General features: G+C 47.1%; 2 protein-coding genes across 7 annotated transcripts; one reads left to right on the forward strand and one right to left on the reverse strand.

Annotated features, from left to right (window-relative positions):
* Positions 1-438: 438 nt before the first annotated feature.
* Positions 439-85,384, forward strand: CHD2 (chromodomain helicase DNA binding protein 2). 6 transcript variants are annotated; one of them, XM_039557526.1, is made up of 43 exons: positions 14,710-15,144; positions 17,752-17,824; positions 18,541-18,626; positions 22,746-22,806; positions 28,127-31,309; positions 31,641-31,774; positions 44,971-45,178; positions 47,930-48,016; positions 53,685-53,746; positions 54,985-55,107; positions 55,416-55,562; positions 56,450-56,583; positions 57,230-57,455; positions 58,182-58,282; positions 58,934-58,978; positions 59,131-59,306; positions 59,978-60,102; positions 60,707-60,923; positions 61,548-61,637; positions 62,521-62,711; positions 63,721-63,909; positions 64,383-64,545; positions 64,918-65,070; positions 65,561-65,632; positions 66,721-66,870; positions 67,465-67,613; positions 68,121-68,217; positions 68,941-69,033; positions 69,518-69,691; positions 70,600-70,775; positions 72,222-72,263; positions 73,234-73,373; positions 74,104-74,242; positions 74,380-74,530; positions 75,833-75,955; positions 76,287-76,415; positions 77,154-77,294; positions 78,440-78,574; positions 79,613-79,791; positions 80,335-80,434; positions 80,909-81,125; positions 81,501-81,750; positions 81,860-85,384. In XM_039557526.1, exons 6-43 carry the CDS (start codon positions 31,713-31,715, stop codon positions 82,191-82,193), a joined length of 5,490 nt encoding a protein of 1,829 aa, XP_039413460.1. In that variant the 5' UTR covers positions 14,710-15,144; positions 17,752-17,824; positions 18,541-18,626; positions 22,746-22,806; positions 28,127-31,309; positions 31,641-31,712; the 3' UTR covers positions 82,194-85,384. The 6 variants fall into 6 exon arrangements, with proteins under 6 accessions (XP_019136350.2, XP_019136351.2, XP_039413460.1 ...); XM_039557525.1 differs by having other exon boundaries at positions 28,127-31,305; XM_019280805.3 differs by lacking the exon at positions 14,710-15,144 and adding an exon at positions 439-676 and having other exon boundaries at positions 28,127-31,774.
* Positions 85,385-87,885: 2,501 nt separating this feature from the next.
* RGMA (repulsive guidance molecule BMP co-receptor a) lies at positions 87,886-113,170 on the reverse strand. Its single transcript, XM_039557810.1, has 4 exons — positions 112,887-113,170; positions 105,713-105,828; positions 93,338-93,849; positions 87,886-91,066 (listed from the first exon to the last, which is right to left on the reverse strand). The coding sequence occupies exons 1-4, from the start codon at positions 112,898-112,900 to the stop codon at positions 90,371-90,373; spliced, it is 1,338 nt and encodes a 445-aa protein (XP_039413744.1). The 5' UTR covers positions 112,901-113,170; the 3' UTR covers positions 87,886-90,370.
* Between the last annotated feature and the right edge of the window lie 28,615 nt (positions 113,171-141,785).

A 141,785-nucleotide genomic window follows, 5' to 3' on the forward strand; every position in this document is an offset into this window, starting at 1 on the left:
GTCATTTTGGGGTGTCTGGCTACCACTGGAAACCTGAGAATTGAAAAGTTTGATATAAAGTGGAACACACTGAGCATCAACCTTAATTCTGCTTCATGGAGTACGCAGCCAGAGGGGATTTTTGTGCTGGCATTCTGGCATCCTGCATTGCACAGATGAATAAACATCACCCAACAGAGCTACACAGGGGACCACCTACCCAGCCCCACTCCTTGGGGAGCTCCACATGGATCGTGGCTTTGAGGCATCTCTCCTGGGCACAGGCACAGCCTGCCCTGCAGCTCTGTCACCCTGATGTGTGTCTCCTAACCACAACTTCTCTGAGGTTTACAATTCAGAGATGTTGGTTTCCTGCAGTTTCTCTCGCAAATTAGCAACGTTCTCTGTTTTCTGGGCTCCTTTTTGGTCCTGTTTCCTCACACCCAGCCTTTCCACCACCTCCTCTTCATCCTTGCTGCTGATGGCTCTGTTGCTACCACCCGGCAGCTCAGTCGATGCCCCGACCATCTGGGGACCTGCACGGCGTTCCCCACCTCCGGGAGAGCCATGCAGGAAGGGTGGAGCAGGGCATGTTTAGCAGCTTGGCTACATGCCATCTGTCACCTGGAATATGCTTGTCCTCCATCAGCGAAGTGTGCCTTGTCTGATGGGAACGACTGAGCAGACGTTTAGGAGGGTGAGTTTCCACATCCCTACGTCAAATTTTCCCATACGGGTGACTTGATGGTTAGAAACAGCACCTTATCCACATCACACACTGCTCGGCTCTCTGCTCAGTGAACTTTTGGACTTGTTTTATCTGTCTTTGGATTGGTTTTTGTTTGTTTGTTTGGGTTTTTTAAAGTAAACTGCTGCCTCTTAGTACTAAAAAAACGTATCTAAGGAAAGATGGGTTTGGCTTTTGAAAACTGGTTGTTAGCAGTAGCCCTTTTCCTTTTTCAGTGTGTTTTCAGAAATGAAAAGCAGCACTTGAGAACTCTTTATTTTTTCGAGAAGGCACATAAACACAGAGGTGTGCAAAAGAGGGTCCCTTTCCAAAATACATCTGCTCTGTGCTGTGTCTTGCTCTAACACACCACCACAGCCGCCTTTGCTTGGGATTTGCTCCACACAGGAAAACGCGGAGGATTCTAATTGCCAGGAGGAGGAGGGTTTGCCTCCCTTGTTTGCGCTGTTAGGAATGTGGGTGAGTCACTGCCTCGTTTGAGGAATGAAACCTTCCATCCCAGCCCCTTATGCCTTTGTTTGCTTTTAGAACTGCAGTGCTGTTGAAGGTAACTCACGCTCCTGTGGCTTCTCTGAGGCTCAGGTTTAACATCGGGTTTCACGTTTTGTATTCCCTTCTTAAAAGCACAGAGATGGGACTACATCTTCCCACGTGTGCTCCAAAATCCATAGGATCCTGAAGACTTCAGGAGATCAAAGCAGGCGAACCCCCAGTCGTCTCCAGTGAGCAAAGCTGGTTTCCAGCACAACCAGTGCAGCGGGGTGTGGGTCTTGAACAGAAACGTCCCTAATTAAAATAGGCAATTTCCAACGACAAAGTTGGAACAGTCTTAGAGGTCATTTTGTTTCAGGAAGGCAAGAAAAGCAGAGAAAAAAAATTACACAAAACCCAGAGCACAGTTTTCTAACTTTTCTAGCTTTAGGGACCTGTGGCCATTTTGTGAATGAATTATCTGCTTTCAAAGGATTTTAAATGCCTTAAACGATATTCCTACTTTACAAAATGAAGTCCTTACGTTATGGAGATGCTTAAGTATGAATTTCAGTTCTTTCTTTTATGCTTTGTAGTTTGAAAAAAAAATATAAAAGACTTTTCATACATAATTGTGTCATTTTCCTCAACTGCAATTTGACATCTAAACCTGATCTTTTTTCCGTATGTAATAGATGGTTTCATTCTTGGGTTGTTGTTTTTGTTTTTTTTTTTCACACTTCAAGCCTGCCAGTTATTCCCAAAAGCCCAGTGTTTATATTTATTCCATAGCAAGCATGTGACTGGTGTGACTGCATAACTATATCAAAATGAATTTGAGTTCCTTTTGTTGCAAAATGTTCCAGGGCTACAGATACGTTTTGAATGCATAATAAGCTCTGGGTATAGAGATTACAAGAGGAACTATCTGCAAAATCCTATGGATTAAGGTCATGCATGACATATTTAATTCTCCCTCCTGTGAGGTTTGATTGCAAGATAGTCTGCTCCCACTGACTTCTTAAAATGAGAAAGCTTGAAAAATTGACCAGATTCTGTCAAATTTGCGTCGCTGCTAGTGGAGCTGGAGGTGTTGAAGAAACAGAGAATTGTGAGGAAAGGAAGAAGCAGAGACCAGGAGGGTCAAAATCCCTGCTGGTTCACAGCTTGGAAGTGAGGAAAGACACCAAGATGACTTTTTTTTTCTGCCACAATTTGATCCACTATAGAATTTGCTATATCAGAAGGGGCAGCTCTTCCCTCTGTTGCTGTGACTGCAGCAGTGTCTCAAGGCTGCATTTGGGACCAAGGCTCTGTTGTGCCGGGCCAAAGAATGTGTCCTTGATGGTAAAGGATGCAAAGTGAGCATGGGAGAAATGCGAGGAGCAGAATGGAGGTCATGGGGGGAGCACCTCAGTCCTACAGAAATTCACTCATATCTTTTCCCCCTGCCCCAAGATGCATGTATGATCAGGCAAAACACAGAGACTTGATGGAAGGTAAAACTGGGTAAAACTCTCTGGGGAACAGCCAGTCCCCAAGACCACTGCTCTCCTTCACATCCGCCAGGAGGTGGATCCAGTGAATTCTTTTTTAATAGAGGTGGCCATTCTTCTGCTTTTTGTTTGTTTTTTTGGTTTTTTTTCTCTCCATAAACTATTGAAAATCATCTGATGGGAATAACTTCAAGTAACTGAGTTTGTCATACAAATGGGGTGTATCCTTACAAAGAACAAACTGCCCTGGGTTTAAGTTAAGTATGGATCAGCTGCATGGACTGATGTGGATGTAACAATTTCACCCGGTTGCAGACATGGTCAGTCACTCGTGTCCTTCATGCTGTCCGTAACTAGGGCATCACTGCTGCCTCACTGCCTGTCCCAAGGGACCTGGGTGGTGTTTGTGCAAACACCATTGGGCTGAGGAAGGGGTGGAGAAATGCGTCTCTCAGCGCTGGATATATTTAGTGAATGCAGCTGTGGGAGGCAGCAGGAACAAGAGAGCTCTTGTATTGCCTGTGCTCTGACAGTTCACATGCCTAAATAATCTGCTAGTTTTTTACCCATATGTTTCCCACCCCCCGCTCCACAATGTTTTTAATTTGAATGTAAAGTTACACTTCAATTTAGTCAGAATCCTTCCCGGAGCTTAAAAGTGAGATGTGTTACAGTGTCAGCCTTGGTACAGCCCTTCAGACAGGGCAACCCGCAAGGTTCAGGGGCACTGGCCTTTCTCCATGGCGAGTGGGGAGATTTGACTTCATCTTTTAGGGAGGGTAGTGATAGCTCGAATATGCCTTTCATGTGCACTGCAGAGCTTTCTTGGGCTGGGAGCAGGCCTGCAGCACTGGTATGGCCCCTCCCAAGCAAAGCCTGCTTCTTGCCAGGGCTGCTGAGCTGGGGTGCAGAGCCTGTTTTTGGCACACTGGGCACTTCATTGAGCTGTACAAACTCTGCTGGTCCTCCTGGCATCCCTGGGAGTCTGATCCAATATTCGCCAGCACGTCATGGAATAAAAAAGGACGACAAAAATAGGTTTACTGACCTGCTGGGTCAAGCAGGAGCAGGTTACTGTTGCTGTGCATTAGGACTAATTTGTCTGTGTTCTCTGGCCATGTTCAGACTTGCCCCCAGAGAAAAAGTTCGAGGCTGAGAATGCCCTGTGAGTCTTCTTCCCTGGCTTGTTCAGTGGCACACAACAAACCATGAGCTGGCCTGCCTCAGGCTTTAAAGGTTTATGACAAATTAAACTGCAGAATATAAAAAAGAACTTTTTTTTTTCTTGTTTTGATGTGGTTAAGGGGTTGAAAAAACAAGACTAGTGTAGGGAAGTGATGATGGAGACGTCACTTTTAGAGGGAGACAGACTCTGCCATTGCTTTCCTAGAGCTTGTCCCACCTTAGGGTGTTTTTCCACCCACAGCAGCATTGCTGGGAGTTGTTGTAGTGACACATCCGTTCTTTGGCACTCTGACCCTTCCCACTCATCCATGGACAGCATGGATTCGCTGTTCCAGTGGCAGGGACCTGATATCCGTATCAGAAATGCAGCTCCTGTGGGTGGCTTTTATGGCTCCACTACAGGCTGGCACTGATCCTGAAACACATCCAGCTTCTCTTAAAACTGTGTGGTGTACGCGTGCGGGATATAGCTGTCCCACCTTTGCTGTGATCTAAGGGAGTTTCAGTGGCTAGTTTGTCTATCGAAAGCATTTATTATTAAAGTGTAGAAAAAATGCATCCGTGAAAAAATCTGTACGAACTCGATGACCTGGGAGTCCACACCGTCTTTTCTGTCTCGAATCCCGCGGACTCCGTGCCCGGGACTGGCTTTGTTTCAGCAGTTAAATGGTTAATTGGAGAGCTAATTGGCTCTGAGCGCTCCAGCCCTTTGCAACAGATTATTGGCATGCTGGTAGGAGCAGCTCCCTTCCTTCCCTTCCCCCTTCATTATAAAAACATGTACTGTAGAGAAACCAAATACCACATGGCGCCCTGCGCTCAGCCCGTCATCGCTCCCGCTCCGTGTTCAGCACAAAAAGTCCTTTTATATTTGGGAAGCGGAGGGAGAAAATTCTGGAAAGGCAAGATCGTGGCGATAGCGGCTGAATCGGCACATCTATTTACAGTGTGCAAGGGCAGGAGCCCGCAGCCCCACGTACCCCGCGCCCCGGGGGGGCTCTGAAAACGGAGGGGGAAAGCCTGTTCCATGAAGGAGAGCGCTCCCCGTCAGGTTTAGGCTTTGCGGAGGGCTCTCGGGAGGTACCGAGGGGCTGAATGTGAAGAGAGAAAAATAAAAGATTTCCTGGGGGGTGGGGGGGAAGTTGCATTTCTGTTTTCCCGAGGAGCCGTGGGCGTTTTGAGGCAGCTGTCAGCAGAGGCAGGCGCCATTTCGTGAGGCGGCATTAATGCAGCGGGAGGAGACATGTTGTGTTCGTGTAGTTTGGATTTTAAGGTTTTTCTCCTTTATTTGAAGCAAGAGGCTTATTCATCCCGCCTTTACCCTCGTTCAGTCCAAAGGCTTTAATTGTTTTAAACTTGAGGGCAAATAGTAGTGACAAGCGGGGAAAGCCAGGGAAAAGGGGAAGAGTTCTCCTGAGGGGATCACAGTGTGCAAGCAAAATCGGATCTCTGTCCAGGAGACAAAAAATCTTAGAGGTGTAACATGGTCCCAAAAATGCCACCAAGGGCATAGGGAGGATAACCAGGATGACAGCGTGGCTGCGGATCCAGTCCGGGTGTGCAGTGAAAATGGGGTACATCAGGTGCGTTTTAAATAGAGGATTTTTTCCTGCTACAAAAAAAGGTCTGACTGGTCTGTGCACACACAAAACCAGCCTTTTGTGATTTACACGAGCTGACTTGACTTCCAGGTATTGAGATGCTAGTTTTGATCTAAAAGCCCACACTATTGCTAGTGATGCAGAGCTGCTCTTTTGATCAAAGGAGAAAATAGGAATCGTGGCAGGAGCGGGCTCAGGGTGATCCTCTTCAGTGCAGAACTCCTGGAGCAAGCTGCAGGATTTTGTTAAGTGCCTTTGGTATGGGAGTTGACTTTTTACCACTCCGGGACCTTTCACTTGCAAAATGCATTATAAGGCTCATTTGTTTAACAAGTCTCTGGGAGCTGGAAGAGGGAGAATTAATACTGGCATTTGGGAATACAACTGGTAGTGCTGCATTTGATTTTGGTTTCATGTCATTATTTTCTGGTTTCAGAGTCAGGAAAAGCTGCTCATTTATTTTTCATGTAGCTGTATTTTTTTCCTGGCTTCTTAAGGAGGCAGAGCTCATGAAATTCTGCTGTTAAAGGCCTGGAGCTTTTGATCTGATGTGCAGTTTCAACAAATTTCTGTTCTAGAGATTCTGCACTTTGGGGGAAGCTGCAGGTTATAGAGACAAATCAGTGCATCTGCTAAAGGAAGAACTACAAAATGAGTGCAAAGGGTCTCCGTTCACATTCCTTGCTAACCCAACAATGAGCATCTAATTGCCAGCTGACCAGTCTATAATGTGTAGCTTGGAAATGTCGCAGCCTCTACTGGAATATGGCACGGGATTGGGAATGCTGCAGCAGTGCAGTGCACTTGGGTGTGGGGCTGCTGACTCCCAGGAAAGTAGCCATCATTATTTCAGCTGCTCACAAAAGACTTGAAAACTTTCAGCCGCAGTACTCAAATACCAACTAGGTTTGCAGGGAGTATTAGTCATATTTAAGATTCCTCCACGTTACGTGCAGTTGAATTTGCGAGGTTTTGATCTCCTTGCGCTGGTCTAAAGGTTCCTTTTCAAGCTTGTCACCTGTGAAGATTTCTCTGAGACCGTGATTCAGAGAATTTTCTGATTACAGAAAAGCCTCTTTGCCACCTCAAGACCATTATTTTCTTGATTGCCCTATTTTACTCTGCTAAGGTTACATTCCATCTGCAGTTCAAACATAACCTGGTTGCAGTGCACCGATCACCAGCAATACACGTAGTGAAGAGCTCTACTGTGTGACATTCATGCACATCCTTGGTTTGCTTAAGACTGTGCATTATAATGATAATATGAAGCATAAAATAGTTCCCATATATAAAAATTACTTTTCTAGCATATATTAATGTGCCTTTTGGAACCTCTTAGTTAGGTTATGTTTTCCCCTTAATTCCATATTATTAGCAACACTTGAGTAGACTTCAACATTCCAATTTTGATTCTAATTTTCATTCTGTTCAGTGTGTGTGTGTGTATATATATATGTATATACAAGAAGATAATCCTTTATTAATCTTTTGAGCAGAACAGTTTTCGTTTGTGCAACAAAAGTCCTGTGCCTGAATGTTCATTATCAGCACCTGATATGCTAGCCTGGAGCACAATAGCCTAATAATTAGAGTTAAAGGAAAAAAAAACAACTCAGTTATTAAAGTCACAGTGTTTCATTTTTGTGCATGTTATGATTGTGAATTATTCAAGCATTTGCCTTTAGCTCCTACATGTATGAACTTATGCTCCCCACGCATTTTTTTCCCCCAAAGTGCTCTATGGTTTCCTTTGTCTTACACACTAGGTTGGAGTATTCAAATGTCCTGTTTAATTCTAGTAGCATGTGTGGCTTGTTACAAGAAAATCTGAGATAGTTTCTCAATTAAAAGCATTTTATTTTGACTTACTTGCTTCTACTTCTGTCTACCATTTGGTCTCTTCATAGTCAATATTCTGTTTTATGGAAAGATTTTAAATGTGTATTGAAGGAGAGGAATAAGAAGTGCCTAGCCAATTTATGTTATTTCTTTTGCCACTACTAATAAAAATATGAAAGAAAAAGAAATGTTGGGAAAATAAAAGGAATGGTGATACAATTATAGCTGTATGTGCAAAGCTACAACGTGCTTGCTCTTCCTCTTGAAATTTAGACCTTTGCTTCAGGTTCTCTTTCCCTTCTACAGAGTTGATTAGTTAATTTCAGTTGCATATTCCAAGTACTGACATACATGTTCATCCCTAAATTCACTTCATGTGCTTCCAAATCCTTAGGACAACATTTGGTTTAGACACCAAGAAAAAACTGGAGGGATTCCATGGGCCTAAATGTAATTACTCAACCCTGAATTAAAGGCATAGGCACATAACTTATATCCCACGTGTTTGGAGTAACAAGAAGAGATCAAAATCTCAGCTTTTGTCATTGAAGTAAATGTTTCTAGACTTAAGACACATTTGTAGAGAGAGGTGATAAGAGTTTGGTCAGATGCATGATTAAATCTTGAAGAAAATAAATCTTGTTTTGGGCACATAGAACCTTGTTGGGATCTTCCTCTGGGTGAAATGGCAATGAAGGTGGCAGTCAGATTTTTCAAGTGGTGATCAAGCACTGTGTGTGTCTCAGCCAAGACATCTTGTGTTTCCTCTGCTGCTTTAATTGCACAAAAAGCCATTGACCTAATTTTGTGACAGGACTGTACCAACAGTGTTTTCTAGGGCTGCCTATGTTTTCTCACAGCTCACCACCTAATACAAACTTCGACTATTAAAAAAAAAGTGCACTGTGAATGGTTTTAAGCTCAGACAAGACTGTCACCCTTAACGGCTTGGTCAGAGAGAGGGAGAGTATTTGTTTCAGCATGAAAATCTCGTCTGCAACAGTTAAAGCTGGTAATTCCAGAGTTTAGGTGCCTGACATGCCCAGAGCTGCTCTAGTCCCTGGGATGCTGAGCTCTCTGAGCTGGGTAAAGCTCTGGCAGGAGCCAGTTTATAATGAATTACTGTAGGAAGAAAATATAAAAGCTCATGGGAAACATCAGCCTGACACAAGAGCTGTTTCTGTTCAGGTGGCATTCTAATCCAAGTGTGTCGGTGCATCACTACAACAAAAATTGATTGGACTGCACATCTAGCAGGTATTGACAAATATGAAGAAGTTTGTTTCGAGCTACTAACATAAGGGGTCTTTTATATATATGGTGCATTACAACAGGGTGATTCAGTGCTTTGTCAGACTGTCTATAAAATAAAAAAAAGTATATGCTTGTAAGATTTCAGAAAATAAAGGTACCATTTCTTTTCCCTGCATGTGGCAATTTACTGAATAATGCATCATTTTGTCAACTTTTATATAGCAATCAGTAAATGCCCTATGGTGCTACCTGCACATGGGAGACAAGAATGAAGATTGTTATGGAAACAGGCTTGAAACTTGCTTGAAATAAAAATTCCAGTTCTATACTTGTGGTTTTGGAGGCCTGGGCTGTTTTTCTTTTCATTCTAGAGTAGCTGTAATTTATCTTGTTCACTCTGAGTGAAATTCCTCATGTTTGCAAGGCCGGTATGAAACTCTTTGCCTCCAAAACTCCAAGGAGATTTACCAAGAAAATGGACTTGTTGTTACAATCATCATCTAAACTTTCCAAAGTCTCCATTAGAACTCAAATGGAGAGTTAGTAAAAATAAAAATTAGAGCTTATAGTAGGGAATTTTTTTTTCCTCGATTTTGACGTGTAAACACATATTTGTGCTAAGCCCGTTTTCCCTTTTCTGGTTGTATTCCTCAAGCACTTATGCAATCAAGCTTTACTGGCTTACATTTGCAGCAAATAAATTTCAAGAATGGACAGGTAAATACCTTTGGAAAATGAGCTTTAAATGTGCGTAAGGAAGTAATCATGCTAGAATTTCAAATTATCTGAATTTTTTTTTAAAAAGTAATTTCATTATCTATATCCTCTAAAAATATAATTTTGAAGCTACATTTAAAATCCAAATATTCTGGAAATTTGGCTTAAAAATTATAAAATGTTCTAATTCTTTATGTAACAATTCCATAAGATATTGGAAAATGGGAGAACAGTATCTATTTTGAAATGTAAGATTGGGCAAGACTCCCTTAATCATGCTGATGTTTTGGGGGTTTTTTAACAAACTCTTGATAAAACAGTGACCACAAAACACTCCTGTGACTCTGCAGATTGTATTTCCAGCCAGAATGGTGACATAAAGAACACTGCTTGCTGCTTCTACCTTTTAAAGTGATTTTAAACCCTACCACTATGGCTAATTGTTGTATGGTTCCAGTCCTGCAAGTTTCCTAGCAGGGAACTTGATCAGTGCAGAGCAGTTCAAGTGTGTAAGGCAGGTCACAGCACCTGCTTTGGTGTGCTCTACCTCTGGCATTACAGTCCCTGGGAAGGTGCACTTTAGTTTCTTATTTGCTTTCAAAGGTGATTTCAGCAATAACCAAAGCTGCATAATTGTTTTTCATGTAAGGAGATATGTAATACCTTGTTAACACTTTTATAAATTCCAGTGTCTAAGCAGGGACAGGCAAAATGGTCAGTATTTTTCTACCATCTCCCAGTCCTCTTACAGAAGTTTCCCAAGCCAAGCAGAATAGTTTATTACCTAAAAGGTGACCTTGAAAAACCAGAGCATTGCATACAAGAAGCAGGGGCTAAAAAACGGGGTAAAGAAACAGATTTGTTGTTCCAAGCTCCAGTGGTTTACTTTAAGAAGCAATTAAACATATTATTATCCAATCACTCACATTGTTTAAGTTTGAAACAGTCTGGAGTTTTAAACTCTCGTAAGATTTCATCAAAATAAGGACTACTGCATCTTTCTGACTTTTTTTTATACCTCTAAGGCTGCCATTTAAGGCAATAGCTGTGTGTTAGGCATTGACCAAATACAGCATAATACCTTAACTGAGATGGTCTCTACTTCTTACATCCAGTTAAGATGGCAACAAGGGATAGCTTGAAGATGATCTGTAATAACAACATAGAACTTCAAATTTCAAACCTCCTTAAGAAAAGTGGATTTGATTTCCCAAGAAAAAAAGTGTGTATATTCCCTAGTGAAGTTAATATAAAGCATAATAATTAATCCTCTCACTAGATAATAGTTGCTGGTCTGTTATTTGCTTTATTGTATAAGGAACTCATGCAAAACTGAAACAGTGAGGTGTGTCCGTTGTTAAGGAGCTCTTAGATCTAAAATTTGAGCTCAGACCACCAGATCACATGTACAGTAACAGTACTGATTCTTTGATGCATTGTGACTAACAAGTAAAAAATCTGCATAGGAGAGACCGTTGAATCCCACAAAATATGTTTAATCCATTTCTGACTTCCATTTCATCTTTATACTTTTTATTAATAACTTATTTTTCTTTGAAAGCAGGAATGGAAAGCTGAGTCTTGGTTAAAATTGCTTCATTTGAATAAATTGAAAAACACTGGGGTTTGGCTTAGACTGGAAGATTTTTTTCTTTACCATATGTTTATGACACTGATAAGAATTTGTTTCTAATTATTCATGGTAATAAACCCTTTTACTGCTGCTCACAAGGTTCATCGTTCTGAACATGAGCCCCATAAAAGTGCCAGCAAACCCCTCATATTAACATAATCTCAGTTTTCAGTGTTAAATCCTAGGAACAAAAAGGGCATATGTAGAAGTTCTCTCTATGTGTGTAGATGTGTTTGCAATTATTCATTACCGGCTGGAGCAAAAGTCTGGATTTCAATTCCAGTTCCAGATTTGGAGCAGAATGAACAGCACGAGTTCATTGCTAGAACTGAGTTATATCCTTGCTGCTGCTGGGTCTTGTGACAGTAGCAAAAAGCTTTAGCTGGGATCAATACACAGTAATCATCTTCTCCAGTCACACAGGGAATGTGGTTCCATGCTTGGAAGGTGAATTTGTATCTACCTGAGCAGTTACTGTGATTTTAATAGTGAATTACTGAGGAAGGAAACAGAAGTGGGGGGGGCGGGAAGCAGATTGATTGTTTGACCAACTTGTTACAGGTTACATACAAAACCTGAAAACAGAGCCCCTGCTTGATTCAGAACAAAGTGACAACTTCTATAAACACCCAGTTTACAGGATGTTAAATGCCTCCCACAAACAGCTCGCTGTGCTCAAAGGGCATTCCATATCCTGTTTGCATATTCTCTGTCCAAGTAATACAAACTATTCTGTTTGGCCTAGGGCCTAGGAAATTGGCATTGATTTCTTCTGAAAAGTGAGAGTTTTGGTTGAAGAAAAGTTTGGTGACAATGCACATCTCTCAGTCTTGTTTAGACTCCTGTTTTCTACTTCAAAAGGCAGATACAATGTTTAACCTTTGTCCAATATTTGCCTTTCCATTATATTTGTGTCTCCAAAGATCTGTGGGCTACACTGTACAACAAAGAATAAACTGCTTCACCCATCTTTTGGTGTTGTCTGGTACAGAGGGCAGGTTGGGGCAGGTGGGGAAGGGACACTGGCCTGTGTGGGATCACAGTGTGCCTTTGTATGTTGTCCCTAAAGGATAATAACATGGGGCTGGCTGGGGGAAGGAAGAAAGGTTCTAGAAGAAAATAGAGTACCAGAAAGTTGGGTTCTGTGCCTCCATCTGGAATTCCAGCCACAGACGCAATCTCAGAAAATAGTTCCAAAATTAGTAATGGAAACATTAACTTGTCCCATTATTATTAGACATGTGGTTCATAAATGTGCCTGAAGTATTTGGTCTAATGATACACGAAGGAAGAAAGTGTGTCATCTGAAAGAGAAGAAATGAACTTTATAGAGGAAACTGCAGTGTAGAAATGCTGAATTTAGAAAGAAAAAAATGGTATAACTGCAGAGACAGTAGGAATGAAAATTTTATTCCACTGTTTTGTTAGGAAAAAGAATGCAAAACAGACTTTTCCTGGTAAGGAACAGCAAAGCTGTGTGAGGGGAGCCACAGCTCTGTAGAGGGACTGTACTTGTGCTTACCTCCATGTAACTCGCTTGGGGCCAAGGAACAGAGGAGGTCATGGATTCTCGTGTAAGGTTTTTTGGAGCTGCTTCAGGTCTTGGTGCCCAGGAAGCAAAAGAGGAGCACTGCATTTATTTAATGAGGATATTAGACTTTGAGTAATTTTTTGGTTACAAGTAGCAGCAATAGAGTAAGGGACTTCCAAAAACATTTGTCTATAAATTACATAGGTAATTTTTAAAAGAGAAACAGTCTATTACACTAGACAGTCTGGTGTAGTTAGAGAAAATCAGATAACAGTCTGAGCACACAGCTTAGGTCTTGTTCAGTTACAATCTTAAACTCTCCTGGCTGGAATCACACTACTCTTACAAAGCACAATTATGTCTAGAATGCCTGATCTCTTTTCTCCCTTTCATGTGGTTATTGCAAGTGATCACAAATACTTTTTTCTAGAAACATACTTGTGTTTTGGGAAGAAACAAGAGAAAGGCTGGAAATTGTACATGGAGTTTCTAATCTAGGGCCTTGCTGTGAAGTTTTACCATGCAAGATCGGCTGAAAATGCTGACATAAGTAGAAATGCTGTTGCTGCACCCCACTTTCATCTGGATCCTGCCTCATTCCCCCTTTTTTGACTGCTGGTGGTTTTCCAAGGAGGACAGCATCTGGGTTCTGTCCACGAAAGCACCTTTACATACAGTTACATGTGAGCAGTTCCACTGAGAGCAAGAGGATTGGCCTTTGCAGGAATCTGAATGGGAACGAAGTTGCAGAACAGGCTTTCTGCTATCCATAGTCTCCATAGACCAGAACTTCAATAATTCTTCTTGTGAGGGGAAAAAGAGAAGGCCTTTTGCCCTTTTTCAGTGAGAAGCTGTATCAACTCTTTTGTACGACCACTGATCACTTGACTGTGACACCTGTATGTGGGTCACCACCATCCCTTCTCTGAAGATGGTAACACCTTATCCCCCTGTCTACAAGTAGTAGATATCCCCTGCTATCCTATACACGAGGTCAGCTTTTCTCTGTATTTTGAAAGGAAATACATCTCTTGGCTCAAAATCATAGGGATTGATTCTTTTCAGCTGGCCACTTCCTTGTAGCTTTTCCAGGACTCAGCTACTCAGCTCAGGAGAGAGCTGCCAAAGTCCAACTGCATGATTTCAAGTGCCAGACTGGATCCTGAGACCTTCCATAATCATTTGAAGCATTGTTAGTTTAATTCTGTCGTAACTACCTTGCTTCATTACTATGAAAAAGGAAGACTTAGACAATTTGTTTCTGCTTTTAATGGAGTCATCTGGGCAAATGAAAGAAGGTGAAAGGTGCGCATAACATTCAAAGTGACTGCTGAAGTATATAAATATCAGTTCTGCCATGTTTGCTGCATGTGCTTCTTGGAGAGGAACATCATAACTGGGGCTGGGGACAGCATTCGTGGCAGTGACCAGGAATGTGAGGGATGCCTTTCCATCTTGCTGATATCTGAAGTGGTTTCCATGGCTGTAGTCAGAATAGGAGACAGTGTCATGGTGAGGTTGGCACACCAGACAACTTCTATGATGTTGGCTAACAAAAGCAGGATATCTAGTTTTATTTGGGTGTCTGTGCTGTTTCTGAGCAGCAGTAAGGAGGGATTGATGTGGCAGATGAGCAGGTGACAGGATTGTGGTGGCTCTGTGCTCCAGCCGGTCTCTGCAGCTGAGGGTGCCCAACACAGAGGTGTGAATTCCATCGGAACAGAGGGTTGGTGGCCCCACTCTCCGTGGGCTGCTTGGCGGGTGAGCCGTACCTAGGCCCGGCGCATGTCAAGGGCTGTTAACAGAGGTCGTGTTTGTGGAATGGCGGCAAACGGGGCCGTGAATTGCGGGGCGCCAGCAGGCAACTCAGGGGCTGAACTCCGCTGTGTGTCAGTGCAGGCAGGCGGAGGCATGAGGGCATCTCTGGAGTGGGGTCTGGCAGCGCTCGGAGTCAGGGCTGCGCTGGGCCAGCCCAGGTAGGAGAGCCCGGGCAGGTGGGGCTGCGAGGGGGCGGCGGCCGCTCCCGCTCCTGCTCCCGCCTCACCCTGAGGGGCGGCTGCTGCGGCCGGCGCGCGAGGAGGCGGCGGGAGCCAATGGGGAGCGGCTGAGGCGGGGAGCGCGGGCCAATGGGATGCCGCGGCGGCGGAGCGCGCGGGGCCCGGGGTGGGGGGAGGCCAATGGGGAGCGGCGCGCGGCGCGCGCGCAGCCGAGGGCGGGGAGGGGCGGGGCTCGCGCGCGGTGCCGCCCCTTCCCCGCCGCAGTGAGGAGCGAGCGGGCGGCCATGTTGTGCGGGGGGAGGGGAGCAAGGAGTTGAGAGGAGACGGCGGAGGCTCCCTCACACACACGGCACAAGATGGCCGGGGAGCAGCCGCAGCTCCCGCCCGTCTCCCGGCGCTTTCCCCGCCGCTCGCGCCGGGGAGACCCGGCGAGCGCCCTGGGTGCCGCTCTCGGGCGCCAAACCGGGCCCGGTGCTCTGGGGGCTCCGGGGCTCCGGAGGGCGCCGAGCTGGGCTGCCGAGCGGGGGCTGCCGACGGTCGGGCAGCAATGGCGCCGGGCTGCGGAGCGCTGCCCGCGCCGCTCCCTCGCCGGCGGGCGCGGGGCCGCCCTTGACCGCGGGCAGGGAGAGCCGGGAGTAGCGCCCTGTCCTCGGGGCCCCGGGTGCCTGCCAGCGGGCTGCTCTTCGCCGGGTAAGTGCCGGAGTCTCCGGGCTCCTCATTGTCCTTTGTCCTTGGGAGGAAAAACAAAATGTCCTTGGAGCCGGGAGGGGGAGGGGGCGCTGCCTCTCCCTCCCCCCTTTCCCCCCCGCCGCTCGCTGAGGGGACCTGTGGGTACCCTTGGGGACCCCCGCCCGTGCCCGAGACCGGGCTGGGCTGAGGGGCAGCGGCGGGACAGGGGGAGCCCCGGTGATCCTCGGCGGCTGCGGGCGCTCCCCTCCTTCTCCTGCAGCACCCGGGGGGCTCCGCACGCCCCGTCCCCGATGCAGCCCCGGGGGAAGCAGCGGCGGGTTTTGGCTCTTCTGTGCAGCACCGAGCACAGGGGGGGCTGCAGACCAGTTCCCCCCAGCGCAGCGTGCAAGGGGGGTATCTGCAAACCAGCTTGGAACTCCAATGCAGCAGTGGAGGGAGGGGGGAGAGGTGAAGGCTGTACGACATCATCACTGAAATGTTTAGCCCTGTGTCTGTGTAAAGAGCTTTTCTTGCCCGTCGCTGCTCGGATGAGGATATGTTTTCGTAGTTTCTAAGAACAAAGACGCCATGTCCTTTTCTCTTAAAAATAAAACTTGGAGTGGTTTTTTTGTGGGGTGTTGGCTTTTAACTCTTTGTAAACCAGTATGAGAGACACAGGCTGCGGATGAGATAGATTGGTACTTTATGAAACAATAGAGAGAAACTGACTTCACTGGAGTAACAGCAATTCAGGTGCAGAACTTTAAAATGAAACTGAGGAATTACGTGCAAATTTGATTTTGCAATTAAAACGGCAGTGTAGAAACTTAAAAGCTTGAGAAAAACAAAGCTCGGTCATGCCAAGTCTGCAGTTTAAAGTTGGCAAAATACTACTAGTTGTGATTTAGACGACGCTACAAAAAGAAAAGAGAGTTACTTAAATACGAATTACACGATAAGGAAACGGATGAGTTTGTGTCTGACGTGGAAAGCTTTTAAAAAACATTTACTAGGTGTCAGGTTTGTTTTTAGTATTTAGTTTATAGGGTTTTCGGAGACCTCGCAGTTACTTCTCTTTACGAAACATTTTAATAGTTGTTTCGGTGTTCTGATAATTTAGAAGTTGTATAACACCTATTGCAAGACTTTCTAAAAATGCAAGTTTAAATGTAGTGTCTGACGTTTGTTTTGGGTTGGCTCGCATTCAGCAATTACCAATTTACGGGTAAAATTATAATTCTAACTGTATGAAAAGTCTCTGTAGCAGAGCAAGAGGTAAATACTAAGAACTTCAGTTTTAATTGGAGGTTGTGTATAGCCATATCTGCTGGATTTTAAAGGTGCAAGCTTGTGCAAGGTTATAAAACCCTGTGCAGGTTTTAAATACTGCAGTTGGAGGTAAATCTGCGTTTTTCGGTACTTCCTCTGAAAATTGGAATCTGTCATTGCAACAATTGAAGTTAGCCCTTTTTTTGGAAATAGAAATACAAGTTTCAGCAACCATTGGACTTCTGTCACCTTTATGCAAAGGTTTTGGTGTCTTTATTTTAGATTTGGATTATGGTGGTTTTATAACCCCAGCAACAGTTCTGCAGTGTAGAACAGGTTCTGGCATACACACTTTGCCCTAAAGAAAGTTCTAGCTTTAGGTGGGTGTCTGCTGGATTTCTCTTCTCTTAAGTATATTAGAGGATAATTTTTTGGGTAGTTTTGACTGGTTTCTTTCAACAGCTGAAAATAAAATAGCAGGTAATTGTCCAGATAATAAATCGCTTGTAATTCATAATGTGTTTTATTCAATAGTTTTGTAGTGGTTTTTTGTATTTAAGGTATAGGGGTTTGAATTTATATATCTTTTAATCCAGCATTAAAATGTTTTCAAAAATTGTGTATTTACAGAATGATTCCACACTTCTAGCATATGAAGTAGTGGTGGTGATACTTACAACTCCTGTGAAATAAAATGTTATGGCTTTTCACAAAAGGCAAGAAAAGTTGGCTAGAGGTAGTGCAAATATGGTGTTCCTTGTGTTAAAAGAGCGTAGTTTGAGATCTGATTAAAGGTTAAAGAAGCTGAAGGCTTTAATGCTGTATTCTGAAGGGCAAAAAAAGATGTTTTTTTGGGAGATGAAGTAACTTAGGACTTAAAATTCAGAGAAGCTGATGACAGAAGCCATTTTAAAATAACCTTGCTATCAGTAGAGGTTTTATTTAATTTTGCATAGCCTACTTCTAAAGACTTTAATGTGAAAAAAAAGTAAAAGGGCTGAGGGGTACTGTGTGATAAATTACTCAGTTAAAAAAAAAAATCTTAAATTGGCATTTTAGCTTTAAGTTTTTCAAAATTAAAGTAATGGGAGACAGAAGACCAGACTACAGTTAGTCATGAAAAACACAGATCATGCATGTTGTATGTCAGTCACTCATCTCCAGTGGGTTTTTCTTCAGCCAGGAATGTACAACCACCCATACTTTTATTTTTAGAGTTCAGTTTGAAAGATACAGTTACTGCTAACACAAGTTTTTCCCGACTTAATAATTACCTAGCGATCGATAAATTTCAGGCATATGACTTACTCTGCTTTTCTGAAGCAAAATACTGAAAATTTCCATACTTTGTTTTTTCAGGTAGAATTTTGTGAACAAAACCGTATTTCCTGACTGGCTTCCAGAGGATTCGTTCATGCCTTATTTTTCTTAGGTAAGAATGGTTATACCTTGTGTTAATGTGCTCCTTTCCTTGTTATTTTTTTTAAACTGGAATTTGCCTTTTTGCTACTGTGCAGGTGGGAAGGAAAAGAAGTACCATTTTTATATGGAGGGGACACATTTTATAAATTGTCTGGACTTCTAAAAAGCTTTTCTTTGCAGTTAGAGGTAGACTGTCTCCAAATAACGTCGTGTTTATGTGCTGCTTGGGCATAAATTTCAGTTTACTGAGGCTATTTAATAAGTGGATTGTTTATTTTTTATAATATACGGGTACGGATATATACACATTGTATTTGCTGGGAAAGGACAGTATTTGCATATAAACTGAAGTTTTATATGTCCTGTTTCACCTGTGAAAACCTGCATTAAACTTTGAAAATGGTTTAGGTTTGGTACTTAATGAGTTTGTAGCATTAATGTTTGGCGGTATTGTAGAATATGTATATGAAAGTAGTAACCCGAGACTTCAGGGATTTGTAGAAGAGGAAATTTTTGGGGCCTGTTTCTTGGTTTTGGGCACCCGGAGGCTAGTGCTTAACAACGATAGAATATTGGTTTTGTACTGTCAGTCAAACTTTAATTTATTCAAAGACGTCTCCTTAGGTGTTTTCAAAAAGTTTGTTAGTCAACAATGTTAGGACTTTGCTCTCTGTACCTTGTTTTCAGACAAACCTGGTTTTGTTGTTTTTTTTTTTTCCTTTAAAGGCTCTTACTGGATATTGTTCTTCCAAAGATTCAGATGACTGGTTGGGCAGAAGACCTTGAGCAAAATTCTGTACTGTGCGTGCCAGGTATGTAACACTGTGTTGTGGGTTTTTGTTTGTTTTGTGTTTTTTTTTTTTTTAATTATGCTGGAAATATTTTTTTTCAAAATAAACATTAAACATTTAAGCTTCAGTGTTTTACCTTGTTGAATTTATTTTCTTTCGAGCTCAGTGCATATGGAAACTTTTAGTGTATGCATACTACAGCAATGGTATTGTCTCCTGCATCTTCGAAGACTTTTATGGTCACTCATAAGTACAACTTTTTAACAGTCTGCAATGACCATGTTGACACGTGGTAAAGCCAAAGGATTGTCATCTCCTAAGGACATTGTCTAATCCAACTTCAGAAATGCTTTTCCTTAGTTCAAGGTGTTGGTTGATTAGCAGGGGACGCTCAAAAGCTTTTCCTTTTCAAGTAATTGATTATACAATAAACTTAAAAATTCTGGTTTTGGTGTAAATTGTATTCTAAAAGACTAAAGTGGGACCCAGTTGTTATGAGGTATCTTGCTCTCCTCCTTGCAGTGTAAACAAAGCAGCTTTTTAATGTTTATTATTTGTTTTTACACTTAAGATTCTGTATTTAGGATCAGAGTAACATGTTGCCTTTGAGTCAGGCTTCCACCACTCTGTAATTAAAAGTTGGGGATCCTGTTTGCCTGTCTTAACTGCTTCCTTTTTGCAGCTTCCCATGCTCATGTACTTCGGTGCATACCCAGGATGTCAAAGTGTGAGGCGTCTTCATGAAGACACATGTATCAGGATTCTCAAAAATACTCTTTGCTGATTTGCTTTTTAAAATTACATAATTTGTCATGATAACTAAAGGATAGAATTGTGAACCCCTACCTGAGTGCAGCTGTTCTTTTTGGCTTGGATGAAGCCTTCAGTCTGTTAATATAAAAGAAATTGTATACAATTTTCCATAAGATTTAGAAAAATGTCTCCTTGGGCTTAATAACTGCTTATCTGCAGTGAGTCACTGCTGATGTGCAAGGTAGAGTTCAAATTATATTTATAGAGATTGGACATGTGCCACCATCATGGATGTCCTGCAGCAAACACAGCTAACAAGCAAGGTGATATGTCAGTGTGTTCCTGCAACTTCATCGTATAACTGGCTGATGGGAAGTGTGAGAACTAGAAGTTTGTGTTAGAAATGATCTCATACCTTAAGAATGACAGGGCATATCTAAAATCCCACGTGAATTTTCAGTTTAGAGGGTCAAAAATCACAGATACTGCACAGTCTATTACGATAAAGGCAAGACCAGCCTGAGTCACACAATTCTGGTAATAGTGATGAGATTGAACCCATCAGACTCGCCTTACATTCCTAATACTAAATTCTGAAATGTTTGAATCTGCAGTTTCTAACTGACCTGCTCTTAAAAAAAGTAGAAAAATAAAAATTAAAAAATACAGTGCTCAAGAGCAGATGTTGGCTGACCTGAGAATTTTATGATAACTATGAAATTGAGCACTTTGATCTTAACGGTCTTGCATCTTTCCGGTATTGTTCTGATGCTGATTGTGCTGAATAGACATTACAATAAAAGCAGCTTTAACTTTAACTGTCCATTTTGTGAACTCTTTGGAGCTGCCTTTTCTTGCAAGAGCAACTTGTTTTCATCTAACAAATGGTGGATTCACCTTTAGGTTAAGTAGACCTCAGTGGGTTAGAAGTGCACTCCTGGGACTTGAGGGAAGTTCCAAGTTCATGGCTACGCTACAGCGTGCTCATGAGGATTGAGGGTGGTCCGGAGAATGTCTCAGGTTGGATTCTAACCTTTTCAGTAGAGGAAGCTGTTCCTCTGTGGGGATACAAACCTATATTAAGTATCCCCATAGAATTGATTTTTGTAGCATTGACAGCGTACATGGAAGAACATTGGTGTGGTGATACACATCATCTTTGCCAAAATACTTGGTTAATTGAATAATAAATACAAGAGAAAATGTGATATCAGGTGATAGCTTTTGGGTGGCTGACCTCTCCTCTTACTGTAGAAGGAGGTGCACTGTGTGAGAGCTAATGCCAATCTTTGGGGGAAGGAGCCATGGACCTATGAGGCCAAGCATGTTTTGTGTGGTGTAGGCTGTACTGTACCTCAAGTGTCTGTAATTTTAAAACAAAAAGAAGCCACAGCTATTAGCATGCCTTGAAAAAGTAAATTTATGTTTATTTTTAAATAGGGGATGGATTTTTTTTTTTTTAATCACCCAGGCTACAACACTTATGGCAAGTAGTTTGATTAAAAGATTTTGACATCAGATACAGGAAATAGAGCTGTTAACGTGAAAGGTTAATTTTTTTCAGCCAAGACTTGTATTTCCAAGCTCTGGTTTCTGGCTTGTGGCATTAACTTGCAGCTTTGGTGGTTTATTCTGTAGTTTAAGAGTGAATGTGTTTTGGATGTTAAAATTAAGAACTCGAAATACCGTGCTATATTCTATAATAATGGGAAAATAACTCGTGTGAATGAAATGTAATACATTATCAACATCCTGGTGCTTTTTTTACAAAAGTCATTGTTTGGTTCATCCACTCACTCCAAGAAGAGAAGTGTCACTACTGCTACGTGATACCACTGTGCCAAATGTAAGATTCTTTTGCACAAGTGTGCTGAGGTCAGAGAACACAACTCCGGTGGAGTCTTTGTAACACTGTCATTAGGGGAAGATGCTTTGTGGTGACAGCCGTATTAAATACCCTCATTAAAGTTTGTGTTAAACTACCGTAGCTGTGTGCTTGCTCTAGAACTAAAGAAAACAAAAACTAACTTGAAAGCAATGATGTGCAGCTGTGCCGTGAATTACTGAAAACGGCTGAGGGCTGTAAATTGAGAATCTTCCAATCATTAACTTAACCTGTCTTCATATATTAGGTTGTAGTTTCTAAGTGGCCTTTTTTGAGTGAAATGATTCAAAGGGCCTAAGTAACTCTGATTCATTCCCTGATTCATTTTTCATGCCTTGGATGACTGATGCATGCCTCGTGGATGATCAGAGTCCAGCAGCCATGTTGTGTTTCTTCTGAAATGGTGGATGGGCAGTTCACAGAAGTTCTGTGCTTTTATTTAATAGCAGCTGCTTGTGCACATTCAAATACATTTTAAAATGTCATTTATATATTCTTAAACCTCTAAATTTCACATTCATTAGGATATTCTACATGCTTCTGCTGGTCTACTGCTATATTTTTTTGTCATTTCCCTTTTTAAAGGCTTTTTCCATAATAATAGTTTCAAATAAATTACATCAACAAAGAAATTACAAACCTGTTCATCCCATATTTCTTTCTACACATCTGAGTAGCTATCAGATGGAAGAGGTTTAGAGGATTGCACAATATGCTGTTACTGGATAGGTTCATTAATTTTTATGTATTTGAGGCTATATTTCAATATAAGTAGATTCTGAGAGATCACAAAAGAAGTGGTTTTGCTTGTACATGTCAGGAGCATAAACTTGAATGGCTCATTTCATTTAGTTGAAATTTACAGTAAAAAGGGAATTCATTAGTTGTTTTAGAATTTTGGGTCTTACTTAATCTTGCTACCTTTGCTTGAGGTAACTGTGATTAAAAAGTTACTGATACAGATTGCCAATAGGCATTTTCAAAGTCAGATTTTCACATTTGGACCTTGCCCATGCATGAGTAACTTTGAGATAAAGTAGATAATTTGCTCCAAATAAATGTTTTATGTAACTGCCCTGCATCCAGCTGATACTTCCTGTCAATAAAAAGAGCATTTTATTTCCTATTGTGAAGGGCAAGTCAGTTTGCTTAAGCGTACTTCCACTTGATGCCTGATTGATCTTCTTCAAAAATTTCGAAGAACTTTTTTTTTAATGTTGTTTCTCAATGCATTTGTGTACAGGACTGGATCTGAATTTCTTGGGTGGTTTGCAGGTTCTTTAATAACAGGTTCCATAGGGGTACTTAAATTTTTTTTTTATAAAAATAACTTTTGTAGCACATGCTGTGACCTGGGAATGCTTGGGATTTTTTTTGAGTTTTCGTATGAGGGGTTTTGTAATAAAAGCTAGTGCTTGGTCTTCTAGACCTTAAGGTCTAGATCTCTTTTATTTTTAAATTTATTTTAATTCAAGTGTTTTAATATCCCATTTTTCCTACAGATGTGTTGAGGAATTGATTTACTCACTGTAAGCAAAATAGCTGCTTTTGGTTGAAGCACTGGTAAGTTGTTATTCCTAATAACGTTTACTTTTTAGCTTTAAAAAACCCCCAGCAGCCACACATGGCTATAATGTTTAAGTGGCTGAAGGTTTTGGCTGAATACATTCAGAAGTTAATTAGTGTGTGGCCATGTGTGCATGTGTGTTTTAGAAAAGCTTAGTTAAGAGGACCCCAGGATCATTCCTGCTGGGCTCTTAGGAAATGAGCAGTACTTGGATAGTGCTCTCTCCCTGTCTGGCTGCAGAACAGCTTTCAGATCTGATTGTAGTTCTGGGGGCTTCTGTGATTTGACTCCAGATTTCACTGAGAACTTCTGTATCACAGTTTTGCTTGTTCAGAAGGGTTTTTGGTATGCAGGTGTCTGTCTCTAGAGAGGTACTGCACACAATTTGGATAACAAATGGTGTGGAAAGGATAGCAGGAAGAACGTGCCCTACAAGCATCTTGTGTTGCCCTTATGCTTCTGTCAGGATCAGTGAGAGGCTTTTAGCAGACAGTACTGTCTCCTGTTCTACAATCATTCTTTTTCTGTTCTTCATTCATAAAGCTCTGGCTTTGCACAAAACGATAAATGCTACTACAGTTTCCTGTATTTTTTTAAAATTAAACTGCTAGCTGATAGACTTGAAATCATTCCTCATATAGTCAAAACATAAAATTGGCAGGCTTGAGTAGATAAATTAATTCAGTTCTATACTGGATGAATATAGGGACAGAATTTTTTCCCATTTCCTTAACTAAAAGGAATTTGGTCTTGACCTTTTGTTGTCTCTGGCACATTTTGTGACTTTCTTGGGAGTTGCCTGTGGAAAGACACAAGTCCTTTTGTCTTCCTGTCTGCTTAAAATTCAGACTCCTTGATTGTGCGTATTTAATTAGGGCATCCATTGCATTTTGTGTACATGGATTAACTTTTTTGTGGGAAGCTCTATTCCTGTAGCACTGTGCTTTGGAATATATGCTTTTCTTTAAGAGACAGTTTCTTGGAGCCACTTCTTTCAGTCTGACGTGCTACCTGATTGAGCAAGGCCTTCCTTAAGCTTCAGATAGCTTGGGAAAATGTTGTTCCAAGATGCAAATCCACTCATTTTAGTGGCTAGATGACAGTGAATTTTAGCTGTCCTGTGGCTGTGTTTGTTAGCAGAGCACTCCAGCAGCCACTGCCTTCTGCACTGCCTCAGGTGCTGGGAGAAGCTGGTTTTGTACTCCAAAGTCCTGTGCTTCTCATGCGCTCCATGGTGTGGAGACTAATGTAGAGCTCTTCTGAAAGGGAAAAGGAATATGTGGGGGTAAGGTGCAAACCTTGTGAGGCTGTGTTACTCTGGCCTCCTGCTGCTTCTGGGTCCTTTTCATTTTGGACCAATTTTATCACTTGAGGTTTCAGTCCTGAAACAAAAGAAGTAGCAAAAGAGTTCATGGACTTTGAGGAATTAAGTTTTTAATGTGTGTACATGAGCTCAGTTTTGATAAGCGTGTAATCTCTGTTAAGTTCTATTGCTTTGTTCTTTCAGAAGTCTTAAGCTATTTTTCCCACTGCAGGTGTGTGTAGAGCAGCCTATTTCTTGATACGTTTCTTCTCTAGCTCTATACTATCCACTGATGTCTTCCTAGCCCCAATCACCTGCTAGAATCTCTATAAACACATGACTCATGTTCCATTTTAATATTAATCTCCATGTGATTCCTACATCTTTCTATGTACATTCTTGTTTTTCCATTGGGTTGTAAATTAGCTATTGTCAGCTCTGGCTTCTTGAGTAGAACTTTGGCTTTTCAGTTACATACCGAGTAATTCTTCTGTCCTTTTCTGGTTTACAGTCCTTACCTAAAGGAAGGGGTCAATGTGAAACCCTTAATTGACTTAATTGAAACTGTTGTCTACAAAAGAAGTTGCTTCAAAAAGCAGTTGTGAAAGCATTCAGATGGGTGGATCTTGATTGCATTCTCTGGTTAACGTGGTGTTTAGTTGAAGCACTGATGTTTATTTTTAATTCTTTTTTTTAAGAAGAAGGAAAATACTTGAAAACACCAGGAGCTTTGTTAAACTTGGCATACTTTGCTTAATGCAATAAAATTTATTATTTAAAAACAATACCCACAAAAGAGTGCATGTGTGAATAAAGTCAAGTCTTATTTGGAATTAACCTTGAAATCTGACAAACCTGGCAAATAGCGTTTCTTACCTAAAAATATCCAAACCTACATGAGTTGTGCTTTTGCTGCTCTGCTTAAGGAACATCTACTGGTGGTAAAAGCAGACTTAGAGCTGTCCAGAGCACTTAGTTCCTGCTAAAGACTGTACAGAATAACATGATGGACTTAGCTGTCAATAAAGGACACCTCTGTCCTTTCCTTCAGTGTAAGAATTACCAGGGATGTCTTTGAGAATAAAACCTTGCTTTACTGAACTTTGAAGTGTAGAACTTGAGGTTTGGTTTGCTCAGAACCTCCTTCTGTCCATTCAGCTCCCTCTGTTGGATTGAATTCCCTTTCCCAAGTAGGTCACCTCAGTTGAAAGTTTAAGCCTCAGATTTCATTCTGGAAAAGTTTGTAAATGTGTTGGTGTCTTATGCATGGGTGTTGTACGTGTTTGGCTTCAGTCTCGCACTTCAAGGAATGCAGGGTTTCAATGCCCCTGAAATGGCTGAAGCCATGGGTTTGGCCATGAGGGTTGTCTTACTTCTGTGATCTTTTAATGTAGCAACAAATAATTGCAAGAAAAGTTGAAGAGAAAAACTTTGTAAACTCAGATGTTTTGTAATTGTTGCCTTGAATCTTTAGGCAGGTTGGGAATGGATGGCAAGGAGTGTCAATGTGTTGCCAGTGGTTTGAAGAAAACTTTGTCAGTACTACATGACTACCCAGGTCCCTGATTTGTCGTGACCAAAATGCAGTGCTTGGAAACAAAACCAGTAACTAGTAGATGATAGAAGCTTGAAAAATGGGTGGATGCCTAATGCATTTTACAGAAGGAATGGAAGACTCATGTCATCTAGAGAAAAAAAATGGGTTTTTCAGTATCTACCTCAAGTGTAGGATCACTGCATATGTCTTCATGGAGGAGTGTATTTTTGTAACATTATTGAAATTTCTTAGTAAAATGTGCCTTAATTCATAAGTAAACAAGTGCTGTGTAAGCTTTTAAAGCAAATGTAGATTTCACAAGTGTAGAGGCTGCTATTATTATTTTAGCCATTCCTATGGCAGCTTTTTGATGTATAATAACTTGGAGAACAAGGATGTGTTCTTAATTATAATACCTCATCAGTTCTGTTTACTGCTAATTATTTTACAAGGTTTAGAGAAGAGTTTAAGATGAACATCATGGGGTTACTTGCAAAGTTTTTGGTCCAACCCAATGTAGGTGAACCCAGTAGGGAAATTTGCCCTGAAATTGCTTTTGGCAGGTCCTCTGAGTGTCTGAGGCAGAGGGCTGACCCAACTGGAAAGAGCCTTTTAGGCGTGACTAATATGTAACTAAATTACCTTTTTTTAGAGGTGGGGAAAGTTGATGCCAGTAATTGGATTTCTGTATGTTAAGCTTATTGAAAATAACTACAGATTATTTTTATGGTCTTATTTATGGGTTTCCACTGTACTCATGTTAGTACTTCTGAGTGTTTGATTGTGACAATAATGGACAACTTTGTGGTGGTCATTTTTTTCATGTTTTAATGCCTCGGTCAAGGCATTAATTTGAAAAAATACTCAAAATTTTAATTCAAGTGCCTAAATATATTTGAAATCAGGTTAGTGAGAACTAGAAAAAAACCCAAACCAAACCCAAAGCAACCCTCAAACCAGCTTAGTGTGAGAGAAAAATACCTTTCAAAATATTTAATACCTTATCTTAACTGAGGATGAGTTGAATGTTAGAAACAAAGCATTTCTTTAAACTTGAAAGTTCAGTTTCTGAAAACTGAATGTCCTGGGGTTGAATATTCCTACAGCTACACACGTTTCACAGTGGAAAGTGAATTACCAGATCCCTTATCCCACTTTGATGTGCAATACATTGTGTTTAAGACAAGGGAGTCTATAGAACAGCATAAAACAGGACTCATGGGTACTTGAGAAAGCCAGACTGGGGCTTGTTGCACTGCTTCCAGTGCTCTTTGCTTTGCTGTAACTGGTTATTTTGAGATGAGACTGGGGAGACTGGGATGCTGAGGCGGAGACCACTAGATGGCCCCACTAGATTTTGCTGGGCTGTGGGTAATTTCTGCATCATTTGTCAGAATCTGCCCAGGATTATCAGGGAGCAGACTGGTGGTGAAATTGGCTTTCTGACTAAAACAAGGTTAAACCTATACATATGCAAAAGAATAAATTGATGTTGGAGTGCAGATACTCAAAATCATGAAGGCATTTTAAAACCCTTTTTGCATGTCAGCCCTACAGTCAGCATTGATTTCAAAATAATGTTCTTAACAGTAACTTCCTGTACTTAAGTTTTGCGTGTGAGGAGAAGTAGGGGTTTTCTTGAAGTAAATTGAACTTACATTTCTTGGAAGAAGATAGGAAGATGGGAACATTGGGTTTGTATTTATCCATGTGGATGTTGTTTGCTCAGTTTGGTTTGTCACTCACTTGTGGGCTTGGTTGCTGTTACATGATGAGTACGGTTGGAGTATGGAACAGGAGCCTTGCTAAAGGCAGCTAGTGTGACATGTGACCATTTTCATCTGATTTCTGATGTGTCCTTTCCCACCAGTAACTAAACCAGTCATTCCATTTGCTTGTGTGTTTGCTGTTGCACTCTGCACCTTTCATGAGCTGGAAAACTGGGTTAAGATGGTGGAATGTCTTGTCTCCAGTCACCATCTGTCTATAAGAAACCAGTTTTCATTGATTTTGATGGATCTCTGTCTTTGAAGGAAGGAGCTTCAACAGTATTTAAAAATTTTGACTTGTTACAAGAACCTTGGTCTTCTACTAAGCAGTGTCAGCTTCAGAGGATGGGCCAGTGCAATGAAAATGGTTGCAAGAGCAAATTTCTTAGATTTCCCACCCCAGATTTCTGTAGTAGTTTAACACTCCTGAAGAAATTTCAAATGGAATTCATGGATCCTGAAAGGGTTCTTGGACTTCTAATAATTTCTCCTGGTTTTTTTTTAGTTTTGGTTAAACTTCCTATGTTTGATTCTTGAAGTGATTGTTTGACATTGTTTCTGATAAAAGTAGATATTGTGGACTGTGTAACATGGAATGAAGCATGAGTTACATGTTTAAATTATCTTCAAGGTACAGTAGTTGAATGTCTTAGTTTGAAGCTATGATGTGTATTCCAACAGCATCTTTCTTCTAATTTTTCATAAAGAATCCATTCAGATGAAGAGTGTCAAAAGGAGTCTGCGAATGAGACACCAAGATGGCAGTTCCACTGGGGATTGAGAGGTTGAGGAAATGGACTAATGCATGAGTGCTGGGATGTCTGTCCAAGAAAAGGATGTTAAAACGTGGACTCTCATGTTATTAAACCAGAGAAGATCTGGGTTGTGATCATCCTCTCAAAATGGACTTTGCATTTGAATTAATCAGTGACTATCCAATGATGGATCTATTTGAGGACTGGGTGGCAAAATTTTCCTTTTGGGTTGTTTTTGCATGACAGGCAAATTAATTTGGTACAAGATCTGTTGCTACCCCTTTTGAGAAAATGTAATTTTTTCAAGTGACTTTAAATAAAAGGTTTTGGTTTATTTCACACTTTGTGTTTGTCCTTTCTGGCTGAATTTTTTTTTTTTATTGTGTTGATATTGAAGTGGGTTACATTTTTGGTTGCTATTAAACTGAGAAATACTTTAGCTGAGTACTGAAGGCAAGGTAAAATTTTGTGCTATACTTGATTTCAAATGTGGTTTTCATTCGCAAATTATGTTCACTTTGCCATGACTTCCAATGAATTTGTATTCGCTGGTTTGTTCATTGAGGTGCTTAGTATGAGGGGTTTTCAGTACTTGGCCTACTGTCAGGACACTGCTGCTGAACTTTGTGAAGTTATTTTAAGATGGAATTGATACCAGTTGAAGGCTGAGAAAATATCACAATAAAGGAGTACTCTAATGTTTTGTGTAACTTTTTTAGGTATGTTCTTGGGTTGTGTGTGGTTACAGAAGCTTTTCAACAGATTTCCTGGACTACAGACTTGCTGAACAGTCTCTTTGGTCTTAAAAATTGTTCTGTGCGAGTGTCCAATCTGCTTCACTGCTCTTGCATGTAGCCTTAGTGTCGTGATACTGTGCCATGTGTTTGGTGAGAAAAAACAGTTGTTTTTGATAGTGCTACAGATTACATGTTAACCTTTGCAAATGAATTTTAAAATTATTCTAATGCTCGAAGTCATGATTTCCTTACAGGTTTCTAGTGGATCTAATAATTTAATGGTAGCCATTTCTTCTCCATATATTTCACCTGAAACTCAAAGTTGTCTTTTGTTTTGTGCTGGAGGGCCAAGATGATAAACCTGGTGCTGAGATAACCTTGATATTATCTTTGAAAACCCAGGCAAAATCCTGTTCATTGTCTGTGTTTAACCATTTGCCTTGTTCAGACTTCTTTGGAAATACCCATTTTTACCATGATGAGTTGCTCGTACCTGTTCCATTCAGCCATTTTAATGGTACACGCTTGCTCCAGTTTGGTTTTGCTATGTGTTTTTATGGTGGAGTTGGATGCTGGGACCAACCTGAAGGGTTTCTCATTCACATGAGTGGATTTTCCTTAGTGTTACCCAAAAATGCTTGGAATGGTCTTGCATTGTGGTTTTTTCGTTCTTGCAGTTGAGGTGCAAGGAGTCTTCTGTGAATAATTGGTAAAGTGGAATTTTTTTAAATGGCTTGTGGCATTGGAGAGTTCCTTGTGAAACCCCTGTGGAAAGAGGATAGGTGGTTGTAGGAGATGAATGGCAGGTCTGTGGAGGAATTAAAGGGGGACTGTGTTGGTTCTACTGGTTGAATGGTTTTGAGCTGTTGGGATGCTGTGTCATGGATGTTCCCATAGAACCCCAAAGTAGCCCATTGCCCGTTTGTCCTCTGGTGGTCCCCCAGTGGCTGATGGCGCTGTCTTATTGTGATGCTTATGAATATGCAAGATGTCCTTGTGCTTTAAGGAGTTGGTTTTGCTCGTGGAAGACAACTGGTAGTCAGTATCAAGTGGTCAGGGGCTGCTTGGATCACCTCCATTCCCTTGGTGATACATCTTCCCAATTCCAGGATGTTGTGTTTGGAGGTGTCCATTGATTGATTTGCAGTTCTGCAGCTTGGTTACTGTGCAGCTTTAAAATTAATTTGTTGTGTTAAAAATCTGTTAATGACCATGAATGGGTTAAGAAAGTGCATTAGAAATAAGCAATTCGATGGTGTTGGACTGACTTGACCGCAGTGCCTTGGCATAGCTGGTAGAAATGGTGTGGCTGTTGGATTTGAGTTGTTGGGGGAAACCACTAGGGAGGCGCTGTGGAGCTGGAGGGCAATCTCGGCTCTGTGGGGTTGGTTTGGGAGTGGGTGATGCTCCTGTCCCCCCCTGCCAGTGCCAGCACTGGGGGGCAGAGGGAACAGCTGTTGTCTGGGGATTCTGCCACCGAACTGGGGGGAAGCTAAGCTGCCCCTTGGGTGGGGTGACCCCCAGCGTGGGCTGTTGCTGCCTACATGGCTGTGAGCTCCAGTTCCATGCCTTCAAAATGGCTTGTAACAGCACCACTTCCTGTCCAGGGAGGAAGTAATTTTAGCCCAGGCACTGAAATATTTAGCAAATCTTTAAAACAAAAGGCACAAATTCCATTTCTTTCTGGCTTCCAAAGGGTGCCTGAGCCACATGGGGTTAAGGTGCCCCTTGAGCTGGGGTAGTTGGAAGGAGCCAGGGCTGTGGGGTAGCAGGCACCCTTTAGGTGGAGGCTCTCTCTTTTTTTGGTAGAAATGAAGGGGTGGGTCTATGGTACATCACCTGAGTTGTGGGGTAAATGTAGAGAGTGTCAATCAAAGGCAGAGCTCAGAGCTGGGAAGGAGCTCTAGATGGCGGCTGTGCCTTAGAGAGAGCGCGCTCAGCTCCGTGCCTTCCCCAACACTTTACGCAACTTTCCCTAACTTTCGGGCAGCCTCAGGGGGCCCCCACAGCCCCTTGCCTCTCCTAGGCACTAATCGGGGGCCGAGCGGACCTTTTTCGGGCAGAAAAGCAGCTTTTGAGGGCTCCTTTTTCGTGCCTTGCTGGAAAGAAGAAGCCGTGGAGAGAGCCCAGGTCGTTGTTTTTCCAGCTTAGAAGCCATGGCGTACCTCCATTTTTGTGCGCTCTCCTAATGAGCTTTTTCCCCCGGACATTTTTGTACTAATTACCGCTTCTTTTGCTTTATCGGCAGCATATTTTTGGGATTAGAATATATATTTTTTTTTCATTTTCTGAAATTTGTATTTTATCGGTATAATTCTAAATATTTTGGATCTAATGTTTTTCCACTACCCGAAACTAGTATCGACTTGGTCCTGGCGGCGGTGCATGGATCAGGTAGGTGAGCAATTAATAATAATAATTTTTAAATTTCTGCCGTTTTGAGTACTTTGATTTTCGACCGATTTGTGCTGTATTGGGATGACGCAATAAGATACAGAGATTATTTGCATCCAGTGTTACTTTGGGAAAGTTTGCAGGATGCTCCTCTCCTGTGTTTATTCTCGGATTTTTCTTGTAAAAATGATTATTTGTTTTAAATCTCCGGTTTGCCGTGTTGATCAGTGTTGTGTATTGTTATAACAATATCATTGCAGCGTCAGGACTTTGTTCCTGATAATGAAAGCCAGTGAAACGAACTGGGACCTTACCTTTCTTTCAACTTTTGACAGTAAATACCTGGGCACAGGACTTCAAAGCAAACAGACACCCCTGACCCCCTTTTAATATTTAAGAATAAAAAGATGATGAGAAATAAGGACAAAAGCCAAGGAGAGGAGGGTTCAGTCCACAGCAATGCATCGAGGTATGACCTATCAACTTTCTTTTTTTTTTTTTTTTTTGTAAAACCTGTGAATACCCTGTTTACTTTGACAGCCTTGGGTTACTGTCAGTGCTTAATAGAAAACATTTTACTGATTTTGCTTCCTTTTTAAGGAATGACCTTGAGATTGTTAGCATGCCACACCCTAATTTTTTTTGGTAGCAATTTCTGAAAGTTGTGTTGTGACTTAAGGGCCCATGTCCTAGGCAAAAGGTACTGTACCTTTATTCAGGGCAGCCCTTGCCCCTGTATGATGTTTTTCCAGCTTTTGAATTTCAGTTTTTAGGTTTTTTGTGCTGTGAAAAATGACCTTGTCGGTTTAGCCATTGCTGCATTGCACCATTTTACATACAAGGCAAATTTTTCTTTGAAGAATCTCAGAAGTCTAAACTTTAACTGAGGGCCATACAGAAGCCTGGTGTAGTAGTAAATTATAGTAAATAGGCACAAGAAAAAGTTACATGAATGAAAAAAAGCTTATTTTGAAATATAAACTGGAAAGTGCCTCTGTGTCGGATACCTCTTACTTCAGATTTTATTTTAGCTTGTAGAACTTTGATTCTGTTGAGGTATTTTAGAATATTTTTATACAATTTAACGAGACTTTGTCCTGCTGGTGATGGCATTTTGTATTATAAAATATACCCTGGGACTGCTCACAAGAGGCACCAGATGCTTTGCTTGTTTTGTTTAACGTATTTTTGCTCAGAGTATTTTTATTTACTTTTGTCGAGTAATGAGATTCTTTACAGATTTTTATAAACTAAACCTTGATGTGGGAAAAGTGTGAAATACTGAAAATGTTTGTTTGCTGGGAATGCAGAAGTGCAATTACCAAATCGCTCATTTTGTATTTAAAGGGTTGCCTCCTCCAAAAATTGGAAATTAAACTATATGCATTTTTGTTTTCTAGTTTGTAAATATTACTGAGTTTTGCATTTTGTTAATTTTAATTGAATCTTGGTCTGTTTCTTTTTCTCTGGTGTTGTCTTCCTGCATTTTAAACCAACATTAATAAAAAAGAACTCTGAACTGTCTGTTGTATCACATGTGCTCTATGTGATGTTCAGGTGTTTGAATAGTATTCTTGATGTCCAGTATTTAACCTTCCTTAAGCACACGAACTTGAAATAGTGTGGTAACACATATATATATTATCAAGTTACTGTAACCTTCTGTTATAAACTTGGATGCTGTTCTGGGTGTATTAAAATTGCAGTCAAATTTTAAATTCTAAAATGGATATAGGTAAGTTAGTTTTAGTTTGAAATTAGTATTAACTAAATTAGCCTCAGGGATATTTGAAGCATTACATGTAGCACTTCAACAGAGCTTTTCTAATAATGCCGTTTAAAAACACATCAGATTTTCATATTGTGCTTTCTTTACTGTAAATGCTGCATGCAAAATATTGTGGGAAAAGTCACCATTTATAAAAAATTATTTATTATTCGGCTTACATAAATTTTTATGCTTTTTTAAAGTGGAGATTATCAACAAGAACAGCAACAGACATAATTTGTTGAGGAAATTTAAAGTATTTTATCAGTGTTGGAAAGGAATAGGAGCTAAAATCTGAGCTATGTAGCAGGAGTCCCACAGGGGGTTTTGTCCTTAGGGGTATGAGATTTGCATAGTGTCTCGTGTGCTTTTGGGGTTTTCATTGAAAGGTTATTTATCATAATTGATCCATTTACATTTAACACCTGTTGTGTGAAGTTACCCTTCTCCCCCTTCACATCTTTTTTTTTTTTTTTTTCAAACCTGCTGTGTGTGACACCAACACACCTGAAGTGTGGGAGCAATCGGGCACAGGATATTTGCAAGTGAACCCTGTTGAGCTTATTTGTGAGCTGTGAGTCAGCTCAATGTCATAAAATGGGCTTTACTTCCTGAGGCTGACCTGAAGTAGGGGAAATGATTTCTAGGAAGTAAAGCCACCACTTTGCTGTATTGTAACCCAGAAATGCACTGGTGTCTGCACTTCACGTGCTGGTGAGGCCAGCTTGGCATCCATGGAAGTATTTGAACATGGAAGTTGCACAGTCCTGGTGGGAGCCCTGGGTGCTGGAAGAGGTGGATATGGCTGGTGCCATTCACCTGGGCTGGAGAAAGGTGTTAAGAGTGGAAGAAAATACAGTTCTTGCACACCACTGTAGTGCCCTGAGGAATTGAGTCCCACCTTTCCAGCTCTAAGGAAATACAAAGGCCTGTGCTGAGTAAACAAAAATGCCTGAGAATTGTCCCAAAGCAGATGATTATTCTTGGGGAGAGAGATGGTGTTAACTCTTTACAGTTTGTAAGCTGAGCATTGTACTCCTGCCTTTGTAGGTGCCCAGCAACACCTGTCCTTTGTGCTTTGACAGTAAATCGAACTTGGAGCTGAGTGATTTCATGCAACTTTCCCCAACGGGGGAAAAGTTGCTCTGGGTCTGCTGCAGTTCCTGCTGACCCCCACCTGTGTGCCTGGGATTTGCATAAGTAATTGAACACAATCTGCTGTATTTTCTAGCATCCTCTGTGCTGCACGTCTGAAGGGCAGGTAGTGTGAAGGTACATCCATGGTCGGCCCTCATGGGAAGTGTAGAGGCCGGAGGCAGGCTGGGGCCCCCTTAAAGCCCAGGAGTGAGTTTTGCAGGGATAGCAAAAATACGTAGTTTTCTTTTCCCTTGGCCTGTATCTGTTGCATTTGCGCTCCCACCTCTGAAATACCCGGCGTGGGAACGGTTTGAGCTGCAGACCCTGCAAGGCTGGACAAGCGCCGTGTCTGTATCCAGCTCTGGGCTTCTCTAGCATTAAAACATCTTTTTTGGGGGGGAAAAATAGGTTGCGGTCGGTTAGCTCCCAGGCCGTTTTCTGTGCCGAGCTGGAGCTCCGAGGTCTGAAATGGCGTGTTTTTGCTGAGCAGCCACCTCCCAGCGCAGGGCTCTGCACAGCACAACACCCTCGCCTGACGTGGCAGCCATTTTATGGAGATGTCGGTGCACACGAACCAGCATTTGGCGGAGCGGGGGAGGGGAGGGAAGCGATCGCGTTAAGCACAAGCTGCCCCCCTTGTGTGGCGCTGGGAGCAGGGGGCAGCCCGCTGTCGTTGGGGCAGCGGTGGGGCCGGCTGGGGCGGGCGGCGGCGGCCGGCGCTGTCACAAAATGGCTGTTCTTTGTGCCGCACTGCTCGGGCGCCGCGGGAAGCGGCTGCGGGGTTCAAAGGCCGCCCTGCGCCGGCCGCGCCGCCATTGGCTGCGCGCGCCGCGCGGGCCCCCGGGAGCGGCAGCGGGATCGGGATCAGCGCGCCGGGAGCGGGCGGCTGCCGCTGCCTCCCCCCGCTTCCGCTCATCTGCCGGGCGTGGGCTTACAGTGCTTTCATTTTAAGGGGTTTTCATTTTAATAGTGCAAGCTATTTTGAGAAGCGACTTGAAAAGAAGCAAGGCTATTTTTGCTGGGGATTTTTTTCCTTTTTTTTTTTTTTTTTTTAACTTCAAAAGGAATTGTAGAATGCCATAGTATTCCTGGAACATCTGTCGTCTTCTTTTTTTTTTTTTTTTTTTTTTTTTTTTTCGTAGAGGTACAGCTTTCAGTATCTTTAAATCACCAAAACTCACTGTTTGCTTTCAGTGTGCATTTTGCAACTGATTTTCTTTCAGCCGAGTAGAAACACTGAACACATTTCTTAAAATGTTAAATTGTGGGTTTCAAGTTTTTATCCAGTTGACGGGTTACTTTTTAGCTGTTGTGGCCATGTGCATGTGCCGAGGCTTTCAGTTTCATTTGCACCGCTGCATTCTTCAACAAGGACTTTTTCCCCCCCCTCTTTTTAAGCTTTAACCCTTTGTGAAACTGTCCGGAGCCTTTTTTGAAAGGGAAAAATGTTTGATCAGTGCAGGACACAAAAGGAATAATGTGCAAGGAATTCATATGAATCGTGATGTAATCTCTGTGCAGCACAAAGGAGATTGTTCTTGTTTTGCTTTGTTACTTCTGTTTCACATTACCCTCGTGAAGGAAGTGTCTCATCTAATTACGCATGCACAATCCTGAGGCTTTCAACTCCTCTGTTCCCTGTTTTGTGATTGCTGCCAGAGATGGATACAGTATATACAGTGCTATAAAAAGGGCTCACAAACTGCAAGAAGCTACATTTAGCTGGAATTCATTGTCTTCTGGATTGTTCTTTTTTTAGTTAAACATCTTAAGCTAATTAACCAAATTTTATAGATTCTCTAAAATGCATGACTTTTACTGAATAAAAATTGAGAAATGGGAATAAAGAGCTCACCTGGGTAATTCTGTAACCCTGTTTCTGTGGCACAGCCTGTGCTGGGGCAGGGGCGTTGCCATGGCTGAGTGCACGTGTGTGCTGAGTGCACGTGTGTGCAGGCGTGTTCCCAGCTCAGTGAGTGCCTTCAGCCAAAGGAAGGTGATGTGGCTCAGATCGCAGATTAGAGCCTGTTCCCCTTTCTGTTTCACCTGCCACACACTGAGGGTAACAGTTGCCCTTATCTGCACCTTCCCCCACTTCCTCCAGTGCTGGAGACGAGCTGTGGCTCGGTGGTGGCATTTCTGAGAACGCGGATCCCGGCTGTGCCTCGGGAGCAGCGCTGGGGCTGCCATAACCACATTTGTGCATTCAAACAAACACTTCCACTGGTAGCTTTGACAGGGCTCAGAAGGAGGGCCAGCAAGGCATTGGTGTTTCATTTTAATCTCTCCAGTTTGGTACAGGGATAAACCAGTTCCTGTCTTTGTTTTCGTGTTTCACCCCTCAGAAAGTTGCTCATACCGTTAACAGGTTATTGAGCTGCCAAACTTGTCTCTGATGAATTTTTATACTGGCACATCTCTTAATTCAGGTTTATCAGTGCTGGTTTGGAGGAGCAGGTGAGGGTACCAGTGGCAGATGCAGACTGGCCATGAGGTGAAGTACCTGAGACTGCAAGCAGGAGTGTAGGGACTGAAGCTTCTGATGCCATGGACTGGCTGCTTTTGAACTCAAGATGGCCAAAGTAAACCTTCTTTGGGTGGGTTTGGCAGCTTATGCTGAAGTTGCATCTCCATATGACCTGGTGGTGTGTGTATCCACTGTGTTTGTTTCGTGTTGCACACAGCATGAAGGACCCAGCAGGAATTGCAATGTTAAATTAGGCTGCTAAGTTCTGGAGGTGGAAAAGGCTTCTAAATCTCTACTTGCCCCTAGCTGAAATCCAGCTCAGAAAGGAGCTGGTAATGGCTGGAGAAAGCTGCTGTTCTGCTTTATCTCTCTTCTCCTTCAAGGAAAATAAATACCAACAGCACAGCACTGGGGGAGGGGATGGCCTGGATTACCATAATTAGATAGAAGCAGCCTTCTGGCAAAGGTTGTGCTGCTCTACTGACATGGTGTTTGACATCAGTCTTTCTGGTGTGCTTTTATTAAAAGATGCGTGCTGAAATGCCATGTGAGGATGCTCTTTCAGTAGGTGCTGGTGTGTGTGTAAAGCCCACCTTCACATCCTGTAAAGAAGCCTTGAAATGAAAGCAAAAAAGCCCAGAGGAAAAGTTTACCCCTAGTGACTTGCAGTGAAGCTTTTTTGTCACACTGTTAATGCCTCATTTTCTTAGACGGATTGTTTTTTGGATATTATGAGCCAAGTGTTGCTGAGTCTTTCTAAATGCACAGCAGCTCATTTTACATTACAGCTTGTGCAGCACTGCTGCTAAATTATAATTTTCAGTCTCCACCTTGCTTTATATTTACCTGTGGGCTGAAATAACCTACTCCGTATTACATGTGATTTTGTGGCCTTGACTAATAGGGGTTAAAAATTAAAAAGTTTTTAACAGTGATCTCAGACTCCTTTCTGGTGTTGTGCTGGAAGTGCTGGCATAGCGTTTAATCCTGGCGTGGCTCAGTGCAGTGTGTCTGCCAAGCTCCACAGACGGGATAGGATGCTGAACACTTCATTGCTCACCACCCTTTACCCCAGCTATGAACAAGTGTGTTGCAATCTCAAGAATCCACTGACTCCAGAACACCCGACTCCTTAGGAAGAAGCTGTGTTGTAACTATTTATGTTTCTTGCAAGTGTTATTGTTGGGTATAGATGACTTAATAGAATTGCTAATATGTTAATTATAGGAGTCGTTTGCATCTCTCTCATGGGGAGGAATCTCTGTGCTTCACTACAGAGTTGTCACCAGCTGAGATTTGAATGCCATGTGCTGTCTATAAAACTTAGGCTTGGTGATGAGCCTTAAATCTCTTGGTTAAAAACAACTTTTAAAAGTCACTTGGAATAACCTCCTCAGGTTAGATCAGGCTTCCTTTTTCTGAACTGCAGGTCACCTGGAACCAGAAAGGAATTTCTGCACCATCATGTTCCTGTTAATGGGGTTTGGGTCCTAATTTCCATATACACTGCATGTCTTTAATCTCAGTGGTTTTAAAGGAAGTTTGCCAAAGAGAAAAAGCATCCACCTTTTCTGTACTAATTGTGTGTGCACTTTCCAGCCCTCATGCATCCACATGTCCTTTGCCAGTGGGGATGCACCTGTGTGGAAATCCCCTTTGTGCTGCCACTGAGCTTCAGCTCAGCTGTCCCAGGTGGGAATCGGCACAACGGTGGCTGGAACAGCGGAGGGCACAGGGACAGCCCTGCCCACTGTCTGAGGAAGGTGTGCACCCCCGGGCTCCTACTCTTCTCGTTGCCTGGGGCTGAGGAGGAGCTGGGAGCTGCCAGGAGCCAGCGGGTCCTCCCGCTGAAGTGGGATGTGGAGCCCGGAAACGCTTCGCTGCCTCCCGGGGAGGGAGAGACGGGGGCCCTTTCAAACCATGACAACTGCAATTGTTCTCCCCTTTCTGTGCAGGGAAAGGGAAGGATGCTGCCTTGGAGATTATCAATGGTGCTCCTTAATCAAGCAGACAGGTTTTGACTCCTTTTGTCCCTCTGCTGGTTTTTTTTTCTTTTTTTTTCTCTTTTCCCACTGAACATCCCAAGCATTTTCACCCTCTGGCTTAAAGATCAGAGAGTGAGAGAGCCAGCTCTCCCCATCATGAATGGATTGCTCCTTTTGCTTGCTTATGCAAGCACGACATAGTGTCTTTGTAGTGGAGAAAAAAACCCCACCAGCTTTTGGAAAGTCTTTATCATTCAGGGATAGCCCAATGTGCTTGGCTGAGCTGCAGCAGAGCGGTGAGGGATATATTTAGCTCTGCCTTTGGCATTTGGGAGTCCTGTGCTGGGGTAAGTAGAAGTGGCCAGAATAGGCTGGGAAGCCTCACAGCCCAGTTCAGGTGGATATTTTGGATAGATACCTGCTGGATGCATAATCCATCAGATGGTACAGCAGCACCATGGCCTGGCTGTGCCTACTGCTGTGTAAATGTAATGAACACCCAACCCTGCAAGCCACGTTTGCAGGCACAGGTGGGAGAAGTGTGGATTCTCCATGAGAACTTCTCACATGCCTATTTAAGGGGAAAAAAAATAAAAGTTGCTGGTCACAAAGTGAGGTTAGGGAAATATTTTTATGCTGCTTTGAAGCATGTGTGGGTAATCTGGAAGGGGCAGCCCTGTAACCATGGGAGTTTGTTGTGCCCCTTGAAAGCTAGCCCAGAGTTGGACAAACCGTATTCTGAGTATTCAGAGCTGTTTGAGACCCACTCCTAAACAATATGAGGAGCCTGGTTGTGTTTAGGATATTCTAGTTTAAGTTACTGCTTGGAAATAGATCAGTGTTTTAAATACCATTCGTAGGTATGGAGAGTAGAGGAGCAGGAGTATTTTTCTTCCTTCCTTTCCCCCCATTTCTACTTTTCCCTGCAGGAAATAAACTGGAAAAGCTCTTTCACCGAATGGCCCTTCTCAAGGCTTCTCACTTAGAAAATCTTTGCCTTGGGAGACAGGCAAGCACCAATCATTTTTCAGTAGACTTGCAGAGGAACTCAAAAAGCTAGGAATGAATTTATCTATCTTCAGTATCACAATCTGTCCTTCACTTGGCTCTCCTGCACGCTCCATGTGCTGTGTCTGTATGGCCTTGTCTATGATTACTGCGGTAATTTGCTCATTTCCTGTCCCCCCCCCCCCCCCAACAAGGGATAGATCCCGTGCAGTTTTCACTCCTCTGTGGTACCTGTATTATCTTCTCTTTATCCAATGATCTATAGCTAGAATACATCTTGTGTTCCTCTCCCTGGCTTGTTTAGGCGAAAGGTTAAATTTAATATGGTTTAGTGCCTTTACAGCCACCCTGTGACTTGAGTGCACATATCAACGTTGACGGTGCTTGTTTAGACATTTCATATATGTTTATATAGAAACATAGAATGGTTTGGGTTGGAAGGGACCACAAAGATCACCTCATTCCAACCTCTCTGCCATGGGCAGGGACACCTTCCACTAGAGCAGGTTGCTCAGAGTCCTGTCCAACCTGCCTTGAACACTTCCAGGGAATGGGATGTTCACAACCTCTCTGGGCAGCCTGCTCCAGTGCCTCAGCACGCTCACAGTAAGGAATTTTTTCCTAATATCTAAACCTACTTTCAGTTTAAAGCCATTCCCCTTTGTCCTGTCCCCACATGCTCTTGTGAATAGTTTCTCTTCATAATAGGGAACATCACATTTATAGATAAGATATTCAAAGGAAATGTTTAACAGCAGCACAATTGTCATGTCAGTCGGTGTGTTTGTGCCTTCTGTGGTTTGTCACCGTGCCTGTGTGTCCCACAGTTTGTGCAGGCCACTTTAGGAAGACAGACCTCTTAAAATAGTTTTAAGCTGGTGGCCTGCACCAGCTTTGCTGCTCTGTACTTTGGAGTAAATCTCAGGTTGGTTCTGGTGGTGGATGGGAGCAGCTTGGAGCAGCTGGCAGCCTGAGCTGAAGAGCTGTGGGAGCCCAGGAACCCCTCTCAGGTAGAGCTGGCTCTGCCAGACAGACACCCCTAATCTGGACCCTGCCGTGGTCCTGCCAAGGCCAGTGGGGCTGTGGGGACAGGGCGTGAGGCTCAGCTGACCCAGTGGCTACCCCCGGACCTCAGGCTGCTCACCCCTTTCTCAGGATCTGTTAGGTTGGAAAAGACCCCTGGGATCATTGAGTCTGACCTATTACTTTTCAACTCTGCAACTTGCCTGCCACTGCCAAGTGCAGTTTATTTCCACTGTTCCCAGTTACTGTAAAGGCTTGGTCTGAACTTGGCTTAAGCCAAGCCGGCGGTGACTTGCTGTTTCTGTGGTGTGTTATCAGGAAGCCTGGCAGGTCCAGCCAGTGCTGGGAACATGGGCTGCAGGGTGAGGAGGGATGGGAGTGGGGAGGGGCTGTCCCAGCCACCTGCCCGTGGCATTTTGGTGTCAGTGAGCTGTGGATGTGCACCTGGGTGTCAGTTACCCACAGCACTCGTGAGGCTCTGGCCAACAATGCACAGGAGTTAAACGTAACGGTTCCTGCTGTCATCCAGCCCCTGATGTTAATTCCAGTCATGGGATAATCTGCCAGGATCCTTCTCCAGCTTTCATGGACTGGTTTTGCTGGTGCTGAATCCTTGCAGAGCTTGCACAGCTCAGTGGAATGTTGCTGTTTGGATTCAAACTTGTTTAGATTCAAAACATTCACAAACAGTTCTTAAAGCTGGGAGGAGCTTTGCATGTGGGAGGTTCTTGGGTTATTAATCCTCCTTTATTCCCCTGTCTGAATTCAAGTTCTGTCCCTCAAAAGCCACATTTTAAACACTGGGGCAGAATGGTCCCAGTTAGAGCTATTCCCCGGTTAGTTCTTGGTTTCACAACTGCTTATATTTTTCAGCTGTCTCACACCTTCTGGAAACATATCTACTGTTTGTTCTTACTGAGAGCTTATAAAATGATTTGCTGTTTGCAAAGATGATCCCCTATAAAATGAAGTCATATATGAAATATTAAATGCAAAGTCTGGAGGCTTCAGGCACGTGGTAATTGCCTTTTAAACTCAGATGCCTCACTGTAAAGGGTCTTACCACTGCCTTTCAGCTACTTATTTCTTGGAAGGAACATATCCTTGGTAAGGAATGATTAAGTTTTGCTCCCCCTCAAGTCCAGGAGCAGGCTCTTAATTAAAACAGACTTACAGCCTGAAGTATTTCTTGGAAACCAGAGGAATGTATTTGGCTGAGTCTTTGCAGATCTCAACTTCTTTTAAGAGTTTCTCACTTCAAGGAAGTTACCAATGGTCCATCTGTTGCTTTCTTTTGATGTTCATGGGTGTTTTTGGAGGAGGGTGGTCTGGTTGAGTTGTGATTTTTGTGACAATTAATTATAGCTTATCCCTCACTTACAGTTTAATTGAAAGTAGGTCTTGTTTGGACGCTAACTTAGGGGCATTTAACCAGGACAAATTCCAAAAATAACTTCTGAAAAGAGGACTTAGGTCTCCAGGTACATACAGTGTTAGACCTGATTTGACATCTGATGTTGCTAATACATTATATTCTGTTGGCAGGTAGAAATGCTTTCCTGATTGTTGCAGTGACAGTTAGAAAGGATTATTTTATGGAAATAGGCCTTTCAGTTATTTTTTTAATCCGATCAACATAGAAATGAAGACAAACACATATTTTTCCTCAATAACAGGTTGTTCATTAAAAAAGAAGAATTATTTGCAACAGCCTTCAAAAGGATGTAACCACTTCTCATCTGTGTTTCTTTCCTTAGTAGGGCAAGCAGGTGTGCAGGCAAATACCTGCACATACAGATGTGTATGTCACCAGAGAAGTCTCCCTCTTTTCAAATGACACAGTTCACAGCCTGAAAAAAAAGAATTACAGTGTTCAGATAATGTTGTGGATAAAGCACGTGAATTATGGCTGTCGATGTGCAGAGAGCCTGTGTCCCTGTGTCTTTGAAATAAAGCTTAGGGCTTTGAGGAACAAAGAGCTCCAGAGTGGGAGGAGGACATTAATTAGTGTTCTGCCTCTGAACAAATACTGTCAGAGCTGTCTGGCCTCAGTCTTGCCTGGGCTGTTAGAATTCCTTCCAGCTATTGCTAGTAAATCTGATTGAAGGAAAAATTGTCCTCCTCTTCCTGTGTGGAACACAGGATGCCAACATGGCTCAGGCAGAGCCTGATGTTGCCACTTCTGTCATGACAGCAGAGCTTCGGATGCCTCCAGATCCCGTTCCTTTGTGGAGGCCCAGAGGGATGGTGTCCTGCCAAGCCCTGCCCATGGACACCATCTGTCCCCAGAGCTGCTGGAGTGCCATTCCCAGGAGCGGTGTGGCACCACCACGGGTTATGGCTGTGGCACCACCATGGGTTATGTGTGTGGCACCACCACACTTTATGGCTGTGGCAATGGAGGGCTGTGGCAGACAAGGGGGGGGGGACTGTTGTAGAGCCTGCAGAACAAGGGGTGTAGTGGGACACTGTGTGTGGGGCTGCGTCTTGGGTTATCGTGGATCACCGCCATCCATGGACAGGGACAGGCAGGAGGGACTGGGCAGCCTGGAATGGCCGTAGTTCAATTTCCAGCCCTGCTTGGAGGAAGCATTGTAATAACCCCGTTCCCTCAAACCCAGGCTGGGACAGTATAACAGCAGCCATGGGTGACGGCTGCCCGCGCTCCTTGCGGAAGGGGCTCCGTTTGTGTCCCCTCAGGCTCGCACGGCCGCGCTCCCTGCGGTTCCCCTTGCCCGGGGCACTGCCAGGAGCCTCCATCCCAGGGATCGGGCACGGCCCCGCGCTCCCAAGATGGCGGCGGAAGGGCGGCCGCGAAATGGCGGCGGCGGCGGCGCCTGAGGGCGCGCGGGTGCTGCCCCCTGCCCGCCTCCCGGCCCACAGCCGCGGATCCCGGGATTTGTCCTGTCCGGGAGCGGGACCGGCCCGGCTCCATCCGGGCATCCCCAGCTGCCCATCCCCGTGGAGTCGGATGTAAATGTACACGTGCACGTGCTTTGGTGGTGTTTGTTTTGTTTTTGTTTGGCTGGTTTTTTGTTTGGTTTTTTGTTTGTTTGGGGTTTTTTTGCCTAATTTTATTGTTTCTTCCTTGAATCGTGAGATCTGAGCAAAGCCTTTGATGTACTTTGTTACTTTTGTACAAAAGTAGAAAAAAAAAATAAAGATCTGTTTTCCCTCTGTGGAGTTTTCCTGACTCTTCTTTCATAGTGTTCTAAGTAAACCCTTAAATATCACAAACACATCCAGCTGCCAGTGAAAAGCTGACTGGGAAAGGGGTGCTCCTTGTTCGAAAAGTTTGTAGCATCACTGTCACTGGATTTTTGTTTGTGACAGCGAGGTTTGAGTGCTGCTTTACCAGCGCACGTATGATATGGTGTACTGAGATTTCAGCTTGCTTTTCTGGATTTTAAAATAAAAAGAGTAGATGTTGGGAGTGATTGGGCAAAGGTATTTGAATGTTTTGGCCACCTAAAATAGTTTGGCCTCTCACTGTTTTGTTGAGGAGCCTTTATTTAAGGGGATATCCTGTGTGTTAACCCGTTTGTATATAAAGATACTAAAAAAAAGAAGAGGGAAATACACTACTTGGTCATCTGCTCTCCCATTATTGGCTTGAGAAATGCAGTCTGCACAGCACTGGTGTGATCCTTTAAACAGGAGCTGCTCCAGCCACAAGCCCATATAAGATTCTTTCTTCTGTCCTGTTGCTGAATTCATTTTTTTTGCAAGAAACATTATATTTAATATCATTCATGGTGTTATGGGTATAGCATTTGATACTGGCCTTTTCCAGAAAATGGGTATCAGATTTATTTTGAACCACTGGCCACAGTAGGATGCAGTGGAGAGCCGTGCTGGAGCAACTGCTTATCTTTAATACAGCCGGATGGTCTCTGGATGCTGCAGCTCCCACTCCACCTTATTCTTCCTCGCTCCAAGACAGCCACATCCTCCCAGTAGTACCTGTGCTGCTGGTACTGCTAATGCTTCTGTTCACCTACCACCACTGCTTGTGTTCTGGTGATGAGCAGGAGATCCTAGACAGGGACTTCTGGGGCTGCACTCTCACCTGTGTTCATTGTCAGTCCTGCGAAGGAACTGCCCCTGCTGCAAAATGCCAGTGCGGGGTGTCTCTTCAGGACTGCAGGGTCCACGCTTGCATTCATGCTTTTCCAAGCCTGTTGTTGTGGCTTGGATGTGTCTCAGGTTTGCTCGCTGCATATTTCACAGCTGTGTCAGTGCAGTTAAAATGTAACCTCTTCTTTCTCTACCACTAGTCACTCGGCATCCGAAGAAGCCTCTGGCTCTGACTCTGCAAGCCAGTCTGAAAGTGAGCAGGGCAGCGAGTCAAACAGCAGCTCCGAGTCCTCTGAGAGTCAGTCTGAATCCGAAAGTGAATCAACTGGTTCCAAATCCCAACAGACCCCTCCTGAAACCAAAGAAAAACCAGCCTCTAAGAAGGAAAGGATAGCAGATGTTAAAAAGGTATTGCCCCTGCTGCTCTGCCCAGACACATTACTCCTGTACCACCACCAAAGGTCAGACAGCAGGACCTCAGTGAAGCTGTGTCCAACTTCCTGGCCACGTTGCACATGGACCGAACAGCCTCTGACCTCCAGTGTCCCCAGAGGCTGTCTGGTCTGTGTGCTGGAGCCCTGCTGGTGTTACCCTTGAGAGCAGGAGCTGCTGTGTTTGTGGAACAACCCCTGAGGCACCAGGTAGATGATGACAGGGCCGACTAGTGTGAATGAGGGGTAGGTGCCTGCCATCACTACATGATCCTGTCATTTCATCCTCTGCCTCTGTCTTTCCACTCCTCTCTCCTGTCTCTCCTCTCCCTCAGAAGTAGTAAAGCCTCCCCATGAGAAAAATAATCAGGGAGAAGGTTTTGAAGTTTGAACCACTTTGGGTTTTTTTACATCACTCTTCCTCTGAAAAAAGCATAGGGAAAAAAAAAAGAGGAAGAATGAAAAAGCGATTTAACTTCCATTATTTATTAAGTCCAGAACAGTGCTTCTTTGTTGTGGTTTTTTTTTCCCTCACAGCTTCCCAGCACCTCCCTAGCAATACCCCTCAGATAGCCAGGTTTTCCCTCTACTTGCTGTCCAGCAGGAAAGGCGATTGTGGATGTTACTGCACATAGTGTCCCTCTTCATTCCCCGGGGCAGAAGCTGCAACTCAACCTGCTTTGCCTGAGGGATGGAGGCACCTGAGTAACATAGGGTAGTGTGAGGTGAGAAAGAGGAGCCCAAATACCATTTGGAGACAGGAACTCAGTGAACTGAGTTCGTTTGGAAGGAGAAAATTCTGGTTAGGTCAGCTTGTTTGTTTGTTTGTTTGTTTGTGGTGTGTAACTGTCCTGTTGTTCTTAGCCATGGGTTGCACTGAGCACAGTTTGCTCCTGAGAGGGAGTTTTATGGAGAAAGTTGCTATGTGTGTAAAGGATAAGGAGGATGGACCGTGCTTCCAGCCTGCGCTCCCTATGGACCTGCTAGGGAGAAGTGAAGGATTTTGTTACCAGCTTCTCCCTCTCACAAAGCTCCAGGCTGCTGGCTCAGGTTGTGGCTAAATGCTCCAGTGTTCGGACTGCCAAGGGAGGATGAGTTTATAAGGCAGTTGTGGTAACACTATATTAAAATTTGTGCTTTATTGTTGAAAGGTGGGCACCAAAGGAACTTTTTTCTCCCTCTGAAGGATTCAAAGAGCATGTCCCGAACAAAAAATGTTAACATTATCCTGTGAGGAAGTGCATCCATATACAGGGTGATAATTAGTATGGATGAAACATGAAAAGGTCAGGGCACCCTCTAATAAGAAAGCCTCTCCCTTCCTTAATTTCTCTGTTAATGGGTGTCTTCCTTAGCTAGGGTCTAACCTAGGCGTGTTGATACCAGTTCCCCTTGAATAACCAATGCAATTAATTATTATATTATTGTTTATTTGGCATTTGTCTAGATACACCCATGAAGGCAAGGTTAATCTGTATTAGGTGCTATTAAGATTTGTCATGGAAGTCGCTCCCACATTCAAAACCCATGCCATTTAATAGATGAAAAGACAAGTTCTTCAAATGGTTTAGGGAGCATTTTGATTTATTCTTTCATGTGAATGTACCTCTACTTGCATGCCCAACAGATACACGCTGTCACAGTCTGTTCCTTATCCCATTACTCCTTTAACAGAGGCAGAAAAATTGCTGGGCTGCAGCCTTTTATCCATCATGCTCTCAATCCCAATCACTGCTGCGTCTGGCAGTGTATTTTGATTTCCTTTTCCTGCCAGTGGCTTGCAGAGATATTTGAGGACTGGAGACAGAGAGAATGAGAAGGAAATGAATAGATGTAGAGAACTAAGAGAGTAAGCTCTGCTGAGGGAGAGAGGAATTGCTGGTGTAGGATTTTGAGGGGCATGGTGGTGGTTTGTGTCTGCCGTGTAACTCTTGTTTCCTGTGTCACCAACACAACTCTGCATTCATCCCCCTCAGGGCATCCATTCTTGTCTCCCCCTTCTCCTGTCCACCTACAAGAACAGTTGCATGCTCTTATACACAGTGTATTAAACTGGTGAGGTCCTCATTTAACAGCAAAGAGCACAACCATTCCCAGCAGTGACCTCTGCACATCTGTGTGCCCTGCGCTGCCAAACCACATTCCTGTCAGTGCATTCAGGAGAGGAACCAGCAGCCACTGCCTTGCCTTGCCAAAGGACAGGGTATCTTGCTCCATTTGCCATCCAGGCTGGGCCACAGAATTCACCTTTGAAGTTGCAGCTGACAATGTCTCCAGGCAGCTGATGGGGCATTCCCTATGGAAAGGAATTGTGCTGGAAGCTGTTAGTGACAGAGAATTGCCCTGTTGACGTGGTAGGTCTGTTCATTCCACGTCCTCCATACCTTTGGTTGCCTCCATACCTTTGGTACCAGTGCTGCAGAGGGCTGGTTACCTCAACACTCTGTCCTCCAGCCTGAAGGAGCTGGAGAGTGATTTGTACTTTGGTGGAAAGATGGACCACTGTAAAGATAACACTGAGATAAACACATGCTGCTTTAGAATGGTGCCAAATACCCCAAAATAATAATAATCTCTTTCAGCCAGTTTTTTTAAAGTGTCCACCTACTGGTTGCTAATTCCCTAATGGTTTTCTGTTGATTTTTTTTTTAAACACCATCAAGCTTCTCTAAAATGTCAAAAATAATTGGGGTGAAGCAGGCCTTCTGATGGTCTGTTTATTTTGCAGATGTGGGAAGAATATCCTGATGTTTATGGGGTTAGGAGGTCAAACCGAAGCAGACAAGAACCGTCACGATTTAATATAAAAGATGAGGTAAGGAAAAAAAAGGATGAGGGGTCACTGAACATATAAAACCAACGAAACCCAAAGAGCAAAGGGAGGTCTCATCTGCATTGCCTTGTAAACACTGAGTCCCAGCTTGGTGCATGGATGTTGGAGCTCACAGTTGAGGTCCCAGTCCTGCATCTGGATCTGCTTGACCTGAGACCTGTGGAGTGAGCGGGACACTGCCTGGGCTGAGATCTGCATGCACTGATCTGATTGCTGGAATGGGCCATAATGCAAGTCATGCTCTGCTGTAGGAACATCCTGGAGAGGAGTCTGTGTAATAAAAAAACCAGAACAAAACCAAAACGCAACACAAATCCAACCAGGAATAAAGGAAAGTTCCCAGAAACACCTCATAGCAACAAAATAGTCATTGCCTATCCTGGAATGGATCCCACTAATAAATGCATTTGTGTGTGTGCTGCTTTATGACCCATCAATTTTCTTTGGTTGAATACTGGGTAGTCTTTCATGCTTCAGTTGGAGGTGGCAGTGGTCAGAGCCTGGCAGCCAAACCTTCTAATTGTTCCTGTTTCAGAACACTGTTGTTTTTTTTTTTTTTGAAGATGTAGGAATTAGGTGCCACCTTCATTTGCATCTGACAGGTTTTCTGCATGGAGCATTTCATCTGCAGGTCTTCAGGAAGGTCGAGTAGCTATAGCAGAGGGGTAAGAGAACCAGAGAGAGGCTTTCGTGGAGAGCTTGGGGCTTGGGGCTGGGAATCTGAAGATAAGCAGCAGACTTTGAGCAGAGCAGGAGCCCAGTAGTGCTCTCTGATTCGGGCTGTTTGTGCTTCACCACCAAGATGTGCATTTGGATGCTCAAGGGGTCACATGCAGGTCTCCAGCTCCTTGCCCTGGTGCGTTGTTGCTGAGCCTTGTGGCACCCCAGTGCCACCAGCTGCCCCCCCAGACTCCTGTGCTGGCTGTCCCGCAGAGCAGAGGTCAGGAAGGGGCTCGGGGTGCACCATTGACATAGCTTTTGTTTTCCTTTTCAAGTTGGCAGAGGCTGGGCTGGCCGGCCGCCCCTCTGTGCGATGCCCCGGCATGCACTGTGCCGGCGACCTCACACCCACCCCAGAGCTCCGCTGCACACCCCCCTGCCCTCTTAGGGGCCCAGGTAAGTCCCTTCTTTTTTTGTTTTACAATATTACGTGGTTTTGCAAATGTTGTTTTCTTTTTCGATATCTTTATTTCCTACTACTTAAGGTACAATAAAAAAAAAAATCTGAGATGCAAAAACTTTGCTATACCACAAAATATTGTAAAAAACAAAAAAACCCCAAAGGTCCTCCAAATGACCCCCACTGCAACTTTTGTGAAACAGCTGAAATTAAAAAAATTGGAGCACCCCCTCACCCCTCTCTCCCCAAAGAAACACTGACTGGTCCCCACAGGGCAACTCCCATCTGCAGCAGAATCCAATGGAGGGTGTGACCTGTCAGGAGCACAGTGCTGGGGCCTCGCAGAGAGCAGGAGGAGATGGAAAGTCTTGCTTTTGGAAGACACCAAGCGAGAGGAAATAGCATAGCTCAAGTCTGCGTGGTGCTGAGCACTCCTTGCTGCTGCTGGAGGTGGCAGAAATCCAAGGCACGTCTGAAGATGGTTTTTGCCTTCGCAGGGTCAATCCTGTCGCCAGTGACCTGTGCCTGTTGCTTGCTGCTTGGGACTTCCAGCACAGTGTCTGGGGGCTTGTAACTGCCTTCTTCCCTAATGCTTCTCTGCAGATTAGCAAAGAGCGTCGTGCAGGCAGCGTGGCTCAGAGACCAGAGCAAGGATGAGCCATCCCAGCTCCCTGCACTGCCCCGTGACTCACCTGTGCGGGGGAGATGGCGCACAGGTGGAGGTGGTTCTGGTTTTGGGGCCCTTCTCAATCACCATGTCCTCTGAGAGCAGCATTCTGGGTAGGGTTATTTGTGTGTTAGAAATGGTTCCCTTCTGGGGATTTCTGGGCTCCTTGTGTAGGTGTCCGAGGTGTGATCAGGGAGGGTGATAACTCGTGATCAATACCCAGGCGTGGGCTGAGCCATCGGGGAAGTGAAAGCGCAGCTTTGCATAGGAGCACAGAGCTGCTCAGGGGCCCAGAGCTGTCTCCAGGAACAAGAGAATGTGTAAGGTTTTTAGTAAAAACACTACTTCCCCAGGCATTTTCTTTGCAGTTAATAAATCAGCTTCAGGTTTCAGCCAGGGGATGTGAGGAGTACAGAACCAAGTGCCTTTTAGAGTATTCAAATTGAAAGGGGGCAGATTTAGGTTAGATAGATAAAGGAAATTCTTCCCTCTGAGGGTGGTGAGACCCTTGCACAGGGTGTCCAGAGAAGCTGTGGCTGCCCCATCCCTGGAAGTGTTCAAAGCCAGGTTGGATGGGGCTCTGAGCAACCTGTGATAGTGGAAGGTGTCCCTGCCTATGGCAGGGGGTTGGAACTGGATGGACTTTAAGGTCCCTTCCAACCCAAACCATTTTATCATTCCATCATTCTGTGATTCTGGGGCAGTTGAGAAATTAATGTGCCCCAACCAGACACAATATTTTTACTATAAAAAGAATAGCTTCAGATTGAATTTGGTGACAGATGTCAGTGCATTTTTTCTGTCAAAGAGAGGCCTGAAGTCACGCACCAGTGTGTTCTAAAAATACAGCTGGTTTTCCTATTGGAAAAAAAAAATCTGCTCATTTGCATTTTGGTCAATGTATTTCAAATGTTACTAGTCTCACTGAGAAAGAGAAGTTCAGCAGACATAAAACTAACTGGATGATTCTCCAGCTTTTCTGAAGCACTAGAGCTTGGCTTGCTCTGAAATAAGCAAGTCCTTAGTTTGACTTCAGTCTGAAATACTTACTGGCTCTGTTCAAGCAAGTCATTGTCTCTCCTAATAGGTCCAGAGGCTCACCTGGACCTCCTCTCCAATGGCCTGGAATCTCCATTTCTCCTGCCCTGGGCTAGTGGCAAGGACACTCGTGGATAATCTATAGGAGCAGAACTTTGAATAGTTCCGTGTTGCTCTTCTTGGTGCTACATGTGCAGCATCATTATGTTTATCTGGCTTTGCTCCACGGCAAAATGCAGTGTAATTAATTTAGTAAAAGTGTGTGCACTTTATGTGCTGGGAGAGGGAGAGAATTGATGTGAGGAGTCAGTGAGGCGTGGAGAGGGAAGGCTGATCCCTTAAGCTGGAGATGGGGAAATTGTAAGTGGCCAGATCCTAGTCCAGCTGGAAGTAGTGGTGCAGGAATAAGTTAGGTAGATTTGTAGTGTTTGATAAAGGGGACCTAGGGAAGACAGGTCATCTTTCCCCTTGGCCACAGCAGCAGCACCCCAGCGGGGCAGCCTGAGCCCAGCACTGGCACTCGCGCTCTGGACCGAGCAGCATGACCCGAGCCCCTCCTGCTGGGCTGACAAAAACCCCACTGGGGACTGGGGACGGACTTTGCCAGTCTAGCTTGTGTCATTCAAGGAGGTAACGTTACTAAAATTCAAGTTGCATGTGATTTCCCAACCAGTCTGTTCCTGATGATGGTGGTGGTGGGCAGACAGGGCCTCGGGTGCACACTCTGGACCTGGCATGCCCTGGCTCTCTGGCTGTCCTCTGTCCTTCCTTGAACAAGGAATTTATCACCAGGAGACACGATGGAGCAGGGAGGAGAGGCTAAGGAGCTGCAGTATGGCACTTCCCAGCACTCCATACTGGGATGGGGAGGATGTGGGAGCACAAGGCAGGCAGGTGACTCAGGCTGGGGACTGGCTGTGTCAGTGGAGATGGAGCTGGGCTTGACATGCATCCAAAACACACAATGGTGTCTTTGAAAAGTGTAAGAGAAGGCGGCTGAGCTGCAGTCACAAGTTATATTTTTCAAGGTGGAAGAGGGGAGGAAAAGTCGAGTCATGAAGAGATTGTCATCAGCTTTGTAGACCCAGCGGCAGAGCAGGGAGAGAGTACAGGCATTAGAAAAATGGACACTAGAAGCTTGGAAAAGGGGATTTTGGCACAGAAGTGGAGTTAATTTCAAAGAGCTAAAGGTTGTATTTGGTTTTCTCCCAATGTGATCTTCTCTGATGCAGGGCAGAACAGAAATCCATCTCTTTTTACTTGTGGCTTGCCAAAATACAGCAAAAGTAAACGTGCACTGAGGGACAGCTGTTAAAATCATGCCCAATTAGAATGGAAAAGCTTCAGAAAGTGGATAAGAGATTAAAAGAGAAAAGGAAAATTGAGGACTTTCGGATTCTGTGTGTCAAAACAAATCTGTGGAATGCTTGGCTTGTGTTGCAAGAGTAGGTAGGGCTCTCCATGGTGTTTGCCAGGCACTTGCTTCATGCTTGGTAAATGAGACAGGGATTTCATGCAGGCCCGTGAAACAGGTGGATGAACACGTGTTTGTAGTAAGATATGGTGCAAAAGGTGTTACTGTGCCACATGCAAATCTGACACCAAATCCAGGAAAGCTCATGGTCAGACATGGAGTCCAGTATTTTAGTGGATTTTAATGGATACACTGATGCAAGTGAGACAGGCCTTTCTATGGGTGGAAGGAAAGCTGGAAAATGGGAATGAAGGATGCACGTTGCAACTCACACCATTTCACAAGATCCTTGTGTGCACAGCTGTGTAAGCTCTGTCCAGGAGGGCAGTGGGGGTGTCAGAGGATGCAAACTGTGGTGATGGACAGACCTGTCCATCATGGCCTGGAGCCAAAGCTGAATACTGTGGCAAAAAGCAGCTAGAGGCGGAAGATTTCTAGTAAGTGTGTGGCGCAAGCAAACTTAGAGGCTACTTCTGTCATTTTAATACTTCTCTAGAAATTTCACATGGGTTTCTTCAGTTTTGTCCCTGCCTATTTGTGTTTTCTGGGGGAAGATAAGAAGTCATGTTGTCTGTGTGGTGATCTGTTTACATGGTTGACTAGTTTTTATGAAAATGGGGTTGTGTACAACCAGCATAAAGAGATTATTTTAGCTATCTTGGTCTGTGGGAATTAGTGACACCCACTTTTAAAATAGTACAGCAAGTAGTTAGAATAACTCTAGATATATTTAGCCACAGAGACTTCACTGGTGGAAACTGTAGGACTAGGAGGAAGGAAAGCAGCAGGACACGGCTCTGACCCAGTTGGGTCCTTGGTGACTTCTGCTGTGGCAGAAAAAACCCAACAACAAGACAGGGACACTCTTTTGATGAGAATATTGCCTTTTTATGACAATATTTTTATTTCATTCCTTGTAGGAAGTTTGTGCAGTGAAGGCAGAGATCATAATGCATTTGTTGGGATAAATTCACCCATGGGTTTGCAATCCCTGGGGTGTTGCACACACTGCAGGTCTGCCTGCCCGCTGCTGCCATGGTGTCTCTTGGGCACTGGGGGTTGATGCTGAGGGGTGGATGGGTCCTGAGCTTAGGGACTCCAGGATAGGTGATTTTGTAGAGCTCTCCAGGCTTCCTGCAGAGAGTTTCCTTCCTCACATTGAGAGCAGAGCAGCAGGACTGTGCAGCTGAGGTGGTGGTGCTGGGAGGCAGCTGCTCTGCACCAAAGCGTCCTTCAGGCTGCAGGGGAAGGAGCTGGGCTCAGCCCACGGGCACGTGTGTTTCACTTGCATCCTTGAGAAGACAGTCCAGAGTAAAGCCTACAACCTGATTTTCTTTCTTTTCAATTAAAGGCAAGTAGCGAATCTGAAAATGAGAGCCCAAAAAGAAGACGCCAGAAGCAGTTGAAAAGAAAGTAAGTTTCTAAGGAAAGGGTTTTGAGTGGTGATGCTTTGGTTTATTTCTCAGTACAGTATCACACTGGATTGTTTGATAGGAGCTGTCAACATGGAGAGCTTGTAAAATAAATAAATACTTTAATATTTCCAGTAATAATACTTTGGATTACTAAAATTGAAGCATGAATATGTATCTATTGATGGATGCAATTTTCCAACTTTTGTTTGTATTTTCCTACTGTGCCTGTGATGGAATCTGAATGAGTCAGGTTCACTTTCTGTTGTCAGTCATTCACTCTTCCATCAGGTTACTGATTCTCCTTCAGAGATACTTAAAACTGTTTAATCCCTTCTCCTCCCACCTTTTTGATTAACTGAGAATAAAATGCCAAATTATTATCCTCTTTTCTCTTCTATAACCCTCTGTTAAAACAAAAGAACTTCCATAAAGAATGCTTTGGATGTCTGAGCACTGTAAATGAGTGCACTTACAGTCATGTTTTACTGCCTTTTTCCCATCTAAGAAGTACCTTTTAGTTTTTCCAAACACTGAAGTGAAGTAGGGAACCATGAGCTGCCTGATGGAGAAAATCTAAACACGGCCACATGATCCTGCTCACTTTCTCCTGCATCTTGTTTTTTAACTCTTCATTTAGTTGTACCCATCAGTGCAGGAGGGAAGGTGATAAAGTAGAGGGAGGACTGTGGTAATATGAACCTCTCCTGGTCAAGGAGAATGATCTTTGTGGACCCTCTATGTCCCCTTGGAGAGAGGAGGGGCTCCTCCAAAAGGCATTTTGGAGCTGCAGCTTTGTTCTGAGTTGCCCTCAGAGAATGTGCTTCCTTCCACTAATGGTGCAATGTGACTTGGCTTCACACTTGGAAACTTGAATTGACAGGAGAATTTAGATGTCTGGACACTCGTTCCATTTTCTGGGCTCCAAGGCACTCGTGTAACTGTGCACATTGTGGCTCGTGCTCTGTGACAGTGAGCACTTCTCTTCAGATCCTTCCAGCCCATCTCAAAAATGCAGAGGTAGAGGAAAAAAAATCAATCAAAGCCCTTGCCCACCCAGGTTTGAGCAGTACAGCTCTGCCACCAGCACGTGGTTGCATGTGGTAAGAGCTGCTCTCACTCAAGGCAATCCTGCCTCTGTGTGAACAAAAGCCCAGGTGACTGAGACCCCCCAGGTGTTTGTTCAGGTGTTTGTGTAGAAATATCATTGCCCTTCATGACCTACATTTCTGACCACAGAATTAAATGGAAAAGAGAGGTCTCTGCCGGAGAAGAGGATGAAGATGCAGGGGAGCAAGGCACCAGTGGAGAGAGTGAGCCTGAACCGAAGAAAATTAAAGCAAGAAGGCCCGTCCAAAGGAGGTAAGGAATGGTTGGTTCAGTCTCTTTTTCTGCCTGTGCTGCATGGAGAGGAAATCCCTGTTTGTCACTAACGAATGTGTATTTTTCCTCCAATATTACCCTTGTTTACGGCCTAGTAAACCTAGGGCCTAGTTACTCCCTCATCTCCCCATCTCATGCTCCAGTGAGCAATAGAGTGTTTTCCATGATAGACCAGATTAAATCCCTTAGGAGTCTAATATTTGAGACTCGTGCTTCCTTAAAGACTTACTAAAGCAGATATTTACACAAACCATGCTGTATTATGGCTTTATTAACTCTTATTTTAGAACAGTGGCCAAAACTGGTGTTAAAAAGCCCCACAAAATCCAGCGTGGGAAGAGGAAGAAACCAGACTCATCTGAAGATGATGATGATGATGAAGATGATGAGACCCCCAAGAGACAAACTCGGCGAAGAGCAGCCAAAAATGTCAGGTGTGAAGAAGAGTGGGGTTGCTTGGGGGTGAGAGCTGGCTGGGGAAGGGGGAGCACTGGGGGCCCTGACTCCCTGTGTGGTCCTGCAGAGACCCAGCTCTGCCCTGCAGAGACCTGTGGTTGAGGTGTGGCTCTTTTGACAGGTTCATGCTGGGAACATCCTGGTTTACCTCGTTTTGCCATCTGTGAAGGAGGGAATGTTTACCAGTCCCTCTTAGAGAAACGTGAGGAGGTTTGCATAATATTTGTAAAGCACTCTCAGATGAGATTAATAATTGCAAATAATAGATGAAAATGAGCAAAAGGGAGGAGCTGTGCTGGACTGGACCAATTGTCTGAGAGTGGCTGATAGATAATGCCCTGGGACAGAGTGTTGAGACAGGGTGGAGGTAAAGCTTTATCCATTCCCCAGTGTACCTTCTCACCTTTCGGGCAGTCCCAATAAGGGACTTGCAAAGAGCCGTTCAGATGATATTTTGTGGTGGTTAAACATTCATCAAAGATGAGAAGTGCAGTTCCTAGGGCAGTGTAGGCACCCGTGCAGCCTCTGCAACCTCCATAGAATAATCTTTCCCTCAACAGTGGAGACTTTCTCTGTTATGGCCTTGCTTCTGCTGCAGAGATTGTTCCACCTTATGAATCATCTGATGTTGGCCATGGTCAGAAAAATTATATGGGCAAGATAGAGGATTAGTCTGATAAAGTGTAGCTGTTTAAGTGTCTTGGGGAAAAATACTGAATGGATGACTTAAGGCATGTGTGTGCTGAACGTGCACTGAACCACGGGATAAATGCTGGAGAAGGTGCTCCAGTCTGAGCCATTCTCTGTGTTGGTGGGCTGGGAAGAATTAAGGGTTTTATATCAGTTTGGTTTTGATCTTATTCAGCTACAAAGAGGATGATGATTTTGAGACGGATTCTGATGACCTGATAGAGATGACTGGGGAAGGTGCTGATGAACAACAAGACAACAGTGAAACTATTGAGAAAGTCTTGGACATCAGGCTTGGAAAAAAGGGAGGTGCGTGGCTCTGGAAGAAGCCTTTATTTCTGATGGCAATCGCACGTGCTCATGGTTTCTTTGAGCTGGTGCAATGCTTTTGTAACTTCGAAGTGGGGCCAAGGGTTGTTTCAGTGCTTTTCATCTTTTCCTCTGTGCCTCTTATTTATGTCTTGTAATATGTAATAGCTTTTGTAACATATAATATTTAAAATCCTAAAATCTCTATAGTTTATGTACTCGGCAGCTTTCATTTAGCCTGCACACATTTTAGAGATGCAGTCATTTCTGCTTTTCTTTGCTTTGAAATATAAAACAGATCTAAGAGAGTCAGTTTTCATGGCCCCATTGACAAAGCCATAATGAAAATAAAGCCAATGTTTTGTTCTCAAAGCCTTACAAAAATGTTTTGTAAAACTGAATGGTTGTGAACACTTTCAAGGGGCCTTTGAATTATACTTAAAGAAAAGCTACTTATGACAGCTTTAAAAAGATTTCTGCTGTAGGGAAAACTTTTGTGTGCCTGCCTTACAGAGTTGCAGAATCTGTCGGATGCTCTTTGTGCTCCCGCAAAAGATGTATTACAAGAGTAACTTCCTGCTCTAATGCAGTTAATGCCCAGTGGTTGATAATGAAGGTACCAAATGCAGGCTGGTCTCTCTTGCAGCCATTGGAGCTTCCACCACGGTGTACGCGACCGAGGCCAACGGCAACCCCAGCGCCGACTTCGACCCGGAGAAGGATGAGGGGGAAGTTCAGTACCTGATCAAATGGAAGGGCTGGTCATACATCCACAGCACGTGGGAGAGCGAGGAGTCCTTGCAGCAGCAGAAAGTGAAGGGCCTGAAAAAGCTCGAAAACTTCAAGAAAAAAGAGGAGGAGATCAAGCAATGGTAGGCTTCACTCCAGGCAGCGATTTGGCCTTGGGCAAGTAATTTTCAGCCAGAGGTTTGAGGAGTCGTGACTGAAAATGTTTGATTTCTTCTTACAAAGTATGTTTCATGTGCACTCTGGTCTCTCTTTGCCTGCTGAGGAATGTCCCCCTCACAGAAATGATGTCTGCAGTGTGGATGGCTGTAAAATGGAGAGGGCAAGGCATAAGTTCACACTATTGCTGCTTCCTAGGCTTAAGAATTGGGAGAGCTGGTGACAAATAAATGGTGCACAGACTCGCCTGGCCCAGGAGGTGCTGTGAGGGCTTGCAGCCTTACTAACTCTTGTTAATTGTGGTCTTCTCTGTGTAGAAGTTTTTGCATCAGTTTATGTCCAGCTTCCCCAGGAACTATAATGGGAAGCTATGGTGTATTTCCAAAGTGGTAAAGCTGGAGTAGCAGCTTCCATCTCTATTTGATTCCTGTTTTGAGACTGATTCTTGCATCAGAATAAGGCAGCATTTAACAGGGAGGCAATCTCAACATCTATGACATTTGCTTCTCAGCAATAATTTATAATTACAGGAAATTTAAGAAACATGTCATATAACAGTAGTTTGCTCCTGTGACTTGTCTGAATGTCAGAGCCGTGTAGGCAAGTAGATTTTCTATATGTAACATCCATGAGCACTATGACAGAAGCATTATAGTGGGTTGTTTTTTTCTTTTGGGTTATTTTGCATCTAGGCTGGGCAAGGTATCACCTGAAGATGTAGAATATTTCAACTGCCAACAAGAGCTGGCTTCAGAGCTGAACAAACAGTATCAAATAGTGGAGAGGGTAATTGGTAAGTGGAGCCAAGACTTTGGTAAAGGGGTGAAGTGGGAGTGGGAACTTTAATCCATGTGACAGCAGAAGGAGTGTGAAGCTCTCTCTTCTTCCCTGTCCTCCAGTATCCCTGAAGAAAAAACCCCCGGTATTTAGTGTATTTCATTGTGTGAAATTTAGGAATTTGGACAGTAGAAATCCAGGTTTACAGATTTGTATTTACAAGCAATACAAATAAGTGACTCTGCTTGCCTGGATTATGGGATGACGCACTTGTTTCTGAGGGGCTGCTGAAGTTCTTTGTCTTGAACCCTTTGGATGCAAGGTGTTTGTTTCCAAAGCAGCAGCATGGGCGTGGCTTTTGTGAGGACCACTTTCCGGGGTGTGGTTGAGGATGGGGTTAGGCTGCAAGGCAGCTCAGGGGTGAGATTTTCATGATTAATTCATAAAAATAAAAACAGAACTTACTGAGTGCTTTGGTAATATCACAGTCATGTCAGTCAGAAGTGCCAGCACCCAGCTGCTTTGGGAATTGGTGTGGAGAGCTGTTTAACCTATTTCCAGTAGAATTCCTGTAAAAACGTGGGTGTGAGGCAGTGATCGCCTGCCCTGCTCCCTCTGCTGGCTGCCAGCATTCCAACCCTCCCTTCCCTTCTCTCTCCAAACACAGCTGTGAAGACCAGCAAGTCTGCCACGGGACATTCAGATTTCCCAGGTAAAAGAGCATTTTTTTGGTCTCTCTACACTTTTCCTATGAGTCAAGAGCTGTCCTATGGCTGTCCGGGCAGTTCAGCCTGTGAACTGCACTTGTGGTTCAGCTGCTCAACCTCAGGTGCTGAGCTTTGGGCTTTTTGGCATATTTTACAGCAAACAGTCGCAAAACATCCTCGAATGACCCCGAATACCTGTGTAAGTGGATGGGGCTGCCCTATGCTGAGTGCAGCTGGGAAGATGAGGCTCTGATCAGCAAGAAATTTCAGCACTGCATTGACAGCTTCAACAGTCGTAACAACTCCAAGACGATTCCCACCCGGGACTGCAAGGTTTGCTGGCTTCTCTTCTTTCCTTTGCTGGGTTCCTCCAGGCTGGGGGAAGATGCAAGCAGTGGGAACATGAAATTTTTTCAGGATAAATGTCAGAGAACATTTTCCCATCCTCCCACCTGCGTTTGAAGGGTTGTTTGCTGTTCTCGTATTGTACTTCAAGCAGAATGCGAACCCCTTTGAGTTTCATTTACTCTGTGCACAGTGAGAACGTTATGTCCCCCTGGGGAGTGGGAGGCTTAATTAATCCTTGCAAAGTGCTTCCTCCTCAGAAGGAGCTACAGCAGTTTTAATATCAATTGGATGAAAAAACAGCACACCTGGGAAAAGAGGAAGCCTGCAAGATGCTGATGCAGTGAAGGAGAGGGACAGGAATAATGGGAGAAAAACCAAAAGAGGACAAAGAAGGAAGTGGAGCTTGTTCCAACTCCTGTGCATTTTGTGCAGCTTACTACACTCCTGGGGGACTCAGAGCCCTGATCATAAACCAGCAGGCAAATCACAAGAAATGCAGCCCTCACACTGGCTAGGAAAATGTGGATGGACTTGAACCAGTGAAGAGATAGGCACTCTTTGCTGAATTCATAGATTTCATTGCTGAATTTTCAGCCTTTCAGCTACTGACTATTTGGTCTTTTTCTTTGATAGACTTATGGCAGCATGTCTTTCAGGTGTTGAAGCAGAGGCCGAGGTTTGTTGCCTTGAAGAAGCAGCCCTCGTACATCGGTGGGGAGAACCTGGAGCTGCGGGATTACCAGCTGGAGGGCCTCAACTGGCTCGCTCACTCATGGTGCAAGTATGTACAGAGGCTGTGATGTTCATTCTGTGGCTTTTTTGTCCCAGAAGGATTTGGCACTCCTCTTTTCAAGTGAGGTCTTTACCTACCCTCCTTCTGCAGCTTGGAAGATTCCAAATATTATCATGCCTGGCTGCGTTGCAGACACGAATGCAGACATGCAGACATGAATTTAAGAAACCTTGTATGAAAACAAAAAGCATTTTCCCTGTCTGGGCCTGTTCACATGCTGAATTTGTGTGAGTCTGGCACATATCAGCCCTAGATTTCCATTGACTTCATGGGAAAAAAGGTTTCTGGCTCAGTGTGCTTTTATACTCATTGAAGTCTTTGAGAAATGTCCTTCTAAAATTAGGCCACTGATTCCCCTCTGCCTTTGCCTATTTTCCTCCAGTTTGGAGTCATCACAGTTAATTTTTGCATGTTATTGTGCCATGTTCAGTCTGGCTGTCCCTGGGATCCACTTGGAATTGTTCAAATAACTGTTTTTGCACTGCCCCTCTCTGTCCTTGTTGTGGATTGCTGTTCACGTGGAGCACAGTAAATTCAAAGTGGCAGAAACATGCATTCAGGCAGCATTTTTGTTTGTTCTCCTCTTTCTCAGGAACAACAGCGTGATCCTGGCTGATGAAATGGGACTAGGCAAGACAATTCAGACCATATCATTCCTGTCCTACCTGTTCCATCAGCACCAGCTGTACGGCCCTTTCCTGGTGGTCGTGCCCCTGTCCACCCTCACCTCCTGGCAGAGGGAGTTTGAAGTGTGGGCGCCTGAGATAAACGTGGTGGTTTACATTGGAGACCTCATGAGCAGGAACATGGTGTGTAATCAGAGAGCAAAGGGTGAGGGCTCAGGGAGAAGCACTGGGTGCAAAGCAGCAGCTTGTGTGTGATGTGTGTGACACACAGTCAGCTGGAGAGGCTGGTGGATAGTGCTGGCAGCACTGCAGGCAGCTGGAGCTGGTGTAGCTGAGCATGTGGGTGTAATTCCCTGCTGCAGGGAATTTTCTGCTTTATTTTCCCTCTTGGAGTGAGTGCAGGAGTACTGGCTTCTCTCAGAATCTGGAAGCCACTACTGCTCTGGGCTGAAACATGCAGTGAGGAGTCCAGCAGTGTAAAAGTGCTTGTCTTCAGTGTTTGGAGCTATTCAGACAACAGAGCACACAAGTGTTGGGACTCTAATGGTGTCCACAGTGAGGTGATGTGTTCATTAATGTCACAACAGCAAGCTGACCTTATTTTGCTACCTGTGCAAGGGCAGTTGAAGAATGTGTGCACTAAAACAAGTTGTTCCTAAGGCACACTGAGCTCATCAAATGGCACCTTGGAACAACAAGGGTTTGGACTTGGTTGGAGTCTCTGGCTACAGCTACACTAAAAGAACAATTGTTAACTCTTTCCTTTTGATAACATGTGTTGAAGTCAACTTTTGTGTCCCCTCACAGATACGTGAATATGAGTGGATCCATTCTCAGTCTAAAAGATTGAAATTCAATGCACTTATCACAACATACGAGATCCTCCTGAAGGATAAGGTGAGTAATGCTCCAAGGATGTTTTTACTTAGACTTTCTCTCATTTTCAAACGGAAAGCCAGTCCTCAGCTAGTGGGTTTCACCTCTTCCCTCTGTGGTGATGGAGAACTACAGCCACTATTTGCTTTTTCTTGCCAGTAATGCACAGGGAATGTGGGGCACATGTTACAGTGTCTTCACTCTTGTACTGCACAGTTGTGCTATTCTTTTTACATGAAAGACATCTGGCAGTATCCAGCAGTACCTGGATTTTTACCTGGTTTAATTTAGGCTTGTTAGGAGGACAAAACATTACACTGAACCTCTGGCCACAGTGTTAACAGTATTTACATTTTTACATCCACAAGAAATTTGTCGGCTTAGGAAATATTCATCAGCCCTGTCAGTGTATCACTGAGTCCTAGCAGAAAACAAAAAGCTTAAAAAAAAGAAAAAAATTAAAATCAAAACTCTTGGATTATCTGAACTTTTTAGGCTTGTTAATCTGCTCTCCTATTCTTGCTGCAGTGGGGCTAGTGCTACCCAGGGCCCCAAGGGTATGGAGGAAGTGGGGAGTAAAGAGCTGGGAAAGGACTGTGCTTTCTGGGTAAAGCAAAGGAGGATTAGAGTAGGTGTACTTGCTGCAAGACTTCTGAGATACAGCAGGAGTGTGTTACAGCATGGCTAATTTCCACCGTTTCCTTTCTGGGAAGACACCTTGGTCCCCAAATTTTGTTAGCAAGAAAATCCTGCAAGCATCCAGCCGCAGGGCTGGGGCAGGACACGCTGGACAGCACACACTGCAGGGCTTTCTGCCCTTGGAGAGAGACATGTGCAAGGTGGTGGGGCCTGTCTGACCCAGCGTCTCCTCGGCGCCTGTGTTTTTTTCCTTCTCTTCCTCCAGACTGTTCTGGGAAGCATTAACTGGGCCTTTCTAGGCGTGGACGAAGCCCATCGGTTGAAAAATGACGACTCCTTGCTGTACAAAACATTGATTGATTTCAAGTCCAACCACAGGCTGCTGATCACCGGCACCCCGCTTCAAAACTCGCTCAAGGAGCTCTGGTCCCTGCTGCACTTCATCATGCCAGAGAAGTGAGTCTCCTTCTGGGCCTTCCAAGAAATGTCTCGGTCCATTCTCATCTGTTAAATAGGCTCAAGGGAGTGCAGAATGGCAGAAATCCCTGAATTAAATCCCTGAATTAAACTCAGTGGTGTGACAGCAGTGACAGGAGAACAGACATTAGTTGGGAAAATCAAAGGTTAAATAACTAACACAAGGAGTATTTCTGGCAGCAAACTGAATGGGGAAACCTGATACATGGCTTTCAAATCTGTCTGCTGTCTTCCAGCCATCTCTAAAAAGCTAAATTCGTTTTAAGAAAATCTTCTCAGCCATTTCTGAGGTTTCCTGTACACTGTGGTTCAGGCACCCCTGCCAACCATTTCGTGCAGCTCTGGGGTGCTGTCTGGCTGATTGTGTGTCTACAGTGTAACAAATGTTTTGTTTTCTTTAAAATAAAATGAGCTATGGGCATCTCTAAGGCTAAGGCAAGCATGCCCCAAAGTTCACTAAAATGATGTTTGACTGCAAGAAGAGCTGTCCCCCAAATTCTTTTTGTTGGATCACAGAAAGAGTGAAGGAGAGGCTTGAGGTCTCCCAAGTGGAGGAGAGCGGATCTCCACATTTCAAAGGAGCTGTCAGAGGAGCCAACAATCCCAAAAGAGCCTTCAGAGCAGGGTAAAACAGTCCAGTTGTCAAAGCCCTGCCTCAGGGAGGCACCGCGGAAAGTTCAGAAACTACTGCCAGGTAAATGCCAACAGAGTAAAATAGTGGGGGACTTGGGATTTTGGGTCCTGGGAGTCAGTGTGGAGCTCAAATATAAGATGTTAGGAAGGCATCTAAGCCCAGAGAGCTTCTAGCTTTGCCAGCCATCTGTTTAGTTAACCTGAGCAGAGTGAACCTCTTGTCTTCCACTGTGTTTCCATTAAACTGATGGTCTCCTGTCTTGTGGTGGAGCAGGAGTGTATCCAATAGATGCTGTTTGGTGCCATAAGACAAGAGATATTCTGACCCTTCCTTTCTCTTCCTTTCTGTTGCCAGGTTTGAGTTCTGGGAGGATTTTGAAGAGGACCACGGGAAAGGTAGAGAGAATGGCTACCAGAGCCTCCACAAAGTCCTGGAGCCGTTTCTCCTGCGCAGAGTGAAGAAGGATGTAGAGAAATCTTTGCCAGCCAAAGTGGAGCAGATCCTCCGGGTGGAAATGTCTGCTCTGCAGAAACAGTATTACAAGTGAGTCACTGAATAAGTTACTGGGAGTGCCAGTAGAAATGGACACATCTTTATGTGGTCCTTGGCAATATGTTCCTTCAGAGGGCAATGTGACACCATCACCTGTAGTACTGGGAGCTTCCCAGTAGGAATATGAGGTAGGGTGGTTGGTATCTTTCCTTCTGGGAGATGCTTTTGTAGAGTGATACAGTTCAACTGGCCAGTTTTGCAAGACAGAGGTTATGTCTTTCCTGGGGGAGTGAAAATATGCACAAAATTGGCAGGCTGTTGAATATTAAACTGTGATAATATCAACAAGAAAGTCAGGTCAGGGTTTTTAGGGAGGAAAGAGCAGTATTCTGTAAGAGAAGTGAGGAGAGATGGAGGGCGGGAAGTAGGCTGATGCCTGAATGAGCTCTTCCTGAAGGTTTTGTTCCTCCAAGACTCTGCTCTGCACTGAGTGATGATCTGGGCTTTAATTTTCCTGCCTGCAGGTGGATTTTGACAAGAAACTACAAAGCTCTTTCAAAGGGAACAAGGGGAAGCACATCTGGTTTCCTGAACATTGTGATGGAATTGAAAAAGTGCTGCAACCATTGCTACCTTATCAAACCTCCTGAGGAAAACGAGAGAGAGAATGGCCTTGAGACCCTGCAGGTGAGTGGTGTCCTTGGTCACCACCTTTTTTCCTTAGATTTCATTCTTTTGTCCTCCCAGCAGGATAATATCTGGTGAAGCTTTAGCTTCTGTGGCTTCTCCTTTAAAAATAGTCCTCACAGCTAAGCCATTTGAACCCCCAGCCCTGCACTTCCACTGTAGGCAACATTTTATGGCCTTCAAGAGCAGGAGTTGCAGGCAGTGTAAGATCTCTCTTGTGTGATGCACTGTGTGTGTGGCCTCTGCTGTGTAAACCCATATGATTAGATTAGAGATATACAAGAGATGCATGACCCCAAAAGGAGCAGGTCTGTGCAGGTCTCTGTGTGATGTACATAAGGGTAAGATTGGAAATGATGGTTATTTCTTCAGTCTCTGGTCAGGAGCAGTGGAAAGCTGATTCTCTTGGATAAGCTGCTGACCAGGCTGCGGGAGAGAGGCAACAGAGTGCTGATCTTCTCCCAGATGGTGAGGATGCTGGACATCTTGGCAGAGTACCTGACTATCAAACACTACCCTTTTCAGGTGAGAAACATCAGCATGGAAAACAATGTGGGTCCCCTTGAAAGTGGGGAAAAAGTGGAGGGAGCTTCAGCAATGGGAGTCACTGAGTTCCCCAGAGGCTGGTGGCTGGGATTACAGGTGGCACTTACTGGTGGCAACTGGGATGTCCCTTCATTTCGGGATGGCCCCATTTCTGCAAAACTCCTCTGACAGGCCACTCCTGTGATATCACTGTCCTGTGATAAACCCTGAGGAGAGGACAGTGAGCACAGAGAGCCTGGCTGGGAGCCTGTAACGGGAGCTGTGGTGTCACCCGCTGTGTGCCTGCTCCCCGAGCATCCCCCAGCCCTTGTGACACAGCTGAGGCAGTGCAGTTATTTTTAATTGGTGGCTATTTTTAACAATTAAACGCTGCAGGCAGCAAAGGGGGCTGTAGGGCTGACAGCACTCGGGTGCAGCCCTCAGGGCTCCTTTACCTTCTTTCTTTTATCATTATTGTTGATTTTTCCAGCGCTTGGACGGCTCGATCAAGGGGGAGATCCGAAAGCAGGCGCTGGATCACTTCAACGCCGACGGCTCCGAGGTACCGCAGGCCTGGGCAGAGGGTTTGTGGCTGAGCCACAGGTTGTGTCTGACAAGAGGGGATTAGTTCAGTTCAGTTCTTTTTACAGTACCCCAGGTACTTTTAAAGACACAGATATGGCAGGTTTTGCAACCAGCCATATTGCTTATTTTAAATCTCCCACATCCAAGGAACAGGGCTGTGAGCCACATCTCCAGAAAGTCCTGAAGAAGCTGGGAAGAGCCAAAATTTAGCAATTCTCTCCCTGTTGGTCTGGAGAATGAGATGGTTGCTGAGTGATTCCAGTCTGAAGCTGGTTTTGGATATGAAATGGCAGAGGCAAAAGGAGGATTTTAAGTGCTGGCAGGCAGTGAAGTCTGATGTTGGAGGTGAAAGTCTCCAGTGTAATAGGAGAGGGCATCTGAAGCCTCTCATCTGGGCTTGCTGACTCACAGTGACTGGTGCAAGACACTTGTTTTTGTGTCAGTCAGCCCAGCTGTGAGAAATACCTTTCCTCACTCCAGAAGCCTGAGCTGGAGCAGAATTCTTGGCTCACACAGGAGTTGGGAGAGATCGTGGTTGTGGGAAAGTTAACAAAAGGAAGTGTGAGGGGGGAAGGAGCAAGAATGCCCATAGATCCCCTGTCCTGAGGGCATCTGTGGAGGTTCAGGCATCTTGGCTCTAACCTGGCACAGTCTGTTCATTGCTGATCTCACTCCTAACAGGATTCAGGCAATAAAAAGCTGGTGTTTGCCTGCTGCTGTTGTAGGAATCTGGTGGGCAATGTGGTCTGACCTTCAAAAGTGACTCCAAGGTGCCCTTGCCTTGAGCTGCTTGTGTTGCTCTCCCGTATTGATTCATGTCTGGAGTAGCACACCCTTCACCTGGGCCAGCACTGCCTCCCTCTGGGTCTGGGCTCAAAGACTGGTGCTGCTCAGCCTGCATGAACAGGGTATATGGGAAGGAAATAGTTTTTCAACTTTAAAAAGCATGAGTGCAACAGAGCCTTCCCTCCATTTCCTTGTACAGTTTTTGAGTCACCATTGCCATTTTATACCCACAGTTACAAGTTGGTTAACTCATGGATACTTCTGTTTTTTCCTTCCCAGGACTTCTGTTTCTTGTTGTCAACACGAGCTGGGGGGCTGGGAATAAATTTGGCCTCTGCTGATACTGTTGTTATCTTTGACTCGGACTGGAACCCCCAAAATGATCTTCAGGCTCAGGCCCGAGCTCACCGGATCGGACAAAAGAAGCAGGTGAGAAGAGTTGCCTGGGTTGTTTTCACTGTGCCTTCAGTGTGTGCATCTAAACAGCCTCTCACCTCACCAGAGCTTCTGAAAACATGGGCTTTTTGTCCCAGTCCTTGCTCCAGAGAGTGCTGCCCAAGGGAATCTCATTTAAAAAGTAGGAGACAAAAAACCATCCCAGATTTGCCAGATCCCAAGTCTTTCTGTTGGTTTTGAACAAACCCGGAACCCAACCCATGGAATTGCACTTCTCAGCCTAGTCCTAGTGGACTTTGTTCTTTCTTGCCCTGATAAAAAGTAGAACATCCGCCTTTACTAGGGGTTATTAGATATGTGAAAAGCTTGGTGCTAGTTTGAATTTAGAGTGGTTGTTTCAGAAGATTTTTACTCTGTGCTTAGGCACACTACAAGATCTGTGTTAACCATCCTGATTTTAACTGGATCTCCTGAGATACAAAGAGAATGTGCTTGTTTTTCTTCTGAAAAAGCACATCTGTACATGAAGACACAATGCCAGCAGCCCAGTGAAAACAGCTGAGGGATGCATTGCTATATCAGCAGAGCCTGTCCAGGAAATAGCTGTGTTCTCTTTTTGCCACTCAGGTGAATATTTACCGCCTGGTCACAAAGGGGACAGTGGAGGAGGAGATCATTGAGAGAGCCAAGAAGAAAATGGTGCTGGATCATTTGGTTATCCAGCGTATGGACACCACTGGCCGGACTGTTCTGGACAACAACTCTGGGAGATCCAAGTATGTGACTGTGTCAGGAGGCAGAAATGTCTGGAACTCGTGGCATAACCAGCTTCACTTGCTGGCATTTTCCAGTATTTATTTGATAAAGTACAGGGCAGAAGGCTAATAAGTAATGGCAGCTTCCACTGATTTGGCTTCTGCAGCCATTAATTTGGACACGTAGAATAAAGATGATGAGACATTAAAAATGAGTTTTAGTGTATTACTTGTTTTTCCTTCTGTCTTCCACCCAGAGATCATCCTGGTCTGAGGGAACCTGGCTGTGGAACAGCTGCATTTTGGCAGTGACCTCAGATTTTCTTCATTTCCCCCAGTAGATGGAGGTGGTTCCCATTGCAGTCTTTGTCTGTGCTAGAGCAGGAAAGAGATTAATAACAAAGCTTTTTATAGTGCTGGGTAGACAACTTACTCCTTGCTTCAGTTAGGAAAAACTTCGGTATGGTTTTGTGCTGCAGCAGTTCTGAACAGCTCAAAACACCTTTTCCTTCTCGTTTGTTCTTGCAGCTCAAATCCCTTCAACAAAGAGGAGCTGACAGCTATTTTGAAGTTTGGAGCTGAAGATCTTTTCAAGGAGCTTGAAGGGGAAGAGTCAGAGCCTCAGGTAGTTTGAAATTGAAATCACATAACAGTTTGTAGTGCTCTGCAGGTCTACAAGAGGGACTGTGTGGGGTTGCTCCTGCTTTGTTCTTGCCATGTGCATGAGAGCAGACAGGTAAACACGGGTTCTGGAGTAGCTGAAAGCAGAGTCTGGGGCTGGGGGACAAGGGGCTTGTGAGAGCCTTATTGTTGGGAATTAAATAGTAATGGTCACCAAGGGAGTCCCTTGGCTCCTGAGGATTATTAGCTAGTGACAGCACAGCCTGCTGAAGGCTCCTCTCCCTGCCTCTTCTGAGCACTTGTTCAGCATCCCTTTTTTGGTGGCTCTGAGTGAGGCGGGAGTCAGCACAGTGCAGTGAACAGGTTGCTCTCTCCTGCCTCAGTGCAGCATTGCTTGATAGTTTAGCATTGAGTGTTTTGCCCAATTCTCTTAATGGTCCAAGCAGCAGAGCTTCCCCCCAGGGAAACAGTCCACAGCTCATACATCTCACTGCCTGGAAATTTTCCCCACTGTTGTGCCTTGATGGTCCTTTCCTTCTGTTCTGTCACCTAATTTGTACTTTGTTGTACCACTTGAGCTAGTTCATCCTTGACCTCTGGGATGACACCCTGCAGATATTTGCACTTTATTTAGCTCATATCAGCACACGAGTCTGTTCTCAAAGCCTCTTACTTCCTGCTGTGCTCAGCACCCTCCGCTTTATCCCTCCTTCTCCCTGACTGGCAGGAGATGGACATCGATGAGATTCTGCGTCTGGCTGAGACACGGGAGAATGAAGTGTCCACCAGTGCCACCGATGAGCTGCTCTCCCAGTTCAAGGTATGGACCCCCAAGCTCTGGAGTGGGGTGTGGGAATGTGGCTCCCCACATCCTGCCGTGGTGGTGAGGTCAGTAACAGGCAGGAACACCTCGGAGAGATCACGGAATCACAGAATGGTTTGGGTTGGAAGGGAACTTAAAGACCATCCAGTTCCAACCCCTCTGATGTAGGTATTAATTTAATTTCAATAAAGTGGTTTTGAAGGCTGTGAATAAAATGCAGAATTTACCAAATTTGGAAACAAACCCAATAATTTACAAATACTCAGCAGTACTTCTTCAACTGCACGTACTTCCTCAAATGCTGGTAGTCCAAAGACGTGGCAAGGAGCCAGGAACGTAGTGCCATAGGGATCAATTATGAAGTAGTTATGGAAGTGTTGGCAGAGTTCCTATGGAGAAGGAGTTGAGGCTTAGCAGACAACTCTGGGGTGTTCCTGCCAGGGGAGGGAATTGCTAAAACTTCTCCTTTGCTTGTAAAAAGGTTGCCAACTTTGCAACCATGGAAGAGGAAGAGACAGAGCTGGATGAGCGGTCCCAGAAGGACTGGGATGATATCATTCCAGAAGAGCAGAGGAAAAAGGTGGAGGAGGAAGAAAGGCAGAAAGAATTGGAAGAAATCTACATGCTGCCTCGAATCCGGAGCTCAACTAAAAAGGTACAGCTCATCTTGAGGGGATGAGAGGCAGGAGGTGAGAGCTGGCAAAGGGAATGCTCAAGGGAAGCCTCCTTGCCATCTAAGCTTCTTTCCCTCCTCCAAAGTTGGTTGGGAATGAAGCACAGAGGTAGTACAGTGACCTCTTGTTGGCATCGTGCATTGGACCAATGGGTTGGGATGCAGTGTGAGGGCCCAGACTGGACTTGGTGTGACTCATCTCATCTTAGCAGATAAAATAAAAAGAATCCGTAGTGACCACAAAGCAAAGTATCCAATTGTACTGGGTTTTGCTGCAGATTTTGCCAATTTTTGGCCATCTCTTTTCCTTGGAGACTCTAGCTCCCTGGGTGACTCTTGCCTAAATGTGGATCCTGAGGGGCCAAAGAGATGGTGTCTTCCCAAGTTCTTTAGGTAATGGGATCCACCCCAATCCAAAAGAAAGTTGGCTGTGCAAGGATGCTCTGCTGGGACATGGGACTTTAAGAGGGTAGAACTGTTCTTTGGGGTGAGCTGGGGAAAAACATTGAAGTGAAAAATACAGAGAAGGATCATTCATGTAGGATGAGTCCAGATTAATTTCTGAGGTTGTCCTGGTTTTCAAAATAGTCTAAGGGACTGTGGCACAAACCCACAGAAATCAATATTTTAACATCTCTTAGTAGATCGAAATGGAATTGTGAAACTGGTGGCTGTAAAGGGAGGATGACCACCAGAGCCTCAGCCAGCTGAGAGCTGCAAGGTGTGCTGCCTCGCTGGGTTGGTTACATGGGCTCCTGCATCCTCAGGAATGGATGCCGAGGTGTTTTACAGTCCATTAAATATTGCCAGTGCACGGAGGGACAGAAAAGGTTGTTAGCTGATTAGATTAGCAGTTGATAACTGTACTGCTGTTTCTCTGGCACGTGCAGGCTCAGACAAATGACAGTGAATCGGATGCAGAAACCAAGAGAAGGCTTCAGAGATCATCTGGATCAGAAAGCGAGACTGACGACACCGATGACGAGAAGAGACCGAAGCGCAGGGGACGCCCTCGGAGTGTTAGAAAAGACACTGTGGAAGGATTTACTGATGCTGAAATCAGGAGGTCAGTGCTGGGCACAAGAGACACTTCAGAAAACAAATATAGAAATCCCATGCAGGTGGAGAAAATTCCAGACTAATCCAGGAAGTGATCACCTGTAAGCATGTCAGTGGTTAGGCGGAGCTGGTTCACTGGGACTGCTTCTGTGCCTTTATATAATTCAGTTTGATCCCAGCTGATGACCTTAACATTCAGATCAGTGCAAATTGGACTGGGTTGTCTTTAGTCAGGCTGCTGTGGAGCTGGTACCTTCCTAAAATTAATCCGTGTTTAACTGCCCTTCCTGGGCCAAGTGCATCAAGCTAATGCCATATAACATGTGAGGTCTTAGGTGCCATGAGCTGCAGAGCTGGAGAAACCAAGGGCTCTGGCTTTCCTGACATTTTTCTGGCAGTCATCCTGCTGATTTAAGCTCTAAGTGAAAGGTAGGCTCTGGCAAAAGGACCCCATGAGAAGCATTGGTGCTGTTGATCTGAGACCTGTGTGTCAGTCCCTGATGTCAGCTGGGGACTGAATTCCAGAACATTATTTTCTTCTATCTTCAAATTCTTGAGTCTTTTCCAAAGATCTTTGTCTTACAACTCTGCCCAGATGTTCAGCCAAAGATGGAAAAGAGGGGGTTGTGAGTTTTCCTTAACTCTCTCTATCTCTGAGCTGGTGTATTTTTAAGCAGGAGATATCAGGAGTTTTTGGGCTGTGAAGCTGTCCCGTAATCATCTTGCAACCATGGAGCAGGAAGGATATGCTGCAATATAACAGCCATTTAGGTTATTGTGATGTAGCAGAAAGAGGCTGAAAGAATACAAAATGAAAAAAAGAAGGCAAAAAAATAACTAATTTCAAAAATAACCTGTAGTTGTAGCCATTGTGTCTGCTCCCAGCTCAAGGCAATGTTTGATTGCAGCAACTCTTGCCCTAAAGTCATGTTAGCCACAGCAGGGATTTTCACAATAAAAATAAGACATGAAAATAAATAGCAAACCTCGTCTGCAAACCTCTGTGATGGATTGAACCACATTTGGCTCTTCTGTGATGGGTTGCTACATTTGCAGCCTGAGCTTTAAAATTACTAATGACATTGATTTAATGCCTCTTTTCTTCCTGGAAAAATGAAGTTAATAATTACCAACATGGTGTGAGCCAGTGCTTTCTTCTATTTTTTTTTTTTTTTCTCTACAGTTACCACTCTCCTCTTTTTTTTTTTTTCCCTCATCTGTCAAACACTCACCATTTATAATAATCTTGTGTTCTTCTCCAGCCAAGGTCACAAAACTCTTTGTGGGGGCTAATGGATGAGGCCTCCCAGTGCTGAGGGATGCTGAGCTGATCAGTGGGGAATGCAAGGGTGATAATGTGACAGGCTGTAATTAATATATTCAAGCAAATTTGTGATATTGGACCTACTTTTTATGGCAGTTAGTTTAGTTATTGATTTTTTTTTCTCCTTAGGTTTATCAAGGCTTACAAGAAGTTTGGATTGCCTCTTGAACGGTGAGTCCCATCCTGGCCCCGCTCCAGAGGGGAAGCATGGAGGCACGCTGTACTTGTGAGCACAGCCAGACACACATTGCTCTGGGTGTGTGACACAACCTCCATGGACAGCACAAGCCTTGCTGTCCTGCCATCAGGACCCCAAGCACTGCTGTACAGTCCCTGGTGTCTCTGTTGATGGGCACTGACGAACGCTGGCCAAAAACCAGAGCTGGAGCAGCCGTGGTGCTGGGCTGTAACACAGCAGTGCCCTGCTCGCAGAGCCCGGCCCTTGGGGCATTCCCACTCTGCCCAGAAAGCAGAGGGAGCAGCTGTCAGAACAGCAAATGCTACCCAAAACTCTTGCCAAGCTTCTGTATGCATGTTCACCTCAGGACTGAATTTGGAGCATCTTTCCATGCTCTATTGCTCCTGAAGGGAAACGAGGAGGGGCACTGTCCTCAAATGTGGATCTGCAGGGCCCTGATCCTGTGCTGGGTCTGGCAGGGTCTCAGTGCTGAGGCAGAGTTCCCTGAATGTATTGTAGGAGAAATGCAGTGTTTTTTCAGCTGGTTGTACTCTTGTCTTGTGAAACACAAGGCTTGCGTGTGAGCCTTGATGTTACTGACTTCAGGCAGGCAAAAGGGACAGCAGATGGCAGCTTTGGACCATCAAACGGAGTTAATGTAGAACTGGAAAAGCCTGAGGGAGTACTGAACAGTCACGGAGGGTCCCTGTTGTCCCCAAGATACACAATTCTCACCTTTGCTTTGGTACTAAAAAATCCAAAGGATTGGATCAGTTTTTCTACATCTGCATTGCAGCTATTAGACCAAAAAAAGACAAAAACTTGGTTGTTTCCTGCACGAACTCAACCTGTGCATGTTTCATACATTCATATCTGTACAGCACTGAGCTGTGAAACAATTGATTAGGAAGTGGCTGAGAAGAGATCTGCTGTATCAAACACAAAACTCTTCCTGTTTCTCAGGCTGGAGTGCATTGCCCGGGATGCTGAGCTCGTGGATAAGTCTGTGGCTGACCTGAAGCGGTTAGGGGAGCTCATCCACAACAGCTGTGTGTCAGCAATGCAGGAATATGAGGAGCAGCTGAAGGAAAATCCAGGGGAAGGTAGGCAAGACGGTTGTGTGCTGCCATTAGGATGGTTTTGGGAGTGTTCCATGGAGCTGGTGAGGAAACCATTCCCATGCTGGACAGGGAGGCCACATTGTGACTTAGAAGCAATGAACAAGAACACACTTAAACACCCCATCTCTGCCAGGCAGCTCTCACCCACAGAGAGAAGCCCCTGAGCTTTCTGCTCAGACTGGAAAGTTCCACTTGGGTCTGTTGGCTTCTGCTGGACATGAGTTTTTGTGGGGAGAGGCTGAAGTGACCAGCTTATTGAATGCTGGGCCACAAAGCAAAGCAGATCTTATTTTAACTGCTCCTGGGAGTGGAAATCAAACTGGTTCTCTGTACTCCATGCTAAAGCTGGATCCACAGTTAGCAATTCCTGGAGCTGGAATCACCACCCACTCTCTGGCTGGCTGTTCTGTGCTGTTGGTTTGGACATAGAGAGTCAGGGATGGATTTCCTGCTGGGTCTCTGCCTGTTGCAGCTGACCAAGACTGCAGAAGAAACAGCTCCAGCGTACTTAAAAGTCTTTTTAAGAAAATGACACTGGGAGGTGTTTAAATGGCAAATCTGAGTGAGTTAGTGGAAGAAAACTTATATTTTGGGCCTAATGTTTAAATAAGAGGTTGCAGGCAATGTCTTGATCACTGTCTGTGAAGCCATTTTACAAAGACACTTCCTTCTGTAAGAGCTCTCTTAATTGCTGTGTTTTATTGCTGAGCAGGGAAAGGACCTGGAAAGAGACGAGGTCCTACTATCAAGATTTCTGGTGTCCAAGTCAATGTGAAATCCATCATCCAGCATGAGGAGGAGTTTGAAATGCTGCACAAATCCATTCCCTCGGACCCAGAGGAAAGGAAGAAGTGAGTTTGGCTAAGTAGGCAATGCAGAAAGAGGCTCAGGGATTTGGATTTTGTAGTGGAAAGAGAATAGCCTGGATGTGTGGATTTGCTTTATCCTCCACAGCATTAAAAGTAGCTCGTGTTTGAAATGCCTTTAGGTACCGCCTGACGTGCCGTGTCAAAGCTGCTCATTTTGATGTAGACTGGGGAGTGGAGGAGGATTCTCGCTTGTTAGTGGGAATTTACGAGCATGGTTATGGAAACTGGGAGCTAATTAAAACAGATCCGGAGTTGAAGTTATCTGATAAGGTAGGTCGCTTTGCTTGGTGCTTCCATTGGGTCCATTGCAGTGCTCATAGAGAACATGACTCATTTACTCCAGAGACAGATGTTTGTGTTTGTAACTACTCCAAAAATCATGATAAATAATATTGAGGAATACAGTGACCTTCATGGAATGTTGCATGCTTGATGGAAAGCAGAGTTGTGTTATTTGGTGGGCAGTACCAGGTGAACCACACTGAAATGATGCAGGCAGAAAATGGCAGTGCTGACATGTGTGGTTCCACGCACAGGATAGAAGAGGCTGCATTGCACAGCTGTGACTTGATGTTTCCTTGAGCATCTCACAAGAATCTGAGTGTGAATTTCTGAGTGGAAATAATTTTTCACAGATTTGACACTGCTTATGTCAAGACTGGTCCGTGTTAGCTTTGAGGATATGGTTACATGACTGGGAATGGCAGCCCAGCCAGCTGGAAAGTCTCCATCTTGTTCCTCTGTTCCTCAGTCATCCCCACAAGAACAGTTTACAGGACCATGTTGAAATGATCTGGGTTAAAAATAACCCACCATCCATTGTGTCAGTGTGGCGGAAAGAGTGTGGAAACTGCAGCAAGCACAGGGCTGAGGAGCACCAGGAATCTGCACAGCAGCTTTGCTGCCAGCATGCAGCATTCCCCTGACATCTCTGCTGGTGCTTCTAGCAGAGATCAGGCTCTGCCTGGGAGCCCTCTGTGTGTGGAGCTCTGAAAGGCATATTGCAATGGAAACAGCTGCCTGAGACACGCCACCCATTTTCCAGTGAAGGATGAAGCAAACCTAGCTGACAAGCTGAGATATTTCCTCCACAAAGCGTCACCTTTCAGCCTTGTTTTCCACTAAAAATTGTGCATCTGTGCCCCTACTGTAGCAATGTCTCAGGTTACCAGAGTGACTGGGCTGCTGTGACCAAGCTGTCACAAACAAATCTGATGTGTCAAGGGGAGTGGACTCAGTTTTGCAACTCAAGGTCCCAAATACAGCTTGTAAAGGGTTTTCTTCCTTCAAGAGAACTTAGCAAGCTTGAAAGGCTTAGCAAGCCTTGGGATCCTTTAACTTCTGCAGGATTCCAGGGGGACAGATGCTTGCTTGCTAGGAGCTTTGGCTTTGGCCAGACAGGGATAGCTGTGTGAGCGGGGGAAGAAAGGCTTGAGCCTTCTTGTTCCCCCAGAGGGTGCAGCATCTGCTGCCCTTTGCTGGGCCTGGAAGGGGTGCTGCTAGTGTGTATCTCTTTTGTCAAGCTTTGTGCATGTGGATTATATATATTTCTTTTTTTCTGCTTTATCAAAGATCCTACCTGTTGAGACAGATAAGAAACCTCAGGGAAAACAGCTCCAGACCCGAGTTGATTATCTACTGAAACTGCTGAAAAAAGATCTGGACAAGAAAGAAAACATGAAAGATGGGGAAGAGGTGAGATGTGGCTGCTTGATTCTGGGGGTTTCAGGGGGAAGTGGTTGGCTGATGGCAGGAGACACCCTGTGTTCCCAAGTCACCAAACATCATCTCTGTGAAGGAATACGGACTTCTATATTGTCTGATTGCATTGTGATATTTATCATTTAAATGATAATTAATAAGGGGCAGGTTATTACTGCACTTACTGAAGGATTTGGGCTCATCAGGCTTTCTGCCATCCTGCAGGACCTGCAGCTGTTTGCTTGATATTCAGGAGATGGGATAGGTCCCCCAGGCAGTAGCTGTGGCTATTTGCTTTCCCTGACTTGTTCTTTTTTTTTACCAGGGCAAGCTAAAGAAGAGGAAACCACGGGTAAAGAAAGAGAACAAGGCTCCCAAAGTCAAAGATGAGCATGGGAATGAACTCTCCTCTCCTCGGCACTCAGACAACCAGTCAGAAGAAGGTGAAGTCAAGGTGAGTCAGCTGGGTGGATAGTGGCTTTTCCAGGTTTCCTAGGGCTGTGCTGTTACTGCCCAACCTCACCTTGGGAAGCACTCCCAGCAAAGCCCCAGGGAGTCAGGGGCACTGAGAGGGAATTCCCACAGGACTGACAAACTCAAAAACACCCATACAGCTATCGGTGTGAAAGAAAGACCTTTCCCACCTGTTCTTTTAGGTCAGTGCTTTAAGTGATTTGGGGCATCCCAGAATGGCCACAAGCATCCACATACTGACTTGGGGGAAAGGTTGTCTCAGGACAAAGCCTGTTGCCCTTATAAAGGAGAGAAAGAAGAATTGTTTCCCTCTCCTTTTGGGCATGTCAGCCCGTGGTGGAGCTGGAGTTTACCAAGGTCATGCTGTTGCTTAGAAAACGTTCAGTCTTTGAGTGGTTTGGCTTGGAGTCTGAGGCTTTTTGTTCGTGTGCTGATCAGTATCTACTTCAGGGCCTGAGCGATCTGGAGCACAGCTGGCACAGGAGAGCTGCTCTGCAGCTTGCCAGCTTGTCACAGAGTGGGGCTGGTCTGGTTTTCATACCCTCTTGTCAAGTCGGGGGGATGGCAGCTGCTTGAGCAGGGCTTGCTGTCTACTTAAAGAGGTGTGAGGGTAAATCTGGATGGACCTCAAAAGTTGCCTGTGTTTTAAGGATGTTTTATGGAAGAAAATGTACATGAGGTGAGGGACTCCAACTTTGTGCTGTGACTGATGTTCTAGGAGGATGGCTTGGACAAGAGCCCAGTGAAAAAGAAACAGAAGAAGAAAGAGAACAAAGAGAACAAGGAAAAACAGACATCCTCTAAGAAGGAAAAGGAAAGCGATAAAGAGAAAAAGAAGACAAAAGACAAGAAAGAGAAGGTATGTGGTATTCTCAGGAGCAACTTGATAGGGAAGTCCCTGAGCAGGACAAACTGTGAGACTTAGGATTCATTAAAGGCCCTGTGTGAAGAGGCTTCAGTGATGCACCATGGGGTGAGGGGGTATCCCTTTTTCAGCCCTTCTGAATTGCCATAAAAAGTAGAAAAGGCAATATGTCCTACAGCCTCATGGAATGTGACCAAAATGGAAGAGGTTTTGTCAGACTGCCTTTAAAGTACAGCTGTCCCTGTGACATCGATATGGCCACAGAGCTGATGTTAAGGAAGAACAGGGAAAGAGCCTGGAGCACTCAGATCAAAGTTCTGTTCAGCTGTGATTTATCACAGGGTTCGCAGCTCCTTGTCTGTATTCCCCTTTAATTTAAACTCACCCAAATGACCCAAGTGTCCACACCATCAGGACTGTAAGTTGTCATTGTCACTGTTCAGGACTCAGCAGAATGAGTGTTTCAACATCACTGGTATGCTGGAGACTAAAATGTCTCTTGAATTTTGGGTACAACTGCCCTAAGGCTGGGTGCAAATTGGAAGGGGGGGGTAAAAGCTTCCATAATAATGACCTGAAGTACCTGTCCAAGGAACAGGTATGTACTGCATGCCCAGTGTGTTTTGACACTGAGGTCATAAGTGCAAACTAGCAAGATTTGTTGCCTATGTAGGGGAAAGTTTGCTTTCCAGTGATTTTTGGTATGGCTTTGACTGCAGATAAGTCATATAAGTAAAAATTTACACAAGCAGGCCATGATTTGAGAACTAGTGATATCACGTGAAGTTGCAGATCCTTGTAGATGTGAGACTACCCTGAGCTCTGTCCTTTTCAAGGGAGAGATAGTCTTTATTTTAACCTTTCTTCCAAATCTTCAACACCGGTTCCTCCCCATGAGTGTGAATATCACAGTCGTGTCCAAACTGTTGGCTCTGACTTCTCTCTGCTCCCTCAGGGATGATGTAAAGCTAAACAGAGCCATTGCAACTCAACAGTTGGAGATTCTGGGAGGAAAGTTGTAGGAACAGTGCCCAGGTTTAGCAACTGCCAGTAACAATAGTGTGGAGGTTGTGAGCTGGGTCACTTGGGATCCTCCATTCTGGCTCATGGTGTGATGTGTGTAATTTGTCCTTGTAAAGCCTAAAGGTGGCGAGGCCAAATCTGGAAGTAAAGGGAAGAGATCGCAAGGTCCCGTCCACATCACTGCAGGGAGCGAGCCAATCCCCATCGGAGAAGATGAGGATGATGATCTGGACCAAGAAACATTCAGCATAGTGAGTATTTTCCTCGGGACATGGGAGGGCAGTGCTGAGGGCCCAGGTTTGCTCAGATGTTTTAGGTGTTGGGGTGTGAACCCCCACCCTGAGTGCCCCACAGGGATTTCCTGATCTGAGAGCAGAGCAGGACAGCCCTGGACAAGAGCTGTCCACCAGCTGGTAGCCTGTCAGCAGAGCATGCACAAGGGCTCTCTGCTCCAGCTAGTGACTTCCAACTGCTCAGCTGGCAGCCCTGGGTTACAGAAGACCCTGCAGCCCTACATTACCTCTCCTGTAGAAGCCAAGGAGCCATTGAAGCTCTTTCAGGCAGGGAGTTTTGAGGGTGACCTTGTAGGAGGTGTGGAACTGTGTAAATGCTCTCACACCAAACATGCCCGCAAGGCTCTTTGTAAAAATTGTCCTGTACTAGAAGTTGTGATGGCAGATTCTCCTTGGCTGAAATACCACTTCTTAAAAACAGTTCTCTCAATGTAAATCTCTGTGTTTGCTGCAGGTCCTGTGGGGTTTTTTGTCTTTTTCTTTAACTTTCCTTCTGTGATGCACAGAAGATCCAGGCAGGCAGTCAAAAAACGTGATTGTCTATCTGTGCATGGTGTTGATGTGCCCAGGCCGAAAAACATGGTGCTTTCATCTCATGTCTGCCAGTTTGGTAAAAGCAAGCATTAAAGTGACCAAAGATAGGATTGGACAGGACTGAGTTGAGCATTCCTTCAGCTGAGGTGGCTGGGTCAGTGTGTGGAGCCTTGGATACACTTCCCTGCCTGCCATGGGATCCGTGCAGAGGCTGACCATGTGTGGTTACAGCTTGCAAAGCAAATTGTTCCCCCTTAAAAGGCAGAGACAGTGGAGGTGGGGAGACTCTTGTCTTTTCCTGATTATTGTCTGCAGCTTGTCTAACAACTTGCTATTTTATAGCTGATTTCTCCTTACCTAATGGCCAGATAAAGCTAAACCAGCTTCTTTTCGATTAACAGGGCAATGATGTAGAGCCCTCTGCCGAATTAATGACTTTTTCCTCTCTATTGCTCTTTCAAGTGCAAGGAAAGGATGAGACCAGTCAAAAAAGCGCTGAAGCAACTTGATAAGCCTGATAAGGGACTGACAGTTCAAGAACAGCTGGAGCACACGCGCAACTGCCTCCTAAAAATCGGTGATCGCATCTCTGAGTGCCTTAAAGCCTACACTGACCAGGATCACATCAAGCTGTGGAGAAGGTGAGGGAGCATTTTCTTTTCCTTGGCTAGTCTAGGACATTTTGAAATGGTAGTCGGAGGCTACTGGCTTTTTTGTGGATGGATGTGCCATTTGCCTCTTATTTAACCTGTAAAGTCTTGTGTTTTCTGGTCCACTCAGTTTACAGAATCATGGAATGGTTTTGGTTGGGAGGGACCTTAAAAATCACCCAGTTCCAAGCCCCAGCCATTGGCAGGGACACAGTTCACTAGACCAGGTTGCTCAGAGCTCCATTCTGCCTAAACCTTGAACACTTCCAGAGATCATCTTCCATGACCAGTCCCAGGCAAGGGTTTTGTCTTCAAGTTGTCCTGGCTTCATTAAAATTGATTTCAAAGCTAGATCAGATAAACCACTGCAAACCTCTTCATTTTGAAGAACTTGGTTCCAGCCCTCCTGGTCATCCTGTCCTGAGCTGAGACTGTTTTCCAGAGAGGGTAGAATTAATTTGATGTTGGTTTGGAAGTGGTTGGCAGTTGAACTGCTGCTGTAGCACTTAACAGAAGATGTTCATGTCCTTCTAGGAACCTATGGATATTTGTGTCAAAATTCACAGAATTTGATGCCAGAAAACTACACAAACTCTACAAGATGGCTCATAAGAAAAGATCACAGGAAGAGGAGGTGAGAGCTGAACTGCTTTCCCTTTCTGTCCTTAAAGAGTTGCTGCACTGGAAGTGTCAATACTTTCTGCCTCTTGCCATGGGTGTTCTTTGTTGTCGTCGTTGGCAGTGTGTGATTTTCTCAACATCTAAACAGTCTGATTGCATTTGCCTTCTTTTTCACATGGCATTTCTGGTCACTTTGTCCTGGGTGTTCTGACCAAGCAAAAGCATTGTTTGGTGTGGCACATGATGTTCAGTTGCCCTGTAGAGTGAAAAGCCTGGGCGTGCTGCCCTGTAGAGATCAGGTATAGAAGCACAGTTGCCAAACTGTGCCTGTCCTCCACCACGTTTGTGCTGTTCTTGGGCACACAGTTGGCTCACCAAGTCCTCAAAGAGGAAAATCCAGAGCCTGGCAGACAAGGCCATTGCTCACATAGTCCAGACCTTTGGGTGGGAGAGCAGCTGAGCTGTATCCCTGTGTTCCACCTTGCAGGAGCAAAAGAAGAAGGAGGACATGTCCAGCATGAAGAAGCCGTTCCGCCCAGAGCCTTCAGGCTCCAGCCGCGATTCCGTGATGTCCCAGTCTCACGTGCCTCACAATCCTCATTCCCAGAAGATCCACATGCCCCCTTCCCACACCCAGCAGCAGATGCATGGGCACCCACGGGACAACTATGGCCATCCAAACAAGAGGCATTTCAGCAACACAGGTGAGCACTGGCAAGCCATGAGAAACCTTCCGTTCTGACCTAGTGCTCCTGAACACAAATCCTTCTGGAACTTGTGACTGGTCAGGGTTAAAGGTGATGGGATAGAACATACATTACCACTGTACTTACTGCTGGCCTCGGAAATATGGTGATGTAGTGAGGAGAAGAATGTAAGAATGGGACAGAATAAGATTTGTGAGCATGATAAAGAAATAATGATAAAGAAATTCAAAGAATAAAATTGAGCCCACATAGTTTAGGGAGGAGAAAGTTAAAGGAGCATCAGTAGTTATAATTTCTTGGAGAATTCAGGGAGGTAAATGGGCTTAAACCAAAGTATCAAAGAGACTCAGAGGTGCTCTTTGCTCATGGCAGACCGAGGAGACTGGCAGAGGGATCGAAAGTTCAACTACGGTGGCAACAGCAACCAGATGTGGGGCGGGGAGCGGCACCACCAGTACGAGCAGCACTGGTACAAGGACCACCACTACGGGGACCGGCGGTCACGGGGGGATCCCCACCGGAGCTCCGGCAACTACAGACCAAACAACCTCTCCCGCAAGAGGCCGTACGAGCAGTACAACAGCGACCGAGACCACAGAGGCCACCGAGACTACTACGACAGGTGACTGACTCCCGTCGCCTCAGACGGGCTGGGGGTGTTTGTGAGGATGCACTGACTGCAGAGCCGGGCTCGGGGAGCTGATGTCCATCCGTTTGTTTTCTCTCCACAGGCACCACCACGATTCCAAACGGCGGCGGTCGGACGACTTCAGGCCTCAGAACTACCACCAGCAGGATTTCCGGCGGATGTCTGACCACAGGCCGCCCATGGGATACCATGGCCAAGGACCTTCGGACCACTACCGGTCCTTCCACACAGACAAACTGGGAGATTACAAACAGCCCCTCCCTCCATCTCACCCTGCAGTGTCGGACCCTCGCTCACCCCCCTCTCAGAAATCCCCCCACGATTCCAAGTCACCTCTTGATCACAGGTCACCCCTGGATAGGTCATTGGAACAGAAAAACAATCCAGATTATAACTGGAACATTCGGAAAGCATAAAGTGACTGAGAGGGGGAAGTGCACGTCTGAAATACTTGGATTGATGCGACGGTGGCTGCTTTCTCCAAGCCAGCAACGAGAAACTCCGAACATGCTGCTATCATCTGGCTGGGTCAAGGAGGATTTTGGGGGAGTGGGTGGAGGAAGATTTTCCCTAGTTCTTGATTCTGGTTTAGATTCCCATTTCCTTTCCGTTTTTTTACCATTGAACTGTTCTATCATGGAACCAGCCTTGCTGCCTCGTTCTTTGTTTTGTTTTTGTTTTCCTCAGTCCAATGGACCCAAGGGAATTTTCCCCAGCCAGTGTTTCCTCAGAAGGAGAAGGCAGATCGATGCTGCTTAGGATGGTGCACAAGGCTGTGTGCCTGCTCTGACTTGATGTTACGTGACAGATGCTGCTTTGGGGTTGGGGATAAACTGCTTGGGCTGGGATTTGTGTGTCACCAGCATGGGGCAATGGGAGGATATATTCAAGGAGGGACAGGAAAGTCCCTCAGCAGCCAAGCTTGGTTGACAGAGGGACTTATGTCCCTGCAGGATGACTCCAAAGGAGCTGGAGCCATGCTGGTGACAATCCATCATTTTCCTGGCCATGTTATCATTTCCATGTCTTTATCCATTTCAAGAAACTGGCTCTGCTTTGATTGCTGTTGTGTCCCCTGCAACAGAAGAGGTGGGGGGGAGCTTCCTCCCATCTCCAGAGCTGGAACTGGCAAATCTTGACTCCGGGGATAAGCAGGAGCTGGGATATGGGAAAAAAAGGCTGACTTCCTTAGCAAAGGCTTAGTTCACTTCTAACCAGTAGGAAAGAAATTGGGGTGAGAACAGTATTTCCCAGTGGACAGGGCTCAGGAATTCATAACAAAACTCTTCTCTTCTGGCATAGGCAGCTTGGGTGGTCCAGGAACTAACAGATGCTGGCTGGGAGGTGCAAGATCAAAAGATGGCTCTGGGGATCATGGAACTCCTAATCTTCCTGCCACTAAAGTCTCTGGTCTTTGGGCAAATAATTTCTCTCTGTGCTTCATGAAGCAGTGATCACAAACCTTTAATGTAACTGAAGGATAAAGGATAGTAGAACAAAGTGAAATGGAAATGCAGTGGAGCGATCACTGTTCAGGGAATGGTCACCTTCCTGCCTCCTTTCCAGCAGTCAGCAGTGACTCTGAATTGCTAAAAGTACCTGCACTTACTGACCTTCTGTCTGTCTGAGTTGGAAATGAGCCCGAGGACTTAGCACCTCAGTTAGCAGGGAGAGAATGAGGAATTCAGGACTGATCCGCAAAAATCCTTGGAGTCAATGTCTTGGAGCCCAGCATGGCAGAGGAAAAAGAGGAATGTGCAGTCCAGTTCGGTGGGCTTCAGGGCAAACACTCCAAGTGTTCAAACCACAGCATTTGGTGCAAACCAGGCTCCGGCCTGGACACTGGTGTGGTGAGAGGGGTTGGCAGTGCACACACTGCTGGCCAGAAGCACCTTGGGTGTTTATTGTTCTGGTTGGAGTTCTCTGGAGACCACAAAGCTCTCCCAAGAGCCAGGCTGCCCCGAGCATGGTGTCTGGGGCTGCGTCACCTCCCGGAGCTCAGATTAAAGACCAGGCTGTTCCAGGCTCCTCTTTGGTGGGGCAGAGAAGCCTCCTGTTAAGATGCCAGTATTTGACCCTAATAAGCTGTGATGTCCTTTCCCCAAAAGACTGAGGGCAGATGGGTGTTCAGGGCTGGCTTCCTGACTCCAGCCAGTGCCTTGGAAGGCGCATGCAAACTGACACTAATACTCCTCCATGCAGTATATCCCTGGAAATCTGCTGCCATCTCCTCCCGATCCCGCTGCTCTAACGGGACACACGGGAAATGTTTTGTTCCCCTTTTGTTTTTATATTGCAAGATTTCCACCAAAATCAGGGCAGTTTTGTTTCCTTAGGGGCACGTGCTGCCCTGATAAAAGTGTTACACTTGTGTTTACCTGTGCAGGGTGAGGTGAAGGCAAGTCTTCCACAGTCCCTTTTGGAGGGGTGGGAGGTGTGGAGAGAGCACGTTTCCGTGGCGTTTCCCACTCAGCTGTGATTGCAGGCTGTGGTATTCAACAAAGAGGTCCTTTCTTTTCAGAGGTATTAGCTTTTAATGTGAAAATGGAAGAAACCTCAGAGGGGCAAAGAGAATTGCTCTTTTTGTCACCACGTGGTGCTGTCACAGTGGGAAGTTAGTGCCATGCTTGTGTAGCAAAGGCAATACTGCCCAACCTGTATTAGAGTTGGTGCAGGAAAACTTTGGATCCCAGCAAGAGGCATTTTCTGTGCCGAGATGTGGGGGTTTCTGTTTATCCCAGGTTCCAGGCACGAGGTTGGTTGGGGTTTCCTTCTTGTGCAACAGCAAAAGCTTTACCCATACGCACTGGAGAGCTGTCCCCACTGTCACTTTAGCCTGGTGTTGAAGTCACATCATGTTGTCCACTCGTGGTGGGTGGGTCTTTGTTGGGTTTGGCTTTAGTGAAGCTGGAGAACAAGATTTAGGAGAAAGCCTTCTCTGAGCACACACACATAATCATGCATTTTATGTCCCCTCAGCATAGGGACCATAACCAGACACAATCATGGGGACGTCAGTGGGATCAGAGGGGACACATCCACAGCCATAAACTTCCCTGTGGTGTTTGTGTCAGCATCTGGTACAGCTCTTCTTTCCGAACAGGCTGTGGGATTCCCTCCAGCCTCTTCGCAGGAAAAAGCAGTAACTTGCTGGGATTCTATTTAAAAAAAAAAAAAAGTTTTTTAGCCTGACCTCTTTGGAAATGGTGTAAAGTTATGAGTTCACACAGTGGAAGTCCTGCAGACCAAAACCTGCTGTTGGGACAGGCAATGTGGTCCCAACCAAAATGGACACGGAGCCGAGCGCTGAAGTCCTTGCGTGAATGGTTTGTGATCCACACAAAAATATTCTGCTTTCACCCCTTTTCTCCCCACCTCTGCCTCCCCTCCGGGGAGAGAAGGACTCTTACTGTAAAAATACGGACTTTTAAACCTGTTGACTAAAAACAGTAATTAATATTAATTTATATTTGTGAAAGAAATGCCACTGTCCTAGTGATTTCTGATGTAAATATGTTGTTTATATAGTATGTATGAAATTTTCCTACATTGTAAAACTGCTGTACTTTTGATTCTTGTATATTAAAAAGTGTTACTGAGATTTTCAGAAAGGCCCCAGTGTGGTGTCTCTGGGGGGTCCTGTGGCAGGTCTGGGGGCTGTTTTGGGATGACAGGGCCCTTTCCTGCCAGCCACAGGCAAGCCACCATGGATATTTTTTCACTGTGCAGGAATAAGCATGTTCTGCTTGGCTGTTTTCATGCAGTTTCACAGTCTGTGGTGATAGACACTTGGAAGCCTCTTCAGATGGGAATTTCCACCTGATCAGAAGGAGCTGTACATTCTCTCACCCAGATTCACCAGGATTTCACAGGGATGATACTGATGTTTATGCGTTTATCCCACCTCCATGTTTTATGGATCTGTCTGAGGATGTGTAAATACCCTTTTTACCTTTTCTGGGGAGAAGTGTTGCTCCTGCTGCATTGGTGAGTTCTCCTCTGTCCCCAGCCCCTCCTGGGCAGGATGTGCCTCTCCCCAGGTGGGATGTGATGGCATCCAGTGGCTGCTTTGGTTTGGTCTTTACCCTCCACTGCTCACACTGAGGCCCACACGGCAAGACACAGAGCAGGGATTGGAACCATTTCTCCCAAGTTATAAAAGCTCATTGTAAAAAGCACTTTTCACACCTGTAGCCACTGGGTCCAGCCCTTCCCAGTCTCTCTGCTGCTGAGCCAAGTTTCAGCCAAGAGTGAAATTTCACAGCTGAGTTACGTGCTCCTGAAAAATGGATTTCCTAATGGAAAGAGTGACTGGCTGAGAGCCATGGGGCTCGGCAGGGAGAGGGGCTCGGCTGCAGGGAGGCACAGGGGCTGCAGGGAGCTGGGCTGGGTGTACATGCCTGGGCACACTGGGGTGAATCTACCTGTGGCTTTTCAATTTTTTTTTTAATTTAAGCAGGCAGGTAAGGATGCGGGCACCCTGATCGGTGCCAGGTGACTCCCCAGCACAGCTCAGCTCAGCATCCCCCTGCCCCCCCATGTCCACAGCACCACTGAGAACAGTTAAATCCTAAGGCCTTCGCAAAGCTGATGAGGAGATGACCCCTTCCCACCTGTCCGTGTCTGGCAGGTGTGGTCATTCCCACAGGAATCATTAGTAAGGACATGGTGCATGCAAAGCCGTTTTCTGGCACAGGGAGCAGGACCCCCAGCCCTGCCTCGCACCCACCACGCCAGTGAGAGGACAGGGCTGTGCTTTACACCGGAGCAGACCCTCTAGAGGGCAGCCGGTTCCCAGCAAAAAGCTGGTTTTTGGTGAAGAACAACATTCTGCAGCTGTGGATGCTCCCGGACAGCCGGTGGCCGCCCGGTCCTGGCTCACCGCGACAACTCAGATGTGAAGCTCAGAGCCCAAGGCAGTGGCCAAAGGCCAGGGATGGGCAGGCACAGCCACAGTGGGGCTGGAAACCCACCCCAGACCCAAGTGGTGGCACTTGAGCTGTTGTACATCACAGAGTGATGGGATGGGACCCTGGATCCCCCAGGGGCTGCCCCCCTCGCCAGCCCTGAGCATGGTCTGGAGAGCAATTTGAACCTCTCCCAGGCGCCACAGGACCACCACTGCCACCACCCCTGCCCCTGCACTGCCTGTGCCTTCCCCACTCACCCCCTGGGCATGCTTTAATGCCTTGTGTGGTTCATGGAGACAGGGCATCCTCGTGGCTCGGGTGTCACCATGCCCTCCCATCAGCACTTTGTCCCACTGGGACATGCAGGTGCTGCCTGCTCACTGTCCCAGGCTGGTGAGCAGGGGACCATTGGTGACCTCCTGGCAGAACAGTCAGTGAGGGAGACCCCTGGCCCCTGCACTCTGGGCACTTTTTACATGAATTTTCAGGTTTAGCTATTTCAGATGGCTAAACCTGAGCTCTGGTGCAAGGAGTGGCAGACGGACTGGATTTGGCTCTTTCCAAACACTTCCCGTTCTCCGGGCTCTGAAAGAGGGGAAGGTCAGGTGCCACATCTCTGGTGCTGGGCATCATTGCATGGATTTGCCCCAAAAATACGTGTTTTGAGTTGGTGCTGGTGTCCCACCCGCCCTCAGCATCTCCTTGTCCCCAGCTGCTGTGACAAGGAGTCCCTTCAGGTTTCAAAAATGGAAAATTAAACAGAAAAAAAAAGCAATTTTGTTTTTCCTCGTTAGAGGGCAGCAACAAACCCAACTGTGACACACAGGAGAGCTGCCCAACAAAAGGGAGATGATGGAAAGGAGGAATTACCATTACTGGGATGCACACCCCAATATGCTGGGGTGAGCAGGGGAAGGGTGATGGTACCCACTTGCACTCCACTGCTGCAAATCTCTTTTCCCAGCGAGTCAAGGCTCTAATGATTTATTATGTATATTTTCCTCCCACCCCCTTTTTAATTTTCTCACTTGGCTGTAGATAATCGAACTCCGGAGTGAAATTCTCAGGACAAATCGGGACAGAAATGAGCTCTCAGAGGGTCCTTCAGGTGGAAGAAAGCTGCTTTGGAGTGAGGGCAGAAATGGGGCAGCACTTGCTTCCTGAGTGGGGAACAGCACCAGGCAACACACGGGGAACAAACCGAGACCCACTCATTTATTGTCAAAAAAACCTCAAACTTTACTTGTGTTTCTCTCAATAAATAATTTACAGTATTTACAGGCGGTGACACTCCCGTGGGTCTCAGCACAGGGAGGAGGTGGGGGGGCCTTTCAGAACGCCCCCCCTTTGCCTATGGTTTTTTTGTTTTGTTTGTTTCCAAGTATTGGGTCCTTCTTGGCCACACTTCACCTTTAACCAGAACTGGGTCAAACACAACCAAAATAAAGTGCTTCACTGTTTGCTTCTAAAACAGGGATACCCCAACCACCTCACGCCATCGGCCACCACTGGAGCGCCCACCTGGACAGAGGGAACGAGCCATGCCGTAACCAGACTTTCCTTGGATGGAAACCACCCCTAAACCACAGTGTGTCGTGCTGTGGGGTGATTGTTTTATAGGAAAGGGAGGTCTTAAGGGAATTAGTGACCTGTTGGCATGCTGTGGCTGGGCCAGCTCAGGCAGCTTTCAAGCAGCACCACGTTCTCAGAGGGAGGCTGTGCACAGCTGTGGGGTAAATCGCCTTTTTGCCCAGAGACAGATTTTGGCTTTTAAAAGGTGTGTTTTGAATTTCTAGGGAAGATAAAAATTTTTTTCTCTAGAACAAAGGAAACAGAAAGTCCAAATCAGCCTGGCTGAGCATTAGTGCATTGGGAAATGAAACTGTCCAGTGCTGTGGTCCAGTGGCTGCTCCCCTCAGCACCTCCAAACTGTGATATCCTTATTTCAAAATCTCCCTAAACAGAGTATCTGGGGCATCAGCAAACAAAGCAAGGAGCAAAGTAGTAAACACATCTTTTTGTTTCTTTTCTTTCCTTAAACATTTAGAAACCAATTACATCTTTTCATCTGTACAGTCACACGAGATCAATGCCAGGGCTCTATATATTAAAGAGACAATATAAATTACATCCATTGACACAAGTTTGCATTTCTCTGCTGCTTTACAAATGGAGCTCTAGAGCTGTAAGGACACAATGAATAGTCATGTTCAGTATTTACACCAGGCTGCCTCTTGGCACCAGTTCAGACTGCCAAACCAAGCCTGTTCCCACCTCTTTTGGTGCTAGCTTGTCTCATCAGGCCCAGAGACCTCCCTTGACAGCAGGAGGTGCCCCCAAGTGTGACACATTCTGGGGCTTGTTTCTGGGAACTTCCCCCTGAGGAAAGGTGGGGGAAACCCACCAGGAGGTCTTGAAGGCGCAGACCAAAGGTGGTCTTGTTTGTTCAGTGACCGATGGGGAGAACCACAGAGGAACATGGAGTGGAAGAGATGGGCAGCACTACGTGCTGGGGGAAGAAGATTATTGATGGTTTCGAGGCAGGGAACAGACATCTGGAGGCAGCTGGGGGGGGTCCTCTGCTGCATCCCATCTCCTGGCTGAATTTCTGACATTGCCCCATTTCTGATTCAAGCCCAAAAGGGCTTAAGGTGCAACTGGTCTGCAATGGGGTTGCAAGTCGCGGCCCCAGGATGGGGAGCAGAGCAGAGACCTAGCAGCAAAAAAAAAGAGCACCATGCTCCTGCTCCATCCCAGGGCTGGGCCAGGCCGAGCCACAGGCAGGGAGGGGCTGGAGGGAGGTGCAGCTCGGGTGTCCCACTGTGCAGCCACCCTGCTGCCAGTTCTAGGGGACCAGAGAGCGAATGTTGTGAGGAACTCATCCAATGCTGGGCAGAAGTTGCAGAAACCGCTTGAATACTGGCCAGGTTTCTCCCGTTGCCATCAAGAGTCCATGGTGGGTCCAGGCAGAGACAAGGGAGACAGGACTAAAACTACTGAGTGAATCAGCCAGGTGAACTGGCTAAAATAGGGGACGCCTTTGAACCACAAAAAATGCAGGCCAAGGCTTGAGGAACGTGTCCTCCTTCCACCCAGAAGGTGCCTGGCACCAGCAGCCAAGCAAGTGGGGGATCACTGCCCACCATTTCGGCCCCTTGCACTACTTTCTGCAACAACAGGGCTGTGGGCAGAGCAGGACGTGCCAAAAAGCAGAGCCCAGCCCCAGTGAGCAGGACATCCTGCCCTGCTGTGCTGGCCAGGCTTGGTCATTCTCACTGCTCCGTGCCCTCCTCATGGGCTCTGCTCTCTGAAGACAAAGCCATGTTCACACACGCCAGTGTCACAGTCACCATGTGTTGTTGGGACTGGGGGAGCGCTACAAGGAGAGTAGCTACAAGGGCTCCCCAGCACCCACCTGGCTGGGAGCAGGAGGAGAGGGAGGTGAGGAAAGTCCAGACAAGGTACAGTCCAGCAAAAACTCCTGACTGGTCCCACTGGCAACACGTTCCTCCCAGGCAAGAGCTGGGAAGGTGGAGGACTTGCACCAAGAGAGAGACTGAGATCTGAGGACAACCCATGTGGCTCTGATGTCCAACCTCTTGTTTTCCAGCACCCGCATCTCTCATCCCTGGTTGCCTCCTGCTCCCCTTTCCCTTCTCTCCAAGGTGTGAAGGAGCAAACCTCTATAACAAGCACAACCAACACAAACACAGCAGTGCTACCCAGAGGGTGGGATGTGTTCCCGTGGGAGCCGTGTTACCCGGGGTCAGGTCCCGTGTCCTTTCATAGAGGTGCAGCTTGTCTTTGTTGGAGTGAAGCATCTTCACGTCCTCAAAGGCATAGTAAGCAGCCAGCATGAAGTTGACATCTCCCGTGGTGAGGAGGTCGAAGACACAGGACTGGAAGTAGAGGTCCTCCACGGGCAGCTTTTCCCTGCACTTGGCCGTGGCTGTTTCGTAGGTGAAGGCCTCGGGCGGGGCCGGCAGGCTGGGCCCCTTCCTACGGGCACGACCCTCCGTGGCCTGAGCCGAGCGGATGGTCTGGAAGTCAATCTGTTGGTTGAGTGGACAACCACGGAGGCACAGGTAGAGGCCCTGACTGTCCTGGTCCTCCACGGCGTTGACCACCTCCTCCGGCATGCGCACGGCGAAGGTGAGGTACCGCCCCACCTGCCTCACCACGATGGTGGTGCCGATGTACTTGGCCTGGATCTCGATGTGCTGGCCCGACACCTTCTCCGTGATCTTCAGGCTGTTGGCTCCGTGCTTGTCCCCTCCGTTCTTGGAGCCGTCGACAAAGGCAGCGGGGAGCTCGTCCATCTCTGCCTGGTACACTTTCTGATCCACACACTCCTGGAAGCTCTTGAAGATGATGGTGAGCTGTGGGGGAGGAAAGGAGCATGGTTACAGCCAGTGATGACAACCTGAGAGCACACAGCCGCTACCAGCAGTGGGGTGGGAGGTGGAAGGGCTGGATGCTCAGTCTGCACAGGAGCATGACCTTCAGCTCATGGGCAGGTCCTTCATCCTAAGAAGAGGCCCTGACTTTTAGCCACCCAGACACAGTCATCCTGCTCCAGCAAAAAGGTGAGGACAAGACCCAGAGGCTTGTACAGATCCCAGACCCAGAGGCTTGACTGAAAGCACCGCCTGGATCTGCCTGTTATCTCCAGGCCCAACACAGGAGCTTCCTTGCAGCTGGAGCTGGGTGGAGTATCCATACTCACAGGCCTGTGGCAGCATGCCCGTGCACGCTGCACTGCCTTGCCTCCAGGGCTGGCAGATGGCAGCAGGGATGAGCCCTGACTCCCCTGGAGGCGGTGGAGCTTCTCCTCTGACTCCCATGACATTTACATCTCAAGGGCTGGACCAATTTGTTTTCCCAACCAGCTGCAGACCAACAGGGATTTCTCCCATGGGCCCTCAAACATGTCCTGCTCCATCTCAGCCCCACAGGCACACATGTGTTCAGCCTGTTCCAGTGGGGTGGCCCTTCTAGGGATGACTTCGTGGTGGCCTTGGCAGTGCTGGATTAATGGCTGGACGCGATGATCTTAAGAGGTCTTTTCCAACCTTAATGATTCTGTGATTCTATGACACAGAGCCCAACATGCCTCCTCACCCCTGGCTGGGCTCAAACACATGCCCCTTGCCAGAGGAACGACCTCACAGTGCTTGCTCTTCTCTTGCTGACCTGGCTTTCGGAGGGAAGACTTGGAGAGGAAAATGAGTATTTGCATGTACAAACAGTACAAACTACATTTCCTCTTTCAGCTCTTGCAGAGTTGCTCTTGCACCTTTCTGCCCATGAGGGAGAAGTGGCAAAGGGGACCTCCCACCATGTGGCCCCCATGAAGGGGGAGACTGAGACCTGGCCAGAGTGGGACAGGGCTGGAGAAGAGAGCAGAGAACACAAAGAGCCCCAAGGATCAAGTGCTCCCATCCTTTCCAGCAGCACAGTGCCCACAGCAGTGCTTCCCACAGCTCATGCTGCAGACCTCATGACTAATCCCTGCTCACCACAAGCCCACGAGGCAGATAAGGAGAGAAAAGGCTCAATTAAGATGGTGATCCCGCAAACCCAGCAGGTCCTGGGATCCTTAAGGACCACCTCCCTCAAGCCAGACTTCCTCGCAGGCTTCAGCAGGTTTTGATGTCTTTTAGTGGGTAAGGACTTCAGAGCATCATTAAGTATCTTTTAGGGGGTTTATCAGGGCAAGGTCAGAACCTCACTGCCAGTTCCAGCTCAGGATAAAGGGGTGACATCCAGAGCACAGAAGCAGCCCCTATCCTACACGTGCTTCTCTTCTCTCCCCACATACAGGGAGAAGCAGAATTCCCAGATATTGTGGGACAGGACATTTTCCAAAAGCAAGAGTATGCCTCCTGCTGAGCCTGCCTTTTTCTTCGGCACAAGAAGTGCCCTATTAGCTTTAGAGCTGGTGCACCAGGGGCAGCACACCAGTTCCTCAGCTCCAGGTCCCTGCTGAAGCTGAGGCTGTGACACACAAGTCCTGCTGCGTCACAGCAGCACATTTTCACTTGGGCTTTCTGTTTGCCTTGTACCTTTGGGATGTTTATTTAGTCTGTCAAAGCACCTCCAGAACAGACTGTTCCCCACAAAATGTCTTGACTTGGCTGCAAACCACAGAGACAATTACAAGCCTGGGTAGAGGGGAAGGTGGTGTGAAGAGCTCAGCTCCCTCCAGGCTTTTTCCTCCAAGCTGGAGCCTCCCTGGAGGGCAGTCCTGGGTTTGCTTGTGCCTTGGGGTTCCCCCAAAAGGTAACAGCATCATTCCTGATCTGGCTGTTCACAGCAATCTGGAGCCCCAGGGTGGGAGCCCTCTCAATTTGCAGTCCCTGGCTTGGCCATGAAGGCCCCCTGAGACGCAGCACCACAGCCTGCTCACCGTGATGGGGCTGGATGTGCTCAACAAGAAACCACAGGCCATTTCAATGAAGGCTGGGGACAAAACAAGGATGGATATCTGATGTTTAGGTCCAAACATTCACATTCAGGGGAGCTCATGCTCTGTCTTACCCTCCCCAAGGACACGTGCAAATGGGGGGAGACATGGAGGGAAGAAAGGCTGCTCTGAAGCCTCCCTGCCCTTGCCCACCTCTGCCCAGGGAAACGTGCCCAAGGCTCACCTTGCTGGTGGCGGTGGCCGAGGAGCCAGGCAGCACCGCCGTGTTGGTGACCTGCACATTCAGGTAGTTATTGTCTATGAGCGGCCAAGCCCCCTGCACCTTGCAGGTCTGGAAAGTGTCCGTGAAAGTCCTGAGGTGGGGGTCCCCAAAGAGCCCGCAGTGGGTGTAGTTGGGGGCGGCCGAGTGTTTGTGAAAGCTCTTCTCATAGTGGCAGATCTCGGGGCTGTCGGAGCGCTCCTGGCTGTCCCCGGGGGGCAATGTCCGGAGGCGGGGCTGGGACGTGGGGCCATCCTTGGAGCAGTTGTGCTGCACCATGAGATCGTCTATGCCATGCACGGCCGAGTGGTAGGCCAGGTCGCCCCTGCAGGTGCGCGCGGTGCGGCGGGTGCAGTGCGCGTAGGCCCGCAGCGCCGTGCAGAACTCCGGCGCCTCCTCCGCGCCCAGGTGGTGCGAGCCCGACGTGGCCGCCCAGAACTCAGAGTTGCACTTGAGGATCTTGCATGGAGATGTCACTGCGGGAGGGGAGAACACAAGGGGGTCAGCGCTGGCTCGCCCACGTGTGGGATGCCCAACTCTACCCCCACCCAGAGGCTGCGTCCTCCTCCCGCAGTCCAAACTCGTGACCCTGGCCTGGCCTGGCCGCGTGACGGGGCCCCGCTCGCCAGATGTGACCCTCTCACATGACCCAACTCTCATGCATCAAAGCCAAAGAAATCAACAGGATCTGCCCCGATTTAAGCCCAAAAGGGAAAGAGCATCCAGCCTTTAGATGAATGATCATGGGGGGAAACCATGGTGTGAAGAATGGGACATATTCATAAGCAGTGATAAGGGAGGATCATTAATGTGGGGGGAGATGCAATGGGGTTTTTAATGCCTTTTTAGGGTTTGACATTCTAAGCTCTGTGCTGCGTGAGTTACTGGGCGCTGTGTCCAGACTGAGCTCCACCAGCACAAAACTCTGCTTGCTCTCTTCCTTTCCTCCTTTATGGGTTTGGGGAAACCCAGCACCAGCACAACCTCTGTGCCCAGGTTAGAGCAGTACCAGTGCCATGACCCACTCTGCAGCACAGCCAGAGGCCATCCACCATCCCAAGCGCTGCTGCAGTGACGGGTGCAGCACTTGTCCCTGTCCCTGTGCCTCCGGAAAGAAGTGGGAGCCAAAAACCCTCTTTCTTGACGTCTGTGCAGCTCTGCCCAGCCCTGGGAGCCCGTTCCCCACCACAGCCCGCTGAGAGAGAACAAGAGGTGGAGGAGAAAAACCGGCACAGCAGGTGTGGGGATGCCAGCGAGCCCCCGCCTCCCCTTCCCACCCGCCCTGTGTTGCCCAGGTGGAGGCGAAGCCAGAGGCTGCAGGGCCTCTGCTGGGCTCAGCCGCAGCCCTGGTGCTTCCTGGCAAGGCAGAGGAAGGCAAAGAGAATTCAGATCCTGTTTTTTCCCCCCACACACAACGTCTGCTCCCTGGGGCAGTGTGGCTTCCCTGGAACAGACTTGAAAGCAGCTGTGCAAAAAGCACATGGCCATCGCTGAATGTCGCAGACACTGCTCTGCCCCTGCCAACTTGGAGTCTTGCTGGGTGAACCCAGGCTCACACTACTTAAAATTCATGGCATTTTCCTTCCTCTTCTCTTAATCGACCCCCTCGGAGCGCTTGGAAACAGGATGGTTCATGCACAAAAGGCAGCAGGAGGAGAAGACAAGCCCCACCATTTCCAGATGCTTTCATGGTGCCTTTAGCAGGCATACCCATATATTCCTGTCTCGGGGCTTGTTTAGAAGGACAACTGTGCAGGGCAACTGTGCCAAAAGCATCTCAGATTTGTTTAGAAAGAAAGTTACAAAACCCAGTATTGTTTCAGGGAAAAGAGTATGCCTGAGTTTTAAACATCACAGTGCTGGAAACCTAAACAGAGTTGGTGCTGGAAAATCAGAAAGGGAGACAGACTATGTAACACTGAGCCGTTCAGCTGTGAGAAACAAGCCTGTCTCCTCTCTGTTTCCAAGAAGAGTGAAGTGCAAATAGGAAATGGTGACAGGCTCCTCACAGTTTTAAAATTCATGTTTAATAAACTCAGATGCTAGCAACAGCACTGAGAACCCGGGAGCTGTTTGGTCTTGGCAGCATCCCACTTAAACCTGCAAAAAGCTCTGTGGAAAGCCTTTAACTCATCATTGACCAGAGGTGACTCAACAGCAAGGTTCTGACCTGGGACATGGGCTCATGTTTCTGCTAAGTCTTCTGCATGTATGGGTCAAATTTAAATATATTTATTATTTCATATCTCTCTCTTGTTCATCCCAGGAATGTGGTTTTCCACCAGGACTGTTATAATGGAAGGCAGGAGTCAAAACAGCACACAGGACTGTGACCAGTGCCACCACTCCTGGTTATCCCAAACCCTTGTGGCATCAGGCAATTAAAGTCACTGCTCTCCTAGTAGTTATGCTAATGTACAGCTTGAGGATGCCTTGGGGTTGCATGTGGCAGAAGGTGCTGTCACTGCAGCCCGACCTGCCCCCACAGCCCCAGGAGAAGCTGGAGGACACATCCCTGGACACGCAGGAGCCAAACACCCCACAGCTCAGTAAGGCATCAGGATGCACTACACAAAGCATCCCATCCAGCGAGCAGCTTGCACAGTCCTGGCTGCAGCACTTTGGCTGCTCCAGCCCTTCAGATGCTGAATAGAGAGGATTTTTTTAGAAGGAATAAACCCACAGACTCTTGCTCTTTAAGGACTTGCTTCACTGGCTTGGATGAGGAGATGCAGGCGTGAGCTGCGGCTGCCTAGGGACAGAGTGGGCCCTGCTAAACAGCCCCCCAACACCCAGTGCTGGACACATCCTGGTGCTGAGCATCCCTCACTGCTGCCCTGCCCGGGGTCACACATGACTTTATAAGGCGCTGAATTAAAAAATCCCAACCAAACGGAGGGCAGTGAAGCAAGCCTATCTCCTTCCTCCCAGCGCCTGAAGGGGGAGCGTTCCGCTCTAAGATGTTATCACTCCACTTTTGGCACCCGTCCCCTTCTCGCTGTTTCGCTCAGGGCCCCATATAAGGCCAGATCTCCACATCCAGGTGCCCCGGCGCTGGGTGGTGTGTGAGCGGGGCCCTCCCCGGCCTGGCCTTTCCCATGGACATTGCCCCAGCCACCCTCACGGCGAACCCCGCATGCTGCTGGGGAGGGAGCACAGCTGACAAAGGCTGTGGAGGAGAGCAAACACGACCCTCACCCCTCCCAAGCAGCCTTGCCTCCTCCCCTCTGGCAGCAGCTTTGGCACAGTGGTGCAGGCTCATTTGTACCCTGGCCAAGAAACGATGTTTATTCAATTTCGCATAATCTATTTTCCATCGACTCACAATGGTTCTGTTTTTCAACCACAGATGACTTAGCATGGAAACAAATCCCTCTCAAGCAGGAACCCAGCAAGGCTCTCCTGGGATCTGTGAGACATCCCCAGGACTGGGTGATTTCTTGTCCATGGCAAAGCAGCCCTCATCTCATAGACAGGTGACTTCAACCCCTCCAAGCCACCTCCCAACCTCCCCATGATCTTCTTTTAAGGCCTTGATGCCACTCAAACCAGGGAAAAAAATCCCCTTTGTTATCTTGAAACCAACAGTTTTGGAAAGCTAAAGCCAGAAAAAATCAGAAAACCACCTGGATTAGGACAGCCGCCCCGCCCCGTTTCTTCAGGGACACTTCCCGTGAGGACTCCTGAGGTCTGTGAGGACTGAAAAGCCACCCCGTTCCTCGGAAGGCTGTTCCAGGAGTTTATCACCTTTACAAAACACGGGTCTTGGTTCTAAGTGGATTTTATCTGACTTCATTGTAAAGACATAAAAAGAACCAGCGATTTTCTCCAAGGCAGTAAAAGGTCCGTTAGTAACGAGTGTGTTTCCCACAAAGATATTTACACACTGCAATCAAGTCCCTTGTCAATCCTCCAGATAAGCTAAACGGTTTGCACTTTTAAGTTCTCGCTGGAAGGTGTTTGCCCAGCCCCACCATCAGATCTCCCTCCAGCAGCCTTGTTTCCTGCACAACCTACCACCCTGACAGGCAACGGGGATAAGGGACACGCTCACAACTCTCCCGAGGTCACCCCTTTCACCTCGCCGGGACATTGCAGAGAGCAGGGACACGAGATGTGACCTTTTCCTGAGCTCCTGGTTTGGAAAGCCCTGGTCCTCCATGCAACGAGCATCCCACGGACCACCAAACACACACTCAGGGTTCTGGGGTATCACACAACCCCAGTCCCACCGCTCTGCCCCTCGTCATCAGTACACTGCATTATTTGACGTCAAATTAAATGTTCAAGCATATGGATGCATATGACTTTAATAGCATTTTCTCATCAGTGTCCCCCTATTCTCCCTTCAGCTGGTGTCAAGTAACCTGAATTTCATTTACCCAAATCATGTTCTTTCGGAAAACTAGCACAAAATCAACATTTAATCTATTCTTCTGTAATTCCTGTAACAAAAAGAATACTGGAAATTAATTTCTGTAAGCAAAAGTCAATTCTTTTAAGACTCTTGAATGCACGTTCACCAGACCTGTTAATTTTAAAGTGTTCACTGCTAAGCAAGGTTTTTTAATATCCTCTTGGTTCCTAACGGGCTGGAAAGTATTTCATCACCCACATGTGATGCAAATACATCATCCCGCGTTTTTCCAAATACATGGATTGAAGTGTAGATGTGCAAGCCTCACACATGCAGTAAAGGGCCTTTTTGGAGAACACAGTAAAACCTAATTACCTTTGGCCTCAGATCTGAGCACCCAGACTTAGGCTCCTAAACACATATTTATTTAAGTAATCTAAATAAACATATTTATGCTGACACCTCAATAGGAAAGGCACGATTCTCCAAGGTGCTAAATACCAGCAACATCTGCCAGCTCAAGGAGATGTGGGCTGCTCTGCTCACAGGCGGACAGCAGTCACCACCAGCATGAAAATGACCCCAAAAGAGTAAAAAAAAAAAAAAATCTTATTGCTCCTTAAAAGCACGGCATAAGGGATTGCTTCCAGCAAGGTTTCAGGAGTCCCAAGCAAAAACTGAGGGAGTGAATACTGTGCTTTGCATCCAGCCCCTCGTGCGGTCCCTGTCCCAGGGGGTGTCTACATGAGCCATCCCACACAGTGGCCATGCTGGACCCACACCTCGGTGCCCACGAGGGTCATGAGATCAGATATAAAGAAGGAATTTTTTTACAATTAGGGTGCTGAAACGCTGGCACGGGTTGCCCAGAGAGGTGGTGGGTGCCCCATCTCCGGAGACATTCAAGAAGTCCCTGCCAATGGAACGGGGGTTGGACGGGGTGACCTTTAAAGGCCCCTTCCAACCCAAATCATTCTGTGATTCTATTTTATGACACGGATCAGCCGGCGCCTTGCCACACCAGGGAGAGAAAGGAGCGACTTGGTGCAGCCCTGATGGATGGGATGTCATGGGCAGGGACAGCTCTCCCGCAGCCCCACGGGGCACCATGGGGCGAGCAAGACCCAAGGGCCACCTGACCCAAGCCTGGTGAAAGGATTTGTGCGGGAAGGCAGCGCCGGGCTCTTCCAGCGACCTCCTTTGAACTGTTAATCAAGCACAATCTTGCAGAATAATAGCCTGCTTATTATTGCCTTGTTTGCATAACAAAGAGGCCCAATAAAACTGATTTGACTGTGCTCAGAGGGGGTGTGAAAGATCAGCTCTGAGAAAAGAGCTGCAGGAATGCAGCAAACTGCTCCAAAGCCTCAACCCAGGAAGAAAGACAATGCAATTTGCCATCAAGAAAAGCCCAATAGACCAATAAATTACCCATGTGCAAAGGGATTAGATCAGGTTTCAGTTGCACTGAAGTGGGGGGAGGACCGGGAGGAGGGAACTGAAGGAGAAAAATAAACCTGACTCTCTTAAAGAGCTGGGGCTCATATTTTGCAGGGGTGTGCGTGGGGAGGTTGGCTCGGAGGGGCCACCTTCCATGCTGGGGCCGGGTTTATGTGCTCATTTCCACCGGCAAAAGCAGCAGATGCATTAAATCCAGGCAAAGGCCCTACTTGTGTACGATAAAGTGACTCTAGGTGTACCCCAGAGCACACCTCAAGCCATGCAGCTTCGTCTAACCCAGTCCTTGTCCTGCTCAAGACGATGCTGGGGGAAGGAGAAACCAGCTCCTTGAAGTCAGAAGAGGGACACAGAAGGAGTTTTCTTGTTTCAGCCTGTGTCAGTCGCTAAAGCATCCGGAGGACCTGCCACGGCCAACTCCTTTCTGTCCTCAGTGCCGAGTTCACGGCCCCCCATCTCTCCTCTGCAGGCGTCGCAGAGACACGGGGCAAGTACAGGCAGGAAACCAGCAGAGTCAGTGTCTTCACCGGCTACAGCACAAACTGCTGCACGCTGCCGAAGGAGCCCTTGATCGCTCCTGTCACTTAGTCAGCTCTTTTGGCTCCAGACTCAGTTTACGGCTGACCCGGCATGCTCGCCGCCAGCCAAGGCCTCTCCCCAGCCCCCAGCCAGCACTGCTCCTCCAGGCTCACCGCGGCATCCCTGTGCAGGGAGAAGGATGAGCAGGCACCATCGGAGAGGGCACCAGCCATGGAGCTGCCAGCCAGGGCTGTGCTGCTCTGAGAACTACCAGCAAACCTTGGGGACTTCAGGAGGCATGATGGGCTGAGAGGGGGAACCAGCGTGACAGACAACGCTGCAACGGAGTCACAGACTTTGTTCTTGAATCTTCCTCCTGGGATTTGGGCCTCAGCACTGCCTTTGCTGCAGCTGTTGAGCTTTTGCCTGCTCAGAGGAAGCAGTGCCAGTGGGGGGTTCAGAAGATGCAGGTTTTGCTCCTTCAAGAGCTGGTGGATGGAGGATGAGGAGGGAGGGAAGCAATAGGGCAGTGATTTCCTCTGACTCTGCATCTGCAGAAGGGCACTAACAAAGCTGCCTGTCCAGCACAGTGTGCTTCTGGGCTGGGAAGCCATTCTGGAGCTGCACACCTGACCTCCCCCGCTGGGAGTGCACCCGGACACTTTCATCAACAGTTCCCAAGAGCTGGTAAATCTCCTCAGGCAAATGGCCCAGTTTAGAGATGAGGACACTGAAGGACATGAAGGCTTTCACCCAAGATGAGCCCCGTGGGAAGGGATGTGAATTTGCACTCTCATCCCCTGCATGAAGCATCACCCTCACCTTCCTCCTCAGCCACCACTACCCATGACCCCATCCCTCTGGAGCAGAGGTGCCTGGATAAGGTCACCTCTGCCAGCCACCCCCACTGCTGAGTGTTCCAGGTTTCCAGCAGACATCACTCTCCCCACGCCAAAGCTGTTTTCCCAGGGTGCCTTTGAAGGCAGCGCTGCCACCCACCAGTGCCCGGGGGCCCCCCAGGTGTGGCAGCGGGTCCCTCGCCCTCCTCCCCCTCAACCGGGCCGCGGCAGGGGTTGGCAGGGAAACGCTTTCTGCTCACAGGTGTGGATTCCCTCTAGGAATAATCATCCCCGCTGTGCTCTTGTGAAATTTCAACCCTTCAAACGCAGAGGTAAATGAGATACAAAACGAGGAGATGGAGAAAAGCCCGGAGCACATAAATCTGGATGAGGCAAATTTATACAATTAGATGTCTGCCAAAAAATTGCGGCATCTCAATCGGAGGCGTTGGCTTGCGCAGGGTGTGGGGTGGCAGCTACCCGGCTGGAAGGCAGCAGCCACGCAAGCCCATCAATACACCTGACTGATGTTGGAGTCCCACCTGGGGATGCAGGGGACCTTGTGGATCCTTTCCTACAGGCTGGGCTCCCACCCAGCACCAGACTCCCTCCCCATCGCTCATACCCCATGGAAGGCACAGTATCTGTTCATCCTTCACAGCCACAGACCTTCAGAGGTTTATTTCTTTTTAAATGCTGCCTCTCCTGGACTCAGGTTTTAATTTTGAGAGGAAAAAGTAATTTTCTAACTGGAATCTGGTCCCACTGCTCCCCCACTCCTATCCCAGCACAGTGATGCTTTCTCATCACTGTGAGCTGGCAAAGTTCAGAGTCATGTCCTGCCACATGCCCTTGTCATCTCAGAAAGGGCCAGCTGGAGTGTGTCACACAGCAAGAGCAAAAGGTAGCTTGTCCAAAACTCAAAATGCCATAGATCATTACTAGGGCTTTGGGGACCAAAGTCAACAGCTGTCCAGGAAGGAGAGGAAACCAAGGGAGGAGAAAATTCTTTGGCCTCAAGTGAAGCTTGCTCTCTGCCTGACCCATAAAACCTGTACGTCAGGGACAGCTCTGCTTGCTGGGAACTGAATGGCCAAACACTTCTGGATGCTCATGCAGTGCCAAGCGGGACTTGCCACCCTTCTGAAGGACCTGCTGTCCCTGCAGCTGTGGGGACATGAGACCCTGGCCACCCCACATACCACGGCCAGGCTGTCAGACAGAGCGGCTCAGTCTGTGCCTACCAGGGCTGCGTGTGTGTCGGAGCCAGCTTGTTCTCCGCAGTGAGAGCCCGATGACTTCATCAAGGGGATGGCATCTGGTTTTGCAGTTGGCTATAATTCAATTCTCCCCCTTGCTGCAGGAATTTCAGCTGGTGGAGCAGTGATTTACTCAGCCGGGCTGCACTTGAGTGCAAAGCAATCTTGAGGCTACAATCGAACGCACTGTTATTTTGAGAGCTCACGGACAAGGGAATAAATATCCTCTTCTTTTCATCCCAGTAGCTGCCAAGTGCAGGCTACAGAGCTTTTTAAAGGCATTTAGGAGCTCTCCTCTAACAAGTACACTCTGGATGCTGTGCATGGTCAGGCAGGACCCTGCCTGCACAGCTCACTCCTGATCTGTGGCATCAGGATGGGGTTTGCTGGGACAGCCAGAAAGAGGCCAGGGTACCCCCCTCACCTGCCCCACCACAGCTGCATCTCCAAGCAACCCCCATCCTCCCCAAAACCCCTTCCCCAGCATCCCAGCACTCCTGCATTCCAGCAGCCCTGAGCTCACCCCAGCCCCCTTCAAACCACCTGGGACCCTGAGGCACTTTCAGTCCTGGGTTCCTACACTCCCCCTTACTCCAAGTTTGGTGTCTGCTCCATCAGGAACAGCAAATCAAACCAAATCAAACTCATCCAGATGGATCAAAAGCCCTCATCTTTGACCTTTTTTGCTGTCTCACCAATGGTTATCCCTTGGGAGCAGTAGGGTTTGGCTGAAGGACTGACAGGCTGAGGAGGGGCTGGCTTGGGCCACACACCGCCCTGCCAGAGTCTACAGATGCTTTATGGGATGTGCCCATCGGGGAGCCAGAAGAGAGACCACAAAACTCATTGTCACTGGGGCCACCGCCTGGCTCTCCAGGGACAGCAGGTCAGTGCAGAGCCCGAGAAGAGCCCCCAGGTCAGGAAGTTTTTATGGTTGCCCAGCCCTGTAAGCACTTTCATGTGCACATCCGACTCAGCACAGCTGTCCAGGCCACAGAGAAAGAAACCTCAGCTGTTCCCATGATAATTCCAAAGTTACTCTTTTTACCACCTTGTTCCCAGTAACCAAGGGCCAGGAATTTCACGATTTTCTGTGGAAAAAGCAACTTATCCACCCCATCTACATTAAAAACAAGGCACCTCCTTCCAGCCCCGCAACGTGCCTTGATGGAAATGGCAGAGAACTGTTCCATGTACGAGACCAGCTCCAAGCTTGCAACAAAACAGGGAGGCCAAAATATTTCCAGGTTTACGTTTGAATCCCTCCCTTCTTCTCTGCCCTGACAACATCCCGCACAGGCGCGTTCCTCCCCTGCCTCCACCTTCCCCAGGATGGGCTCTCTGTTCACAGCACTGGGGGGGTATTTTAGCAGCCTCTAAGGCCCCCATCTCAATTTTGGTTTAATGCTGCCATCACCTCTCTGCTGATGAGACAAAAGCCATTTATTGACTACTCTGATACACTTCCAATAGGGCTGGATCCTAATCTGGAATCCACTGTGCTGCCTGGATGGACCAAGAGCAGATAACTCCAAATTTTTACGGAGGCAGGAACATTTTACAGCCAAAACGGCCAAGTTGGGAAAGCCAAAGCAAACCTGAGCCTGACACACCTGGGACAAAATCACTCAGGGCCAGATTTTGGAAGTACAAAGGGGTTTCCAAGAAAACTCAACACAGCCTGTACTGGGAGCCACAGGCATGGGTCACCCTGGAGGTCAGGGTCTCAGCTGGGAGAGGACCCATGAGCATCCAACACTGGCATTTGGCACAAGCTCCAAGGAAAATTTCTGCCAAGGAAGCTGTCAGCAGTAGCCTGCTCTGCCCAGACCTCCTTCCACAACTGCCCCACAGTCACCCTGACCCACGGCCAGAGGACCCAGCCCAAGGGCACTGGACGGTGGGGGCTGCCCATGAGGCAGCAGGGCGAAGCCATCGGTGTGAGAACAGCACAAGCGGGAATCCAGCCCGGGCTGTGAGCGTAGGGGGGTTAAGCAAATAAATAAATAGGGCAGGACTCGGCGAGGCACTCACTGATCTGACACGCCGAGCGCCCGCTTGGGCAGCCTCCAGCGGCCCTGCTCACCTGGGGCTCCCAGGAGGGGTGCGAAGCCTCCTTGGTGCCGAGAACCTGCTGGGAACCCACAAATTCCCAGGAAGCATAGGGAAAAAGGGGCAAAAGGATATGGCAGGGAATAAATCCCCCCTTTTTCCTACCTTCCCACCCAAAAAGCTTTCAAAAAAGCCCCCAGCCTGCTCCCAGCCCTGGGCACAGGGAGCCCCGTCTCCGCCTGCGCCCCACTCCCGCGGGCTCTGGATCGCCTCGTTCTGCCAGTTCTTTGCACCTTATTTGACTGCTGAAGGGAGAATCAAACAAAGCAGCCAGCCAGATCTCCTATCAAGTTCTTTCTTGCACCGTAAATCTCACAGCCTCGACGCTTTGCAACTCAACTGCTCCGAAAAGGGCGTTAAGCAACACATATGGGAGCAGCTCCAGAGTTTCCAGAAAAAAACAGGGGGTTCAGCTTCCAGCCTGCTGGGAAGTTTCGTGGCAGTGAGGTCCAGAGAGACACCTCAGTGCTAAGGGCAGTGCTGAAAAGGGTTTCCTGGAAGAGGGCGAAGAGGGCAAAGATAGGAGGAAGGGCATAAAGCAGTTATTTATTTATTTCCTACATGTGTGTGCAAGACTACTTCACCTACGGTTATGCAAAAGAAAGGCAGAGGCGATTTAGAAGTTAATAAACTAAAAAAAAAAAGGAAGGTTTTACTAAACTAAAAAGAGCGATAGGGAGATTTAAGCCTTAGAGCTTTTCTTTCTCCCTCCTGCTTTCTCTCCTTTTTTCCCCCCCTTGCAAGTGAAAAAAAAAAAAGAGGTAAAGAAACTGGAGAGTTTTGGAAGGAACAAATCCGCCTCTGTGGACTGGGTTTCCCCTCCCCCAACAAAAACAAGCACTCAGGGCTTGAAGGAATTTGCAGGCAGAGATCTGCCAAAAACATTGTGAAAAACTATGGGGGATTCATTGGAAACAGATGGCGTTTTCAGCTGTAATTCTGAAATTCTCCCCTTTTCTGACACAATACAAACAGCGGGGCCGGGGCGGCGGGGGGGGGCCGAGCCCCGCGGCGGGTGCGAGCGGCCGGCCCGGAGGTGCCGATGCTCGCGGGACCATTTGGTTGCCATCCCGCCCTCGGACAGCACAATAGCTCCCGGCCCAGCCGAAGCAAGGTTTCCGACCAAACGAGGGTGCTGAGCCCCCAGAGCCCCGGGCCGGGGGCCGCTGCGGGAGAAGGGGCGCCCGCCCGGAGCGCCCGCGCATCCCCGCCCGCCGCCCGCCCGCCCAGGTGCGCCCCGCGGCCGCGCTGCCCCCGCCGGGCCGTGTGACCCCCGGGCCCCCCACCGTCCCCAAATCACACCGCGGAGACCCCCCGAGCCCCTCCGCGACCGCTCCCTGGCTCTGCGCTCCCCAGGGGTCGGAGCGAGGACCCCACCGCTCTCACGGCAGAAATTTGGCATCGGGGTGTTCATGTGTGGATGTACCCCCCGGTGTCCCCCTTCCTTGCACGGCACCCGGGAAGGGGAGAACAAGGTAACCTGGCGCTGTCAGGAACACCTCCCGGCTCCCTTCGCCGCTTTGATTTCCACCATCTCCTTCCTTGTGGGATGAGGAGCGGGGAGACAAAGGAGATGAGGTCAAGGAAAAACACCCACCGCGACTGCTTGGGGAACGGGGATCTGGGGGGGCACGCACCAAAACTGAGCCCCACTTGCTTATTTTAAACATGTGGCAAACTGCTGCGAGGAGAGGGAGAGGGAAAGAGGCCCAGGGACAGGGGAACGAGGGCGGCGATCCAAGGGCTGCCAGAAACACAGGGAAAAAGTCTGCAAAATAAAGAGGCTGTTCCTTACCTGAAGGGAAGATGCAGAGAAAGACAGGGAGGATTTGGAAAAGTCCCAGGGCTGTGGATCCTGCCCCTCTCCCCATACCCATCCATCCAGCTCGAGCTTTAACCACTATCCTCTCCCTGGAAGAAGAGTTTAAAAAGGGGAAAAAAAAAAAAAAAGGAGAAGGGAAGAGAGGAAAGGAGGGGGGGAGGAAAAAAGGGAACAATAAATCAATCAAAAGCAAGAACTGGGGGGAAAAAATTAAATCAAAAGCCCCACATGGCTCCGCGGAGCGCGGCAGGAACGGGCGGCCCCAGCTCCGGGCTCTGCACTGAAAGATTACACAGACTTTTTCTCCTTCTTCTCCTCCTCCTCCTCTCCGTCCCCTCCCATTACAACCCAGCCCCAACCATCAATCATCCCGCTGCCTCCCAATGCCTGCATCCTTCTCTGCGCCTCCTCCTCCGAGCGCGCCCGCCTCCCCGGCCATACTGCGGGAAGGGGCGGGAGCGGCTGCGGCCATGCGAGGCGGGGAGGGAGGGAGGGAGGGAGCGGGGGAAAGGAGCCGGAGCGAGCCAGGCGAGGGGGTTATAGCTGTGGATGGAGCCACCAAGCTCTGCCGTGCCCCGTGGGAATGGGGTGGCGGTGGTCTCACGCAGGATGGGAAGCGCGAAGGGCTCTCGATGTCTGCCCGCCGTCGCTCATCGCAAGTCGGTGGCAGTTTGGGAGAGGGGCTTCCTCCCACCCCATCGGGTCTCAACACCCACTGTGCCCTCCCTGCCCTTATCCCATGGGCCTGCCAAGATTGCCCAAAAATTAAGCAATTTGGGGTAAAGGGGCTGTCGTACAGCAGTCGGGGGAAACTGAGGCAGGGAGGCTTTAGGCAGCTGGTGCGGGGTAGGGGTTGTGACAGCGACACTTAGGTCCTCGGCTCTCTGGGGGATGGCGTCCCCCCCCCCCCCCCCCCCTCAGCACATGGGGCTCCTTCACATCTTCCCAGCCCTGGCACCTTGGCAGGTGAGTTTCACAATTCCGGGTCATTCACTGCCACCTGCACTGGCACTGGCAGCAGCGATAAAAACTCCAGGTGACTCAGAAACAGCAAGTCTCATAGATCCTTATCATTAAACTGGCACTCCTAAGATAGGGGACGCCTGTCAGGTACCCTAAATCCAGCTGCCAGCCCACCAAGGACTGATGCAGATGACTAAACAATACCTGCACTGTCTCAGGACCTCCACCACTGCCTCGTCTGCACCACCAGCCCATGTACAGACCTGGATATTCAGCTTTTGCTGGGGGAATGTCTCACCAATTATGTTGGTAGGGTTGTCTCGGGGTCTCGCTTTTAAGCCCCCTTAGAGACTGTCTGGACAATCCCAAGCAGGCAGCAACCCTGCGAGAACCCTGCCTGCTCACAGACCATCAAATGGAGCAGCAGCTTGGAGCACACAGGCCTTTGCCTGCTGTGTTTCAAGATCCTGCTCCTTTCCACCTCCTGCAATGCCACAGCGTGCGGAGGTGAGCAGATTGGATCTGCATCCCACCATCCCAGGAGTCTGCTCCACCCATGAGAGGGCTAGGCCAGGAGGAAGGCATCCACTTAGCTTGGATCTCTTAAAAATTCCCCTTGAGGGATGTTTTAGCCAGAGTGAACTAAGACCACTTCTGAATGAGGGTGCCCACGGGTGTAGGCTTTAATAACTTCCCTGTTTTGGATCATTAGCTCTCCTTTGATGGCATGTCCCTTTGCCATCCTGATGTTTCATCTGCTTTCTTTTGGGGTTCTTATACAATGAATAAAAGGATGCTGGTTGTTTTACACCACCCTTCTCCCAACTCTGTAAGACCATGGGTCTTTCCTCCTGCAGGTTGGTACAGGCCTGGGATACTCCTTGACATTTCTTCTAGTTATTCTTGGAAACCTCCTCTTCAGCTCATAAACATCCTTAAGGATGCTTTTTGGAGTGACAATAGCTTAAAGTCTCTAACAAGAATTTGTGATCTCATCCCTGTCACAGATTGAATCTGTGATCCAGTGCAACAAATATCCATGGAAAGAGGAAGAGAAGATGGGAATAAATACCCAAGAAGCAAAGATATCTCATAACACCTATCTATTTCTCCATGAGGGGAGTGAGCCCCCATGCCTTCCAATGAAGGAGGACCTTCTCTGGGCCTTTATCCAGGCTGCAACAGAAATTAAAACACTGAAGCTTTTCCATCTGGGACCCAGATGGGATGCAAAAATCCTGTGGCCTTGCCTGACTAGTGGAATATCTGTCTTGGTCCTGCTGGTCCTAGAGCTGTGCTCAGACAGTGTCCACTAAAGTCAGAGGGAGCTCTGTGTGCAGAGGAGCTGCCAGAGTGGGCAGAGCTGGGCAGGAGATGAAAGCTGGCAGGCCGGATCCAGACCTGTAGCAGAGGCAGTGTGGGAGGAACGCCGACTCGAAGCACCTCTTTGTGGGGGATGTCAAACAGGGGCAAATATGTCCAAACCCTGCCAGCTGCTCCTACCACCCAAGAAGAAATGCCTGCTGATGGGATGTGTAGGCAGCTGGAGCTGCAAGGGGCCTGGGGGGAGGAGAGAGAGGGTCTGTGAGCTGGGGAGAGCCCAGGAAAAGGGGGGGGAGATCCAGGGGATGGGGTTTCAGACCTCAAATCCCCTCCTCTTGCTCTCACCCTCTCCTCTTGCAATGTGACTTTTGCTTTTATTTCAAAATGAAAAACATAATTTCTGCTGTTATCCTGACTGATGACATCCAACATGATCTGTTTAACTAAAAAAACCCATCTGAATGACGAACTTTTAAAACCCAGCTGTTAAATAGCTGCTGTGAGGCTGCTTTGATGGTTTGACCTAAAGCACCACTTTGGTATTGCCGTTTTGGGGCAGGCTGACACATTGCAACGATAGCCTGAAATCCAGTTTGAGGCATTATAGTTAAAATAAGACCCTTGATGGAAATTCTTCCTTTGGTGTAGGGAAAACTGCGCTGCCATAAGGCAACGGTCGGATGCCCCTGGCTCCAGTTTGTAAAAATTTCTCCTTGATTTTGCTCAGTTGCATCATGCATTGCAAATGGGATTGCTGTTCTTGGCACCGATCAAAGCAGCGGATTTCGCTGGAGAAAACAACAGATGTGTCCAAACCGTAACTTCAGGGAGGAAAAGGCCCCAAATAAGGTGTGTTTCTGAAATCCTGCTCCCCCTTACACATTTTTTAAATAAACTTCACCTTTCTGTTTAGCTGAACCAAAGATCTGGACTTTAAGTCGCCTACTGAATCAGAGGCTGTGTGAAATTCGGATCTCTGCCTTGCTTAATGGGGATATCTAGGCTTGGAAATGCGGAGCGACTGTGTTTCCCCCAACTTCTTTCCTTCTCAAAGCCCATCCAGGACTCCCTGTTTAGGCAGCACTGAGCCCGATGCTCCTTGCAAACAGAATGTGGGAAACCACCCACCACTGAAATGCAACCACTGCAGTGGCTCAGCTCTGGGGCACAGGCACCTCCATGGTCATCTGCACGTTGATTCCCATGTTTGGTGTCATTGTGGAGGGGTGACATGCAAATCACAGCCTTCTCCGAGGTATTTGCAGGATGTTGGGGGAGTCACAGTTCCCATGGGACACTTAGCTGGGATCACTAGGCTGAACTTAGCTTTCCTGTGCCCTACGTCGCACCGTCCGTGGCTGGGGGCTTCAGTGGGGCTGAGTGAATGTGGCTGATTTGAGCCCAGAGGTTTGCAGATGAGAGCTCCCCTTACAACCTTCCTAATGGAATCATTCACTACCTGTAATTATATGGCTAAAATAGTAAACACGGGTATTTCTGAGGGCTGCAGCTGGTAGTTAGAGGAATGGATGTCAGGGCTCCTGGTCTGCTCCTGACTCTCCCATGAACTTTCTGTCTGGCCACTTTTCACACCACTATCTGCACACTCGTGCCTTTGCCTGCTCTGCCTCAGGACACGGTGTTAAGCTCATGGCCTGTCTGGGACAAGCCATAATCACTCCTGCAGGAAGCTAATCCTGAGGTGCTCTGCAGGGGTATGTGTGTGTTTGGGGTGAGCAGCAAAAAGCAAGCTGCTCCTTAAAGGAGGAAGAAAGGAAGTTTGGAGTGGAAACCCCCGGGTTGTTGTCTGGAGAACAACAACTGATCCCAAAATGTTTGTGGAAATAAAAGCAAACACTTGTGCTCTGAACAATTCGCTTACTAAAGAAAGAAAACCTCTCAATAAGAACCAAATAAACCCCAACATCTTTACGCAATAACAGCCACCTCTGATGTCTGCAATTAATTTTAAAGACCTTCCTTTCACTCATAATTCAATTTTTTTATAATTTTACAATTTCCCTGGCTGACCAAGCAGACGCTGTCCCTGAGCTACGCACCCGAAGCTGACGAATACACATTTAAACACCCTTCCCTACCAATATTTCCTTGCAGGTAGGGCAGGAAAATATCCCCCCAAGATCTCCTTAGTACCCTGCACTAAACTTTGGCAGTAGCTGGACGGGGCAGGCAGAGGGGATAGCACAGAGCTGGGCTTTGAAGAGTGACCCACTCCTGCATAGCAAAGTGCAGAGAGGACTTTGTTGGCTTATCTAAATCCTCCTTCCCACAGCTACCGCTGTGAGCATCAGCCTCACCAACCTGGCTGTGTAAAGAGGCCAGTTGTGAAAAGTGGAAAAAAATACAGCTTTGTGCCACCAGAAAATAAAGTGTAAGAACTCTTTGACCTGCATCCTTGCATCTGCAGATTAACCGATTATCAGCAGCCCCCACTGAAGTCACAGTGGGTAACCCTCTCTTCTCAAATTGCCTGCTTCAAGCCCACAGCCATAAAAATCACCTCTAAATGCTGAAAAACCACCCAGCTGTACAAGGGGAAGGGAAGATGGGCTGGTGGAAAACTTCCAGGCTCACCCATGGCAGAAAGCAAAACAAGCAGGGATATTTTAAGGCAAATAGAGTTCATCACATCAACTTTTTTTTTTTTTTTTTTGACTGGTAACATTCATTCGTGTCTCTCCCTTCCCCTTGCTTGCAAAGCCCCTGGGGTGGTGAGGCCTAATTCCTACACATGGGAGCATGTAACCATCCCTTGTTCAGCAGTGTTTGGAGGGCTGGCTGGAATTCACCGTCTGTATATTTAATTCTCTGCAGGGAGCTGGTCTTCCTGGCCCAGTCTCCTCTTTGGGGTAAATATCAAGCAATATCTCCGTAGTGTATCTTCTTCACATCTGGGCTCCTCTCTAAGCAAAAATAGAAGATGGGCTGGGAGGTTCCCAAGAGCAAGTTCAAATAGCCAATTGTCATCTCAGCAGAAAAGATGGATAAATCTGAACTGCCAAAAATTGATCAGAATCATAGAATCACAGAATGGTTTGAGTTGGAAGGGGCCTTAAAGATCATCTAGTTCTGGTCCCCCTGCCTTGGGCAGGGACACCACGAAGAATTGCGGAGAACTGGGTGTTTATCAGCAGAGACAGAAGCCAGTCTGTGTAATGGGATGGTCTTTCTCTGCTGCTTTTAAAAGCTCCCAACATCTCGAGAAAGTGCAAACATAGCTTACTAATTCCCCTCCTCTGACTGACAGGTCAGCTAAGGACATCTCCTCGAACCTATTTAAAGGTATGAGATGGCATTGAGTGTTTGCAAGTCTACATCTGCCCCTTTGAGCAAGGGGTGTTTGAAGGATCTTCTGGAAAAAGCTCTGTGAAACCCAATCGTCTTTCCCAGGTCTCCTTCTGTCAGTTCCTGACAGTACTGGGCAGAAATACAACCCAACACAGGATGCCTTTCCTGCGTTCTCAGATGTGAAACGCTCAGTGACAATGTCCTCAGCTGATTTAAAACTTTGTCCTGAATATCTGGGAAAGAGACATTCCTTGTTATGTGGAAAAAAAACCCAAACCCAAACATCTGTAATCCAGCACTTCTGTGGGTATTTTGGCAAACGAAAATGGGAGGTTTTGGCGGGGGGGACCATCTTGAGTTGGCACCGGGAGTCCTCTCGGGTGTGCCTGGCACGGGGCTGGGCTGGGTTAGGGTTGGGGTTGGGCTGGGATTAAGGCTGGGACTAAGGCAGGATTGGAGTTGAGCTGGGACTGGGGTGAATTGGGCTGGTACTGGGCTAGACTGGGACTGGGCTGGGCCGGGGCTGCGGCCCCACTGGGTGGTGCTGTTATCCCTGCGCCGCCTGCGAAAGTATCCAGTTTATAAAATAAATGCAATCCAACGCCGCCTTAAACCACATGACATAACAGCAGCTTGCGAGCTCCCATTAAAATCTCAATTTGGGGAAATTGATTCTACCTCTGAGCAATTGCGATGCAATTACTCCAACAGGCAGCAATCAAGAATCACATCAAAACAACACCAAACTTTCATCTCCTGCCTCGCAACCACCACCACAACAAAAAGCACCTGTCTTGCAAATGCAGCCCGGTTTCAATAAAGATATATAATTTTTAGGGAGGGCAACGTGCACGTCCCAGAGTGGAAGCGAGCTTGGACAGGGGCTGCTCTGGCTGGTGCGCCTGAACTGTCCTGTCTGGGGGCTGTATTCTGTCCCCCCCGTCTCCTGGAGGAGGTTTTGGGCTATTTACGGACTCAGGACATCGGGAACAAAGTCGCTCCCCCTGCCCAGCCACGCTCCAGCTGCCCATCCTCTCCCTGCGCACAGATGTGCCCATCCCCTGCCATGTCCCGCATCTGTCCATCTGTCACCCTTCACCTTCCTCCCCTCGGAGCTCGTAAACCCCCCAGCACCTGGCAACCAGGCGAGTTCGGGGAGAGCTTTGTGTCCCCGCTCCGGTCTCGATAACCGCGATCAGCCCCGGGATGAGCTATCCAAGGGAATGGGGGAAATATTGGGGAGGATGTTTACAGTTCTCATCAGTGGTCTGCAAGGAATTACTCGATTGACTTAGCGCAGCAGGGAGCAGCTTTAGTGGCAACCATCAGAAGGGAGGATAAATGAATAACCGCATGCACGCCAGCTAGCGCCGAGCCGGGCAAGGAGCGCTGGGCAGGGAAAATGGGAAGAATCGAGGTTCCTTATAAAAACGGCCGGGGAGGGGGGAGGCAGGCGGGGACCGGGAGCCTCAACAGGTCCGGAGGAGGAAGGGCCATGCAGGGAGCCGGGGGACATGCGGCCGGGGGGGCCCCCAGCCCCCGCCCCGCTTACCTTGGCGGCCGCATCAGCCTCTCCAGCCCCGCGGGGGTCGGTGCAGGCAGCGGCGGCTTTTTTTATATTTTTTTTTTTCCAGGAGGGGTAAATGAAACAAAAATTAAAAACGAAATAAAATAAAACCCAAACGAAATAAAATAATAAAAGCCCCCAAGGGTCGAAGTGGGGGTGGCGGGGGGTGGAGGCCGAGGGGCGCGGGCAGCCCCCCGCCCTGCGGGCAGCCCCGGCGGGGTGCAGGCGGCCTCGCTCAGCGGGACGCGGGGAGCCGCATCGCCCTCCCGGAGCATGTGAGAGGCAGCGGAGGAGATAGAGCCAGATAGGGAGGTCCCCTCCCTCCTCCCTCCTTCCCTTCTTCCTCCTCCCTCCTTCCCTCCGCACACGCTGAGCAGCGTCGTTCGCAAGGAGCGGCGGAGGGAGGGAGGCGCAGCCCCGGCCCCGCGGAGGGGGGGCTGAGGGTCTCCGCTGCAACACCCCCGACCCCAGCACCCCCTCTCCGTGTGCAGGCAGCCAGGGCTGGGGGACGTGGAGGAGGATTTCAGGGTTTCCCCGGAGAGCTGGGGATGCTCCACCTGCAGCAGGGGGGAATGGAGAGAAAGTGGGATTAGGGGAGTATCCACTGTCCAGCCCCTGGGGCATGTGTAGGTGCTGAGAACATCTTTACATTGATGGGGGATTGTGACAAAGACTGGGATTGGGGATGGGAGGAGGGCCGTCAGCAGGACTGAGTGGTTGGGAAGGGATGGAGACCCCAGGCTGCCCTAAGAGCCCCTCATTGTAGTCGCCCACCCCAGCTGCCCCAGCACCCAGCATTGCCGAGAGCTGGGCAGTGTGGCAGCTTGCCCCCAAGTCTCCCCACCACCCCTGGGGTGAGCACCCATCTCCCAGAGAGGCCTGTGGGGGCTGGTTTTGGCATGCACATGTACCAGGACGATGGGAAAGGTCTGGGTGCCAGGCTGTGTCAGACACACAATTAATTACTACAGCCCCAGAGCCACAAGTACTAAATATTCTGTTGCCGTAGTGCGTGGATAATAGCAGCCCTTTGCAAAGTGTTTCTTCCTCCCCTTTCTCCTCTGTGTGCAAGAGACAGCGACTGCAGAGAGCACACAGCAGCTCTCCACTGCTTGATTAAGTCAGCAGTGAAGACAAAATGTGCCTGTACAGCTCAAGCTTAAGGAGGGATTTGAGTGTGTGTAAGGTACAAATTAGAAAATGGATGTGATTTAATCACAACAAATCTAAACAGCCCTGCTACAGAAACCTTGCCATCAAAGGGGGCTTTTTCTTAAATGTGGACACAGTGAGTGTATAGTCCTGACAAAGGAACAACGTGCTTGGGGGTCAGAGTTGTTAAAGCAGGAACAGAGAGAAGACTGGGGAAAGCCTGACATATACCAGATAAGTTATCAGTTATAGAAGGGATGGCTTCCTTCCGTAATAATTATTTGCAAATCAGTCCTCAGTTCTGGATACTGTGGTGTCTGGATACTACAGCAGAGACAGAGCAGCTTCTGTCAGGCTTGGGATGCTGCACAGACCGGAAACCAGGCACATACCCTGCCTGGGAGAAGGTAAACTGCTTGTTTGGAGGAGCCCAAGTGAATGCAGCAGACAAAGAGGAGGGGGGAGAAGTGATGGCAAGCCCAGGCCTTCCTGCAGGTGTGCACAGTGGGTCGGGCGCGAGTCCCAGGCTGTAAAATACTGCACACTGGAGCGTTACTAATCCCAGCTCTTGGGGACCGTGCCCCCACGGGCTGGGGGGGCATTGCCACCGCAACCACAGCAGCTTTGGCTGTGCTGGGGAAGGGCTTCCCTGAGAAGACAAAGCACAAGACAGAAGAATGCTAATGCACAGGGCGCTGAGGTGCCTTGGTAACAGCAGCAGAGCATTGCGGCGGCAGCAAATTGGTGCTGAGCCCGGTTCCTGTTGGGAACCAGGAGCCCCAAAGCGGGGAGGCTCCAGCAAAGCACAGCTGCATTCGTGGGAACTCTCAGAAGTCTCCGCTGGCCACTTCCCCCAGCTCTTATCAGCATGCCCGTTAATCTTTGGCATCACAACAGGAATTGGCACCTCCAGTTCCAGGTGCAAGGTACATGTCTTTGACCTTGCCATTTCCTCCATAAACACCCTGAGAGGTGGAGGAGCAACAACGGCCCTTCATGGGCACCTTCTGTGTGAGCTTCACCCCTGTGGTGACAGCAGCGCCCAGCTAGCAGGGCACTGCTGGGGATAACTGCAGGTCCTGGGGCAAGAGAAGGATTCAATGGAGGGTGGACTTGTCCTTGCAGGGAGACTCCAAGAGTACTGATGTAAATTTGGTCCCCCCATGTAAAGTACAGCCAGGTGAAAATTAAATCCAGCATATTCAGATTTCCCTTTTCTTTGTCTTGTCTGGTGAATCCCCAGTTTAGTGTCTGTGACCCCTTTCTTAGTCCTGGAGATGAATTGGCCCTTCTGCCCGTGCAGGGACCTTCTTGGCCACAAACCAAACAAAGCACATAGTGCCAGTAGAGTTTGTCCTTCCAGAAATGATTAAGACAACACAAGTGAGCAGGCGGTTAAAGGAGGAGTTTGGCTGTGGGAGAAGAGGAACGGTAGCGCAAGACCCATTATCAGGAGGCAGGTGGCTGCCCTGAGAAGCAGGAGGGTTCAGGTGACCTGGGGAATATTAATGGACTGGGAAATGCCATAGATTCATAGAATGGTTTGGGCTGGAAGGGACCTAAAGTCCAGTAAATCATCCAGTTCCAGCCCCACAACCATGGGATATGTGGCAGAGATCACAGCTCACTGACACTGATGGAAATCATCTTCAAGACTTTGTGGGCATCACCAGGGTGAGACGCAGGTGCAACCGAGAGTGCGAGACACACGAGATTTTCATCTGCCGTTTTCGTCCATGCATGAGGGTTGCCTAAACCTATTACTTTGAAGGCGTTTTCCATGCTACAGCTATCTTCCTTGACCTCTAAAAGATCTGGCTGATCCTGATCTCAAGATGAAAGATTGCCACCTCACGGGCTGTGAACACCCGTCTGTGAGATTAGACCCTGAATTATTAATACAATCAATGACTACCTCTTTTCATCCTGGAAGAGGCACAAAGGAAAGCTACGGGGGCCCTGAAAGGGAGGGAGGATTCTCGAGCAAGGGGGGAGAAGTCACCAGTGGAAATTGGTTTTCTTTGGGTGGAAACGCCTCCTGTGTCTGTTTCATTTTGGAGGCAGGAACAATGTCACCATTCAGGAGGTGACAACCCAGCTGTGTTGGTAGGGCTGATGGTGGCACTTGGAAACCTCCCATGGGGATTGTGTGTCTGAGGAAGGACATCCTTCCTTCCAGCCCTTTTTCTGCATTCAGTGCATCATGAGCTGCACTAAAATGGGGTTCCAAAGAGCCTGAGCTGCAGAGCTAAAGCATGTGGAGCCACCGAGGAGAGGAGGAGCTGGGGAGCAGGGGGATGTGTTCATCCTTCCGGTGCCACAAAGCTACCAACACCTACACACGGGTGAGACCTGACCCCCAGGCAGGTGACAGAGCCTGTTTTGTGGGGTGCATTGTGGGGTTTCCTCACCATGGGGAGGATGTGGATGTCACCTGCTGGAGCGAACCAGGGAACCAGTGGGGGATGGACTGCAGGGCTGTGTTTTTGCTTCCTGGCGTTCAGTAGCCTTTCCTTTCCCCTCTTCCCTGTGAAAGCTTCAGTATGGAGGTGCTGTGACCATGTGCTGCTGGCTCTCTGTCCTGATCTTTACACTTTTCCTTGGCTTGAGCCTGACCTACCTGTTTGGGACATTTTGGTGATACTGGCTCCATTCTCCTTTCCCTGTTGCATTTGGGAGGAAGGTACCATGGCCTCGTCCTCATCAAGGACCAGAGAAAACTCCCCAGTTCTGAGCCCCACATAGAAAATGAAGCTAGTTGGAAACAAAAATAAAATACTATCTTCGCTCCATTTTTCAAGAGGTTAAAAAAAAGTTATTGTGCAAATGAAGCTATTCTTTCTGGGTAGATAATGCAAAGCATTGCTTCAGTGCTGGCCAAAATGTCTGAGAAACAGTTCCCCCCCCTCCTTTTCATTAAAGTTCATATTAACATTGCAAATAAGATAAGAAACGAAGTGTTCAGTTACAATTATGTAGCGCTTTGTGATCACAAACAGATTCTGTAATCCCTACTCAGGGGGTTTCAGAGCTCAATTTAGCTTATTTCAGAGTACGAAGTTGAGCTCAGCCAAGACCACTCTTCTACTCTCTATGATCCTCATCTGCACTCTAGTCACACGAGGGACCCATGGCAAGCCAAGCTGCACAGCCAAGCAACATCTCACAGATGCATCAGCTGCCCTGGCTGGGGACCAAACCTCCTTTTTCCTATGCAGCTATTTATTAATATTCTTTTATCTATTAGTTTTAAACAGATGCTTGCTTCAAGCATCAAAACCTGATACTGGTTCAGCTTCAGCTGCTGATGGGCTCATTCCCAGAGATGTGAAGCTCTTCACTGTGGCTGAGAGTGAGCATTTATGGGCTCTGACCTGGTCAGTGTTGTCCTGTTCTAAGTGGGGCCATGGCCCATGGGCAAACGCAGGATCCTGAGCAGGTGGAAATATTCCTCCTCCCTTACCTGTGCTTCTAAACCATCTGACCTCAGGGTATTTGCAGCAGGCATGGGAGTAGTCCTGTGGGTTCAGCATGGCCATCCCGTGTTTAAATTTAGGCATGAGTTGAAATACCTGACTGAGGGCCTTGGAGTGACATTTACAGTAGAGCAGCCCCTGTCACTTAATGAACTTAACAGAGCAATGCAATCCACACCAAATGTGAAATTCGGTGCCAGGCTCTGCATGGAGAAAGCTACAGAGACAAGAGAGATGGACAGGACTCAAGTGCATCTGGACTTCTGGAGAGCAGCCCCAGCTGCTCATGGCTTCTGCTGTCATTCCTTGACTTTATGTCACAAGATGGAAAGAGCAAAGGATAGAAGGTCAGTGAGAGAGAGGAGACCCTCTCCACAAGAATAGTCCTTTGCTGTGCTACAGAGCTCTACCTCCATTTCCAGGCAGCTGTTAGAGAAACATTTTTACATCATTATGTCTCCTAGAGCGATCCACAAAGAGTAGCTTAGGGAGGCATCAGGGTTTTATGTGAATTTAGGCTGCAGTTTGCAAAGTGCTTTGGTCCTAAAATGCTGATTCGGTTTGCTGCAGACACTGGTGTGTTAGAGACAAGTCTGGTTAGAAGGTGAGTAAAAACTCACCTGCCAAGCAATTTGGAGAGCTCAGGCCTCCCCAGATAATTCAGTCCCATCAGGTGACTCATGCAGGACACCACCAGAAGAGTCTTCAGTTCAGGAGGCTGCATCTGGAGAGTGAGTGGTGAGGTAAAATTAAATTGAAATGGAGTTGGAAAGTTAAGCTAAGGATTTTGGGGTTGTTCTGGAGAGATGGTGTTAACTTCAGCATCAATCACTAGAAATACCGAGTAATGAAGGTCTGAACTCCAAAAAGCAAGGCAGCAATGTGGAGGGTCACAATGCCAGCAAAATGGCATGAGGACCTTGAAGAAGCATTAAATAATTGATACCAGTGTCTGAAGGCACCCGAGACCCTTCTCCCTGTTTCAGGCTGTGCATTGCCCACCCCAGCAGGGAGATTAGCCAAGGATCCCCAGCCCTTCAGCCCGTGTGGAGCCCCAGCGTGCAGGGCTGATGTCCCCGGGCCCCGCCGCCCTCCCCTCGCTGCCGCTGCTGGTGACTCGCTATCACTCCCTGCTCCGCTCCAGCGCCTCCTCACCGGGGGAATACAAATTGGGCAGCACTGAAGCATATGGAGGGGAAGAATGCTCAGCTGTGAATTTCGGGGATGGGTATTATACAAACCCAGCCACCAGCACGTCACCTTTTCAAAGGCTTCAAATCCGCTACAAATTGCTTCTGAATGACAATGGGAATTTCTCGCCCTTCACAAAGCCCCCCATATTAGCATCTTTATTGGAATAAACTAGCTAATTTCTGCAGTCGAAGGGCTGGCCTGGAGAATCCGTAATTCTAATTAGATGGATATTCATCAGCACCCTGATGCTTGCGGGGTGTCTAGTCCAGCGAGGGGCTGCCACCTGCCCAAGTGCAGATCAGACAAAGAGAAGGGGAGCGTTCAGTCCCTGGGGCCAGCAGCAAAGCAGGACATTGCAGGGACCGAGGGGTCCTTGTAATCCTCAATTTGTTCTTTGTGCCATTTGTTAATTCCCAGGCACAGGGTGGGGAGCCTGTACTTGCAGGAATAATGATAAATCTGTGCCCTTCACTATCTGTCAGGTCCCTCTATGGCAAATAAACTTATAGCTAAGCCAGGCTGACTGACTGTGGCCAGACTGAAACACTTTAGGAGTAGAAGGAGATTCAGTCTGTCTGTCTGTCCATCCTGAATAACTGCATAGCAGCTTGTCATTAAAATCAGCATTTATCTTGGAGAGTGGTTGTGGGGTTTCTCCAAAACAAGGGCTGATGCCTTGCAGTTGGCAGTGGTGCACAGATGAAATTTCTTCTTTGTTGTTACCAATAGATTCCATAAAGAGAAAAGAAAAAGAGAAGAAATAAGCAAAAATCCATAAATATAAATACCTTAGAACTAAACCTCAATGATTTTGCAGAGAAGCAGAACTTATTTCTCACTACGCACTGCAAATGTGAAGACTTGGGAGGGCTTTTCCTGGACACGTGCTCCCGGAGCATTAATTAATTGGGCATTCACAGGGCAGCACTGGCCTGGCTCATAGCCAGGATGGCTCAGAACTGTCCCAGGACTGTCCCCACAAGCAATCCTGATCTATAACCCGGGTACCAGCCATGCCGTAGTAACTGCAGTGTTATCAAGAGGGAGAATGAGTGATGTGCCTTCTTGCCTGTAGCAGGTGTCTTTAATCTCTGATCTGTTTGGCCAGAAGTGGCTCAGATCAGTTGCATTCAGTGTCTCTCAGTGTCAGCAGGGCAATATTTTCCCTTTGTTTTTATGTTAAACTCTTGGATTTAACCCATGGGGCATGGCTGTTCAGGAGCATTGAAGTCTCCATGGTGTCATTTAGGGGGGACAGATCCATCAGATTTTATTCTCTTACAAGGTCAGGCTCGATGGAGGAATGCTGAAAATGTCTCATCTCTGTGCTGAATAAACACAGCCTGAGGGCAAAGCAGGGCTAGTTTTGACACTGTCTGTCTAATTGTCAGAACAGTGAAGCCCCCCCAGATGTGCAGCATCAGAGGCAAAGCTGGTGGCTCCAGAGTCCTTGTACCTGCTGTGGCTCTCCCAGCGTGCTGTGGGCCAAGCAAAGCAGACAGCCCATGCCACGTTGCTGTCTCCATGCTTCCCCCATGGATAAATCTGTCCCCGTGGTGTATCCCGAGAGCAGCTCACTGCCCTTCACACAGAGCACCAACCACCCAGCGTGCAAACCCATTCCTTTTTCTGCCTCCCACCTCTCCGGGGGTTAATGGAAACAGGAGATGGGCTGCCGAAATGCCAGTAAACAAGGCTCAGCTGCTGAGGGGGAGAAGGTCAAAGGACAAAAATGAGAACAAGTCTGTGCGCGGCCCGGCGGCTGCTGCTGCCACCTGCCCCAGCCCCAGGATGGAAATTGCTGCTTGACTCTCCCTTCCTCCTGTTGAAGGTGTCACCCTTCATCCAGGCTCTGTTTGTATTCCAATGGATTTGCCAGAGGCTTTCTTCTTCCCCTGACCAGTGGCTGAGGGTCCCATGGATGCAAATTGTCTCGTTCTGGGTTTTTCTGAGATGGAGGCACAAGGGTTCCTGCTGAGGAGGGGATTTGACCCAAAATGTGCAGAGCAGTGTGTGTTTGCTTCCCATCACCCCAAAACTGCCAGGCCACCCCCCTGCCTGATGTAACACTTTACACAGGCAGATTGCAGAGCCTAAACCATGGTGCTGCCTGCTTTGTGATCACAGATGAGCCTTGATGCAGACTTATTTATGACGGAAAAAATTGTATTTGAGAATATTTTCCCCAGCCACTGATAGGCAGCCACTGCTGGGGTGGGATGTGGGAGCCTTGATATAGGTTTTCCTATCCCTTGCCAGTGTTCCTATCCCAGGTATCAGCCATCTTTCAGCAGTGCTCTGGTGATGGGATTAACGTGCATTAGGAGGTTTTGTTCTCATCTCTCCCTGGGAGGATCAGATGCAGTGAAATATCTCATTTTGCTGGTTACTTTTTGAAAAATGTGTGGTATGTGTTAATGTTAGAAAGGCAAGGTCAAAGGAACAGGACCACAGGACACAGGGCTGGAAAAACCCTTTTAGGGCAAGGATTTTGGTCCATGTTATTGTAGCCCTGTTTGCACTGTTTTAGAAGCAGTGCAGTTGTTTACCCCCAGCACATGTGCTGCAAGGCTGTTCCTGGATCCCAACTGTTTTCTGTGAAGAAATGTGGAAGAAAAGCTGCGGATCTTATGTCACTTGTCCTTCAACAAGAGAGCAAGCCCTGTGCCAACTCAGCACAAGCTCCATCTGCTGCACCCACAGGCATTATCCTGCCTTGGGCGGTTTCTGCTCTACCCAAGAAATACAAGTTGTTGCTGATATTTATCCCAAAGTTTTTCATTGGCCATTTTGGCTGGAGGAATGTGAATTTGAGTTTGAGCAATTTCAGCAGAAATCAGCCCTGAGAGGAGATGTCAGTTTGTAAGGAGCACTGATGGCATGGTTTAGGAAGGATGTTGAGAGTAACAAACCCATCTGAAAGAAGCATCGGTGTGAGCAAGTTTTAACTCCAAAAGCCATTTAGGCAGCATCGATATGTTGCTACTGGCATCAGGTACAGCTGTTAACTGAGCCCTTTGAGGGACAAAGTGTCCCATGTGACATCCCTACCCACATACCTCCTGCATGCTTGATCTGTGACCTGTTTCTCTTGTGGGGCCAATGCCCCCAGCTTGACCTGCTTGAGTCAGAGTCATCTCAGCCTGAAACTGTTTCTCATGAGGAAGAAGAAGTGGTTTGGGATAATTTATACCTATAGTGCACTAGAAGTATAGAAGTTTACTTCTATGCTTCTAGGTACTTCTAGTTTGGTGGGTATAGTACCAAGAGCTCAAGAGAAGTCCCTGTAATGATGCCTCACATATTGCTTTGCTTGCCTTCTCCCTCCTGAAGTTCATCCTCTTTCCTGGATCTCAGTAATGGGTAGGTGTCCAAAGAGGGTTGCACCTTCCTCCAAGCAGGTGTGACACGTAGTGACAACCAGAGGTGACCACTGAGCGCCCCTGGGTCACGCACCTGCCTTATGGCTTGGAACAAGTCCCACACTGAATGGTACAAATGGGAGGGTTATGAACCCTTTCAGGAAACAGATTCACAAAGACAGGAGTGTTTTCCCAATGCTGGAATGAAATTAGTGGTAGCAGTGGCAGAAGCATTGTTTTTGTGGTGAAGAAAACATTGTGTGGCCAATGCCAATACAGCATGGCCAACTTCCTGGAAGAGTCTTCGAGCAATTTGTTTCCCTTTGGCTGCTGGCACCCTTCTCCATTCTGTTCCCTAGGGATTTTAGCTGAGCTGGTGTGTTTTCAAAAGCCAGGTCTCCAAACCCAATGTTGTTGTTGAATCAGAGGTACATTTGCCAGAAATGCCTGGACTCAAACCTGACTGTGAGCTCTCTCCAAGCCATCCTGGACCAGAGCTGTTGCCCCATCAAAGTCAGCAACCATGGATGGAGTGGGTGAGGTCCTGTGGTGGTATTGGCTGGTATTTTGGCTGCCAGGCTGGGGTGGGAAGGCACAAGTTATATTTTAGTTCGGATGAGTCTTCTCTCCCCAAGGCATGAATGCTGCTGGCTCCAGCTCCCTCATGCTGATAGTTTTAAAGGTTTAACATAGAATATTAGAATATCCTGAGCTGGAAGGGACCCACAAGGATCATTGAGTCCAGCTCCTGGGAGACAGGATACTTGACAGGCATCCCTGGGCATGGAAATTGGACAGACCCTTCTCCAACACTTCTTATAGAAGGGATGTACTTTGTGTGTCTTTCATGTTCGTCATCCCCACAGAACCCCAGCTACACCATGGGACCAAAATCACCTGGGGTGAACATTTCTTGAGGGGATGTGACTGGATCTGGAACACCCCAGCAAGCCACACAGTGCTTTAGGGGATGAAAAGGAGCTGATGTTCTTGTGGGGGTGGAGTGCAACCCCCCAAAACCCTCTGAAGGCAGATGGGGCACTAAAGAGCATTTATCAGGATGCTGTGATTAGCAGCCATGACTCTGCTCATGGGAGATTTCCATTTACAAAGTTAATAATGCACTGGTAGGAGGGAGAAGGCAACCAAAGGCTGACTTTTTCAACTGTTAATTATCAATGTCACACTACATTTACACTGGATTTTCCTGCTGTTGTGTTTTAATTTCATTACAGTTTTGTTTGTTAGGATAGAATCACAGAATGATTTGGGCTGGAAGGCACCTTAAAGACCATCCAGTTCCAACCCCACCAGCATGGGCAGGGCCACTTGCACTAGATCAGGTTGCTCAGGAGATAGCTGGGATGAGTTTTGAGAGAATTCCCCATGCAGAACACGGTTTTTTTCTTTTCCCTCTAACAGGCAGTTCGTGCATTGCTTGTTCATAGCAGCACATTTCTGGAAGACAAGTAATTTTCTTCCCTTTAAAAGGACCTGGGGAAAGAGGACCATCATTTCCAGGCAGAAATTTTTCTGAGGAGGATATTTTTGTGCCTGGCTTAGGAGAGACACAAAAAGGTCAGAGAAAATTAAAATCACAGCTCAGAACATTTTGGGGCAGGTGTTTTTCCTAAGCCAGAATTCAGTCTTTGGAGGGTGCATCCTGGGATTTACATTCCTCCTAACATTTCACCTGTTGCAGTAGTACTACTGAAGCACTAATGGTTCCATACCCCCAGCAGTCTGGTTTCTCTGGACCCAGCTCAACAACAGTGCTTTAAAACACTACAATTTCTGCAGCTTGCACGATGCCTCAGACAAGCACTCCGGTCTGGCTGCTCATCACTGCATTTCACTTGGCATGTAGGCTACGGATGAGGAATGCACAGAATTTCCTTTTCCACCCCGTCAGATCCTCTGTCTCGAGCCTGGCCCAGCCCCAAGAGCACAACGGATGCAGCTGGAGAAGGGCAGGTCCAATCTTGCTGCTAAGCCCCAGTGACACTTAACCTCCTCTGCTGTGCGATCCGCCAGCAGCTGGAGGTGGATGCGAGTAAGCGGCCAAGCATCAGCTGCAGCCTGTTGAAATACCTCGTTTTTGAGGGGAGAGGAGTTTATTTCCCAGGCTGGAGGAGGTGAGAGAGCCTAGAGCTCCTGTGGGAGAAGAAGGAGATGGCCTTGAATCTGAATGAAGGTGTTTTCCTGATTTTGCACCTTGCTTTCTCTGTTAGTGTTGGGCTGTGTGAGCAGATAATGGGACCACAGGCTCTGCCTGCTGAGGGTTGCTGCCAGCAGCTTTGTCCCGATGGGAAAACTGACTGCAACTAATTGTAAATCCTTGGTGTCAGCTGTAGTTGGGAATCAATAGGGAGCTTTGAGCTATCAAATAAGGAGGCCTGCTAATCCCTCGTGTTGCTCCAGGAAAGGTGTTAGGGAGGAGCGTTCGCTCTTCGGGGCAAACACTTCTTGGTGCCACTGGTGCTCTGTGAGACAGAGAGGCTTTCCCACAGGTCTGGTGGCTTGGTCTTTGTTGCAAAGGGGGCTGTAAACACAGGATCAAATTCTGTCTTATCTCATCCTTAAAAATTATTTTTCTTGGCCTGGGATGGAACATTCACTGGCTTCTTTCCTAAAGCAGCTGTACAGCAAAGATGGGATTGAATGAACCTTTTTCCCTTGAGCTTAGAAACAACTCAGGATGGGTAGAAGGCTGCTATTGCATCACTGGTACAGAAATAACTATAATTCACACCATGTACAAAGATACCAGAGTCTGATTGCTATCAGGGATGGCTGTACTGGTCACAACTCTCTTTATTGCATCAGAAAAGCAAGTTATATCCCAAGGATGTTGCTGAGAAATAGAGAAGAGGTTTTAGTTTTGTTTGGTGTTTTCTTTTTTCTTTTCTTTTTCTGGTGGAATTATCCCAGCAAACAGTGTATAAATTGCTGGAAGAAAGTCAGACTTCAAAAGACATTAGAAAGTATTCCTCTTCCTCCCCAGACTATAGATTTCCTTTATTGGAAAAACAGTGCCTTGAAAATAGCCTGTAATAAAATTTACTGTTTAATTAGACTTCATTTAATTTATGTATTTAATTTTGCTGGAATGGTTAAAGACTACTGATGTTGAGGGAATTTCCTTTTTGTTTCTCCTATGTTATCTGAGAAATGTTAGGACTGTGAAATGTTCTCTTCTGGTTTTGCTAGGAGGTCTTCCTTAGCGGTGTAGAGGCAAGTTTGCCTAATAATGTTTATTAACTTAATCAAAATATTAACAAAGACCTCTTTTAAACAAAGTGCTGGCTAGGCACTGGAATGAAATAACTGTTAACAAAACCTATGAGTTTCAACTAGAAAGGAGCTTTCTGCATTCAGCTTTGTGTTCCTAATGGTGTCATTATTTTGCTAATTAGTACCCATATAGAGCTCAACTCTCACTTGAATTTTTTGCATCAAAAAATTAAAGAGAAATGAAAGGTAATTTCTACAGAGAAGTTTTTCAGGCTTCTCTAGCCAGCAAAAAGAAATCTAAGCTTAATCCTACATATTGATGTCTCTGGCTTCTTGGCCAATTGGGTTGGATTTAGTTTAACCCAAAGCAATTGTCGGGTCATGGTGACTCTGGAAACAATTTCTTTTTTTTTTAAACTGAACCACTTTGTTCTTGTCTTTTCCCTTCTGTTGCCATGAAGCAAAAGGCTTCAGTTGTCTTTTCTCCAGAGAGATCAGCAGCAGCAGAACAAGTGCCGTGCTAATGAAATCCTGTCTTGGTTTAATCTAAGCAGGGATTTGGGATAAACTCTGTTTGTTCAGTGACCCCCCCAGCACAGACGTGCCCTGGGGATGGCTCAGGCTGTAGGACAGTCCTGTGGGCTGAACCCGAGGAGTACTTTGCAGTGCTGGTGTTATCCCCAGCTCCTGGTGCTTTGCTGGCTATCCCAGGGATGGAGTGGAGGGGGAAAGGTAACTCTGGTCTCCTCTGTATCACTGGGAATTGTTTCATAAGGTGATCAGCCACCAAAGCAATGCCTTGGCACCCTCCTCACTGTGCTGGAGATGCTGAGCACTGATGGTGAGGAGGAGAAATGCTCCCATCCTGCTGCTTGGCAGAGCATCCCAGGGCACTGAGCCACTCATGCAGGCTGTACATGATGTACCAAATTGTCTGCAGCAGGCAGGTAAGGGCACAGCCCCACCTGACCAGTGTGTGGTGTGGAAAAGTCCCTCCCAGCCTCTGAAGCACGGTGCAGTGATGCAGGATGTAGAAAATGGACAGCATTTGAAGTGTTTCCTTATAGGATAATCAGAGGAAGTCATTGTATTAAATATCCATTTGTGTCATTAGCCTTTTATTTGGTGCTTTGTCCAGACATCCTGTTTGCTTCCCCTTCGAAGTAATGAATATATTTCCCGTGTGCCGGCTCTGATCCGAAGCTCCGATGTAAAAGCGAAGTGAGCTGAGACCAGTCTGAGACTCAGTGGGGAAGGACATCCCCAGACTCACCTGATGTGAGGAGTTTTGGAAAATACAGAGCAGTGTTTATTGTTTGTCCTTAAACCACACTCCTGCCCTGCCCAGAGGTCATAGTTACCTGCTCCCTGTGCTACAGGGGAGGAGTTTCTGGCATTTGGGACCTCACGCTGTTGTGGTGGGACATTGCAGCAACACCACTGGGTCATCCTGACTGGTCCAGAGATCTGCTGCAGCTCCCAGGGTTCACAGAGCAAATGCTGAGCTGTAATTCTGTACATTAGGAGGTATTAGATATAGAGTTTTGACCTCTTAGTCTGTAAAACTTGGAAAGCCACAAAACTGCTCTACATCCCACTGCCTGTCACCTTCCAATTCTTGCTGAGGGAGCTCCTTCCCCGCTTCAGCTGGCAGTAGTGTCCAGCTACTTGTCTGCAGTAATTGCTTCATACCTGCTGCCTTAGCTATCCTCGGGGGTTGAACCTGGGATCTCCCCAGCTGGCAGCAAAAGCCTAAAATTCATGTCTCGGAAAAGAGGTGGAGGTTTTGTTTATGGGGCCTGGAGGTGGGGCATGACATATCCTAATGAATGGACTATAGCCACATCCAAGGTGCATGTTAAGTACCATGAGGAATGTTGTGCCAGCACGTGGGATCCTGCCCAACAAGCAGCTGGAGGAGCTGCAGAACCCTTTCGAAGACCTGACTAGAGTAGGGAGGGGGCGAGAGGGAGGGAAACCAACTCTTTGTGTCTAGCCAACAAGTGCAAGCCTCTTTTGTGCCAGGCTGGGAAGGGTTAACCAGGGAAGCACAGCCCCTGAGGACCCAGGCTGTTGTTCTATGCAGATTGGCTTGTTCTTGTTTCTTCTATTGATCGAAATCACTCAGAGCTGTGCCTGTAACAAACTGCCTTAAATCATTGCAATCATAATAAGCACACCTTGGTAAATAATGCATGAGATGTCCATAAGCCTATATTCATTAGAAGGAAGGTGCATATGGACCTTGGTAATCATCGGGGCTTGAGAGAGGGCTTGGCTGGTTGGATTGAGATGTAGTAGCTGCTAAGGATGAGCCCTGAACTGAGATGGGTTTCAGGAAGGCTCCCCAGCCCCTCAAGATGTTGAAAACATAGACAGGCTCCTTTTCACATTCATGAATTTTGCATGAGATGTTTAAAACGCCTCCAAGGTTCACAGCATAATACAGGTTGGGCGGAAGCAGGCTTGTGGCAAGTCTCCAAATAGCATAATAGCAAGGCATCACAATTAATAGTGTTTAATATATCTTAGTGACAACAAAACGCAGTGGGTAACAAGTTTTGCTGTGAAAGCCTCGTAGCCAAGTTAATGGTCTGGATATTAGAAGCCTTTGTTTTAAAATGCGAATTAAAAATGCTTAGTTTTCTATTTGTCTTGAGGAGTAGTGTTGAGTGTGGAGCTTCTTTAGGGCAGTTTTGCTTGGGCTGGGGGTTGGTGTAATGCTTTGGCCAGACCCCAGGGCACGGCAGGCTGGGATGCTGTAGCCTTCATTAGAAGGTTCACAGGGCAATTTGCAGGAAAAATTGGTTGTGCAGTAATTTCCACCTCCTTTTCATTCTAGGGAGATGACTTTTTTGTTCGTGTTAAGTGGCAGTGTTAAGTTTGGCTTTTGTATGGTTAGAGGAGACTGAGGAGGAGGCAGAAACATTCCTGGTTGTATCAGACAGCTGTGGATGGTGATGGGTCATTTCACTCCATTCTGGTTTCTGGCAAGTGAGTATTAAAGGGGGTGTGAGGGCATCGTGTCTCAGCGATGACTTCATTTGGCTGTCTAAACAAACAGCCGTTCCTCACCAGGTGCAAAAGGTCTTGTATTTGTTTTTTTCCTTCATGAAGGGAAAAGAAATGCCTAAAGTTAAAATCGCACCAGTGGGTTGTGTCTGCTGGGCAGCCCTGGTGGTCTCTGCTTCCTGCAAAGCAGTGGTGATTTCATAGGGAAAACTCACTCGTCTGTGCTCAGCCCCTGTGGGGTGCCTGCATGGACAGATGGGTGGGTTCAAAAGTCCAGAACCCCAGATTCAGACCTTGTGCTCACACTGGTTGACTCTAGGCTGTCTGTATGCAGCATGCAGGTCTGCTGGGAGCACCCACAGTGGGCTGTGTAAGGCCTGAGATTGCACAGGACATGAAGGAAAGCTGTCAGTAAGTCCTTGGAGGTTTGTGCTGGTGGAGGGGTGAGCCTCTGCTGTGCTTGATCTACCTGAGGTTGACTGGCTTCTCCTGGAACACAGCTGTGGGAACTGATCTTGTGCGTGGTCCATGAGTCTGGCCTTGAGAAGCGCTGAACCTGTCTGGTAACTCAATTTGCAGCCCGCTTCCAGCTGTTCTCCTGCCCCATCCTTCACCGGTACTTGCAGAGAATCACAGCATGGTTTCAGCTCGAAGGGACCTTAAAATTCACCTAGTTCCACCCCTCTGCCATGGGCAAGGATACTTCCCACTAGACCAGGTTGCTCAATGCCCCATCCAACCTGGTCTCCAAAGCATCTGGATGTTTACCTCACCATGAATCAAACCTCAGCAATCCCACTTTTCTTTAAGTCAGGAAGCAAGAAATTTAGAAGTGCTGAGAAGTCTACTGTCCCTGTAAAATGTCCTCTCTGTGACTGCCAGGAGATCAGCTGGTTGGAAGGACGCTTCAGCTTCACTTCTTCCTGAACCAAACCAGAACACTTTTTAGATGCAAATAATTTAAACTTATGTCGGACCCCTACGTAGGCCACATCTCAGATAAAATTAAAACCCCATCTCTCCTGTTGGCAGCCACTTCTTAAACTTTCATTGAACTGCTCTACCTTCATCTCCAAAGCTGTATTTTTGTCCTTGACACTGTTCCCAGAAAGCTGTTGCAAAAATTCACAGCTGGTGGCTATGCTTAAATATAAGGAAGAATAGCAAAAATTTTCCTCTCTAAAAGTACATTTCTGAGTGCCAAGCTCAGCCTTATCTCCAGGAACAGTCTGAGGAGCTTGAGATGATTTTTGAGTTCAGGGTTGTTTTTTTTTTCCAGAATCAATTCTTTTTGCTTCTTTCTAGTGTAATTAAAGAAATAAATCCCCTAGCAGCTCAACCCACATAAAGCAGAGTTCCCTACAGAAAAGTGATGATCCTAGCTAGTTTGTAGTTAAACTATATTTTTTTTTCTATATTTTTAGCTGTCTCATTTGTCACAGAGAGTTTCAGAATGACAAGAGAGAAGGGATCAGTAAATTCTCAGCTGGTCCACTTGGACTGGAGGTGAAAGATGAGCAAACCCAAAGATAAAAGGGGGGAAATATTTCCCAGCCTGCCTTCACAGCCTCAGTGCTGCTGGCCTTTGCACTGGCAATTTGTAGCCATGAAACTGTCAGTGTGGCCAAGCTCCTGGGAAGTGGAGCTGCAGCATGGACATCCCATGCAGGGATGTGGATGCTGGGACCGAGTGTGGTGTGCAGCACATCTGCTGGCTTGGCTGCTCGGGGAGGGAGGAGCGCATCAGACTCGCTTTCTTTGGTAGCCTGAGCCAGGATTTGAGCCATGGCCTCCAGAGGTGAAAGGCTAACACTCTGGCCTCCCTCCCTGCCACTGAGCCCCCCTTTTTGCTTTGTTAAGGCGATGCTCTAACTTTGGGAAATCGCTCCTGCAACCCACAGCCGATGGCTGAAGGGAGAGCGCCCTGCTTGGCATGCAGGGATGACGAGCAGCCAGTGCTGGCTGGTGGGCACTTGGCTCTGTGATGGTCAGCAAACAGGCTGCAAAGAAAGCTCAGCACGATCTTGGACAAAAGGAGAGGATAATCAACTGGAAAACTTGCTGGGTTCAATCATGGGCTGGCTGCCCTCACCCCTAACCATTCCCACCCACCCCCTCCCCACCAAAGTCGTTTTCTCTAAGGTCTCGGCACAGCATGCAGAGGTATTAGGCTCATAAAGGGTTTCTTATTCACACAAAGTCCTGTGGATACCATGGAAGCTTGCACAGATTGCTTCTGGGTGAGGCCACAATGCTGGAAGTGGAAGGGGCTGGGATGTTCTTAAGGCTGGGAAATCCAGGCTGCAAAGAAGAAGAGGGGTAGTTAAAGCCCATAAATAGTTCTCCACTAATGAAATTACTGGGTGGGGAAAAGGGGAAAATAGCTCTTTTTTAAAGCAGATGAGGCAAACATGCCTCCCAACATATTTTCTGCTCATAAAACTCAGCCTGGGTTTCTAGGTAACTAGTGGAGATACCCCAGGGAGAAGTCTCTAAGGGTTTCCCAAAGTTGCCAGCTTTGAGTAACCAAATGCTGGCTATCAAGTTAATTTGGCATAGAGGGTGGCTCATCCCATCCCACCTCTCCTGAGACTCACTTGTGTATGGAGCAAACCTGAAAGCCTGGGGGTCCTTCACCCACTGTTGAGATCCAACATTCACCAAGTGCAAGAGTAAGAGAGATCATTTTTATATGACCCAATCTGACCTCCTGGCTAGCTCTGCTGAAATTCCAGTTTTGTTCTCTGTCTGAGCGTTTTCCTGGCTCCTGGGACTGTGTATCCTCCCACAGAGCCATGCTCCTTGGATGGCTTATTCACCTGCTGAATCAGGATTCAGAATCTGATGGATGTTCAAAAAATTCTGATCTCACTCTGGATCTTACTGTTTTTTTCTTTATGTTGTTTGACTTCTAAATTGCTTTATTTCTAAGCAGCTGTTACTTTCTGGAGCTAAAATTCTCTGCTGGTCTCAGGCTCCCCTGCGTTTTTGCCTATAGTCCTGCTGTGCTTTGTAACGAGGTAGTGAGTCAGGTCAGTTACCAAAGGCATGGAGAGGTTCAGATGTTGGGATGGATATTTTTTCCTTGCTGGCCATGCTTTACTTGCAGGACCAGGCTGCAAACAGTGGCAGATAAGCAAGGAAAAGGGCTCCTTCCTTCCAGTGTGAGAGATGGAGCTGGGAGTGCCCGGTGCTTTTATTAAAATTATTTTGAATGTTTCTCCCTGACTCTGAGATATTTGGGTTTACCCCAGTTAGTGGAAATAAGCTGTCAGATCTCAGCTGAGACTTGACGTGAGCTGAGGCATTTAAAACAAATCAAACTGGACGAACATTTGGCTTACATGGGACTTTTTATATACCGGTTCCTCATCTTTACTGGGATTCAGACAAGTTAATTCAGCGTGTGAATGATTATCTGGTACAATGCTGCAGTGCAAAGCAGTTCAGGGCTCTTGCCTGTCATAAACTGAATCCTGAGTCCAGGGAAGCCTTGAATGGCAAAGAGGGGGATCCAGGTGGGTTGAATGCCCTAGTGCTGCCTTGTGCACAGGGACAATTTAAATCTGGGTAACATGTTTTATGTGCTAAAAAGAAACCATAGAGAAAGTAAAGAGTAGCTGATCATCACTGTGATATAAGAGGGTCTTGGGCTGGAGAAGATACAGATTCTTTTCCTGTGAGCAGGCAAGGATGCTGGTAGGGACAAACAGAGATCCTTACCCTTGTGCTTGAATTTAGCATTACTCATATGCCCATGCAGACTGGTGGCCACACAGTCAAGGTGCCAGGCAGTGCCTATATCCTTCCCCTCATATGGGGAAAGGTGAGCTGCTGATGTGTGTGGGTAGGTTAGGAGGGCAGAGATGGCATGTGCCTGCTTCCAGAGGGCCAAGCCAGAGGCAGGATGGCTGAATATGACTGCAATGAAATCTGGTGATAAGTGGATTTAAAGAGGGTGGTTTTCTGCAGATGCAGAGGTCAGGTGTGACTACAAAGGCTGAGAAAATTCTCAGCATCTCAGGATTAATTAACACATTCTGCCAGTCTCTGCAAAGTAGAAGGAGCTGTAAATGAAACAACAAACTTGTGCACTGGCAAGTGAAGAGATTGTTATCTTAATCAAAGTCTCAAAAAGATTGTCTGGTGAACGACCAGATGGTCCAGACCAATCTTGCCAGTCCCTGTGGCTGGCAGAGGTGCTGGGCAATCCCACCAGCTGCTCTCACCTTTCCAATGTGCCCTGTGCTGTAGCTGTTCTTCTGGGTCTTGCTCCTGCTCGTTTTGCCCTAATGGCCAATTTCTGCTTCCTGATGTGCCTGTCCTTGTCCCTGCTCCCAGACACCTGTTTTCCCATGCCAGGATAATCTTCATTGTTCAGGGCCTGTCATTCCCTCCCAAAAGCCAAGGAATTCATGTCCTGACCTCTCTCTTGCTTTGGTACACCTGCTCTCTCTGTACTTCCTTGGCTCTTGGCTCGCCTGAGTATCCCTTTAGCACAGGCTCGCAGTTTAGTACAATCCCAGATTTCTGTTTTCTGATATCTGCTCCAAAACCATTTCTAGCTGGGCTCTAACCACTTAGGCATATTTTCTAGCTTACATGATAGTTTGAAGCCCACAGGAGCTGTTAATATCTGTTGAGGTGTTCAGCAGAGGCTGATGTGTGTGGGGAGTGGAGGACTGTACGTTCTGTACATCCCTCCCGCCCCGAAGCCATTGTTTTATCCTCAGATCTATTTTATTCTCCCCACTAGACACTTTGGGAAGACAGATATAAATTAAAAGCAAATTATGCAACCTGATACCATCAGTCAACAGACACCTATCTCTGCCCACATACCCCGAATAAATGAAACAACCGTTGTATCTGACTGCAGACTGTGGAAAAGCTGAGGGAGAGGTTTGAAGGTCAAAACACTCAGATGCTGTATCCATCATGAGTTTGGGCAGATTTTGAATAGTGCTGCATCAAGCAACTGTCTCTCTCTTTGTGGTTGTGCTTGGAAGCACTGGCTGTTTCAGGTGACAACTATTGGATCAAAAAGCAGAAGCAGTGGCATGAAATTCCCTTCAGAGGGAAGATGGATGGTGTGCATTTCTGTTCAATGTACGGAGTAGCTGATGCAGTCTGGGATCTGCTTCTGCTATGGGGAGTTTTCTCTGCAGATGCACAGACCTGTGGAGAGTGCTGACAGCAGGGTGAGAGGGTGCAGGATGTCCAGTGCTCCTTTATTGTGGGAAGGGGTGCAGGATGCCACTTTTCTTTGCACTGTAACCTCCCTGCTCCCCAGGAGCTCTGCTCTACCTGTGCTGGTAATCAGGGCTGGCTGTATCTCATTCCTGCCTTCTGACCAGTGAGAGATCTGGTGTCTCTGGATCCATCCCACACCTTGCACTCCATCCATCCAGGCATCCACCACTTCCTCCCAGCTGCAGTTCAACATCACCTGTGGAAATATGTTTCCCTGTTAAGTCCGTGCTTGCAAAGCTTGCAAAGACTCCAGACACGGAAACCCAAGTGCTCTGCAACCAGCTGGGTGCTGTTTATTGCCCCCAAAGCTCTCTGTAATTGCAGGAGCTGGGCAGGGCTGGGCTGCAGGCTCCTGTTTCATGGCAGACAGATGAGCACAGCAGTTATTCTCTCACACTTTCTTCCACATGAGGATTTTGTGTCTCTGCATGAGATACAGGTCTGGCTGCTCAGTGTGAGCTCACAGAGCTTAGCAGGAGCCCCTGCCCCCCTCCATCTCTGCCCAGCTTTTCCTTGTGGGTCATGAAGGGGTAAGCCCCACATTGGAGGGTTGCTCCAGCTGGTGTCCATAAAAGACATCCCACATTTTGTGTTTCTGTCCTGTTCTCCACAGAGTTGAAGAGGTAAATTTTCTTCTGCAAAGCCACTGTTCTGCTGGAGAAGGGTAAGGCCAGACCTGTCCTGATTGACTCTGCTCTCCCATGGTGGAAGGTGAGGCATAAAATGAGGCATTTGGAGGAGGCTGATGGAAGATGAAGGTGAGCCCAGAGGTTCAGCTTGAGGGGCCCATGGAGCAGAGACCTTGAAACCTGTGTCCTTGGCACTGAGGACAGCCTTCTCCATGGTGTGCTCTCCATTGGTACCTGCCAACTTCTCCAATCCTGATTTAGCTGATTACACAAGAAGCTGTCATTGTCACAGTTTCTGGAGATGGCATTCCCTTCCTCACATTTGCTTCTGTGGCTGTGCAGTGGAAGCAGGAGGGTATTTCTTCTTCAAGAAAAGCATCTAAGCTGTCTCCTTGGTATTACTGCATTTCCCAGGAGCATCCAGCTTTTGAAATGTCATTTCCCCTGGTATTAGGAGTTCTGGAAGCTGCAGGCAGCCAGGAGATCGGTATCTTTAACCATATCATGAGGACTTCTTTCGGGAAAAGGCAACTGTATAAGGAATTGTCGTGGGTGCATGAATGAAGTGTTGAAAATCAGATGAGGGGCAGAGCTTACGGGGTAAGGTGTGTCTCTGGGTGTGCTGAAAGGAAATGTTATCTCCAAATTGCTCATTAAAATCTTCATTTTAATGTCCTGATTCAGATCCTGTTTATTCCAGTGCAATCAGGAGGAGCAAAGCCCATGCCAGGGATGTGGCAGCATCCAGCCAGTACAGCAGGAGGAATTTGGGAGCAGAGGCAATCCCTGCATCTTGGACTCCTTACTGTGTTGGAGTACACAGCAGCTATAACCCGACCTCAAAATCTGCCCCATTTGAGGGACTTTTGCTGTCAGTATTGAACACAACCCCCAGCTGTTGAATCTTTGGTCTACCTGGCTCTGTCCATCGGTGAGTCAGTCCTTGGTCTGCTGCTCTGGACATCCAGTAACGCTGCGTTGGCAGATTTTCGAGGCGGTTCGCAGGTAGTCATTCAAACACTGTTCAAAACCCTCATCTACTAAGTCAGTAGCAAGGCAGCTTCCAGAGCTGTGCTCTATTCCAGCCAGCTAGAAATTACACTATTTTCCAATTTCATTATTACCTCTGTTTTTTATTATAGCATCATTATAGTGAGAAAACTGGAAAGGAAGTGGGGATTGTATAATGCAGGAAATAGTGAATTAATACCTCTACCATATGATGGAACCGTGCAGAGCTGTGACTGTGTCAGGAAAATATAAAGCAAATAAAGATCATGCTGGCTGGGTGAGGATGGGACCTTTCCACTTGCTCAGAGGAGTATTAAGTTGCAAAAAGAATTATTTCTCAGAAGTGCAAGATCTGCCTTTTCTCTTCTCATGCACGTGCTCTTGCTTTTGATTAAAGCCATCGTAGGGATATTGAATATGGAGAGGGAAAAGAAGCTTTTATGGTATGTAGATGGGCTTTAGCACATCAGCAAAAGAAAGCTGATTTATCGCCTGAGAAATCGTGTCAGGGCATTTTAAGGAGGGGGCTACGTATGGTTATAACAAAGAATTGTCTATTTCTTATCATGTGCTTCCCCAGTGCTAAATCCTGAGGAGGGTTTATTGGCTCTTGAGCATTTGTAACGACTGGCTTTGGTGGGCTGGGGTCTGAATAGGAAAGTGCAGCTTGTGACAGCCAGGAATGTGGAGGGGTTTGTCTTTTTTATTCTGACAGAGTAGGCAGTTCTAAACAGCGCAAAACATCTTTTTATTCTTCTCCCTGACACTTTTTGAATCACATTTGTATTTTCAGGCTCACTGACCTTACACTGACATACACAAATCAGGCAAATAACCTGCTATTTGCTGTGTCCCCCTGAAATTTCTGTTGGAACATTGAAATTCCACTGCTATAATACATGGAAATGGCTTTGCCTGCAGTTTCTGCGGATGCTCAGCTAAAAGCCTTTGTAAAATGTATCCCTTAAAAACCCCATTTTGTTTATAGCAACATCGGCAGGTAATTAAATACGCATATGTATCATTTTTATTTTGACACTGCCTTTGGAGAAGTGCAGGGATTAGTTGGGGTAACCAGCTCTGCACACAACCCGTGGTGCAGTTGTCAGACCTCAGCAAATGTGCTTTTATAACAGCTTGTTACTCCCCTCGCTGAGCTGCAAAGAGATGCAGCTTTTAGAAACAATTTCTTATTTATGTCTCTTATGATCATTCCAAACGCCTGACAGCGCCGGGATGAAGATGCCACTTAGCTGAGTAAATGCCTTCGGAAGAGCTGCAGGCACAGTGATAGCGAAGGGGAGAGCACAAGTATCAGTTGGGAAGCATCAATGGGTGAGGAACTATGAATTTTAAAGGATAAAATCCGGATTATACGTTTCTAGAGGCTCTTGAAGGTTTAAACTCTTTACAGCCTGTTGAGAGCAGAATGATCTCTGACTTCCTGCGGGGAGGCCAGCACCGGGGTGGAAGGATGCAGCTGTGTTACTGGCATGGAGCAGCTGGACAAGGCTGGGAGGGATGCAAAGAGGGATTTTACATCACCTGAAAACGCAGGGAGGAGGTGGAAGGGAGTGACCTAACCTTCGATGAGTGCCTGGAAAGGCAACAGCTCTTGGGCACCTTCCTGCTGCGAGCGGGATCAGCACGGCGGGCTGGGGCAACCCCCAGCGATGCTTTCAAAGTCCAAGAGTTATATAGGAAAATTATGGGATGTGAAATAAAGTACTAGGTGATCGATGAAAAACATACGTTTATTGAGATGTAACAGTCAATTGCATGGCTGTTAAACAGCTATAACTGCGTATTAAATAATCAGTTCAGCTGGTATTTATTTAATATAATCGCAGCCTATTAAACCTGATTTAAGTACAGAGTTAAGTGTCTCTGGGACACACAGCTGAAAATGGTGCCAGGAACATTTTATGTTGCCTGAAACCCTTTGTGGAAAACTCCCACAAACACAGACTCTGCTGAAATATCCTTTGCTTGATGGGGGAAAAAAAGATGAGATTCTTAATTTTGACCTGGACTGCGGGAGAATTATCTGCAACTTTCACCTAGACCCAGACCTAATGTGGATGCCTAATTTCTGCAGATCAAAAATGTTTGGAGTAACTTTTTGGAACTGTTCCTTTCCAGATTTTTGCATGGTTTATTTTGCTTTACTTGCACATCTTTGCTCCCCTGATTGCCTGATACTTATGCAGTTATTCACACCAGCACAAAGTGAGTCCAAAGTAAATGTAAAATGCTGCTAAATCAACACGGGATTTACTCTGACCTGGCTGGGCTTACAAATGGGAGATGTGAACTAGGAGCGGCTCACGCTCTGGAAATGCGAGGTCGGAGGACCCGAGGGAATGTGTGGTCCTCAGCTCCCAACAACTTCCCTTTTTGTTTCCACCAGCTCCCGGGGGTTTGTGCCCATCTCACGGGCTCGGGCCATCGGTGTGGTTTATTCGATGTGTGTTTAAGTGCTGCTCTAAAGGGAGCTGGTGCCAAAGACCTCGGAGCGAGCACACAGCAATACCTGGGATGAAAGTTATATCTGTTGCTCCGTGGAATTGCTGCTATAGATATTCTGGGTTTGGGTCAAAGTTTTCCCATTTTTGCTTATTTTATGCCTCTTCTTTCTCCTTTTTAGTGACAAATGAAACCAAGTGAAGACTCTTGTCTTTCAAAATAAATATCCAGACCGAATACCACATAAACTGCATATGGTGTGCATTACAGATTTATTTTCATGAGAGCTTGCAAAGAAAAACTGCTGAAGTCAGGGCAGACCCTCACTCATTAACCCACGATGCCAGGGCTGTGGTGTTTTATGTGCAGATTATTTGTGTTTCTTTTACAGGTCTTTGTCCCTTTCTCTGGCTTCCTGTACCAATATGTCATTTCACTGTTCCCGGGGTGTGGAAGTGCTGTGGAGAGCTGATGGCAATTTATTCTTCCCATCAGAGATGTCTTCCCTGATTGTGCCAAACACAAGAGGAGAGGAGGTGAGTGAAACCGCGCCGGGCGTGATCCTGCCTCCCAAAATCTCTCCTGTCTTGCAGCAGGGGTAGAAAGGAGCCAGGATTGCGCTAAGCGGGCAGATCCCGGTTCCTGTGGAACCTGAATGTCTCTGTGTAATGAATGCTGCCGCCGCAATGCCCGTTCCCCTCCCTCCGGCTAATTATCCCGTGTTTAACACCCAGACAAAACCCCGCTGCACCTGCACCGCCTCGGGAAGCACAATGCCGGCACAGCCAACAAAGCGGCATGGCAGGGACCCCACCGCCATCCCTTGCAAGCACTACTTAGAAAAAGGATAAGAGAAAAGGGGAGGGGAAAAAAAAGAAAAAAAAAGAGGAGGAGGAGATTCGCTCGCTTGGACTTTTTCACTGTTGGAGAGAATGGGTGAAAGCCCCACAAAAGCGGCTTAATAAAGAGGAGAAGGAGAACAAGGCGAGAGGGGAAGTGCAGGGCAGGCTGAAAGGAAGGAGAGCTTTCCAGGTTGTATTGTTCCCTCCGCCCTCCAGAGATCCTTAGTCAGCGTCTCAAAAGCCGTCGATGACATCAAGTTGATTGGTTTTGCCGCGGCGTTAAAAGTAGGGTTGAGAATCAATGTGTCCCTGTTCCACACGGGACCCACTTGTCAGGAGGACAAAACGGGTCTCATTCATGGCACTACAAAGCGGGGAGCTCTGCTTTGATGTGGTGGTGGATGGCCCCTTCACCTGTTCCTTTCCTTGGGAGGAGCTGGGCGAGGTATTTTTGTCTGCCTTTTTGGCCAAGATCTTCCTAAAAATCGCTGCAGTTCAGCAATAGGTGAAGCTATTAATTTTTAAAAAAAAATACAAAAAATTATCTAATGAGAAGAATATAAATAATTTTTTACCTTCCATCCAAAAGTGTGGACTTGTTTCTCCCTGGTCCATACACATATGAAAGGAAACCTTATGTAGAACCTGTTTTTATTTAGCGGATGGGTCAGGTGATTATTTGGCTCAATTTTAGGACACAACTCTTAGAAAATATTGCTGCTTTGCCATAAGTAGTGTTTAAGACACAGATGTGCCACATGGGGAGACTCAGGCTCCCACGCTGATGTGGGGCAGCTCAGGAGGGAGCAAAGTGGGGTGCATTGCTCACAGTCACCTGAGGGACAACCTGAACTGCTACGATTTTTTGTGTGATAGATAAGCTGTGCTGCAGGAGGGAAACCAGACAGGGCATGGTTAAAAGTCTTTCATGACATTGCTGAAAGAGTGAGTGTTGAGGATGGCCATAGACCTCAGGAGATTCTTACTTCCATGCCAGCGTGGCCATATCGGTAATCATCTTTTCTTGTTATTATCAGTACGGGATGGAAATAATGGAGCCCACACAGCCCAGATGAGGTCCCAGGTCTGTTGTGCAAGGTATTTCTCCTCGGCTGAGTTAGCACTCCCTGACCCACAGTTTGGTGCAGAATTCCTGAGGGAGCTCTTACAGGGCAGAGTCTGTTCCCTGTGAATGAGCTCACTGATGTAAGGATTCACTGCTGCTTGTGCTTAGGAACTCTGGGACACCCTGAGCACACCCACATCACCTTCACAGCATCCCCAGGAATGCCAGGCATGGTGGATACGGGTGGGTACATGGTGGATACATGGTGGGACTGACCAGTTGTGGGGTGATGCTGTCAGCGGGCTCTGGCATCTGGGACTGCAGGGCAGCCAATTAGCAGATTGCTCATAACAGCAGCAGTACAGTCATTAGGGCTTCAGGCATAACATGGCAGATCTCAAAACATGAGCAGAATACAATCAGGCTTAAGTAGGAGAGTGATCAGAAGGTCAGTCCTGACAAGAATCCCTAGGAGTCTAATATGCTGGACATAAATTAGTATCATTAGCACAAACACCTCAAAAATGGAAAGTAAATTACTTCAGATACTCAAGACAGATGATATCCACGCACCAGGCACAGCCAGAGAGCCCATCTCTCAGGGTAGTGCCAGTTCTTCCCTCTCCTGTGGGCTGGATAGCAGCAGGGAGATGGGACTACTGCTTGATGCTGATGTGAGTTCCCTGAACCTCCTGGAAAGCAGAGAAGAGAAGGGGCAAAGAAAAGCAATTTTCACCTGGGAACAGATAATTTTTCTGGAAGTACTGCTTCAATTCATCCAGAACATGAGCAGCAGAGAGGAAAACTAGTTCACTAACCCAGTCTCCTGCTGTGTCCTCCTAGAGTGATAAAAATATGGCTGGAAAATGTCTGTACTGTTTATTACTTTGAAGTCAAATGTGCGCCAGTTATTTTCAGAAACATGGTAGAAGAAATGCTTTCTGGCTGGCTCTGAGTTGCAAGGTCATGTGACAAATTTCCCTTTCCCTGTCCCCCTGCTTTTATACACACATGGAAATGCCGACATGGATATTTTCACGTATATATTAAAAGTAGACCAAACCTTGATGTGCTGTTTGGAGATGTGTGGCACAGAAATAAATCACAGAGGAGAGCAAGGGAGGAACATGTGCTGCTGCCTGGCAGCTTGGGTTTGCTCAGAGCTGCACAACCGAGCAAGACACGGCTCTGGAAGAGACAGGTGGATGCAGATCAAACCATGTGAGCCTGTGGGTTTGACAGGGGGTTTAAAGCATGTTTAGGGAGTAGCTGGAGGGGTTCTGCACAATGCTGACAGCTTCAAGTGGGGAGAAAATTCATGGCAAGGAGAGGGGAGAGGAAAGCTGGTTTCTTTGGTTTTCATGGCTACAAGGTTTAAGAGGGGCTGCAGCCTTGGGGGACTTCATGGAAGTGGTGGAGGAGATGACACAGAAAGCAACTGGGCCAGCCTCCTGCCTCCTACAACCACTTGAAAGTGTCCCAGGACATCAGCTCCAAGCAGCCAAGCAAAGTAAATCCAGACTTTAAAGAAAGCACAAGGTTAAAGAAGATTATGGAGCTCTTTTGTTTCCTGCATGTCAGATTGCTGTTATTTGCTTTCTGACCCTTGTGATTAGATAAAAGGAAAAAAGCCCTTGGAAAGGTGACTTAGGTGTACCCAGGGCCATGGAAATCAGAGCTGCTGTTCTCACCAGCATGAGATACTAGACCTAGTGCTTAGCAGAGGGCACCAGGGACTAATCCCCTGCCTGCTGCCACCAAGAGCAAGGCAGGTCTGCATGGGGCACCCCACAATTCCCAGGTCTCCACCTTTCCCTCAAAAAGCTGGGCTGTCCTGTCTGTCACACGGGGGCAAGGCTAATTGCATGCCCCGAGTGCTAGAGAACAGCTATGAGCAAAGCTCCCCGGGAGTACTGCCTGCTCGTTACACTCATTATCATTATCCCTGCCTTTCCAAACGGGATGGATGGACGGACAGCCACACGGCCTCGAGAGGACTTTGTGCACAGACCTGTGCACTGATAGAGAGGAGAGCTGTAACGGGGAGGAGGGCAGGGCCTGGGGTTGTCTTGATTGAGTGTTAATGGGTCCCAACTGGGAGATAGGCTCAGCTGGGTGCCAATTACCCTAATTGATAAGAAGCTCTGATGGGAGCCTTGGAGGAAGCTGGCTCCTCACCGAACTTAC

The sequence above is a fragment of the Corvus cornix genome, chromosome 10, assembly GCF_000738735.6.
Source record: "Corvus cornix cornix isolate S_Up_H32 chromosome 10, ASM73873v5, whole genome shotgun sequence".
NCBI classification, from domain to species: domain Eukaryota; kingdom Metazoa; phylum Chordata; class Aves; order Passeriformes; family Corvidae; genus Corvus; species Corvus cornix.

What these genes read in the sequence shown, in the direction of transcription:
- CHD2 (XM_019280805.3), top strand. Translation starts at nt 31,713, where the DNA reads ATGATGAGAAATAAGGACAAAAGCCAAGGAGAGGAGGGTTCAGTCCAC. An exon ending in GGATCGGACAAAAGAAGCAG is followed by an intron (nt 66,871 to 67,464) that starts GTGAGAAGAGTT and finishes TTTGCCACTCAG; the next exon opens with GTGAATATTTACCGCCTGGT. An exon ending in AGTTGAAGTTATCTGATAAG is followed by an intron (nt 74,531 to 75,832) that starts GTAGGTCGCTTT and finishes GCTTTATCAAAG; the next exon opens with ATCCTACCTGTTGAGACAGA.
- RGMA (XM_039557810.1), bottom strand. An exon ending in TCTCTGCATCTTCCCTTCAG is followed by an intron (nt 93,850 to 105,712) that starts GTAAGGAACAGC and finishes CCCCTCCCGCAG; the next exon opens with TGACATCTCCATGCAAGATC. An exon ending in CGGCCACCGCCACCAGCAAG is followed by an intron (nt 91,067 to 93,337) that starts GTGAGCCTTGGG and finishes CCTCCCCCACAG; the next exon opens with CTCACCATCATCTTCAAGAG.